This window comes from Gobio gobio (genome assembly GCF_949357685.1).
Source record: "Gobio gobio genome assembly, chromosome: 7".
In the NCBI taxonomy this organism is placed as follows: Eukaryota; Metazoa; Chordata; class Actinopteri; order Cypriniformes; family Gobionidae; genus Gobio; species Gobio gobio.
The window spans coordinates 33,084,511-33,201,285 of NC_137103.1; the positions used below are offsets into that span (position 1 = coordinate 33,084,511).

General features: G+C 38.1%; 2 protein-coding genes across 2 annotated transcripts; one reads left to right on the forward strand and one right to left on the reverse strand.

Moving 5' to 3' along the window:
- The first annotated feature begins 7,375 nt into the window (after window positions 1-7,375).
- slc39a10 (solute carrier family 39 member 10) lies at window positions 7,376-42,753 on the forward strand. Its single transcript, XM_079821993.1, has 10 exons — window positions 7,376-7,459; window positions 26,265-27,443; window positions 28,719-28,890; window positions 31,815-31,990; window positions 32,080-32,253; window positions 32,474-32,594; window positions 32,988-33,299; window positions 33,984-34,064; window positions 38,712-38,902; window positions 40,264-42,753. Exons 2-10 carry the CDS (start codon window positions 26,286-26,288, stop codon window positions 40,414-40,416), a joined length of 2,538 nt encoding a protein of 845 aa, XP_079678119.1. The 5' UTR covers window positions 7,376-7,459; window positions 26,265-26,285; the 3' UTR covers window positions 40,417-42,753.
- On the reverse strand, window positions 42,527-115,445 carry dnah7 (dynein, axonemal, heavy chain 7; the record flags this gene model as incomplete). The annotated part of the gene is made up of 65 exons (XM_079820691.1): window positions 42,527-43,209; window positions 45,534-45,637; window positions 46,502-46,679; window positions 49,013-49,165; window positions 49,849-50,079; window positions 50,187-50,324; window positions 52,985-53,170; window positions 54,041-54,202; window positions 54,363-54,563; window positions 54,785-54,946; window positions 55,118-55,294; window positions 55,573-55,665; window positions 55,782-55,976; window positions 56,571-56,697; window positions 58,872-59,207; window positions 59,419-59,552; window positions 60,931-61,121; window positions 61,927-62,081; window positions 62,642-62,805; window positions 67,011-67,196; window positions 68,894-69,074; window positions 69,425-69,771; window positions 70,688-71,018; window positions 71,171-71,400; window positions 72,092-72,964; window positions 73,041-73,260; window positions 73,338-73,464; window positions 73,807-73,975; window positions 74,297-74,452; window positions 80,086-80,283; window positions 81,205-81,426; window positions 82,573-82,704; window positions 84,232-84,408; window positions 87,463-87,645; window positions 89,280-89,429; window positions 89,893-90,141; window positions 90,273-90,371; window positions 94,683-94,895; window positions 96,065-96,192; window positions 96,448-96,550; window positions 99,127-99,295; window positions 100,203-100,312; window positions 100,437-100,649; window positions 101,388-101,528; window positions 102,125-102,323; window positions 105,614-105,807; window positions 108,233-108,419; window positions 108,683-109,050; window positions 109,320-109,640; window positions 109,961-110,107; window positions 110,509-110,733; window positions 110,839-110,917; window positions 110,988-111,115; window positions 111,213-111,485; window positions 111,953-112,132; window positions 112,320-112,503; window positions 112,643-112,762; window positions 113,300-113,425; window positions 113,897-113,969; window positions 114,342-114,522; window positions 114,645-114,723; window positions 114,809-114,977; window positions 115,054-115,144; window positions 115,230-115,301; window positions 115,434-115,445. 65 exons carry the CDS (start codon window positions 115,443-115,445, stop codon window positions 43,003-43,005), a joined length of 12,009 nt encoding a protein of 4,002 aa, XP_079676817.1. The 3' UTR covers window positions 42,527-43,002.
- Window positions 115,446-116,775: the final 1,330 nt, after the last annotated feature.

The following is a 116,775-nucleotide window of genomic DNA, read 5'->3' on the forward strand; positions in this document are numbered from 1 at the left end:
ACGTCACGCAGACCCATACTCGAAAAAAAACTTTCAGTAACTTGTGAGAAACCAGAAGGAGTATTTTTGGCACAGAAATACTCCTTAAAACGTCCAACTTTTTGTCAATGAAGTTGACATCTTTTTTTCTACCCACCATGATACACATTGGCATGATTTTAGATTAGCATTTAAATACAGTGGTAGTAATATCAACATTTTGGTGTAATTTATTCATTATATTTAATGAATAATCCAACTCACTCTCCCAACAAAGGGTTGTGAACCATCCCCCAAAACTGCAAATAATATCCCTAATTCAGCTAACATGGGGCCTCTGGTTACAGGACACATGGAGACTGATAAGGTTTATGACCAGAAGGAATTTGCTGAAATAAACCATCTTATACCCATATAGCCTTTATAGAAATATATAAACATATATCCATCTCATGATTTTTCTTTTATAGGGTTTGGTCTATGTATTAATTCAATCTCTGTTGTGTTTCAGAATTGCATGTATGGTTAACGAAAATCATGTGTATGGCGTGTTTGGTCTCTACAAACTCTGTTCCCCATTTGATCATTTACATTACATTTTGCTAATTCTGTGCCACATTAGAATTATAAGAATCTTGAAGGTTCTTTTCTTTAGCACACAATCAAATTATAAATTAAAATGCCCTTAGAAGACAAAGGATCGTAAAACTTTCCCTCCGAAAGCCTAAGTGCGATTGGCTCACTGACCCATAGGGGGAGAGGCTATCCTCAGAGGTTAAAAAGGCCCCTCGCGCGGGGGCCCATGGGCGCCGGCAGGCCTCAACCACAGCCTGTTATGTCTTCACTCTCCGTGCCGAGAGAGAGAACTCTTCCAACAGAGTCTGAAATGTCCTCATTCTCGGAAGGAAATTGCAACATCGCCGTCACTGCACAGAGAAACCATCAGCGCTGAAACCAGGGAAGCTTGAGCCCCTGCCCCTGCCCCTTTAATCGTGAAAGTGAGAGTGTCCTTTTCGATCGCACCGCAGTGCCCCTGCAAATGTGATTTCTAATTTCTACTGGAGGCGATTTAACAAACACCTGCGGAATGCGATTCAGTCAATGCAGAATAAATCGATTGCAACTTCAACACCATCGACTCACAGAACCATCAAATCAGGAACTTTACGAAACTGCTTCAACTGCAACGGTAATGCAAGTATCGCCTAATTTAACTAATCAGATGGTTAGGATACACAGTAAAATCCTCCTAACGAGGTGCTTTGAAAATAACAAGTTGATGGTTCTTTTCATGGTTAATGACTCTTCACTCCCGTTTTCCGGTTTCATTCTGTCACTTTCCATCTTACCCATGTATGTGTGACTGTATGTATGCGTTTCTGTTGTGTTTGTGATTTAGTTAATAAAACTTGTGCACAATGCATATTTGGTTCTGACTCTCTGTGTGCAAATAAATTGTCACTTAAATGATCGATTTTGTTATGCTCTAAGTGCTGTAAATGCTAAGGAAGAATTATTTTTCTGTGGCCATGTAAAATACCCTTCTCTTAGAATTAATTAATAATCAATACTGAGAGTTCACAGGATGAACTGATTAATTGATTGTAAAGTTAATGTAGCTACATCAAGTTAATCTCATTAACTGATTCAAATATTCTTATTTAATCATAATGAATTGAATAATCATATTGAGTTATGAATCATTATTAGTATTTCCCCTTTCCGCTACATTGGTCAATATTTTTTTTTCTTTTCTTTTTTTGCATTATTTTTAAGCATTCTCTACAGAAGACTTTTTTTCATTCCTAAATCCATCCCCTTGTATTTTCAAAATAAAGTTAATGAGATTTTCAGTTGAAGATATTCAAGGACTGTGGTTTGTTTTGCTGAATGCATGTGTATGTGAAGCAAAAAGGAAGAGAAATGAAAACTGACACCTGAGACACATACTGCAGCTGAGTGGCAGCACTCATCAATAATTCTATGTGATCTCCAGAGTAAAAGAGTGTGTTGCAGGTGTCTTACAGTAAAGTGAAGTGAAGCAAAGGCACTATTTCATATTTCTCAGATGACGCTTGCTTGTCAACGACAGTCCGGAACTGACAGGTGATTAATATGTGAAGTGTGTCATTTTGATGCAGACCATCCATTGCTATGAGCAGTCGTGTCACCTGATTCTCTGAGATGACCTGGATTAATGCCAGCTGGCAACAAATTCACATGACACACAGGGTTTATTCGCAGCACCAGTGGAGTATACCTCCTAAACTCAAAAAAAGTTTTCCCTGGTTACGCTAAAACTTTCCTCAGCTTCATGAATGGAGTGTCACTGACTTTGATCCTGTTCCTCCTTTCCAGATGTTATTTCTCAGCAGGGTCTCTTTAACATATTTCTTTAGCTCTGTAAGGATTTCAGAGAAACATGGGATTTGACGAAGCTGTGTTAGACCAGAGCCTCAGATCTCTAATGCAAAATGTATTCTCAGAATATAACAGCTGACAAGATCGTCAGAAATCAAAAGCCAGCTTAGACGCCATGGTTCAAATGTATAGGCAGGTGATTCACCGAGGTTAAGAATAGACCTGTGTTTTATTGTAGCAGCACCCATCTCTATGTTCTTCTCTTTAAATTTGCAGAACCCTCCTCTGTTCACTGTGCCAGGAATAAGAAACTATATATGGGTGCTGTATTTGCAGGATATCATGATACATAGAATGTTGGACGGACGGATGGATAGATAGGAAGTATGTCTAATACTGGACGGATTGATAGATGAATGGACAGATGATACTGGTCATACAGTGGCTTTCTGAGAAGATGTTGTTTGGATAGATCTAACACACTTTAAGGTGTTACAAATCAAAGAGGATTCTGTCAGTACAATTCCATACAGACTCTTCAAGTTTTCAAGCTTTACATATTCTCATTTTCACACCACTCAAAGGTGCTCTGTTTCCACAAGAGTGGCATCCATTACGGAATAAATCCTTTTGTCTTCAAAATGCTGATGCTCACTGTCACAGTCTTGGCTGATCACAAAAGCACAATTCCATCATTTCTTCAAAGGGATGCAAAAGCTGTTGCGCCTCCACATATTTTAGGACACATTTTTCAGACCTGAATTCAACACCAGAATCCAAAAAAGATTATCCAATCGCATCATTAAACCTTATGGATGGATGGATGGATGGATGGATGGATGGATGGATGGATGGATGGATGGATGGATGGATGGATGGATGGATGGGAGGAGTACAGACAGACAGACAGACAGACAGACAGACAGACAGACAGACAGACAGACAGACAGACAGACAGACAGATAGATAGATAGATAGATAGATAGATAGATAGATAGATAGATAGATAGATAGATAGATAGATAGATAGATAGATAGATAGATAGATAGATAGATAGATAGATCTAAAAATGATCTATAAGTTTCAAGAACAATGCAACATTTTAAAATATAATGTTCTCAGAATATCTTTAGGCTCAGCACTTCTTGTTAATGATATTTCAGCATGTGAAGATTGCACCTCTGGGGCTGATTTCTGTTGATGCACAACTCCAACACTTCATAGGGCATTAACAGGAAATTCTAATTTGTGTTATGAGTTTACTGATGGCTAGGTTTGATCTGTGGCTGTAAAAACATGTTATTTTATCATAAGAGCTACAATAATCTACTATCGTAGGCCTGTTAATTACTTTTTTAACCCAGAGGCCCAGAGGCCCAGGGTTCAGAACTGTGTGATCTTTATGGTAACATGCTTTTACAAGCTGAAAATATGTCAGATTCATCCCTAAATAAATGCACAATATTGATCTCAATAAATGATGAAGAATTACATTGATTATATGCTATAACTATATACACTACCATTCAAAAGTTTGGCATCTGAATGATTTTTTTTTTATTATTTATATTTAAATAAGTTGTGAAATAGCATAATTATTCTGGAATTACTCCAGTCTTCAGTGTCACCTGATCCTTCAGAAATCATTCTAGTTTGGTACCTAAAACACTTCTTATTTTTATCAATCTTAAAGTGCCCCTATTATGCTATTTTAAAGGCTCCTAAATTAGTTTTGGAGGTCTCCTACAACAGTTTTTTTTTTTTTCCTTCAAAATTTTTCATTTTCTTATAATATACATTGTACATTTTTCTATGATTCTTAGACGACTCGACGGATTAATCAGTTTTTTTAAATCTCTCCTCTCCCCGAGCTACTCTGCTCTGATTGGTCAGATGGCCCAGTCTGCTGTGATTGGTCAACCACTTACAGCGCACATCGGAAACAAAACACCCATTAGCAAAACTTCATCTCCGGAGGCTTCCTAAAGCTCAGCGATTGTACACACTATAAAGACATGCGATGACTTCGATTTTACCATATCCGAGTACGATGATGAAACATTGGAAGAACTAGTTATTCAACCCGAACCTCCATCGCAAGGACGACTTGAACAGGATGTTTCTCATTAATACACTACTCATTTTGAGGTACATTACGAGATGTTGCAACTGTCATTCCTCACCATCAGCATTAACAAGTGCATGTCCATCAACAAACTGATGTGTGTGTATATTTCTAATTTATTGCAGTGCACACTGCACATGCGGGAACTGTATCAATAACGGTGCATACATTAGTGAGCACTAACGTGAATGACTGATGTAACATTAAAGCAGCACTAGGTAGGTTTTGCTCTCGGGGTCCCCCTACAGTTGGGAAACAGTATTGTCCTCTACTACTGTCGTAAACTGTCATTCTACATCAGTGGATGCATCGCACGTGCATTTATTGACATGACAACTATGATAGCCCTGAACACTGCAGGAGTTCACATGCAGGTGTTCTGCTTGCGTCGCGTGTGAAATGTCTTCATCCCAGGTACAGTGGCATATGTTTCAGCATGTCATATGAATACAATTTCATGGGTTTTATTTTTTTTTCAAACGCCAAATGATCGCGATGCTCACGTTTACAAGCCAGCGTCATTATAGTAGCCTAGTCTATAATGTTACCGTTTTACAGAATCTATGATACTTCAATTCAATGTTTGAGTGGTAGGTAATAACCATATATCTTCAATATTATAATATCAAGCTACCATAGATGAATCTGCAAATTTGAAAAATCGATTTACATTATAGCTTGAGGCAAGACAAATAAACAAATATCACAGACATGTTAGGTATCCTAAAATATGATTTTGTACGTCTTATGTATTTACTTGCAAGAATGTAGCCCCTCCTCCTTCAGCTCACGTCAACGAGCAAACGCTGGCCCAATGTTGATCCTCGTCCTGCCTTTAATCCGATCACTTTCTCGTTTCCTCGTTTTGCTTTCCTCCGACAAAACCTTTGCTTTCTTATTTTTCTGTGCTGCTTCGGCCATGACTATAACATCCGGCAAACAAACGATAGTTGTTTAGTTGCACGTCCGAATTTAAGGAAGTGGGGGTGGTGGTGAAAGTGACGTATATGCCGTAAAGCAGTCGAATTTTGTAGTTCTTTTTTTTCTCGGGTTACTACCCGAAACCCGAAGTTTAAAAGTACGATTAAAAACGATACAGACCCCGTCAGGCTATGGCAGACGTGTCATTCAACCTATTGTAAGTCGATGTATCATCACAAGAGTCTTGAAAATATATTATGAAGGTTGAAAAGTTACCTAGTGCTGCTTTAAAGTTTGCAAAAACAAATCTTGCTCCATTCTTTTTCGTTACACAAAGTAGTAAGAACGACAGACAATCTGCATTAATAGTCACATTTTTAGGTAATATAGTGGCCCACAGCTGCTTAGCAGAGCTATTTCAGTAAGACAGTAATAACGTGAGTTAGCCGGAAAACTTACACAATATAAAAAAAAACACAAAACTACATATTTTGAACACCCGGTAGAAAATACTGTATATCAATAATTATTCATACTTACAGGTTGTGATTCTGAGGAGCAAGCTGGTCCAAATAAACTGAGTACTAACCCATATTTCAAGAGCAAGCGTTTTCCAAAATCTGCGCCATTTGCTCTTTTTTCGTAAGTTTAATACGGAAGGCGGTCTGGCTATATTTTACTTTATAACATGTTAAATATGGATATTTTTCTTACACAAATGCATCTATTCCCTTCAGAAGGCCTTTATTAACCCCCTGGAGCCGTGTTGATTACTTTTTTTATAATGGATGGATTATATTTGGGATCCCATTCACTGCCATTATAAAGTTTGGATTAGCCAGGACATGTTTTAATATAATGATTGTATTCGTCTGAAAGAAGAATGTCATGTAGCCTACAGGGTGGCTTGAGGGTGAGTAAATCATGAGGTCATTTTCTTTTTTGGGTGAACTATCCCTTTAAGGCAGTTCATAGTCGATTCTTTCTTTTGGGAGACAATAACTTTATTTATCCTGCACTTTCAACTTTACAGAACATTTACATTCACAAACAGCTATAATAGCTACACGCTGCATGAAAGGGAATATTCAAAAAACTATAATAGGGGCACTTTAATATTTTTGTGGAAAGAGTGATAGTCTACCCTTTTCATGAGGATTTGATTAATTCAAATTCATAACAGCATTTATTTGAAATTTCAAATCTCATTAAAGCCACATAGCTTTGTGTGAGGAACAGAATGAAATTGATATGAATTTAAAAAAAAGTTTAACTATAGTTTTAGAATGTAGGCCAACAACTGAATAAACAAATCAAAAAACAATATGCTTTTTTTAAGGATTGAAGTAGGCAACAAAATTAGTGAGATGATAATGTAAATAGGCCTAATCTATTTCAAAAGTCTGCCTACACAATAGGAGAAGCCAAGAAAAGTGGCAGCACTTCTTTAAACTATAAATATTTAATTACAGACAGAGATAAAATGCTCCCTGTGGGATATTTGGGGCTAAAAAGGAATAATAAAAGTCCAAGAGTATACAAAATTGCATAGAGTACGTCACAAGTAAAACAATAATTTAATACTAGATACAAGATTAGCCTAAAAACAAGCTAATACCGCTTAGCGGCTATCATTTAAATTGAAAAAACACAACAGTGAACTTTGCTTAAAGCTCGACTATATTTAGATCTTATGGTTACTTAAGCCATAAATACATATTACATAATAAAAGATTGGCACAATGTGATAATGGTCCCCCGCCTTGTCACAATTATTTTTTGCCATACTACCAGTACCAAAGTAAACCCTAAAGTCTTTGATATAACCGAGTCCGCTTCCGCCAGACTGCTTTCCCTCAGACTGTCTGATGGCGGAAGCACACGTCATAGAGCTCGTTCCTCGTTGCGTAAAGTGCGTTTCACATTCCTCGAAATGTGGAGACGGGCGTAAGAATGTACGTAGTTGGCTTTGAGAATGGTGTTTCCGCAGTGGGGTCGGAGTTTTTGTGCGGTGCGCAGCGTGAGTGTTTTAGTACCGAGCGGAGAGGAGATGCACACGGCACTCGAGTGAGGTAAACTATATAAAACCCGCTTTGTTTTCATACACTCCCACAACATGGACCCGAGCCGCTTCAGATGGGTCAATGAGAGCAGGGTATTACGATAAAATCGTGAAAATGTTTGACTTATTATTGATTTTATGGCTTTCGGCGCTAGCAGTGTTAGCTGCTGCTGCTGTTTAGATTTCCGCCGATTGCGCTTTTAAAGCTGCTGCTCGACTAACGGCGTTTCTCTGCTTTAGATACACGTGTTTATTGCGAATCATGTTAATAAAATAGACATTTGTTCACTTAGGCATTGATTAAGATTTATTGCACCGTGAAGGGGAAGTGTGGGGTTTAATCGCATGTCTGGGCTAGGGATCAGTCATGTGAAGAAGTTAAGGGTGTTGTAGTCTTTAAGATTATCTCATGCCGGTTTAAATGTAAAACCAAATGTTCCTGTTTTGCAGGTTTTCCTTAGAATGCGGAATTAATCTGTTTTATGACTTGTTGGAGGTGTCCTCTGCACACATGCTTAATTTATCTTTTAATTACAGTTGAAAATTAACAAATTAAAATGGCCAATTAAAGTTGGGTCATGTTTTGAATGTGATGAATGCAGATTGTTTAATTCCAGTTTCTTTGGGCATTTTTTGGGCCCAGACAGTGACAGGGCAACGTGTTTGTTTCCAAATGATCAATTCTGAGTCACATTTGGCAGATCCTAACCTGACCAGCTGTAAAGTGCCCAAATCCAAAGCCCCACCAAAAATGACCAGCTAAAACATTTTTTTCCCCCTGATAAATTGACTTTATTGACTATATATTGTTTTGCAACATGGCATCAAGGGTGTTATAATAGACATTAGCAATAATTTTAATATAGTTTGATGTAGGACAAGGCGACAAGCATAAGCGTGATGCTACTCTTTACATTTTAATGCCGGAAATGTGACAATGTCACAGTGCGGATGCAGTGAAATTGATGCTGTTTTCCTGTTGAGCCAATGCACACCTGCAGAAACCTTCCTCTGTTTAACTGTGCCTAACCACAACAACTGGTGTTTGTGGATCTACAGTGCCTCTGCTTTTAAAAGGCAGATGTTAACCCAGTTCAAAATGTGGAAAGGGAAGTCTAAAATCTTTAATCCCAAATTAGTAAAACGTGTCACTTTGTATTCACCTCCATAGTAATTTACAAATCCTGTATATTTTTTTATACCTAGCTGAGTGGTCATGCAAAACCAGTTTTTGTATAACCATTTTTCGGTTTCTGTCTTTTTTATTCTTTTTCTTTCTTTCTTTCTTTCTTTCTTTCTTTCTTTCTTTCTTTCTTTCTTTTTTTACATCAAACCACTAATTTTTATCAGTGGAGATTCTGAGGATGCTATAAATACAATCTAGCCTATTGTTGAAGGTGAAGTTGTAGTAAATGCAGAATCCATAAAGGGATTGTTCACCCAATAATAAAAATTCTGTCATTATTTACTCACTCTTAAGTTGTTCCAAACCTGTATGAGTTTCTTTGTTCTGCTGAACACAAAAGAAGATATTTTGAAGAATGTTTGTTACCAAGCAGATAGAGCAACGATTAGCTATGTTTCCATCCAAAGTTGCGAATGTAATTTATGCGCAAAAATGCAATATCGCAAAAAAAATTTGCGAATAATGCACCGTTTCCATCCAGTGAGTCGAAGATAACATAATCGTCACTTCCTGATAAACTACCGCTAAATAATCACTAAGAAACATGGGAGAAGCCACCATATATAATCATTTTCGTATATAATAAATTATTTGCTTTTCAAGAGAAACTCGTGCGTCTCAATAAACTTGTTGTCATGCTTTCAGAGGCAGATGCTGCTGTTTGGGAACGCAGTTGTGTAAGACAGGAGGGAAATATACCGATCATCTTTGACAACAGACTTCTGAATGACCAAAACAGCATTTCGGATGTTTGCAAACAAGATTTCTCAGCTGGTTAGTACAGTTATGCTGTTACATCGTGAAAGTCACATGTATTTTTTTTTTTTGCGCATCAAGGAATTTATTCGATAATGCATTTCCATCGTAGTTTATGCGCATGTTTTCGTATCGGATAGAAAATGTATCCGACTCAAACGAGCGCATCCTTTTTTTTAATGCACATTTTTTTTAATTTATGCACATCTTGGCGTTTCCATTCAGCATTTTTTGATGCGATATCCCAAAATGCGCATAAAAATGGGTGGATGGAAACGTAGTTATTGACTACCATAGTATTTTTTCTCCCTACTATGGTAGTCAATGGTTGCTCTATCTGCTTTGTTACAAACATTCTTCAAAATATCTTCTTTTGTGTTCAGCAGAACAAAAAAACTCATACAGGTTTGGAACAACTTGAGGGTGAGTAAATGATGACAGAATTTTTATTTTTGCGTGAACTATCCCTTTAATCGAAATAGATGACTGCGATTCAATAGTATTGCAACTTTTGATGTACTTGACTTCTGCCGGAAAGTCTTTGCAGCCAGTTGGTATTTACAGCATCTTTCTCAATTGATGGCCATTAAAAAATTCTGCAGATAAAATGTTTGCTAATTATGCCAGTAAAAAGGGAATTTCCATCCATTTTGGTGGAATGTAATAACAGATGTAATGGATTACTTATTTATAACTAGGCATGTGACGGTATCAAAGTTTCATGTTGCGATAATTTCTGAAGCTTTTATCACGGCATGTGGTATTATCATGATATTGATATTCAATAACATTTTTATATCAAAAAGAACATTTAAATACAATAAATCAATGCAAAAAGGGTATAAAGTAAACAAATGTTTCAAGCAGATTTAAAGTGCAAAATAATTATAAAGAACAATAGGTAACACTTTACAATAAGGTCTCATTAGTTAATGTTAGTTAATGAATTTACTAACATTTTCAATGAGCAATAGCTACGTTTGTTACAGAAGTTATTATTCTTTGACAATGTTAGTTAAAGAGCACCTATTATGGCATTTAAAATGTTCCAAATATTGTTTTAGAAGTCCCCAACAACAGTTTTGCATGCATGCAATGACAAAAAAGACTTTAGTTTTCTTATAATATGCAGTTATTTTTACCTGTTTTGACAGTGATTCTCAAATTATTCCTTTAGTGATTCACTTTTCAAAACCCCGCCTTTACGTGACGCTAATCTGCGGTGATTGGTCCGATGACCCAGTCAGTTGTGATTGGTATAGTCTGTGCAGATATTTTAGGAAACGGAACGCCCTTCACCATAAATGGTTTTCGGAACCTCTTAACTGGATTGAGGGCGCATTCGTCCTCAAGCTTTATTTGTTTACATTAGCTCAAATGACTGTCAGATGTAAGTAATTACCATGTCAATCTATACATCATTCAAAAGATCGAAGAGTCAAGCTTCCATTTTTTACCTCTGTTTTATTCTCAAAGTCTTATAGTGACAGTAATTTGTTAATATGTGTCAGGAGTTATGAATATGACAACCGCATCGGTACCGTTTGATTGTAATATGAGCCTCAGCTGCTCTCGTTCATAAAAAAACTCTATTCTCCTCACGAAGAATCGCAACAAATCAACATCCCTCAGGGCTTTTAGTTCAAAAGTGTGCAGATGAGGAGAAATATTGATAGATTCTCATATGTCTGTGTCAAATTTCTAAACAGAGGAGTATTTTTTATTCAATACTTCCTCAAAATGCGCAGATGTAGCCTAATCATGAGCGATTGAGTCTCTTATGTGTTGTTTTCAATTCATACTGGCAGCCGGAGGACGCTCTGTGCACATGGAGTCCATATATGGTACAGACAGACGAAGAAGATACCATGTGCCATAAGCTTCCTGAGATCGCGAAACATGCAAATAGAGACATTTGAAGACTAATAAACACACAATCGCGACGATGTATGGTTTGTCTTCAAGCCACTTAGTCTTCAAATGCTCATCCTTGGGCAGATGAAAAAAGTTTGCTTTTGAGTGGCACTTCAGAACACCTCGTCTCGTCGCCATGATGTTTTCTAGTTTTCACTGGCGTCTTGGAGCGCAATAAGTGGGCGTATCGTATTCAAATAACTTGACAAGTTGACGTCATCTAGTCAGAGAAAAAGCTTCGGTCTTCTAACGATTCTTAAAAATGACTCAGAATCGACTCTTACTTTTGAAAGAAAATAACTATATATACGGTGCACTGTCATATTTCAAACTTTGCAGGATGTTTTTGTTCACTTAGATCTATGTTACACACTACATGAAAGGTAAATTTCAAAATTCCATGATAGGTGCTCTTTAAAAATACAACTGATCATTGTTAGTTCATGTTAGCTCAGGTTTTGATTTTAATAATGTATTAAATGTTGAAACTAACATTAACTAAGATTTAAAAAATGCTTTAGAAGTACTTTTTATTTCAGTTTAACTAATGGAGCCTTATTGTAAAGTGTTACCGAAAAATCTTCAATCAATTTATAGGGCATGTTGTAGTCCAGATTAAAATGTAAAAAAAAATTTATGTTTGAAAATAAATAGCCTATAATGTCTTTAAAGGGATAGTTCACCCAAAAAGTATCCCTTAATTTACTCGCCCTCAAACCATCCTAGGTGTATATGACATTCTTCTTTCAGACGAATGAAGTATTTGGTGCAGTGATGAACACCCTTGCGAAAACAAAAATCTGAATGGCTGTTTGAGACATTTAAATTCTGTTCAGAAACGGAGAGTAGTGCAGCTGCTTTGTTTACGGGGTTACCGGGGTAACAGTTGCATTTCTGTTGTTCCATCTGCTGTCAGAGAGTGCATTTTCATTCAGCGCATCTCCTTCACTCGTTCCGCAATGTGCGTGTTGGGCTTGTTGCGGCCATTTCACACCGCAATCGTGAGCGTCGTGTCAGATTCACATCAACGTAAACTTGAAGCATTTGTATAGCGTCACATCAGCAGACAACTATATTTCTTTTTAGAAGTTGGTCATTTATAAACTTGATAGTCTTGAAAGTTTGTTAACATGGGGAGGTGTACAATATTCGCATGTAAATGGTAAACATCAAACACAAGCAAGAAAACAGTTCCTATCATGTTGTTTCAGTCATACTTCAATATGTTTACTAGACAGCAAACTGCGGATTTAAAAAAAAAAGCACACTTGGGTTTGATTTGGGTAGTATTAGAACATGTAGCCTACCTGTCTGTGTAAGCCTATTCATATTTAGTTTACTTTGTTTTTTTTTATAATACACCATACTTTCACCCAAACTGAATAATTAAAAACAAGTTTAAATGAGTACATCTAAAATAATCATGCTTATTCTGTGAATTTTGAGCACTTTTTTAGTGTGAAATCATAGTTATTTTGTCCATCAAAAGTGTTCTTTCACTTTAATTGAGCGTCAGCAGCGCAGCAAAATTAGGCTAGGTGCCGAAACCTATTACTATTGCTCACGCGCTGCTCCTGCTCCCGGTATGGATGCACTCATTGCTTAACATGCACGCCGAAAAAGAAATACACGCTGCTCATGCTTGCGGTGTGAAACGGCCGTTACAGTGCGAATGCAGTGTTGTACATTTGAAGCGAAAAAAATAAATATAAAGCGAAAAATGCCTTCTAAAAATCTGAATAATTCATAATAAATGTTCACGGTAATTATAATTATGCCCACGATAACAATACTGTGCTTGTTCATTATCGTGATATCGTATTGCCATTTATCAGCACATGTCTATTCAGAACATGCATCTTCATAAGAAGCAGTATTTCAAATACATCCACTTGGTTGACAACAATAGATGTAACTGTGATATTTGCCTTGGCTTATGTAGATTGTTGGTCTAGTGTGAGAAGTAGGTGTTGTTCGAATTGACTGCTCCTCTTTTTTTTTTCACTCCTCCCTCCCATTATTGCTGCAGCTGAGGTTTGTCTACTTTCAAAGCGAGGTGTTTGGCATTTCAGATGAGCTTAAGGGCTTGGGACTGTGTGCGTTCTTGAGGTGACAATTAATGTTGTCGTGACTGCGTTTACATGCAGCTGTAGAGTCATTAGTGGAATTTAGGTTCAGGTGATTGGCTCAAAGCAACCTAGCAGCAGAAATAAGTGCTCATTAACAAATATGGCAGATTGTGTCCTTTCAATGGAGATGAATAGGAATGCCAACGGATAGCTTTATCCATATAGATAACTTTGGTTCTACCAGTTGATTATAATGCATTTGCTTCAAATGCTATTAGTATATTCTTATCAATGGTAATTCAAGAATATTTACTGTAGGGCCATTGTATTTCTGGTTCTGGGATACATTCTTAACCACTGATACTTTGTGGTACAACCCAGGTTAGATCATAGTAATACTGGCTAACACAATGTTTAAGTTGAGAAACTGGTTGTTTCTTTCTGAAAGTTCAACATCTTGCATGTATTATTTTTGCTATGAACAGTCTCAAACAAAGTCGCTTTACAGGCCAGCATTAAAAAAAGAATTTGTCAAATACGGGTTGGCATTTTATCATGTGACTTGTTCGGTCTTAATCAAACACACTTGGTAATAACAGCCCATAAGATTGTTCACATGATCAGAGCTGTGCATTTAAGAGATTAACTCAGTGGATGGGGCCTTGTTAGGGATTCAGTCTTAAGATTTTAGGGGACTTCGCAGGTGCATGAAAATCTACATTTTATAATATCACATTAAACACTTTAAGTTGGTATGTTTTATGGCAACTATTTCAGGTGACTGTCTTTATGTTCAAGACCAAAAAATCAGGTCAGGTATTTAGGGTTTTATAACTAGTCTTGAGCATTCTATAACATTCTATTGTACGAACAGTCAGGAATAGGATTATTTCACAATTTATTACATACCAAACAACGCACACACAACATGCAAAGCCTTAAGTCTCGACTTAACTTCCTTCCGAAATTTTGGAGTGAAGTGTGGTCATGTCGCATTGGTCATGATACATGTTAATTCTGAGAAAGGGACTTTCAGAAATTAGACTAATCATGATGATTCAGAGTTTGCTCATATCTGAAGTCTTGAACATCTGCATTATTGGCATGCCTGCATATTGTGCCATGATTAACTGCTTTGTTGCTTAACAGGACACATTTAAGATGCTTAACATCCAAGTGATGTCATGTCCTTTTCTTAAGGAATAAGCTGTTCTTAAGCCATAGCTTTACGAGTTTGGTGTGATGAGTTATAATCATTAACATTGCATTGGCTATATCAGTAATGGCCGATATATGTCAGCTGATAATGTATAGCCATATGATCATGGGACTTACACTATTTCTAGATGGTTAATTTGTAAAAACATTTTGTGGAATGTTTGTGTTTGGTGTCATTTGAAGCGCATAGAGATCTGGGCCTGTATTCTTAAAGGGTTAGTTCACCCAAAAATGAAAATTCTGTCATTAATTACTCACCCTCACGTCGTTCGAGACCCGTAAGACCTCCGTTCATATTCGGAACACAAATGAAGATATTTTTGTTGAAAGCTGATGGCTGAGAAAGGCCTCCATTGGCATTCAGTACACTTATACTCCCAAGACGGATAAAAGGCACTCAAAACATCGTTACAAAGTCCATCTCACCACAGTGACTCTACAATAATCTTACGATGCGGCGACAATAGTTTTTGTGCGCAAAAAAAATCAAAATAACACCTTTTTCCAACTTGTTACTGCCTTCCGTGTGTGCCTCCACGACGCATGCGCGAGAATATGACGCAGATCCGGCGTTCGGACAGATGACCCAGAAGTGATTTGTTTACAATCAGAGGAAGACGCGCGTATCTCAGCTGTTGGATTATACATTGATCGTGCTTTAGGTCTCGGCGTAGTGCTCAAAATGGGGTTAGAGTGTGCATTTCATGGAATCCCGAGCCCCGGCGCTACGTCATATTCTCGCGCATGCGTCGTGGAGGCACACGCGGAAGGCAATAACAAGCTGGATAAAGATGTTATTTTGATTTTTTTTTGCACAAAAACTATTGTCGTCGCATCGTAAGATTATTGTAGAGTCACTGTGGTGAGATGGACTTTGTAATGACATTTTAAGTGCCTTTTATCGGTCTTGGGAGTATAAGTGTACTGAATGCCAATGGAGGCCTTTCTCAGCCATCAGCTTTCAACAAAAATATCTTCATTTGTGTTCCGAATATGAACGGAGGTCTTACGGGTCTCGAACGACATAAGGGTGAGTAATTAATGACAGAATTTTCATTTTTGGGTGAACTAACCCTTTAAAGCTTCCTCTCAGAAAGCTCCTAATTTAGCTTAAAAATGTCTTAGCTTAAGGTTCGGGACCAATCTGACCAACTCTGAGCGAGGAAAAGACTAAACTTACATCTTAATGAGGAGGCAGGGCTGACCCCGTTGCTAGGTATGACCGTCTTTTGAAGACTGTGATTGGTTGGTTGTCCAAGAAGGAAAATAAGAGCGCTTTTAAGTATAGGGTCTATTATAAGCCTTCACTTACACCATTACAGGTGTAATTTTTCATGTTTTACTGTACTCACACACACACATAATTTTAAATATTTATTATTTACCATGCTGTTAATGTTGTACTTTGTATTTGATAGGAAATGAACAGCGACACAATAAGGTTCTGAAAGTGCTGTAATTGTTTGTGTGATCACTTTGCTTATAGAAGTTTGTGACAGACCCAAATCATCACTGCTGCTAGTTGCAATTTTCCAGTTGCCAAATAGTGATTGCTTCCATTTCTGGTGCTATGGCATTTCTGCGATGTGTCAGAGATGTTAGCGTGTTTCTAATAAGATCGGTCACAAACATGATCCCTGCACGATCTAATGTGTAGCGTCTTTATTAACTCACTGTCATGTATTGTGTGCAACACATTTCTTCTCCCTTTTCACGTTTCGTCCCTTTTTGCTGCTGTCCTTGTCCGTACTCCTAACCATTTTGGACCTTAAGACCTCTTTTAAGGGTTAAGATGCTTTCTGAATTACTAGGATATTTTCTTTCATTTTAAGAGCAAACGGCCACATTTCTAAGAATTGTCTTAGAATTTTGTCACTATGAAAGGTTTTTCATGAAGACACGCCCTGGACTTTTCTAAAAAGTTTATTTTATTGTCTGCCCCCAAAAATAGATTGATATCTAATTTTGGTGAATTTGTATTGGTTATCATATCAGTCAACGTTGTAATGGTGCATTCCTACAAAAGGATCCTGCCTATGTTTCTCAGCAGTTCCTCTCTAATGCGTCTCCCCTGTTGACTCTTCAATTGACCTGACAAGCGTTAAAAATCCCTCTGATTAGTTTCGAGCCTTCTCTTTGATAATCACCGCTCTCGTTTTCAGTTGGTCTGGATAATAGCCCTGGATAATAAATGGACATATCAAACTGATGTCTAACAGGGGAAAACTAACTTTTACAGGCATCAAAGTATTCTCTCCTGCGTTGTCTTTGAAAACGCTGGACCATAACTTATGGTGCAGGCTTCTTCCTTCTGATATTTAAGCTCTACAGCTGACCTTTGAAACTAATTTACTGAAGTTGTTGTGCTGCTGAACCACACAAAGTTTGACTCTGTTAACTGAAAGCAATGAGAACAAATTGCATGCATTTAGTCCCTCTGGTGAAATATGGAGTTTGAATAGACTTGCTATGCATGAGAAAGTTTGATGGGTTTCTTTGTTGCAATAATTGGTTAACAATGATGTAACCAGAAAGATCTCATAAGTAGTGAGATTTCCTTGGATATATGGATGGCAAGATGCTCATACTGTACAAATAGCCTTAAACTAGGGATGCACAGAAATTTTTTCATTTTTGGCTGAAAGAGAAAAAAGCCCGAAAATGTGAGCCAAAAATATATGCCGCCCTGGCCCTGTGTTCAGCGCTCAGGTTTCACTCTTTGATTTTTTTTGTAACTTTGCGAGCGGCACCGCTTCCGAAGATGCACAACTTCGAAGCGACTCTCTCTGACCGAGCAGGTGAGTCTGTACCCGCACCCAGTTAGCTCTGCTCAATGTTTTGCTCTGTGTGTGCGCGCTGCATTCTCTGCTCATGGCCTAAGCGAACACTCCACTCATGTACTGCTCACGCTCACCAGTAGGGGTGTGCGATATACTGGTAGACCGTATTAACCGGTAGAAAATTGTCTACCGGTAGAGATTTTGGACCATTTGCTCTTATAGTGGTTACGCTCACTCACGTTGCCATTTTGTGCCATCTCGAAAGCGTATCTTTGAATGTGTTTTTAGGCATTGCAGTTAAAACAACAAGTGATTTTAAACCGTTCAAACGCAGTAAGCAGCGAAAGAGGGCTCATTTGGGTATATGCATGTGCTGAAACGCATGCACATACAACCTGCTGCTCATACAGCGCGTGAGTACTGAAATGATTGTGATTGTGAAATTGGTGATGAGATTTATGAAATTTCAATTCAAATTTGATGTCATATAAACTTTATTTGAAGCAAACATAACTATATTTTGATATATATTGTTATCGTGAAACATAATTATTCATATCGTGATAAGATTTCGGTCATATTACCCACCCCTTCTCACCAGAAAAGCAAAGTCTGCTTAGATAACATGCCGACATGAAATTTCTCTGTACAAATTTCTCTGAAACAAGACTTGTTTCTGTTTGCAATAGCCCTGTACTATAGCCATGCTGGGAAACGCTGGTAAAATGACGCTACAATCTCGTTCACTGCTCTGCTCTCCACTATCTGATCACATGCTCTAATAATAATAATAGCTTTGTATGATTATACATTTATTTTGATAATTGGTTAAAAAAATAAAACCGTTAATTCTGATTCTGAATGAAGAATAATGTATCGATATTTTGGTGTGTTACTTAAGTGTGGTTATTTTATTTTATTGGCTTGTATTTATAAAAAATCTGATTCAATACAATTATTGCATTTGATTAAGTCTAATATTAATACGATTATAGAGCGAAACTAAAATTAGAAATTAATTAATATATAAATAAAAAAAGTCAGTGTATCCAGAAGTTTCGGCCCAGAATTGTCATTTCGGTGCATCCCTACCTTAAACTATTTTTTTTCCTGCTTTTGATGGCTACTTCAGGGCCGATTAGCTTAAATCTCTCCCTCCACCCACTCCTACACACCCACCTACCAACACTTACAAACACACATATGTCCAGTACACCCTCCCCTCTGCACTAAATCAGCACACTTGAAGAGTTCAAAACATCAGACCTCGTTCCATATTGCTTTAGAGCACTCCCTGCCCGAGTCTGACGACGTATGACTCGTTCCTCCACCTTGTTGAGACAGAAAGAGGTAAGCTGTCGGATGCACCTGCAGGCAGATCTGCAGATCCTAAACTGATCTGTACGCCACATTTTCACTCTGGATAGACTGTCGAAAGCTGATCCTAGTAGTGTGAAGATCAGCAGTGCAGCAAGGCGACAGCAACACTTGAAGGTGACTAACTTATTTTGGACTTGGTGGTTTTGAAAGTTGCCATCGGTTTTGCTTGCAATATGTTGGATTGATTGGATCTGACTTGGTTATGTTGTCAGAGTTAGCCTAACCCACTCTATAAATATGTTTAGGTTAATCCAGGTCACTCAACCGATGGTGTGCTGTATTTTATTTGCTCTCTTCATGTGATCAGAGCAGCTGCTTGTTTTTTATGAGATGTATACCAGTTTATGATCAAATCAAGTTAGTTTATGGACTGGTTACAGTTTAAGTATACTTAAGATTTGGGTGGAAAATGTTTGTCCCCAGTATAACTAAGTAATCTTACATTTAGTCTCAACAAATTTTAACCATGTTGCTACCATGCATCAGGGTGCATTCATTGAACCTAATGGCATGCTGTTCTGGACCTTCTGGATAGTTTGTTTATTTTAAAGGTGTGTGTGTTAGGAGTCACGAGGTCATGCTTTTCGAGTCTTTGATTCTTGACTCCACCTAGACAGGCCCATTTAACCAGTGCTGGACCGTCTTATCGGACCGCCTAGTTTCTTCTTTAAAGACCTTTTAGATGTCTTTGTTAGGAACTGTTCCTCGTGCAGCTATGTATTGCTGTCCTTTCCCAGAAATCCTTGTGCTGGCAAACATGTGTAGTTCCCATCTGTTGTGTGGCATCTGCTCATCTCTCAGGCCTCGAGGCTTCTCCTGACATACAATTTTTTTGTGTGTGAGTTGTAGTTGAAATATGACCGATTAAATGTGTAGATACACCTAGTACAGATCGTATATCTCCAGTTATTGGTTGAAGTGATGTGATCCCACATTGCTTGGCTGCAGCTCATAGATTTGTTCTGTGGCCTGCTAAAATTCACACTAAACACAAAATGAGTTGGCCCAGGCATGAATTGGAGAGGAATATTAGCCGGATCACCACAAAGTTGTTCGCCTGTGTTGTAAAAGCTGATTTATTTAATCCAGATTCCAGACTAGTCCCACTGACTGTAACCCTGCTCAACCTCTTACAGTAAGCTAGATTGTAAACAGGAATTCGCCAGCAGTGGACTCATGTGTGATTTGCGAGAGATGCTCCGTTTAGGCAGAAGCCTTGTGAGAGTCATATGATGCATCTTAAGGGCTCTCTCTTTTTCTCCCTCCGTTGCTCAGAGACTCAGGTTAATGTATAATAACAGGACTCGGGCTAGCCCAACAGCTTGTTCCAGGAATGGAGGGTGATGCTTGGTACAACTTGCCATCGTAGATGTAGTAAAATGTAGCTTAGATGGTTACATAATTCTAAATTCATCACATAGCTGCCCATGTCATTTGGAGTTCACCCAATGTTTTCTTTTGTACTTTTGCCATGTCATGGTTTGGTTTGGTGTTTGGTGTCATGTTGAAGCACAGCACTGTGTTCGGAGCGGCTCGATCACAGTAAATGCTACTCCATCTCTGCAAGCGCTGTGAGATTGATGTGCATTTATTATGTGAAAAGAAACACGTGCCAAACATTGTTTCAAACTTGTATTGAGAGGCGCTAACAAGCCTGTTGTCCAACTAAAGAGAACATTTAATGACATGTTTTAACTCCACTCACAAATTTATCTTAACTTTGCCTTCCTTTTATTACTTAAAATCACACTTTAAGTACTACGATACTACAGCAAAGATTGTTCAAAGTGTTTTAGATTGTTTATTCTTATATAAGAGCATTGATAGTGGGAGAGGCGGATCATAGCAAGCACCGGGAGAATAATACAATTTCAATCAAATATTAAAATAAACATTTTGGCTTAAAATATCATGATCGTATCGTGAGTTCAGTATAGAGATATGTATCGAATTGTGACATTAATGTATCGTTTCACCCCTAATAATGATACACATCCAATTTCTTTTTCAACAGTTTAGATTCACTTAAGACATAACCGACTATGTTAACAAGAATACTTGCCGAGACTGGTACTTAGACATAATTTTGTGTGTATGCCTTCAGGCTTTGTCTTATGCTCTCAAGCTGCCCAAGTATATCTCACGGTAAATGAAAAAAGCCAACATGCTTCTGCGCTGGCCGCTCAACATCAAGAGTGATTCACATTTTTCCCACACCTTGCAAGGTCACGGTAGATAAGCTGCTGACCCCCACCTGTGCAACGATCACAGGTGCCCTGACAGGGCTCCCTGTATGTTTACAGCATTAGTTGGGATTTTTTTTTTTTCTTGCGAAAAAATTTATATATAACTACTGGACCTGATATTTATCCAAATGACTCGATATTGAATCAAGATATAGTATAATAGTATCACAAGTTTATACATTGAAATGTGTCAAGCACTAATACAAACAGTAGGCTGCCAGTTATTGTACCATGTAAACTTTGTAACATGTCTCTAAACTTAATGAAATTCTGTTTAGTTACACTTATTGTGATGCAAGGTTCTCTCTCCAAGCTAAACTCAAAATTTGAACCCTGACTACGATTTGTTTAACCCATAGCTATGCCGATTAGCATCGCTTTATAAAATAGGCTATACTTTATTCTTATGAAATACCCGAGATGGCTTGAAGAACACAGATAAACCATATACTGTCGCGATCGTGTTTATTTTCATGTTTCATCGGCCAAAATGTGTCCATCTGCATTTTATTTAGCATTATCAGCATGACTTTGTCCATGTAAGAGATTTCCTGGAACGCCATACAATTTTGACTTCTATGAGTTTTACTTGTGGACTTTGTCTTTGCGCCCTCCGGCTTCTAGTATGAATGAAACAAACATTACATGTGTGTACTCTTATGTTCACGTCACCCTATTTTTGGTACAAATAGGAAAAATAATACTTCTCTCTAAAGAAAATAAAAAAATATGCGAATCCATACGTTTTTCTCCAGTGTAGACTTTGTCCATAATAACATAACTGGATATTAGAAACAAATATTTTGGCTTTACTGGAAGGCTTTTGGCTAAGATCATTACAGACACAGTAGTAACATGAATCTCACTAGGCATGTGCTGGTATCAAATTTTCATGTTGCGATTAATTGCTGAAGCTTTTATCACGGTATACGGTATTATCACGATATTGAAATTCGTTGCAAAAAAATTGTCATATTATAACAAGTTTAACAAGTTTCTTATAACAAAAAGAACCAACATTTAAATACAATAAAGCAATACACAAAAATGTTCAAAGTAAACAAATATTTAAAACCGATTAAAGTGCAAAAGAATTATAAAGAACAATAGGTAACACTTTACAATAAGGTCTCACTAGTTAATTCATTAACATTAACAAAGAGCGAATAACTACATTTTTACAGTTATTCTTCTTTGATAATGTTAGTTAAAAAAGCAACTGTTAGTGTTCGTTCGGTCCATTTAATAATACAGTTTACAACTTTTGATTTTAAAATGTGTTATTCAATGCTGAAATTTACATTTAACTAAGATTAATACATGCTTTAGAAGTATTTTTCATTGTCAGTTTGTTAATGAATGTAATTTTAAATAATGTTGAGAATGTTAAGAACTAATGTTAAATAATAGAGCCTTATTGTAAAGTGTGTGACTGAACAACAAAGAATCAGAACCTATTCAAACAATATCTAGGGCATGTATTAATGTATTCAAATATAAAATGTTTAAGTTTGAAAATGAGTAGCCTTAAGTCATTAAGTATTAAGTATTTGGTCATGTGATGAGCAGCGAATACAGAAATCTGAATGGCTGTGTGTTTAGTAGAGCGAGTGTTTTGTTTACGAGGATTACCAGGGAAACGGCTGGATTTCTGCTGTTCCATCAGCGCCCTCTGCTGTCAGAGAGTGAATGTGTATTTTCATTCTCCTTCACTCATTCCGCCATGCGCTGCTCATGCACGTTGGGTTTGTTTACTTCAGATGGGTAAAGTATTCTTAATGCATTCTAAAAATCGTAATTTGTAATAAATAATTATTCACGGTATTTTGAAGTGCCCACGATAACAATATTGTGCATGTTCATTATTGCGATATATCGTATTACCGTACACTGGCACATGTCTAAATCTCACTGATGAGAAAGTGAACAATCATCTATATTTCTATCTGTTCAGCAGGCAGCTTCATTACTCAGGTTGTGCTTATGTGCGTCTGCTTGAGGCTTAAAGTTCCTGACACTGTTCTGATCACAGCCTCTGTGTGTGACAGTGAGGACACTATATAAACACACCTCAGTAAATGGCACACTCCTCTTCTCATTCATGACTAAGTTGAAACGGGAGCCCATGAAAACATGAGTGTTTGGTTTATTCTTCCCTGTTACCATTCAAACAGAAAAGTAGAGATGCACCGAAGTTAAAGTTTTTTTCCCCCACTTTAATACAAATTATATCTCGAAAAACATGCATGAATACCAGAAGGTATGTTGAAAGATACAGTACGACTTACCAAAATCCGTATTGTCTCATGTAAGACCTAAATCTGTGTCAGTACCTGGATGGGAGACTTCCTCGGAAATCTAGGTAGGTGCTGGAAGAGGTGTTAGTGAGGCCAGCAGGGGGTGCTCACCCTGTGGTCTGTGCGGAGCCTAATGCCCCAGTATAGTGATGGGGACGCTATACTGTAACAAGCACCGTCCTTCGGATGAGACGTTAAACTGAGGTCCTGACTCTCTGTGGTCATTAAAAATCCCAGGATGTCCTTCGTAAAAAGAGTAGGGTGTAACCCCAGAATCCTGGCCAAATTTGCCCATTTTCCACTGTCCATCATGGCCTCCTAATAATCCCCATATACTGATTGGCTTCTTCACTCTTTCTCCTCTCCACCAATTAGATGGTGTGTGGTGGGTGTTCTGGCGCAATATGGCTGTCGTCACATCATCCAGGTGGATGCTGCACATTGGTGGTGGTTGAGGAGATTCCCCCTTCCATGTAAAGTGATTTGAGTACCTAGAAAAGCGCTGTATAAATGTAACACATTCCTCCGTAGAAAAATGTCACTTAACGTTGCATTTACCTCAGGAAAGTTATCCAATGTTCACAGTTTGTTAGTTAGCTATAAAAAACAACTGAGTTGTATGCAAACATTTTTATTTTGAGTGTAATTATGATATCTGAAAATAAATAGCAGGTGAATATAATACCTCTGTTAATTGTAACTTTTAATAGTCTAGTGTACCAAACGAGAGGGTTTCACTGAATTTTCACATGGCTTTTCACTTCACTTGATCAAGTGTTTTCCAGCTGAAGAAATTCTTGTCCACTTGTATTTGTCTTATGATATTTCTGCAGCACATGACACTGCTGATTTTTAGGATTTTTTTAACAAAAATGTTTAGCCATATTTGGGTTGTCTCATAACCAACAAAGAGTGTATTGAGCCAGCACAGTGAGGCAGGATTATCTTCATACAGGCTGTGCTCCTGGCCTATCCTATCTCCTGAAGGGTTCAGAGGTCACTCCACTCTCATGTTTATAAACAACGTGTTGTCGAGGGGAAGGATCATAATTATACTATGTTATGACCATCTTCACGCTTGCTTCGATACAAGTTCACGCTTTAACAGGCTGGAGTGCAGACTGTCGTAAGTACTGCTCAGATGATATTTAGGCTTTAAGAACCATTTAATAAATTTGGTTCTTTTGGGTTATATGCACAGATCATTTTAGGTCTGTAGGTTTTTTTTCCTTTGGGTTTATTAGAAATTTTCTTTAAATATGAAAAAGCAAACTGTTTTTTCAATGTAACTTTTAATCCACTCTAGCCCACTATTATGGTGATCTTGATGAACTTTCAACCTTGCATTTACTTTTAACCGTTTGGCTGACTTATGATTCCTTCCAATAGGGAAGTTAAGTTTGATAAATGATTATCTGAAGGCTATACACTCTGCTGAATATAAATGTCTCTTAGTGTTTGGTATACAGATTTTTTTCCGTAAACACAATTCACAATAGAGGTCATATTTCCTTAACATAAATAACCCATGAAAAAAAAGTTAGAATTAGACCGCTACAAAAGCTGAAGCATGTTGTTTTTTTGCATATTGTTTTTAACACACCAGATAACCAGATTAAGCCAATATTCTAAAAAAGTTAAATCAATTAGGTTAATGTGTTTACGTAATGCGTACATAATCAGACTTTGACCGAATTCTTAATATTGCAGTATTTCTGACTGTGCACTCTCTGCTTGGATACATTTTGTGTTTTTGTGAGATTTGCCAGCGAGCAAAAACTGTTAGCAGAATATTACACAGTAAAAGGCAAGCATTAGAGAATAAATAGCAATGCATTTGGAATAAAAGTTTTTGGAAACACTTACACCCAGATCCATTTCACAAACATGTTTCTTATTTGTGGCACTTGTATGCAGATTTAAGAAAAGACTCTTTCTCATGCTGAGATCTCTTGACTCTTGTTTTGTTTAATTTCAGATTGATCACCTTCCCCTCTAAGGCTCACAGTAGTTGCTGTAGGGGGACCATTAAGGCTCTTTAGTACTTTTCCAGCTGGGAATCTATCAGCCCCCTGGAAAAAGGGATCTAGACACCCCCTTTCCTCATTCAAATTATGAATGAGTGCTCCCTATAATCACTGAAGCTGATATTTCATTTCATTTTAGCATTTAAAAGCAGTGCCTATCAGAAGTTACCAGATTGACCTGAGACTCTGTAATACTGGTACTGCAGAGACTTGATGCCGAAGTACTGTAAAACTTTTGACAATCACCTAAATCAGAAAGCATTAATGGAGGTTATGCACAACAAACTTCCATATTCTGTAAAGCAGGTCGCATCGCTTCCGGTTCAGGTCATTCTTACATGCTACGTTTAGCTGAACTCCAAGATGCCTAAAAAGGAGCAACCAAAGATGAGCATAAGCGATGTGTCCATAACATATGCCTTTTTTTCTTCTTGTTGCCATTTTATTTCATTTTAATATCCAAATGTTAGTGAGAATAATTAATTAGGATAGCTGATTACCTTTCTTTTTTTTTGTTGTTGTTGACTTCACCATCAGTGCTTTTGATAATTTTCACAAAAATGTCATGGCCCCCCAGAATATTTTGTTGTATGATCTGAACATGCAATATCAAAAGAAAGAACCGACCCTCTATTTTATTCTAGCTTCCTTTATTTTTTTTATCAACACTTCTTGTTTAATTAAAAAAAGCAACATTTTGAGCAAAAAAGCTGAGAAAATCGCTTTCTAATAAAATACGAAATAACTTGTCAATGGCGGGGAAAGAGTTACCATCACCATCGGCTCATAATGCTGTTGACATTTTCTCAGACAAGCGGATTCAATAAGACCAATTTTCCTTTTCCTTTGTCTGATAATGTGACGTTCGGCATATTCCGTTTTGTAGAGCAACTTGGGTGTATTTCTGGTGTACTGAGTTTTTGGATTTCTATTTCTTTACAGAGGTTTCTAAGCGAGGAGATAATGAGAGTTCACACACATACCAGATTCTGCTTTCTCTGCGTGCTGACCCTGCTGTACCATCAGTGCAGTCACTGCCATGAAGGAGGGTCCCACCATCACCACGGGCACAACCACGGTGACCATGACCATGTCCACAGTGACCTGCAGATTTCAGAGTTGTCCTGCGATAGTTTATCGGACCGGTTAGTACACGGCAGCCATGGCGAACCTGCAGAGAACGAGCAACGTTTCTACATTCACCAGTTGTTCTGTCGATACGGCCAGAAGGATCGTCTAGATTTTAAAGGCTTCCAGAGTTTGTTGTTGAGCTTAGGGCTGGGCGAGGTGCGGGTGGTTGGGCTGGAGCATGAGGATCTTGGGCACGATCATGTTGCACACTTGGATATTCTCGAGGTTCAGGAAGGACTGCACTCGCATTCGGCCGGCCATCCGCACCCTCACCAGAAACCCCACATCTCCCACAAGAACCACCAATCACATGAGAATGAAGAACACGGCCCTGCCGAGAAGCTTCCGTGCAGCAAAACACTTGGCACCGGAGCCGAGAGCACTACTCACAGTGGATCTGAGAAACATGACCATGAGAGAGACAGTGATCATGAACACATCCACACACTTGTCACAGACAGTCCTCAAACTCAAGATCATGATGATGACCACACACATTCACACACGCACAGCCAAAAACAAGACCGTGCTGTGCCACAACAACTGGAACATGATCATGACCATGACCATGACCAAAAGAGTAGTGAACATACACAAGAAAATAATGATCTCAGTGACCAAAGCCACCATCATCATGACCACCATCACCACAAGCACCCCCACCCTCATCTCCATGGTCCAGACAGCATGGAGCACACCTCAGCAACGCCTCAGCTCACACCCAGAATCCAGCCTTCTGCACTAACTGAGCTACCAACCACACAACCCAAAAGAAACAGAAGACCACATAAAGTCAGAGCCCATCAAGGGCGCAACAAGACCAGCATCACTGTTACTCAGGCCGTCGAGCTGGAGACAAACGGAGATGACCACGAGCACAGTGGCCAGGATCACAGCCCTGTTCAGCCGCAGAGGGGCAGGAGAGAGGTGCAAGGAGAAGATCTGTCTGTGAAATCAAATGCACACAGTGTTATTCACCAACATGAGGAGGTACATCTCAGCGTCTTTCTTACGATATGGTTGTTAATAAATGGTATTGCTCTTCAGATGTGCCTCCAAGAGTCATTTTAAATGGTTTCTCCTAGTTGGTCTAATCAGGGATTGGTTATTCGTTTTTATAAAAATAAAAATTGCGCCATCAAAGCATACTTCGTAACAAAAATTACAGTTGCAGAGGATAGTTACTGTCAGACTTCACCAACCAAGGTATGTAAAAAATAATGTATAGGTAATAATAGTTTTTTTTTTTGGTGAGGATTATCACAGATTTTTGGAATTAACAGTGGTGGATGGTAATAAAGTATGTTTTTACGTTTAACATTAAAATAATGCAAATTAATGTCCATTCAATACTTTTCCCATTTTGTTTTTAGCACACTTTTTTGTTTCATTGTTAAATACTATATGATATATATTGTTATTTTCACTTGTTTGCACACTTTAAATTTCAGTAACTTAAATTGTTATACTCAAGTACTTGATTTGTAGCCTGACAAGCCAGACCCACATCAGGATGTTGGGTCTGGGAACTCGCCATTGGCAGGGCTCAATCCGAGGGGTGGGATAAACGGTTGTCTTTCAAACTCCCTCTGCACGCAATAGGATAGCGCTACAACCAACCAGAGCAACGAAGAAGGTGAAGCAGAGCTAGTTGATAGATTAAACTTTCGCCGTATCCGGTCGGCAAAACTCCGAACACGTCTTCCTTTCTAAAGAATGACTTCAGTGCCGTTCTTTTCTCAAAGCAAAGCTTAACTCCAAGTCTTCCAGAGTCACGGCCAAAGCCGATTCGAAAGACCGCTGTTCGCCAGCTTTTTTGTTTACAAGTAGCACGCGGAACCACCGCAACTCTGCCGTCATTATGTTAAGCCCGCCCACTGACTCTATACACGATGTGATTGGCCTGACCAGAGTTTGATTTTTCCAGCTCGCAAGCCAACTGAGAGTTGCTAGACTACCCTGGCTGCAAATTAGATTTGCTGCCGCTAGGGTGCGTCTAGGTCTCTAAACTACTTGAGAATAAAAAGTTATTTGGTTATTTTGCATAATTAGGATTTGATTCCAAACTGGCCTAAATACACAGCGCTTTTTTAACATAGATTAGTTGTTCAGACACCTATTAACAAGTGGATTTCGAGAAAGTAATCTTGCACACCCCTGGTACAAATATTAGATATATTTATGTGATTTTATATTCATTGTATATGTTTAGAAAGGAGTCATGCGAAGTAAAAATCTCTCTCTCTCTCTCTCTCTCTCTGTCAGTGCCTGAATTTAACGGAGCTGCTACACCAGTATGGCCTGAGCTCAGATTCTCTCATATCTCCAGAGCAGTTCACCTATTTATGTCCAGCACTGCTCTACCAGATAGACAGACGCTTCTGCATCCTTCATTATCACCACGTTGAGTCTGAGGCACAAGAGGAAGCATCTTCAGGTATAAGTGATCCTGTACAAGTATGATTTTGTATCGACAAAGTATGCAAAGTATCATCATCAGCTCTCTCTATATCTGTCAAGTTCACTAGCTAATAAAGAGAGTGAATAGACTTGGTAAATAGTTTAAAGGGTTAGTGCACCCAAAAATGAAAATTCTGTCATTAATTACTTGACCTCATGTCGTTCGACACCCGTCAGACCTCCGTTCATCTTCGGAACAGAAATTAAGATATTTTAGTTGAAATCTGATGGCTCTGAAAGGCCTCCATTGGCACAATGGCACTTTACACTCTCAAGACCCTTAAAAGGTACTAAAGACGTCGTTACAAAGTCCATCTCACTACAGTGGTTCTAAAATAACTTTATGAATCGGCAAGAATTGTTTTTGTGTGCAAAAACCCCTAAATAACGACTTGCATAGTGATGATGATTTCAAAACAAGGCATCATGAAGCTTCGAAGCATTATGAATCAGTGAGCCGAATCATGATTCGGATCGCGTGTCAAACCGCCAAACTGCTGAAATTTGGCGATTCATAACGCTTCGAAGCTTCATGATGCCTTGTTTTGAAATCGTCATCACTATGTAAGTCGTTATTTAGGGTTTTTTTGCGCACAAAAACTATTCTCGCCGATTCATAAAGTTATTTTAGAACCACTGTAGTGAGATGGACTTTGTAACGACGTCTTTAGTACCTTTTAAGGGTCTTGAGAGTGTAAAGTGCCATTGTGCCAATGGAGGCCTTTCAGAGCCATCATATTTACACTAAAATATCTTCATTTCTGTTCCGAAGATGAATGGAGGTCTAACGGGTGTCGAACGACATGAGGGTAAGTAATTAATGACAGAATTTTCATTTTTGGGTGAACTAACCCTTTAAGTTTAACAACCAGTAGGGTTGGGCGATGTCCCCTAAATTGGCAGTTGACGATGTTTACAGTAAAACATTGTGATGGTCGATGATATCGTTGTTTTTTTAGGTAGGTAATTTACTATATATCTTTACATAAATATTTTTTTTCTACTTAAAACTATCATTTCGTTATTTTACTAACCCAAATAAGGACTCATCCGCGCTAGGTTGCACGTGAGGGAAAAAAGTAGCTTCCTTCCACTTAAGAAGAGTTCTTTTTTTATTTTAATATATCTCTTTACATAAATACTATTTTCTGCTTTAAAAATATAATTTCGTTATTTTACTAACCCAGTGTTTTGGAGGCCTATGTGAATGCTGTTTCACGTAAATATTAGCACAGGAGGGAAGCCCTAAGCTTTTTTTAGCCTACAAAGGAAATAAATGAGCACTTCATTCTGTTTTGCGATCTGGTCACCCGATTTTCCATTAATTTTAACAATAGGCCTAGTCCATTTTATCCCAATGGACATGGACATCTCGTTTCCTTTCCCAAATCTTCACTAGCGTCGCACCCATTTTCGCAGGGGATTATAAACGTTTCTTCCTTTCACATCCTTTACTGTGGGAAAGTATAAAAAAAACACTGTAGGACGAATACCTTTTTACTTCAAATGGCGCTACATCGTGATGTCGGTCAGCCATCACGATGGACGATGATATCGTCCATCGGCACAACCCTAACAACCAGTTGAGAAGTACTGCTAAACATTTAAACAGTTTTCTAATACAGTGTTAGACATCTATTTTTGCGAAAGTTACCTTATCATAATATGGCGTTTTCAGACTACACAATATCATCCCAATTTTGGCACAATCCATTTGAAGTGGTGATTCGTAAATGACAATGGGCGTTGGGACGCAATAATCAATCGTTTTATCTGGTATAGTGTGTCATAGTGGGCGACAACAGACACTGTGTCTGTGAGGCTTCACGACAGAAAGACTAGCTTGTTTAAAGGGTAACTTCAGTGATTTCGCCTTAAGCTTTGTATCAGTAGAAACCCCATAGTATATTTTAATTATGGTACTTTCCCCCCTCATATCCCCTGAGACGAGAGAATTATGCTCTTACTTCCCTCTCGTGCTGAATGTAATATGACTGCTGCTGCGTTTGTGCTGTGACTTTCGTTCGGCTCACTCACACTTTATTGAAAAGACACGTTCAGTTTTTAATTGTAGTGTTTATTCTCTTACTGAACAAAATTATTGTATTATTATGAAGATCAAAACAACGCTGGGGGCGGTGTAGGGAGTGGCCTCATAGGGCAGCGAAGCAAGTGCATTCTGGGAATTGTTGTCTTTCATCCACATGAGACAAAAATACATTTTCTGTCTTTTCTCAGTCTAGAAGGCACCAAATTCAAAAATAATTTCACATTTCTACTACATAAATGACACAGTTTAAATACACATTCATCTTCCCAGCGCTGAAGTGCCCCTTTCATTTTTTTTCGGGCCACCGAGACGGGTTCCATCTGTGATGTTGTGATGTTGACTAATAGGAGCACCAACGCTGTCCCGTACACAGCTTTCAAACATGGTGAAACGAAAGAGACAATTGTGTTGGTGCTGCTAGGTGGAATTATGCAATAGAGGAAAGGTTTGTGTAGCTTAAGCAACCTGGTGAGTACTGGAATTAGCATTAGGCTAGGTCAACCATTGTTTGTTTACGCTCTCGTGAAGTCAGTTGATAGTTCCGCCTTCTTGATGACATCACACACGTCATCGAAGATGGCTTGCGATGATTAGTTGGGAAGCAACGTGCAGTCTGACATGTTTCTTATCCACGACACGACACAGTTTAGGAGTCTGAATTTAGAAATCGCATAATCTGACAGTGACTATCGTAACAGACATTAATATTGTTTAGTCTGAACCTGGCGTTTAATGAAAGTGATGTGTAGCCAAGTATGGTGTCCCATACTCGCAATTTGTGCTCTGCATTAGTTGAAACTCTATGCAGTGATCCCAGTCTTACCCACTGCTGCTGATTTATGTTTCTGCAGTGTTGGTCTGGACGTGGGGCTTTGTGTCTATCACCATCATCAGTCTGCTGTCTCTGCTGGGTGTTGTTCTGGTGCCCATCCTCAACCAGTCCTGCTTCAAGTTTCTCTTGACCTTCTTGGTGGCACTAGCAGTGGGAACCCTCAGCGGTGACGCCTTACTGCATCTACTCCCTCACGTAAGTTCCTTTTTTGGGGCAAATTAAGATTTAACCATTGCAAAGGTCCAAACAGTCAAACTTTTCAACTGTTTCCCTATATTTTACAGGCTCAAGAGGGCCATAATCACAGTCATGAAGCACACACTGGGGAAGAACCTGAAGAGGATTTTCTGACAAAGTTTGACGGAGTTTGGAAAGGACTGACTGCACTAGCAGGAATCTACCTCCTCTTCATCATTGAACATTGCATTGGCATGTTCAAACACTACAGCGACCAAAGGGTGAGAGACACCACGATACCTTAAAGTTTAAACACAGAGAAGAAATGTTAGAAAGTTTGCAAAAAGAGCAAGAAAACCAGTCACACATGGTTGTTTAAGAATGACAGAGCTGAGGCAGACTAAAATAAAATCCAGAATTGCAGCAGATAGTGAGGCACAATGAAATGCCCTTCTCAGAACCTAGTGCCTATAAACGCTTGTCTGTTCATGCTTTCCACAGGGAAGCCTCTGCCAGAGAAAGAAAAAAGGAGAGCAGGCAGAGATCGGGAGGAAATTGTCAGACCACAAACTCAACAGGCATTCAGATGCTGAGTGGCTCCACCTGAAGCCTTTAACAGAGGGTGGGTTGTTCATTTCTTCGTCAAATCCCAACGCAATTTGTTTGGCTTTTAAGTAAAGTTGATATCCTGAAGATCCTTCCGTTTCTCTTCCTATATACTGATCTTTTGTAAACTCAAGCTGTGTAACACACCAAGCTTTGGTGCAGTAATATTCAGAAGTAACTCAGCATTTGAGTCAAGACCAGCCCGTTGAAGTCTGAGTCCAGACCGTGAGCTGAGGAGGTTGAGTCAGCGTCTGAGTCTGAACAATTCAGACAATTCCTTTGGATTGAATAAAACCTGGTTTTGCATCAGTGTTATCATCCTCTGGTCCAGAGACACTTTAGTACAGAGCTGGTCATATGCATGTCGGCACTGGCGATAAAAGTAACTCCTTCCCTCCTTTTCATGCAGGAGAAGGTACAACGTGTGAAGCTGGACATAATGACACTCAGATGACGGAGTTGCAATCTCTGGATTCACCCAGCAAGATGCCACTAGCAGTCTCAGATCACCCCTATAATGTGACTGTAAAAACAGAAGAGGACAGTGGACCAAAGGCCAAGTCAAAAAAGCATGGACATGGACATGGCCATGGTCATGGTCACTCCCACCATGGGCACTGTCACTCTGACCAGGAAATGAAAGATGCAGGGATCGCCAGCATAGCATGGATGGTCATTATGGGAGATGGCATGCATAACTTTAGTGATGGACTCGCTATAGGTCAGTTTGAAACTAGTAGCAGATTCATTTGTCTTTAAAGGGTTAGTTCACCCAAAAATGAAATGTATTACTCATTTATTACTCACCCTCATGCCGTTCCACACCCGTAAGACCTTTTTGTTGAAATCCGATGGCCTGCATATTCAATATCAATATTACGAGAATGTTTTCGGTGCGCCAAAGAATCTTCGGAGCGTTATGAATCAGTGTATCAAATCAGTGGTTCGGCACGCCAAAGTCATGTGATTTCAGCAGTTTGGCGGTTTGACACGCGATCCGAATCATGATTCGACTCGCTGATTCGATACGCTCCGAAGCTTCATGAAGCAGTGTTTTGAAATCGGCCATCACTATAGAAGTCGTTATTTAGTTTTTTTGGCACACCAAAAAATTCTCGCCGCTTTATAATATTAATATTGAACCACTGTACTCACATGAACTTGTTTTTAGTAAATTAATGGATCTTGCGAGAGGAAATTTCATTGCTGGCTATGCAGGCCTCACTGAACCCTCGTATTTCGACAAAAAATATCTTAATTTGTGTTCCGAAGATGAACAGAGATCTTACGGGTGTGGAACGGCATGATGGTAAGTAATTAATTACATTTATTTAAATTTTTGGGTGAACTAACCCTTTAATCAAAAGGGTTTCTGTATCTGAGGAACTGTGTTTGTCCCATACAGGTGCTGCTTTCAGTGCTAATATAACAGGTGGCATTAGTACTTCAGTAGCTGTGTTCTGTCACGAACTGCCCCATGAACTAGGTAAGTGGCTTAAATTAGCAAAAGATTTGATGCATTACTATTTTTTATGTTTTTGAAAGACATCTCATGCTCACAAAGCCTGTATTTATTTAAGCAGAAAAAAGCAGTAATGGTGTGAAATTTTATAAAATAATGGTTTTCTATTTTAATATACTAAAATGATCTATTTTGGTGATGTAAAACTGAATTTTTATCAGCCATTATTCCAGTCTTCAGTGTCACACGATCCTTCAGAAATCATTCTGATAGGCTGATTTATTATCAATGTTGGAAAATGCTGTGCTTCTTTATATTTCTTTTTATAACCTTTGATCATTTATTCATCCAAGAATCCTGAAAAAAGTAAGAAATGGCTGATGAAAATTCAGCTTTGCATCACAGAAATACATGATATTTTACAGTATATTAAAATAGAAAACCATTATTTTTAGGGATGCACCGATCCACATTTTTTCACTTCCGATCCCGATACCTGAATTTGGATATCGGCCGATTCCGATACCAGAGCTGTGTTTGCTTTAATATTATTATTATCATTATTGTTGATTTTATATGATGCTGACATAAACTCCACTCAACAGGCAAGTATGATATGAACATAATAGTGACCCAAATTATCACGGTTATCAATTTATATTTGAAAATCAACAAAAAAAATAAATAAATCAAGCAGCTCTAAGCACTTTTTTAAGCTAGATTCTGTGGGATTTCCTTCCTTATAATGGCCGTCGTCAATGGCAACGCATAATGCATAAATCTCTAATATTATATCTGTAAATATATTCTCAAGCAATATTCTCATCAGTGTTCTATCAGCTATGACACATTTAAATCTAGCATATTTTGTGTAAGAGCCCCTACAGTATTCTAGTGAAATAAAGCATATATTTTCATATGATTTGACTGTTTATTTGATTAAATATCAAAAATCCAAAAGGTGTGCATCATACCTTTAATGACTAAGTCATTCTCTTCAAATGCCATTTAAGTTAGAAACGTGTATAGCCTACCAATGTTGTATGTAACTTTAGAGACGGTCCCTAGATTCGCGAACTTCAAGCCAACCTAATGCCAGTCATATCAGATGCGCTGTGGTTCTGCTGTGTTTTGTTTGAAACTATTTTCGGTGCTGAAATATAACAAAAACTGTCAATCACTGTATGATGAATGAATCTCCTGCGTACATCGCACGTTTATCTCTGCTTTGAGTGTAGATTTCAGCGAGAGTGAGAGCCGCGCACGCTCTCAACAAAACTCCGCTAATCTGAACGCCTCTGATTATTATATTCATAAACTCAATATAAACACGTGTGATTGGTTATAATGTGCAATGTGATTATAACAGATGGCTTTTGAGAAGACCATAATAAGATCAAAGTGGCTGGTGTGAGTGTTACACAGCCGAAATACAACCGCAGATGGCGATTGTCAATGTCAAGCCCTGATCTCTTAAATATCACCCTAGTCTTGTCTGCTTTTTTAAATGTTTAATTGCGTTCGTTGTGTTGTACGACGCGAGGGAGCTTCCACCTCTCTGAATTACGGTTTTGCAAACAATGTCTTGCTCTGCGGTGTTTCCAGTGTGAAGTATTTCCACACAGCTGACATGTTGGCTAGCCACAATGCTGCTCAATGCTATCCTGCTGCAAACTGCGGAATGGATTTCCTGAGTGGGGCGTGTCTCGCGCGTCCGTTCAGGAAATCCATTCCATAGTGTGCAGCCAGCTAGCAGACAAGCGGGCGGGAATCACTTTTGGAAAGCGCAGACGTGGCTCATGGATATCGGATTTCTCCGCAGGTTGGATCGGGAAAATCCGATACGTGAATTAAGCTGGTATCGGTCCCGATACCGATACTGGATCGGATCGGCCCCATCCCTAATTATTTTAAATGGAATTTTGTTTTGGTCAAATAAATGCGTGCTTGGTGAGCATAAGAGACTTCAAAAACATTAATTCGAATAGTAATGTGTTTACATTTTTTGACTGGTACTGGATTTATAGCATCTGAGCAAAAATTTGTGTTATTGCATTATTGATTTGCATTATTGATGTGACATAGGGGTTGCACAGAATAGTCAACTTTATTGCTCTGCCATGACGCTTTAAGCTTGACGTTTGGGCAGCGCTGTTATATACCATAGCTGTACACAAAAAAAAATTTTCAGCTCAATGTCAGGCTTATTTATTCATTAATTACTCATCAGTGACTAGTCGACTCGACTTTCATCACTTAAATGTTGACTTTAAAAAAGTCTTTCAAACCCTACACTTCATTATCTATCCATACAGGCCAAAGAAATATTGTCTAAACAGTCTTGCGTCTATGACATTTTATGTTGTTTTATTTCAGTATTTATTACATATTTTAGTCGATTTCGCTCATCTCAGTATAACAATATAGTTTGGGAAAAGCCAATATAGTGTTTACCACTGTATGTGTAGTAAACTAACTGCGTGTCAGCTCCATTCATTCACACAGAGACACGCAGAACATGCAAGATTCATATTTAAACAGTCTTTTTGCAGTTTAATATTCACAGACACTAATCTATATCATGATTAGAATAAAGAACAGAATAAACATAGGCCTACCCGTCACAATCCTCGGCCGGATCTGTTGTCCTCGAAATGAAACCAGCTCTTCTTCTGAGGTAAATTATTCCAGGATTATTCCTCACCGCATCTCAGAGCAATGTAAAGTACATGAGTCTCACTACACATGATGCGGGCAGGGAGTACATGCATGGCACTCGTCAGAATTTGCCTTTGAATAGAAGGCGCTCTCCGTGGGCGTGGCAGCATTAGCAGATAATGAGGCAGGTCGCGAACGACTGACATCTCTCTCTTTTCAAACAGATTACATAAACAGAGAATATTTGTTGTCGTTTTGATTTACATTATTTGATTGACATTTCAATTTTTCTTTGGACATATGTCTTATGTTTGTCTGACAAGTATTCACTAAGTTAAAGTTCATTTTCTGACAAGTATCTGAATGGACTTCATTGAAAGAAAGGCGGCAGATCTCGCATCATGTTTGATTTCTTTATTTTGCAAAAAGCACAACATTTATTTGTGTGTACTCACAATAAAAACAAAAAGTAGACATCTTAACAGATTATAATGATGTATAACACTTGCCTGTATGACCGAAATAATTTGAGTCTCTTTCGCATGAAAAAAAAAGCAAGGTGGTATCGACGGCGCGACTGCCGACCTCTAGGGGTTAACCAGCTGCAGTATCAAAAGAGACAAAATAGATGTGCAGTACTAAACAGTAACATTTTGTTTATAATCATTATGATGTCTTCTGCTATTTTAAATGATCAAGCTTAAAGTTGGGTGGATTCTGATTGGCTGCCAATGTTTTTACAGTTCATCAACTGTTCGAATCCCTTTCAGAACAATTTTTTTCCAATGGCCCTGTCCCAAATGTCACACTTCATATGCACTTTGGGTCTTGTGGATTTACAATGGTTGCCGTGTGCGCATTTCCGTTAAGTCCATGAGACCGCCGGGTGTCCCGCTTGTCATTTTAGGTTTCAGAAGGGTGCTCGCGAGCCCCTTTGTGGTCTATATGCGCCCTTGATGCACACTTTTGCAGAGCCCGAACTGAAGAGCACAGCAGACTCGTAGGAAGACTGCGAGAGTTTAGGGTACTATTTGGGACAGAGCCAATATTGTTCTTCTGTGTTGTTTGCTATAGCTGTAGTGTGGACTTGCCCATTCTAATAAAATTAGAATGATTATTAAAACTTCATAGTTATAGTTACTGTCCTTGGTGTGAACAGGCCACAGCCCTGAAAAAAGATATAAACATGTCAACAAGAGAGGTCAGGCTTAGCTTTAGGGTGATGCAGCGATCCTGGTGCAAGCCTTGAGTTTTCATTGCCAATGAGGTGTCCTTTATCCATTATTGATTGACACAAACTCAGGAACATCAAAGCAAAGAGCTCCAAGCTCAAGAAAGAGTTTTTCTCTGCTCTCTTTTTCATGTTTGAATGAATCAGAAATACTGAACTAAAAACAACACCGCAGCACATATGGGTTTTAGAAGACAGCAAAGCTTTTATGAAGTTTTGAGGTAGCCGTCTAGAGGGCCACTCTTTTTAAAAGTTCCCATTTTTTTTTAAACTGAAACAGACATTACAATACAACAGAAGAAACTGAGTATGCCTTTGATGTAACAATGATGTTTTGTTTTTGATGCTTTTTACATTTACTGTTAGCCATCCAGTGGAGGTGATGGGACTCTAATAACGTTTGGAGCAGCAATTTTTTTGTCTGAGATTCTAGACTCCCCATATTGTGGCTTAAGAAACAACTATAATAAAGGGTTTCTTAACACCCTGCAGTGCTGTTAATTGCCTTTGATGACTGATTTAATCGGGTCTTGTGACAGAGCAAAAGTCCAGAGTGTAGTTTAGAGAGGACAGATGGATGTGAAGGCTTCTCACAAACGGTATATTTTCAGTAATTAGGAGGAAAGGAATTTATAGAATTTCTAAAACACAAGGAAAGATTAAGAAGGACATCCAGTTCTCAAAGCAAGTTATTGTCAGGTTTAGCATGGGTTAACTATACCCACACTAATGTACTGTTGTTTATTGTACATTTAATAGTGCACATTTGTGTTTGCTTTCAGGCGACTTTGCTGTTTTATTGAAAGCTGGGATGTCAGTGAAGCAAGCCATTGTATACAACGTCCTCTCTGCCCTGATGGCTTACGCTGGCATGGTGATAGGCACGGCCGTGGGACAGTACACACACAACGTCACCAGCTGGATCTTTGCTGTTACTGCTGGCATGTTTCTCTATGTGGCATTAGTGGATATGGTAAGAGAACCACAATGCAGATTATCTTAGCTTGCCAGTTATGGTCATAATTGTTGATCACTTGAAACGATTCATTTCAATTTGAAATACTTGCAACTATGTGCCATCTTGCACAACCCTTGCTCAACCCGACAACCATTTCTGAATTCATATTTGCTGGTCAACTGGGCCCAGTTTGCACTGGGCTGCTTAGCAGCATGAAAAACAAATCAGTTATTCAACGCAAGCAACTTGACAATATTAGAGCACTCCCATTATAATCACTGAAGCTGTCGCCCAATGCCTGTTTACAATGTTTGATCCTTGTGGTTCAGAGCAAGCTTTTCTAGTTGTTTCCAGCCAACTATTTGTATGTGCATTTTGGGATATTGCATAAAAAGGCTGGATGGAACTACAAAGATGTGCATAAATTGAAAAAGATTCACATAAACTGCATTTACTACCTAAAAAATTGGGGTCAGTAAGATTTTAAAATACTTAAAATACTCCAATACCAAGGCTGCATTTATTTAATCAAATTACAGTAAAACAGTAATTCCTGTGATGTCAAAGCTGAATTTTCAGCATCGTTACTTCAGAAATCATTCTAATTATCTGATTTGCTATTATTTCATATCATCAATATTGAAAACAGTTAATTTTTTTAATTTTTATTAGGATTATTTGATGAATATTAAGTTCGAATAACAGCGTTTATTTGAAATAATAGAATTCTCGCAACAAGTATTTACTGTCACTTTTGATCATTTTAATGCATCAAAAAAAGAAGAAATGTTGCATGATTGTTACGTCTACGTCGGAAGTGAGCAGCAAAATGGGCAAGTGTAAGGATTTGAGCAAGTTTGACAAGGGCCAAATTGTGATGGCTAGACGACTACAGAGCATCTCCAAAACTGCAGCTCTTGTGGGGTGTTCCCAGTCTGCAGTGGTCAGTATAAAAAGTGGTCCAAGGAAGGAACAGGTGAACCGGCGACAGGGTCATGGACGGCCAAGGCTCATTGATGCACGTGGGGAGCGAAGGCTGGCCCGTGTGGTCCGATCAAACAGACGAGCTACTGTAGCTCAAATTGCTCAAGAAGTGAATGCTGGTTCTGATAGAAAGCTGTCAAAATACACAGTGCATCGCAGTTTGTTGCATAAGGGGTTGCTTAGCCGCAGACCAGTCAGGGTGCCCATGCTGTGGTCATAATGTTATGCCTGATCAGTGTATATAACCAAAATAGTAACCTGTGTAATAAAACCTTGTAATATGGTATCAGTTTTTTTCCTGTAAGCTATGCAGCAAACCTTATTTTTTTGTCTGTGTTAGAATGTTATCTTCTATCTAACAATATCAAATTCCTCTTCATCTTCATCTTCAGTTGCCAGAGATGCTTCATGGTGACAGCGAAGAGCACAAACGCTGCGAGATGGGTCACTTCGTCCTGCAGAACTTGGGCATGCTCACGGGATTCGGCATCATGCTGCTGATCGCCATCTTCGAGGATCACATTGTGATTGATTTTGGCTTCTAGCTGGAGACTGTGATCGGGGCGGGGGGGAGGTGTCATTCAGCTACATTCACACACGTGCTTTGCCCTAAAGTGGCTTTGTGATGGTACAGTCTTGCAAGCATGTCTCAGAAGACCGCATCAGTAGCTTACAGTGGACATGGACATGCAAACAAACATGTTTACATTTCATCTTCTCTAACCACCTCTCTAGGCCACTCAAAACGGTTACTCGTCATCTTCAAGCTCTTTTGTAGATGTAGCTTCTGAACCGTTCTCTTGTCATTTTTGTTTTTGTTTGTTTTGAGTATGTATGTCCAGTCAGACATATCCACAGCACACAAGAAACACTCCCCATTATTTGGGTTATCCCTTTAATATTGTAGTGGGCTTTTTTTTAGGACTGTGTCCTATAGAGAAGCAGCTATTCATCAGTCACCCGTTCAGTGTCATCTTTCATTCATATGCATTGTAACTCGTAGTCCACTCATTTGTAACTGGCGTGTTGTGCTGTGTATGTCTAGTGTGTGTCACCATCGCCGTGTCAGGTACTAAAATGGTGCAACAGAGCGCAACTAGCATCAACTCTGCAGATTTTCTTTTAATTTATTGAGAAGTACTGGTCAGTATTGTGTGCCAGGATCATGAGAAACAACACGTGACGCTCTTTAAAAGAGCTCTTTTCTTTACTGGTTTACACTTTGCTCTCAGCATTGACTACTTGTTTGTTTCCTACACAATATTTACTGTTCATAGTGATGGGAGTGTCCTCAGTCTTAGAATTTCATGTTTGATTTTTGTTTCTTCTTCCTTTGTTATTATTGGCAAACATGGTACTACTGTTTTGGCCAACTTTGAATATTTGAAGAAAAAGGTATGCAACAGTGTTAAAAACAACCTGTGACACAGTTCTGCCGAAAGACCGATCGCATTCAGAAGGTCAGATGAATAGTGACTGAACAAGCCCAGTATTAAAGCTAATACTAAAGCACTGTGATTTTAAATGAAGAACAACTCGCTGAGCATATCTGTACATCAAGGAATACCTTCTTTTTCTTTGGGGAGTCTATTTGTTGATTGATAAAAGTTAACATGATCTAGACTACTTTCTGAATATAAATACAAGTTGATTTTTCATATCCAAGTGTTGTAAATAATGATCTTGTTACAGTTGAATTTCAAAAAAGAATTATGTTCCCCAAAGAAGATTTGCTACTGAAGTCTAATTTTTTTGTTAAACATGCTGGCATTTTGTTACTTTTTTTATTTTAACTATGAGACATGTTTGGTATTACTCGATAGTTTGCATAAAATTCTGAATATTTTGTGAGAAATCAAGACCTTTTATTCACTGACCATCTAAAAACCTACTTTGCATATTATGTTTGGGAGAACCATTCCTTTTTTTTATGTAAAAAATTATGAAGTGTTTTTTTGACAATCTTAAACGCTCAATCCCATTCCCACAATCCCATTGTTGAAATGAATGCACACATTTGAATTATTGGCCTTATGTGAAGCTGTACGAAAGTCAATCAAATCTATAGAACGTGTTCATCTGTCCCCCTGTTAATGTGATTTCTTGTTTAATGAGTGCAACATTTTGATTGTGCCAAATATGGGCTGTTCCTGAATTTGCGCATAAGCGCTGCCTTGCCCGCAGTCGCCTCTACACATTCCACTTGCTGTTCGCTGCTTGAATCCTCTATCGTCATGAGTTGGTGGGGCATGTTATGTGATTCATGCTTATCCTGTCACCATGTGACATCCATTTATTTGTTCTCGTGGGTGTGTATCATTATTAATTGCATTCATTAAATGTACTTGATTGGATGGAAACATGCATGAAGCAAACTGCCTAGTTGTGTTTCATTTCTCTTATGAAATGGAGAGATGGAACACTTGCTGTTGATTTTCCTCTTTCCCTAAAGTACGTATGTTTTACATCTTGAATGTAACGGCAATGAGTTTGATGGTCTTCAGAGATTAGGTCTAAATCCTGTGTACGTCTGTGAAATTGTTAAAGCATAATATTTGAGTAAAACGGCTCTAAAGCTCGAATGAAACACCTTGGTGAAGTGGTGCAAAGAAATCAACTCGATAAATAAAAACGACGCACACCAGTTTTCTTTATGCTTTACATTGTATTTCAAAAAAGGACCATCCAGATGTTTACGTGCATTTTAGTTTGTCAATTTTGGCGCACAATTTTTTGGGGGTAAAAAATCTTGGATGTTAAAGCATTTTTAATACATGTGCCATTCTTGCTGATTGTCTGTGCATTTCTTTGTCAGAAGTGGAAAATAAAGTTTGCAAAGCCTACTTTTGAGTTTTATCTTATTAAAAATCTCATTAAAATGCTCTAGTCTGTGACTATATATTTTTTTGAATATGTAATTTTTCTAATCATTTTTATAAATGTATTCTTATTGCTACTGATCATCTTTTAAATTGTGCCTTTAGAGATAGGAAGACTTTTATTTAGGTGTTTGCCAAATGGTATACTTTTTGTCTTGAAACAGAAACATCACTGAACTCATATTTGATGTTGTTTGATATATCTAAATAAACAAAAGTCAAATGAAGGATACTAGAAGCAGAGCAGCATATCTATGAGTTAAGCTGACACAGTAAGGCCACTCCGCGACGGATCCAGTGCTCTGGAGGCACGTCTGAATTCAGGTTCATTGCAATGACGTAGTTGGTGGAGTGTCCAGTGGTGGAAAGGGTCCCGCGTCTCTCACTGGTCTTGTAGACGGGAGAAATGTAGCACTGGCGCTCTGGAACATCCTGTTTCTTCATGGGCTTCAGCCAGATCTGCAGACAGACAATATGATGAGTAGTTGAGAAGCAGTTTCTTTGCTCTTTCTCTCTTCCTACAATCTGCTTTGATTACTATGCAAATATGGTTGGTTATTTCATAATTTCTAACGGATTGAGAGGAGTGGGATTTTTGTTCAGTTTAAAAAAAAGAAAAAAATATGGTGGGGAATCAACATATAATTTTCCCTTGTTGATAATCAAACCCATTTTCCTCGGCTTGGTATCCAAGATACGTAACTGAAAGAAAGCTGCCCCAAAAACAAATTCAAAGCCCCAAACCCCTTTATCAGAAACTCTTAATATACCTCAGAAACAAAGGGGTACATGAAAAGTTGGTAGTTTATATATATGTGTTTATTCTCTGTGTTTCAGATGAAATGCTTTCAGCTGAAATGAATAATGGCCTTCAAAAGAAATTTGCATTTCAAAGTTTTACCGTAAGTGACAAATGCATGTTTAATTAAGTTTAGCTCTTGTCAAAACCTTATTTTGGTAATGAGTTTTCCTGAAATGTCTGAATATTAAACAGCTGTGAATGCATTATTTATCGTGGCAACGTCCATTGTGCAGAATAAAAAGGACACAATTAATAGAAGTCTTTTTCTCACCCTGTTCTGTTACATTTAACTCTTTCACCGCCAGAGTTTTTAATAATTTTCACAAAATGTTCATGGCCCCCCAATATCTGAACATGCAATATATCAAAAGAAAGAACAGAGCCTCTGCTTGAAAAAAACATGATTTTTTTTCTAGCTTTGTGCATTCTTTGTTTATCAACACTCGCGTGTGTGTAAGTTTCATAAAAAAGCAACATTTTGAGCAAAAAGCTGAGAAAAACATGTTTTTGTCAAAGATTACATCTGGATTTGGATTCAGAACGATGTTCAAAACATAGCTGGAGTAGATCGAGTCCTAATGCTTGCACAGTCCTATAGCTCGTCCTGGGTCGACATTTCATTCAGTAACATTAGATATTATAATATTTGATTTACATACTGTTTAATATTGATGATCACATTATTTTATGTATCTGCTTACATATGCTATTGCTTGTTTCTGCTTCTTCTTTGCATGTGTTTTGATCAGGAGATTCAGTACTTTTTCAGAAGATGTGTCATAGCGCACCCTACCGTATAACAGTGAAAACATAGAAAAAAGCCGGAAATTTTCGTCAATGGTGGGGAAAGAGTTAATAGTCGAACTATTTGAATATCTCACCTGTCGTATATAGACATGATTAGAATAATGTTCTGCACAGAGCATCTAAATCATATGTGCAGACTTTCAGGTTCCTCTCTTCAGTCATCAGATTAGTCCAGTTGTTATCAGGTGCCATGTGTGAAAAAGTCAATCCCGGATATTAAACAAGGACAAAACTTTTGTATTGATAATGTTTTACGAAAGTAAATATGTTGACTTTAATCTCCGCGCAGCCGCAATGCAACTTAAGAAAAGCTTTATTCTGTGTTCAGTGCCAAATAAAAACACTTGCATAATACACGAGTGAAGGAAAAGCTGTCCTTCGGCAGCCTTATACCCTGCAGAGGGTCTGAGCAGACACCACATTTTTCCAATTTCCTTGAAAATGGATTCATATATTTATATAATTCAACCAAATCATCTTGGGGCCTCTTCAAGAAAGTGCATCCAAAAATGAAAATTCTGTCATTATTACTCACCCTTGTGTCATTCCAAACCCGTAAGACCTTTGTTCATCTTCATAACACATGAAGATATTTTTGATGAAATCCGAGAGCCCTCTGACCCCACCATAGACATCTATTTAATTACCACTTTTAATGCACAGAAAGGTAGTAAAGACATCGTTAAAATCGCCTATGTGAACACAGTGGTTCAACCTTAATGTTATAAAGCGACGAAAATACTTTTTGTGTGCAAAAAACGGAAAAAAAAATTTTTTCAACTATTTATTCTTGTCTGTGTCAGTCTCCTACGCAGTTTATGTTGTAAACACAGTGCAGTGTCTTTTAGCATTATGTCCCTTGGTTCACATTTTTTGCATGCTGCTTTAAAATCAGGAGAAAAAAATATTTTTCTCTCATGATTGCTTCTCGTTTCCATAGTTACTATTACAGTTTGCCTGCAAGCAAACATATTTTTAGAATTGCATTGAAACTTTTGAATTGCACTGAAACAAGTTTATGCAAGTTTAATACATCTTTCAACTGAATAATCATCACACTGGAATGACTTTCTTGTGACTTGAATCTCTGTTTGTAATATGTACCCACATCAGAGGATATGCATGATGTCATCAGCCTTATTTGAATGAGATTATACATTTTACAGTCTCTCACCACAGGCATGGTGTCATGCAGGATTTTGGGGAAAGACTCTGCCAAGCGTTTTGTTCTCCGATCCCAGCGGGCACCATCTAAGAAAAGGCCACGGATGTAAACACCTGACAGAAGCACGAATACAAAAAGTACAAAGGATTAATTATGGGTCGTGCATGAGAAGTCACAATATCAAGCCGAAAACAGATCATGTAAAAAAAAAAGTGAGATCCACATTTAAAAGTACAAAGTAAACTTTTTTTCTTAGCTTTTCTAAGTAAATAAATCTTTATTCACCATTTCCAATGTCCCTATTGTGCAAGCCTACAGTAAACTGAACTAAAACCTGTTACCTGAAACTTGTTCAGCAGCAGCTGATTTTATATAGACTGATCATTGACCGTGAGTCACATTCATGCATCTTCAACAATGGCTATAATAAAAGCATATTGCTTTAGGTCAAGGACTGTGTTGTTGTGACTAATGTGACGTGTCTTCACAAGGACACGTGTATTTTGATTGGCTTGTAAGCTCAGAAAGATTTAAAACATGCAGACCTGCAGAAATGTACTTTACAGTAAGTATCATCTTTGCAGTACTTCACACCCCTGCACACAAACTAAAAACTCTCCCCATCTTATACACTGACTGACTGACTGAACTATAAAAAATGAAGTAGACACAACAAAGTATCTGTTCAAGTCAAACACACACATAAACGGCGTCATGCAGTGTGTGATGGCCTCAGAGAGATGGGTTTCCTCTGGAGAGATGCTCATCATGTACTGATGAAAGAGCAGCAGGGGTCTGATGTCAGAGCACTGTAATGTTGACTCTGATTGATGGCACTCAGCCGCGGCGAGGGGTTAATGAAACTGTGCGTCTCTCTTTCCTTTTGTCACTTGTAACCCATTTCCCTCTCATATATTTTACATTTCATGCTTGTCAATACTCTCTTTCTTTTCCTTCTCTCTCTTTATCTTTCTCACCATCCTCTGGGGGGGTTTTGTATTCCATGTCCTCCATGACTTCAAAGTCGAAGCTGAGCAGGTCAATGGGGATGGTGTATTTTCGGGCAAAATTCTGCTGGCTTCCAGTGAGGAAGGCCTGAGTGAAAAAGAAGCCGGACATCCAGAACACTGCAGGTGTGTCGTCCATGTACCAATCCTGTGTGGATGACACAGATGAAACTATTATCAAACACCAACATCAACTGATTCTAAAGGCATAACTTGAAGGCCAAAAGGAGTTTTGGAATGTAACAGACTCAAGTATTTTTTTCTTTTATTGAATGGAAGGGCACTTGTATAATGCATTTACAATACAGTCTTTTGCCTGTTGTAATCTGAGCTAACTGAATGAGACAGCCAGTCACTTGCATTGCATGTGATTTTCCCGTGGCTCACAATGCACACTAGAATGCTTTCTGCTAAATCTGCTGTATGACTGTGCACTTCAGTATCCCAACGACTCACTGGGAAACAACTGATTTGAAGTAAAGACTTGAATTGATCACTAGAAATTCTTTTTATGTACAGAACTGTGGTTATCGAATCCAAATATTTAACGCATAGCATTACTGAAAGTAAACTTTGTTTTACCCCTAAAGAAAGTTCTTTGTCGTTCTTCGTTTAGGGGTAAAACTAAGTTTGAAATACGTGACCAGCGGTATACTGTTAACGAACATCTGACGCTGCTCACACTGCTGGGAGCGGCGTTTAGATGACTATGTAAATATGTGCTGCATGCTTTCCTCTCAATAACAAAATAAACACGTAACAAAATTGAGATTCTTTTTTTTTAATAAAGCATAAGAAAAGCATCTGATCAACGTGGATATGTTTGCACAAGCTCTGCAATTCGCCACTGTGGTAAAGTCACGTTACGTTTATTTATATAGCGCTTTATACAATAGATTGCTTAAAATCAAGAAGCGTTACCGTTTTACACATGAAAAACTGTCAGCTTCTCTTTTCATCAGAAGTACAACTTCATGTTGTACTATAAAGCAGCTCTCCAGTGTGTTCATGTTTTCACTTGCGGACGTCTGACATTAAATTAACCAGAAAAGATTTCCACGTGAAAGGCCGCAGAGCCTCCATGCACACCTACCTATTATGTAATCACCACAGACCAATGGTAGTACAAAGGAGTTTACCAGCCATAGAGTGCTGCAGGTATGACATCACTTTGTAGGCCAAAACGCGAGTTAGCACTGCCAGTTCCCCTAGCCCAAAGTCAATGGGGTTTTTTTTATGGGATTTTGGCTAAATGGCTGAAATTAGGTCTGTGGTGACACTTTCAAGCTCAAGACACTTTCACGTTTTATTCTCCGACATAAAATACATCAGAATTACCCCACTCGTGATTTTTTGAAGCTGCTCAGTGCCTTGAAAAAAAAGGCAGTTGCTAGCAAGTGGCTAAATTGGACTACAGAGGCTGTCGGGGAGATTAAACATCATCGCGCTGAAAAGGTAAGCTCAGTACGCTTTTACAGAGTTGTCGGAAGCTTAGTGACGAGAAATTGCGGGACTGTGGTGTAGTCCGTTTATAGCTTACCTTTAGCCTTTTACTTCTGGCGACTGCATTTAGGCTTCAAAATGAATAAAAGTTGTGTTCATCTGTGATAATTATCTTGATGGACAAAACGTGTAAGTATCATAAACTTTTGTTGATCGCAGAGCTTGTTTTTTGTGATAATCCAAAAGCCTATGGGAAAATCCTATTGGGTTTTTCTCGAGGGAACCAGTACGATGCTAACTGCCGGTTGGCCTCTTGTAAATACTTACTGCGAAGCGCAACAGTAAGGTGCTCTGCAGTGGTCAAAAAGGATAAACAGTGCATTTTGAAGTGATCTCTTCTTGAAAACTCTGAGATGTGGATTCGGACGGCAATTAAATTACCACAAGACCTTGGTGTTTGTCAAAAAACAAGAGGTCATTCGGCTGGGGATTTTTAAGCGGGTGGTGGGAGAAAAACACTGGCATTCTGGATTCAGACAGCAATAAAATCACAGACTAGCCCCTGTAAATGATACCTTACGACCCCATGAGAAACAACAACCGTCCGAATAGGGCTATACACTACCGTTCAAAAGTTTGGGGAAATCATTCTAATAAGCTTTTGGGGCTCAAGAAACATTATCAGCATTTAAAACAGTTGTGTTGCTTAATATTTGTGAAAACTGTGATTTTCAGGGGTTTTTGATGAATAGAAAGTTCAAAAGAACATTTATTTGAAAGAAATCTTTTGTTAAATTATAAATGCCTTCAACTTTTGATCAATTTAATGCATCCCTGCGCAATAAAAGTATACATTTATTTATTGATTTTTTTTAACGTACTGACCCCCAAACTTTTGAACGGTGGTGTGATTGTAATCTTTGATACATAGTTTGACTAAGCAATTACTGAGAATGTGCCATTTCCATGCCAAATAAAGTGTGATGCGCTGTGGTGGAATGAAAAGTACTGTATATGCTTTATCACTGAAGAGTTTACCTGTAAAAACTTGAGTCTTTCAAGAAAGTCACTGATGTAGCTTCCCAGTGGTTTGAGGCTGGGATACGACTTCTTCATCCACATGGCAGGGATGCGGCCCTTCAAAATGCTGCTCACTACTTCCTCAAGTTCAGCAGACATAACCACCAGTCCCTATGTCAAGACGCACACATGCATTCATTCATTACTTTCCAGTCTTTCCACCTTGATTGTTTTATTTATAATTATCAAAATTGCATACAAATTGCCATCACATGTGACCTGTGTAAATTCCTCATAGCGGTCATATTTATAGTATATTGGCATTTTCTATTCTAAGGAAAAAAGATGTTGTCATTTTCTTTATTTCTTTCTAAGGGCTGGTTTCAAAACATTTTTTTTTTTTTGCTTAGCATTTGATGTTGTATAGATATGTATGATCACGAATGATAATGAAAGGATAAAGGAGAAAAAGTTCATCAAGCTGTAGTCAGAAGCGATAAAGGGATTATTTTAGGGTTAGATTATAGGATAAGAGTTCACAATGTATAAATGAAAGCCAGGGTTGTGATCAGATCTCAGCATATGCATCCCTCTCACCCTGCGGGCTGGTAATGCTAACTGGGATCAGAGCTGTCAGTCAAACTAAGGGACAAGGAGGCTCAGCTGGAGTGAACAGCATTAGGACATGCCCTGAGGCACGATGAATTTTCCTTGCATCTTTCAGCAGGGAGTATATGATCAAATGCTTTTTTGTTAAGTTTTCATTGCTTCCATACAAAGGTTTTGTTGAAAATTTGGCATAATTCAGAAATTGAAGTGCTGAACCTTCACAGAGGTTTTGCTAATGTTCAGACCTTGATGGCCTTCTGGATGTTGACACACGAATCCCGGATGGTCTTGAGGAGTTTGTTGAATCGTCCCATCTCCTGCACCAGCACCGTGTTCATGCTTTGATTGTAGCTGGTGGGGTACTTGCGCATGGCAGCATCTATATCGAAATCCTGAGGAAGTTTATTAAGAATGTCTGCAGCCACCTCGTACACCATGTCATCAGTAGTTGTAGCACTGCCACCTGAAGAACGAGACTGTGAGGGCGAAATCATGCAAAAATAACTGTTACAAACATCACACGGGTCATAATAGTACTACTAAGAGCTACTTTGCACCAATAATCAAAATGAGTGAGACGCACCTGAGTGAGAAGAATGCTATCAAACAGCAGCTGTGTTTCCACTTGGTCCTTAGTAATATCAGCATTGGCATTCATGCCAAAGACTTCAGGTGAGGGATTTAGAGGAAGTGTCTTGGTGTACTCAATGTAGCTGTTATACTGAAAAGGAAACAATCAGCTTCTTAATGCAACACTAAATCCAGGATGGCGACGCTAAATAATGGCATGCACTTAAAACAGGCTACCCTTGAGATTGCTGACATTTATAATAATGGCTATGCAAATGACATTCATGAATAAAAGATTTCGAGAGAAAATGCCAAATAAAATTGGGCATAGATTATACATGTGCTCGCAAATAAATCAGACATCCCCACTGGCAGCAACCCGCTGTGTTTAGTTATTGAACTTATAGCTCATAATCCCTTTTTCAAAACTTTCATAAAGAGGCAAGAACGATGCATCTCCAAACGATGCATGTTTTTTTGTTTGTTTACCAAGTCAATTATACCTGTAGTCATTTTAAACAGTCGTATAATGTGGGAGAGATTCTGACCCACTGAACTCACAAACACCTTGACTGAGCTTGTAAAAAGAAAAGAATTGTTGTTTCTCTTATAATTGCTTTCTCGTTTTGAATGAGAGACCTCGGCCTGCAGAGGTGCATATGGTCTTCCTTTGAAGGAAATATGATCAAGGAAAGAAAATGAAGCCTTGGTTCAGTCTGGTTTCCAGCTAGATCTGTGTAGAGAATCTCTTTTAGTCTCCTATCGGATTAATTTTAAGATTTTATTATTTGTTTTTAAAGCTTTACATGACACTGCTCCAACATACATAGTCGATTTGATCCAGGTAAAGAAACCAAAGAGATCATTACGCTCTGATTCACTAAATCTCTTAGTGGTCCCACGGACGTACCGGAAAATGAGGGGAGACCGCTCTTTTGCCGCAGTTGGTCCTAGACTGTGGAATGGATTACCCCATTATATCCGACAGTGCTCCAGTCTTAGGGAGTTTAAACGACAGTTAAAATCATATTTTTTTGCTTTGGCGTTCGATCATACATGAGTGTGTGCTAGTGGTGTTTATATGCTTTTTTTAATTTTATTTTTTAATTGATTTTATATTTTTATGGTGGTGTAATGAAACTGAATTTGAATGTGATTGTATAATGATGTAGTATTTGGCCCTTGTACAGCACTGTGGTCAACTTCTGTTGTATTAGTATGTGCTTTATAAATAAATTGAACATTGAACATTGAACATTTTAGAATTTTGTATGACAGAAATATTGAGCTAACTTTAATGTCAGCTACGGAAATCCTGTCTGACACCCCTTTAAAACTGGACAAGGTTTTAGACTACAAAATGTGTTCTTTAAGGGTTGATAACTTAGTACATGGATACAGCTAAAAATTATTTTTAGCATCAGTTTTTTCATCACCCTTTGCCTAGCGTTACATTATATTATCACGCTCTTATTCATGCAAAGGCTTTTAAACAATTCAAGCACGCTAAGACACAAAAGTGAACAGTGCTTGTGTGCGTCTGTGAATCTCCTGTCTGTGTGACACACACCCTTGTGCGCACAGAAAGCTTGTTTTGTTGAGTATCCTCGCAAGCACAGTCTTAAATGAGTCGAATGAAGCCTTAAATTAACATAAAGAGTTGTGAGAAAATGTTATGCGTGTCAGATACGCGTCATGTGCGGCAGGTCTTAAAGTGACAGCAGACTAATAAACCTGCTGCTGTCTGTCATTAAGGATAATTCAAGAACAAAAGACAAAGAGAAAACCACTAACTGCTCTTGACTGAATAACTTTAGTAGCTTTAATAAAGGATTAATCTATATTTTATTTATAATTTATACAGTAGAAGACTATGAAGTGTTTGAAAACTGATCAATTTATGTATATATCCTACCTTTTAGACCTACCTGAACATCTTAAAGCACTGTAAACTAGGTTATATGGGTTAAAGACAACAAAAATAATAACTTTTTATGCATTTTGATAGGGCAAGTAAAAATCTGAACCGGCACAGGTAAATGTGACAATTATTATAAAGGGTTTATGTGAAGATTGTTTGAAGTTCAGTCAAATTAAAAGTAATCCAACCTTTATAATGGCAGTGAATGGGAGCCCAAAAAAGTGCAGCCATCCATTATAAAAGTAATCCACATGGCTCCAGGGGGTTAATACAGGCCATGTGAAGCGAAGCAGTTTTGTAAGAAAAATATCCATATTTTACACCTTATAAAGTGAAATATCTAACTTCCGCTTTACTTTATAAAGTTTTAAATATGGACATTTTTCTTACAAAAATGCATCGCTTCACTTCAGAAGGCCTTTATTAACCCCCTGGAGCCATGTGGATGCACTTTTTTGGGCTACCTTTCACTGCCATTATAATGATTGGATTAGCCAGGACTTTTTTAATATAACTCTGATTGTATTCGTCTAAAAGAAGAATGTCATATACACCTAGGATGGCTTGAGGATGAGTAAATCATGGGCTAATTTTCATTTTTGGGTGAACTATCCCTTTAATGTAGCTTATAATAAGAGTACTTTATTTACAATAAAACCATTATATTAATATGTATGATAGGCCTATTTAATTTGACTTTTGTTTTTCAACATCAGCATCGCGATGCATCGTAAAAACTTTTATATTCCACAGCTCTAATTATTGATCAAATAAATGCAGCCTTTGATGAGCATAAGAGACTTTAAATCTTACCAACCAACAAACTTTTGAATGGTAGTATATATGACAGACTGAATATGCTGTCCATCAGTTTTGTCATTTTGACTTACATCTCCTTCAGGTGGTGAGTAATACAGGCCACTGGGGTCAAACTTGTAATTGGCATCGTCAATGACCTTGGGGGTGTAGAATATGGAAACTATTGTGCGCAGGGTCCTGCGATCCCAGTCGTCTGTGACCCGACCTCCGTAGTTACACTCTCCTGTCATGTAGCAAAGAGCATCAAAGGGTATCTCCTAGTAGGACACAGAGAGAAATCACCATAAACTAGACTAAACTTGAATGAATTATCCCTAAAATGGTGGATGAAAATTGTCTTGGGATGGTAATCAGATGAGAATGATGGGTTTAATTAATAAGTTTAATTATCTGAAGCATTTTAAGGGAGCAGATGACAAATCCATTTCCATGATGACTTGTTTTTGCAGCTCAATTTTTAATAAACTTTCTTTTTGGACTGAGGTGAAGCTATTTTATCTAAAAAGATCAAGGAAAGTTTGATTTATCATTATTATGACTTACCTTTTTTTATCATATGAGCTATTTATTTTCATTTTGAATAGTGGCGCCACATGTGTGAAGCGCTACTTTGACCATGACTCTAACAAAGTCTTTTCAGGTGAGGGCTGTGCCAAAGACAAAGACAGCAACCTTTTCATCTGTTTTAAAAGCAGGGCCGCTCAACAAAGACTTTTTTTTAAAGTGGAGGTGCATGTCAGGTTGGTGGATTCGATATAACGATCTGGGGGGGTGAAAAGATGGACAGAGGAGTGGCAGGAGTGTGACATTTCCTGTTGAAATTTCCCTTGCTAATGCAGTGGGTGGCACTCCGTAGCACTGGAGAAATGTCAGAGCATTCAGGGAAGCTCTTGATCACTTGGTGCAGTCTGCTTGTTTTGAAAGGAGGAAGGGAAGTATGAGGAGTGCTTCTCTGAAGTTGGGAAAATGTCAAGAACGTTCTTTTTTTAGGGGTGGTTTAAGGGGCGCGCTGGAAATAATGAAAAGGAAGAGGGTGATGTGGAGAGTCTATGTGTGTGTTGTAACAGTAAAAGAAAATTTGTTTGTATGTGAATATAAAGAAAAGGCAGGTACACGTGTGATCTCACCTCATACTGGTCCAAGAACATCTGTAACTGCTGGACAGAGATCCGCAGGTCTGTCTCGTTGAACTCATAGGGGATGTTCCAGCCAAGAGGACCAAATTTCCTCCTCTCTTGGGCCAGGGCATGGAAGAAGCACAAGCTAAACAGCAGCTTCTTAAAGACAGCCTAAAACACACAGAGAAGCCTCTTTCTTACATTTATTTGAAACAATTAATAGGAATTTTGATTATGAAGGTGTCCAAAAATAAACATTACAACTATCAAAAGCTATGCATCTTGTTGAGAGCACTTTAAAATTATTGATTTCCCCCTTTGAAAGACCCACCGGCTTTGAGCTGCTGGCAAAGAACTCAGGGTCAGATATAGGGTCCATGTAGAAAGAACGGATGATGTTGGAGCGCAGCCCCTTAGGAGCCTCATTGGTCATTTTGACTCCGTTTTGCAGTACAGCCACAGGGAAGTTGGGAGAGGGGTAACTGGTCAGCCATAAGCGGAAGTCTGGGTGAACGGTATCTGGATTCAGCTCCTGTCAGAAAGTTAAAGTGCTGCTTCAGAGTATTTCCACTGCACTTTGTTTTGTTGTAAACACGCATAAATTGGACGTGCAATGCATGCATTTAAAAATGTAAAGAGTATTTTACAATAAAAAATAATAGTCAACATGAAGGCACAAATGTGGGTGTGAAAATAATACTATTAAAAGCTACTGTTCCATCATGTTTGGATCATCAAATCTTTATGTACTACCTCACAAACACGCTCAAGGGTGGACATCCAAGAGGTGGCCAGGTGGCAGTTCTGTAAAACCACCCAGGTTCCCTCCTTCACCCCAGTCTCAATCATGCTCATGGCTATGGGGCCCTGACCCTGTCCCAGAGACAGGGAGGTCAGTTTGTTACCTGTGAAACCCTGAACAACAAGCCAGGCAGAGAGTGTTAATAATAAAAGAGCATGACCCATCAAAAACCAAAACAGTGTGCATTCCAAAAACCTTAAAAAATTATAGATGTTTAAAAAATGTATTTTACTACTAACACAGATTAATTAAATCCGAAAATTATGGAGATTTAACAGGAGTACCTGTTCTTCGCCAAACTTGAGCAGTGCTGCCATGGGGTCTGATCCCGGGGACAGGATAAAAATGAGTGGAGCGCAACAGTGACTGTCAGCAAAAGCTGTGGCCAAATTAAAGGGTGGCACCTCAATAAACTGCTGCCCCAAGTTGTCTGACACAAACTCTTGAACCATGGGAACAATCTGAGATGGGTAGACACAAGGAAAGAACTGAGTTTGTTCTGATACTCCACATTATAACTTATAACATACATTACCGTTTGGGGATGGTAATTTTTTTAAATGTTTTTAAAAGAAGCCTTTCATGCTGTCACAGTTATGTTCAGTTTTGAGTTTTCTTGTAACATTATAAATGTCTCTACTCTCACTTTTGATCAATCTGATGCATTCTCACCTGAATAAAAGTATAAATTCTCTCTAATCCAATCCACGGTGTATTAATGAACTAAAAAGAGCCTTACCTTGTCTGGCCGTAAGCATCTTATAACCAACATCCTTTGGAACTGTCCTAGTTTCTCCTGCCACTCTGAAGGGAACGCAGTGTTATGGGGGTCCTGCAGAACACACACAGACCATAAAATGAAAAATCTGTTGTTCCTTTCAAACTTCCCCTGTCCATTTCATACCACTGAGCACGAAAGAAATAGTGTGTGCTTAATCTCAATGGCACCTTGCTGTCGTAAACCTCTTTCCAGCCCTCCCGGAGTCGAGCCAGGTCTTTCCGCAGGCCTTTAAAGCACTCCATCTCATCTAATCGACAGATCTCATCCCAGGATGTTTTAGGCAACCAGGTGCAGGGGTTCGAATGAGGGTTATCCAGACCCACACCGCCTGTCAGGAGAAACCGCCATTCTTTCTCATCCACCTGAGGTAGAAGGGAACAGAAGGTGGTAGGAGAAATTTGTCCATGCATTACCTCAGTCAGTTATATCTGCAATGGAAATTCTCCTTCACTGAGTTTAGACACGATTTGTTTTTCAGCAGCTGTGCTTGATTAAACATCCAACTCAACAGAACAGAGCAACAGCGAATGAGTCTTAAAGTCTCCAGAAGAAAAGCTGCAGTCAATGAAAATAAATGTACTGGTGCATCACCCTCACACCACTTGATTCAGGAGCTGACAAAACTACTGACAGCACAATAAATGGATGATAGACAGTTGCAACTTGAGTAACAGCTCAGGCACGGAGAGCCAGTGTGACAAACATGGATCATAAATCACTTGAACTTCGATTAAATCGGTTAAACTAAAGTTTATGTGGACGAATGTTGCAGTACCATTTAAACAGTCATGATATAAACATCGTCAGACTGATGCATGCAAGTCATTAACCTTAAGATGACTTGTGTGAGAGTAACTTCTTCATTCTTACTATTATTTATTAGATGAAGCACTGTCTTGCCCAGGTTTATTGATTCAATAAATCACAGCTGTATGCAAGTGGAGGCAGTCACTCACGAGCTTGTTGTGTTTGAGCAGGTTGACATTGAGGCAGAAGGAGAAGAGGAGTTTGTCCTTCTCAAACAGAGAGCGACATATGTTGACGTAAAGCGAGTACGTAAAATGGTCCTTCAGAATTTGGAGTCTAAATACACAGAGAAAGCATTGTGTCAGAAATCAGTTCAACGAGAAGCATCTTGAGAAAACAGTTTAGAGAAAAAAAGTGTATGATTGATCTGATGTACATTGAACTTATAATACACACGCCTCTGAAAAGTTACCGCACAGCACTTGTTTTTAGGACTACATTTGGTCATTTTTGTAATGAATTTACATTTTCTGAACTATTTTATCAGGTAAAATAAAAATAGATAAATAAATAGTTATCCTTCATCTTTATTAAGTATATCACAAAAAAATAATGGGTCCTTCAAATATTGCTGTAGACAATGGTGGGCCCTGAAGTCAAAAATGTTCAGAACGACCGATGGTGTCCGACTGGGTCTTGGACACTAGGTTGAGAACCACTAGACATATTACATCTTTTTTAATGTCACACACTTTAAAATATTAAATAAAAACATGCTGCTACTGTAGAAGAGCTTTAAGAGCACTCTCAAGTTTTAGAGATCTAGTTTTGGTGTCTCTGTCCTCTAGAGACTTGGCACTGTGTTCTTTTAACCATAGGATTCTGCCCTGGGCTGAAGTGTCATAGTATTCCCACAGCTCTCAGATATCAAACTCAAATCAGAATGCCATACTGGCCGAGTCAGACAGTGCTGATGCTAAATAGTCATACAGGGAAACCATGTCTTCATATTCTTTTGTCTAAAAATCCTCCCCACGCTAGATGTCCATATTACCTCAGAACCCATGTCAGATATGGAAGCATATGGGTAGCAATGCAATATGCAAAATGGCAATGCAATATGTAAAGTTTTAACATATAATTGAAACATATATTTTAATGCTTTATAAGTTGCAAAATTTAAAGGAAAATGTATTACAGAAATGATTAGATGTGTTTAACATGTTCAAGCAAAAATTCTTAGCATGTTTATTGATTGTTGTTCAAACAAGTCTCCGCCCGGTTATTAGAGCGAGGCATTCACTGGCAGATGAAGTGCTGCAAGAACAGAGAAATGATTACGCGCGTCTGCCAGTAACTGTTCTGTTAGACCAGTACGTAATTAGAACCATGGATATTTGTTTGTTATTGTGAGAACGTCTCGCAGAGAACACGCCTGGCGGTCGTGCACCTTAACATGAGCGCGGACGCGTGTCTGCTGAAATGCTGAACAGTGAGCAGTGCTTTACAACAGGTTATTTTACTCTCAAATAATCTTAGACAAGCTGTCCAAGATAGTTGTTTTCTATATCAGTATGGTTGTATTTTGTCTCTCTTTTTACCATTCTGATTGTTGTTTAATGCATCAATTATTAAATCAATTAATAAAATGATGTGTTGTCCATCTGGATGGTAATGGGTATTTTTTTATAATACTAATAGGCCTAATAATAATAATAATAATAATAATTTCTGTTCCCTGTGAGTTTAAATGAAATTAAGAAAAATAACATTTAAATGATAATTTTGCTAAAATTTTAGCTTGAACATGTTAAACACATCTAATAATTTCTGTAATACATTTTTATTTTAATTTTGCAACTTATAAAGCGCTAACATATACGTTTATTTTAACGCTATGTAAAAACTAGTGTAGGAAATAGCAAATGTAAATTATTTAATTCAATTTGAATGATCATTTTGCTCCAAATATTGCAAACATGGTATGGAAAATGTAAATTTAAATACTGAAATGCATTGCCATTTAACATATGTCATTTCCATTTTGCATATTGCATAGCAAATTCAACATTGCTACCCAAATGCTTCCATTGTCAGAGATAGTCTCTCTGGAAACTGTGGTGGCCTTAAAAGGATAGTTCAATTAAAAATGAATGTTCTGTCATCAGTTTTGTCATTCCAAAACCTGTATGACTTTCTTTCTTCTGTAGAACACTATTTTGAATAATGTTTCCGATATTTTTGTCTATATAATGAAAGTCAGTGGGGCCCATTATACTTTCATTAAATGGACCAACAAAAAAAAGTAAATAAATTTAATTTACAATTTACAACAAAAAAGTAAATAATTAAATAACTTGAACTATCCTATAAAGTATCAAGTAATATGTAATATGTGATAGATATTCACAAGTGCCTTATAGCTGCAACTTTGACTTTTCAAAGTATGGCATAAATGAAATGACCCTAATAGACATCATTTATAAATAACATCCGAAGGGACAGAGTACCTTTGTTCAAGAAGGTCGCTTTTTTGGGAATTATCAATGGACATGATGAAGAGGTTTATGAACCAGGTTAGAGAGTACTGATACATGGGCTCGATGTTGGCCAGGTCAGCGATGGAGAAAAACAAAATTGCAGAGTGGATGGCGATGGGGGTGTAGCCCAAGCGTGTCTGATCAATCTTCTGCTCAGTAACCTCAGCAATGGCCTGTTTCTCAGAGATCTCATTGGCCAAAACCTTAGAAGATGAGAGGATCTGAACAGCAGTCTCATCTTCTAAAATGTTCCCCTCTGAGGCAGAGAGCACTTCTAGGATTTTATCCTCGATTTCTTTCAGCTGTCTACAAAGAAAAGAGGGAGAAAGTACATGGATCAACGCACACAAATGTATGATACCTGTTCGGTTTGTTTTTGACATGAATGCACTGAGAGAGCATACTGCTCTTTGCCCTCATTCACAAGGAGATAATTATTTACCCAAGGATTCAACTTGTCTTGCTTTTAGTCACAATAGGACAAAAGTGTCAGGTTAATTGTGTTTCTGGGTGATACCTCTTGTTCTCAGCTCCCTGTACGATGAGGGCTTGTTTCTCCTCCTCAAGGTCAGGTCTCTCTCTGGCCACCACAATGCCCAGCAGCTGGTCTTGCATCCCCTCTGGGGTGATCATGAAGTTCAGCAGGGTCACCTGAACAGAACAGGAGAAAAACACTGACAGTGCTGGGGGCGGCTGTTCTTACAATGCTATTTTTAATGAGAGCAGACCCTTGTGTTTATTATTTACAAGAGCCTCAGAAGGCCCTTTTCCAAACACATAGATTCACTTTATGGATTTGGCATAACCAACCACAAAACTAACTTTTCTAGAAAATGATATTTTCCAAGGTTTTGTGACAGTTTGCTAATATTAGACCTAATATTTCTTTGATTACCGGCTGTTATACATGCGAGTCAGTGGTGGAACACATTTTGTGATGAAGAATTGTAATCCTGATGTTCCTCAACAGTATAATTATTATTTTTTCATCCTATTGTGAACACCACATGCTCATCCTAGAAGTGAAATTATATCTCAGACTCAGGCTCATTAAGGAGTCTAGGTGGTTGTGAAGGAATCAAGTCCAGAGTCCAGGTATTGCAAGCAGGTATTTTATTTAAAGTTAAAAAAAGTTGTTCATTTTCAAATTAATACTTTTATTCAGCAAGGATGCATACAATTTATTTTTTTTAAATACAGTAAAGACATGTATAAATGTCATCTATAATGTCAAAAGATTTCAATTTTTAAATAAATGCTATTATAAAAAAAAAAAAAAAAATGTTGTTATATATTTCCACATAAACTATTAAGAGGCACAACTGTTTTCAATAATAATAAGGCATGTTTTGAGCACCAAATCAGCATATAGAGTGGTGCAGAGATGATGTAAAAACCCGGAAGACAAATTCGCCACTGGTACCCTCAAGAGCTTCCTATGAGGTTTTACAATGTTTTTTTTATTTATTTTATTTTATGAGTGAAATAAGGTCCGCGGTAAACATAGCTTGATACTTGAATGTTTTGCTCTACAACGTGAACTGCATAAACTTTCACAGCCCTAACTGCTTAAAAATTAATGTCTTTGATATGGGTGTAATTTGTGTTTATGCAAAGCGTTTAAGTATCGTCAAGTTATGTTTACCACAGACCTTATTTTACTCATAAATGTAAAAACCCTATTATAAAACCCCATAGGAAAATCTTGAGGGAACCAGTGGCGAATTAGTCTTCCCGGTTTTGACGTCATCCCCCACCACTCTATTAGAATGATTTCTGAAGTATCATGTGACACTGAAGACTTTAGCAGTAATGGCTGCTAAAATTTATCTTTGCCATCACAGGAATAAAATATATTAAAATAAAAAAACTGTTATTTTAATTTATTATAATAATTCACAATAAATCTTTACTGTATTTTTGATAAAAAATGCTGCCTTAGAGACATGACCTTGTTTAGAAGCAGACATTAGTTTGTATGTATTCCTGTGTGCATTTGTGTGCGACTTTATATGTAAAGCAGACTCACCTTGACTGAGACCTCAGGTAGGTAATGTGGATTTCGTAGCTTTGTTGTTATGTAAAACCGAAAATCTGGAGCATATTCAATAGTGGAGTCGCCCAGCCGGATGCAGACACTGCCACCCTGTTTAAAAGTCTGTTTCAGCAGCAGGGGCTCAAGTATGGGGTCCAGTTCTTCCCCAACATTCTCCAGCAACACTACAATACACCATGGATGAATGATTACAGTTAAGCCAAAACAAAAGCTGCAGGTGCATTTATTTGATCTACTACCTGTTCCTGACTATTTTTCTAGTGAGTAGAGGTGGGTATTGGAGGAATGCAACAGGGGAAAAAACAACAAAAAGAAATTAATAAATAAACTCAATGCAAATTCTAGAGGTGAACGGTAACAAAACAACAATCCACGCAAGACAGCTAAGCCAGTCTGCCTACGCAGCTGCCTTTCATCCCAGAGCAACACCGATGAGGAGGAGCTGAGGATGGAAGACAGAGGCACCTACGGCCAAATTACTTGGCTCATTTGTGTATCTCATGTTGCATTTTGGGTCCACCCCTGGGTCTCCTTTGCATTCAAGAGTGTCAAATTAGATGGAATTTGTGCTTTCAGGCTTTATGTGTTGTGTACAAGAGACAGCTATGCTGCTTCAGGGGAAGAGAGAGAACGTGTGCATTTATCAACAGGTAACATGCACTGGTTTGGATCTAACCGTGATGTGTGCTTGTTTTTCATGGTGGAGGGGGACCCCTGGGGAGAAATACTGGTATTGCACCTGATCATATTTTAGTTGTTTATATCTTTGTTGATTTTTAAGATTTGTTTGGTAAGACCAAAACTAATAATCTTAACAAATTTGATTGTTCCCTTGGCAGTAAAAACATTTGTTCAAAACTTCAACCAATGTCCTCTCTGAGCTGTGATACAAGTATTATAAAAGTAAGCTTTATATTCCTTTTCTGAATTCTGTTGTCCTCATGTGTTTAAAAAGCTGTCACCTCTCACCTGGAGTGCCAAACTGGATGCAGTTTTCTAGTGTGCGCACAAAGTCGCCATCACTGAGCTTGATGACATGGAGACCGTTGGATTTCTCCATGTTCTTCAGCCACTTGTTGGCCTGGCCCTGAGGATCAATCATCAGGGGCCACCTCCTCGCATTACTGCAACAGAAGAAAGAGTTTCCTGTCCATGCCAAATCATCTTCATCTTATCCATAATTGAGCGTTTTGCCGTTTTCTAATAACTTCCAGGTCACGTATTCACGTATTTGTGTTATTCCTCTACAAACAATGTGTCTAAAAGTTGTATTTTCGGCATTGATCTGTTACAGCTAATTGATGATTATAACATAAAATGCCTTAAAAAAAACTGTCCAAACCTGGTATTGCTACAGAATGCAAACTATATCTCCTGCACATCTAGTATGTACAATCTTCCATTTTTTTCCTTTTTGTAATTAAAAAATGTGCAATCCAGTGTGAAGTGTGAAATAGATTAAACATGTTTACAGTGACTGACTAGTAAGAATAGTGAGAATTTTGTTGTTGCGCTTCATCAAAACTGCATTTAGATGCCGCTGGAAGGAATCTCATAAAACATGAAAATGGTTTGGTTTCCTAAACCTTAAACTTTCTAAAATAAGTCTGATATAAAATCTAATACAAATGGCACCCTAAAATAGTCAAACTTAATGTAACATATATTGGGGAAAAACTCTCACGAGATGATGATTCCGTTGTCAATGGAGAAGCTGTCTGAAGGGAGGCCAGCAATGGTCCAGCTGCGGATTTTCACTGGCTCACCCAAGGAGTTCATCAGTGACATGTTCTTGGAGCAAGGAATTCCTCTTGTCTTACATGTGTCAATCCACTCTTCTGTAGCTCGCTGTAGAGATCAGACACAGAAACACACACACACACACACAGCTCAAGACAACATGATCACGGCTGCTTTAGACAGTTTGATCCAGAAATATCCACTGAGGACTGGGTCTACTGATACATGTAAGAAGTTTTAATCCTATTTTAAAAAACACATATCCATAGATTCAACCTTATCTGTTAGTCTCAATTTAATAACGGTACTGTGGACTGTTCTATTATCGCTTCGATATCTTTGTTTTCAGTTTAAATCCAATAAAGACTTACTGCACACAAAGGTAATAAGCTGTGTGTCATGTACCTGCACGAAAGCTTATATAAAAAAACCTCTGTTGGGAGAAAAGATATTGCTTTCACAGAGGGAGAAATATTAAAGTTAAACTACTCTCTGTTCCCTGAGTGCTATTTTAAACTCACCATAGCGATCCCTGGTATTGTACAAAGTGTTTTCACTGAATTCATTCATTTTTTATGGAACCTGCTCTGTTGTTACAGTTTTTTTTATTTGCTTTGGTACTATTTTCACTAGTAAGGTGTACATTTTCAAAACTCTTAGTACAAAAATCTAAACTGATCACACTTGTAACACAGCTAGTCATTCTTTCAAAACCTGATGTAATGCTTTCATTCAGTGGCACATATCTTCAGTCCACATAATCATTGTTTCAAACACAAGATTATTGTAATATGTAATGAGAACATTCGGTTTAATCACTGAAACACAACAGTATGATCTTCTGTCAGTTTAGTACTTTTAACAATCAGTTCATCCAACAGCAAACAATGCAAGATACATGTTTCAAATCACCCTTGTTGCTGAATTATCTACAGTAACACAGGCTACAGATGCCACATAAGAAAATACGCTTACATTACCTAATTTATGTTATTTAATCTATAATGTTTGTAATAGTATCTATCTATTCAGTGTGTTATCAAAAGGTGTGATGAAGTTACAACACAGCCATGAGGTTCTGGGCTATAGAACAGAGTTTGCTGCCAATACAGTAAATGCTCTCACTGTACCATATGACTGAATCTACTGTAGTTGAGCTTTATAAGGGTGAGTTACAGTAATGTGTCTCTACCATGGTAATCTGTTTACAGTATCAAATGCATACATACTGTAATGTACAGTAAAATGCTGTATTTGATGCCATCTGTCTCCCTTCTTCTGATGTATTTCTGATCAGTCTGATGTTACATTGTCATTGACTATTTCCTTTCCCTTATACTCTACTCTGCTCTGTTCACTCACTCACACACACACACTCACACACATATGTCTGGTTCACTATCTTTCTGGGTATAAGCAGGCATAATGGTTACAAACTGTATATTCTCTCCCCTTACACTAACCCTACCCATAAACCTATCAATCACACAAAACTTTCTACATTTTTACATTACAGTAAAAAAAAAAAAAAGTCCCTGCAAGGACAAGTAATTACAGTTTTTTTTATTCGCTTTGGTACTATTTTCACAAGTAAGGTGTACATTTTCAAAACTCTTAGTGCAAAAATCCAAACTGCTCACACTTGTAACACAGCTCGTCATTCTTTCAAAACCTGATCTCATGCTTTCATTCAGTTGCACATATTTTCAGTCCACATAATCATTGTTTCAAACACAAGATTATTATAATATGTAATGAGAACATTTGGTTTAATCACCGAAACACGACAGTATGATCTTCTTTCAGTTTAGTACTTTAAACAATCAGTTCATCCAACAGAAAACAATGCAAGATACATGTTTCAAATCTCCTTCGTTGCTGAATTATCTACAGTAACACAGGCTACATTTGCCTCATTAGAAAATACACTTACATTACCTAACTTATGTAATTTAATCCATAATGTTTGTAATTGTATTATTCAGTGTTATCAAAAGGTGCGATGAAGTTATGACACAGCCATGAGGTTCTGTGCTATAACAGAGTTTGCTGCCAATAAATGTTCTCACTGTACCACATGACTGATTCTATAATTGAGCTTTTTAAGGGTGTTACAGTAATGTGGCAGACTCTACCATGGTCATCTGTTTACAGTATCATATGGCATACATACTGTAATGTAAAATGCTGTATTTGATGCCATCTCTTGCCCTTCTTCTGATTTCTGATCAGTCTGATGTTACACCGTCATTGACTATTTCCACTCCCTTATACTCTTATAATCTGTCTGGGTATACGTAGGCGTAATGGTTACAAGCTATACAAACTGTATATTCTCTCCCCTTACACTAACACTAACCCTAACCCCTAAACCTACCCATCACACAAAACTTTCTGCATTTTTACATTTTCAACAAAAACAACACATTCTGTATTTATAAGTTTCCTCATGGCCATGGGGACAAAAAAATGTCCCCGCAAGGACAAGGATTTAGGATATTGCCATTTTTATGGGGACATTTTGTCCCCATAATGTAGAGTTTACCAGGCCACACACACACACACACACACACACACACACACACACACACACACACACACACACACACACACACACACACACACACACACACACACACACACACACACACACACACACTTTGACAAAGTAGTTATAATCTAAGATAAATCGCTTGTAATGTAAAAAGAATTCATTACAAATGGTTATCCATATCGGAAATTGCAAACAAAGTAGAAACTATGTCTATATAATCAATATCTATAGAAATCTATAGGTGTACCAAATGATTCATTGATTAACCATTAAGATCAGTTGGATTAAATAATAGACAAATGTTTTAAAGTGAACGAGAAGAGATGCAAATCAAAAGTTTGATAGTAAGAGCTTTATGAAAGGCAGTTACTGTGAATGAAACATTTATAAAGAGGAAACACTTATTTTGTGTAGTGAAAAGGATACTTTGTAGTTTTGTGTATTGTATTAACACATTTGAAAATATGCTGAAATGTTTGAAAAAAGTCCACTTTTGATGATCTGTTGTGATATTAGCACTATGAGTTTTGAAAATGTACACCTTGGTTGTGAAAATAGTACCAAAGCGAATAAAAAAAACTGTAGGATACTGCCATCTTTATAGGGACATCTTGTCCCCATAATGTAGAGTTTACCAGGCCACACACGCGCACGCACTTTGAACATAGTAGTTATAATCTATGATCAATTGCTTATAATGTAAAAATAAATAATTACATATGGTTATCTATATCGGAAATTGCAAACAAAGTAGAAACTATGTATATAGAATCAATATCTAAAAGAAATCTATAGGGGAACCAAATGATTAATTGATTAACCATTAAGATCTGTTGGATTAAATAATAGACAAATGTATTAAACTGAACGAGAAGAGATGCAAATCAAAAGTTTCATAGAAAGAGCTTTATGAAAGGCAGTTACTGTGAATGAAACATTTACATAGATGAAACAGTTATTTTTTGTGGTGAAAAGGATACTTTGTAGTTTTGTGTATTGTACTAACACAATTGAAAATATGCTTAAATGTTTGAAAAAAGTGCACTTTTGATGATCTGTTGTGATATTAGTACCATGAGTTTTGAAAATGCACACCTTGCTTGTGAAAATAGTACCAAAGCGAATAAAAAAAACTGTAAGAGTAACCAACTGACAGGGAAAAATGTGTACAAATAATGGCTACAGTAGGAAAACAAAACAAAAACAAACAAAAACACTTTAATATCATTCCACCTGAGATGCATAAACTTTAACGCAAGTGAAATTCATATTCAGTACAGTGCTTAGACTAGCTAGACAAACCCTGTCCCAGACCCTGTCCCTTTCAATGTTCAATAGACTCTCTCCTATGCTGTAAAATATTGCTATATTTTACAAGATTTTACTATATCTTTGGACAATAAAACATATTAAATTTTTTACATGAAATCAATGTTAGGTAATTTGCTCACTTACAGTAAATTAACATTTTCCGTTAAATCTCACAAATAAGGGAATACCCGTAAATGTTAACAAAAAATTGGCAACATTTTGAGACAATTTTTTTGTATAGTATGAAGCACAGCTCACAGAGTCATTTTCAATGAAGCAGCTTTCTGTTAATCAGTGTGGCGAATCCCCTGACCAACTTTAACCTGTTGCAAAATTTGTGTGGAAATGTTTGACCCTCATGCAAAATTGCATTGTTAAAGTGTAAAAATGTGGATTGATAAGCATTTGGCTTGGCAAGAGGAATGGATTGTTTTATGTGTTGGCACACCTGTCTAAAACTGGAGGTAAAGGCACCCAGGTAGGCCACTACAGCAGCAGAGATGAGAATGTCTCCAGTGAGGTTGTTGTAGAGTTCCCCTAAGTTAAAGGCAGTCTCACTCCAGCGGGTCTTCTCGCCCCCTAACCCACCAATGAGCTGCTCCGCACGCTCTAGCTTTTTACTGCACAACTTGACCTACAGAAAAAGAACAAAAGGAAAATAAGGAGACTAAAAGGATGTGAAGGAGAGGGGAAATGTACAGTTACACAGACATACACTACTGTTCAAAAGTTTTGGTTCAGTATTTTTTTTTCAGCAGGGACACTGTAAACTGATAAATGATATTTCAAATAAATGTTGTTATTTTGAACTTTCTATTAATAAAAAAAAAGTCACAATTTCCACAGAAATGTCAAACAGCAAGGTTTTTGACAATATTATAACACACTTCTTAACACTTCTAATTGTCACCATTTTGTGTGATATAACAGCATAAGCAAATTTAATATAATTCAAAAACAGGCTGAAACGTGTGTTGGCATCAAAGATACAGCAGGGTAAATGTGGTTGTCATTTGTATTCAGAGAGAATCAGCTATTCACACGGTTTAGAAAAAGACGATCAGATATGGCAGCATTTATATAAAAAATTGTAACCATAAATGAATGTTTACTACACAAAGATCCTTCCAAATAAAGCATCTAATAGAATGTCTGATCCACTAGAGCAGGCCCTCTTTCATCATCACAGATAAATAGATCTTTAAAACCCCAATTTGGCACTAGAGAAACATCATCTTTGTTTGAAATGACAAGAGTGAGCCTGCACAGCTATTGCAGGGAGTGTTAGGAGCTCAGCGCTTAGACACGAAGCTGACAGCACAATCTGAGAAAAATCCAAACATCTTACTCGCTCCCTGAGATGGTACTTCACTAATTCTTTGTGACATTGGTGCATCCGGCATCATGACACTTTATTGTCTTTGAGATTAATCCCTCCATAATTCCTGTTCTTTCCAACTCATATCCCAAAGTGAGAAAACAATTTGAAAGAGACCGTTTTAGTGGAGCTTCAAGAACAGCATAACAGGTTTTCCTCGGTGCATTCATGTGCCTTGATTTTGGCCATGCTTGAGAGAGCATGGCATAAACAATTTCTACCGTCCAATAGGGAAAACAGACAACCTGAATTACAAACATGGAGAGAAGGTAAGGGGGGAAGAGAAGAAGGAACATGAAAGGAAGTGAAATAGGGCAGAAAACGGCAGCAGGGCCTTTGTGATGCTTAGTTTACCCAAACACGGTAAACTGACAGGTAGTCTCCACAGACAAATGAGAACAGTGTGTGTGTGTGTGTGTGTATGTGTGTGTGTGTGTGTGTGTGTGTGTGTGTGTGTGTGTGTGTGTGTGTGTGTGTGTGTGTGTGTGTGTGTGTGTGTGTGTGTGTGTGTGTGTGTGTGTGTGTGTGTGTGTGTGTGTGTGTGTGTGTGTGTGTGTGTGTGTGTGTGTGTGTGTGTGTGTGTGTGTGTGTGTGTGTGTGTGTGTGTGCGCGCACGTGTGCCCCTGTGTTTTTGTGTGGGTTTAGAAACAAAGGCTTCACTCTTACAACTTCAAAGTTCGAACATAAAAATGATCTAAAGGAAAGTAAACAAAGAAGAAAAGGAAAACATTCCCTCAATGAAACTTTAGATGTAAAAACATAAACTAAATGCCTAAATAAACAAACTTCCAGCAAGGAGTGGACATTTTCAACAGGGTCGGGCTGCACTACAGGAGAGGTGGCAAAGAATGTCAAACAAAAATAGTAGAACCGTTTAATACACAAAGCTTCAGGGACAGTAGGGAACCATTTGTTGATTGTTAGAACCTTGTGTAGCCTTGTCCTCTGCCTACCTGATTCGTAAGATCAGCCTTTTTGTTCTCATTGGCTTGCAGGGTCTCCTGTAGTTTGGACAGTTTGTCCTGGACCTCCTTCAAAGCAGCCTGTTTCTTTTGAAGGCTCTCCATGGCCACCTTAAGCTTCTCTTCTGCATGTTTCAACTTCTCTTTCTTTGGGGCCACTACCTTTGCTACTCTGTGAAAGGGAAAAGAAAAAAAGTTTCATCATGAAATGGATCTTTCTAAAAAAAAGATTTTTACATTTTCTAAAAGAAAATTCTCTTGGAGACCCATAAGAATCCAGTTTATTGTTCGTGTCTTGAATTATGAATTAAGGTTTGGTCACATTTTCAATTGTTAAGTGAATGTTTGATCAACAGGTTTGTTGCTAATTCTGTGCTGACCAACAGAAAGCTGCATTGTTTGAAAGAGCTGTGCTTCCTTCATCACTGCACTACTGACAATAAACAATGGACCTTTATTGCCTGCAAAATATCGCTAAAATTCAGCTGATGTGACCACACCTTTAGTTTAGCTATAACTTACTTATCATAGGAGTCCATGGCACAAACCCATTTACAGAGCCCCTCTGCAGCAGCGGAGGCCGTGCGGATCTTCTCCGGAACGAAGTCTGGGTTGGTGATGTATTTGTTGCGGATGACGCTCATATAGTTGACTGGAATGTTGTCCTTATTGTACTCGTGAAGGCTCTGGAGAAACTTCATATCTCCTAGCAGTTTCTTCGCTGGGCCCCAGAAGTCCTCCACCTTCTTGCCAGAGCCTGAGGGGTCTGGAATACGGTCTGGTTTTATGCCTTTCAGGATGCAGATGGCTTCCATCACCAGCTTGACACCAGCTGGAGGATTCTTCATGGCTTTAACCACAGTTATATCCTACAGAGGGTGGCACAGATTGATTAATTGAATATCAGTGGTATGCAATAGTACATATTAAAGGAGTCATGACATGAGAGATACAATTTGCTATGATCTCTTGACATATAAGAGGTCTTTGTACCATTAAAGTATCTTAAAATAGCTTCATAGCTTAAAACATCCTCCTCAATATAAACAAAGCATTTATTTAATCAAGCTCCAAAAACAGCTTGTTCTGATACTGGGTGATCTGTTACATCATACGGGCAAATACATTTGCATATGACTGCCTCCAGAGAAAGACAAATAGTTAGACATCATCGCACTATAGGTATTCAGTCGCTTGGCTTAACATTTGCCTATACTGAATGTGAGAGTCGCGTTGCAGTATATAGATGCGCGTTCAGTTTCTGATATGCTCCACACACTTGAGTCTGTCAACAGGACAAATGAAAGAGCGAAAGAGCGTTTGCTTTGACGCGTCCAGTTTAAACAGCTCGTTTGCGTCTCTGTACAGACTTTAGAAGGATCCCAGCATTGGAAACAAGTGGATGGTATATTTTAATGTCGCCCTGGATTGCGTTGAAGTATTATATGTTTGGATATTTTGTTTCGTCAGCGAGGCACAGTGTAATGGAGAGTTCACAAAGAAACCTGTTGAAAGACGAAGCAGCCAACTGTATTGGATCTGACAGCAGTTGCATCACAAACCGTAAGTAAATGATTTGATAATGCTTTGACTGTAAATGACGGTTTTATATGGATACTATTTTCAAAATGCTTCCTCAAGTGCAATAGCGTTGATACTGTTTCCTATGCAATGTCGTTATTCAGTTCTCTGGCCAATATCAAAATATAAGAGATCTTTGTTGCTATAAACAATTTGTATGCAACAAAAAGTAAGAATAATTATTCAATTATAGTTTCCTCCAACCTGCGGGGTGAGTGTGTTTAAAGCAGCCAATGCAGATTCCAGAATGGGTACAGCAACCGCCAGATCGGCATCACATTCATCTTTAATAGCCTTGGCAGCCATTGCCTGCTCATTAGCCTCTGCTTCATCCACACGGACCACTTTCTCTGTCTTGGATACCTCCACAGACTCTCGCTGGATGACCACCATCATCTCTTCCACTTCTTTACTGGCCACACGCAGCTGAGGCTGAAGGGCCTCCAGCTCTACCTGCATTGTGGACACCTGAGTGGCGGCCGATTCTAGCTTCTGAAGACCAACCTCATAACGACTCTTCAGTTTCATGACCTCACTGAAACAACAGAGACCATCAATATCATCATCACTGCCATCAATAATGCTTATCATATAAAGAATTTGCATGCCAAAATGTGACAACCTTATTATTCAAACCTAAGCAGTCAATGATTCTAATGTAAAGCCTCTCAGACTGGAATGACTTACAATCTTTTGTTCTGGAGTAGGTGCTTGAACATAGATATGAGCTCCAAATAGGAAGTTGGTGTGACATAGTTGTAGCGTTGCAGCTCCGAAAGAAAACATGCCGAGAGATTGATGGTGGATGTGTGGAAGCTCTTGCACATGCTGATGCAGCCTTCACGAGCAGTGTCCGTCATTTCAACGTCTTCCAGGAAACGAGACGCCACAGCCTGCAGCGCATCTTCTGGCCAGCTCTTTTGGAACATTTTGATTCATTACACTTTTAATATTTCACTGTAACAATGCACAATTAATATAAATAACTCTTGAATTCCTCTAAACAATTATAGTTCATTTGTTTCACATTTATATAACTATATAGACATCAGCACTGATCTGAATTGAGCTGAATAATGACACTATTATCTTGCCACAGATGCTTTACAGCAGAATTTATCTCATATTTGATGGAATTTGCATTATTAATTCTGTTACCTTCCTATTTATTACTGTGATGCTGCTTGGAAGCAATTTCAGTAGCACTTTATTTTACAGTCATGTTCCACATGTACATATAATGTAATTATTACAGTAAATACAGTAACTGGGTAATAACTAGGTACTAACCCTGAACCTACCTCTAGACCTATCCTTCACCCATTTAGGTACGTTAGTAACTAAATGCCCAGTACTGTCTTAGGTAAGTAAGAAAGGTATGGTAAGTACTCGTTAGTTCAAGTACTGTAAAATAAAGTGCAACCACAATTTCTATTGTATAAAGCGCTATAAAAATAAAGGTGACTTTAAATAAAAATTTTAAAAATTAAAAACTAAATTACAAAAAATTTAAATTAAGATACAAACAATTCAAAATAGTAATAAAAACTAATAAAGTAAATCAATTATACAAAAATAACACTGCTTAGCCTTTACATTCACACCAACCTGAAACCAGTCAATAGTGCAGCAGTTAATGAGAGCAGGGAAACGTCTCAGGCGGCTTCTGAAGGTGTCACCAATAGGACTCATGGCCAGGACCACGTGCAACTGGCTGCGACAGCGCTCCAAAAACATGTTAAAAAGAGCCAGTGGGCTGCCGTCCGTTTGCTTATCACGTTCACGCTGACGGTCCAAGACACGCATGCGCTCACAAATCTCCTGCTTCTCATCTACAGCAAAGAGATTGGGAACCTCACCAGTGTTTAACAAGTTACTCACATCCTCCAAAAAGGACTCCATCTTAATCTGGGTGTCTGTGAAAAGGAATACTCCGTGAGTTTCCCCAGATGTCGATTTTTGCATGATGAGTTTGAGGTCATCACGCCACTCTGTAACCCCATAACTCTTTGAGATCTCCACCTGGAAGAGTTCGGCTTCAGCCATGTGGGCGGCCAAGCGCGTCAACGACTGACGGCCGCTCCCTCCGACTCCCACTAAGAGAGCATGACCACGGGGCTGTTTGAGAATGCGGGAGATGCGACAAACGTGTTCGATGGCGAACCGGAAAAGTACAAGATTCATCGGAGCTTTGCTGATATTGTTGTACTCTTCAAGATGAGTCTCCACCACCTGACGGAGCTTCTCAGGGTTACCCACCTCCCGGTAGTTGCGGTCCTCACCCTTGGGGTCATGAAAATCACAGAACATGAGGCTCCGAAGGTCATCTTCGGTTACAAGCCCATCTGCATCACTGTCCAAATGATTGAAGAGCTGATGGAAGTCTTCTTTCAGGTGAGACTGAGAAACTTTCTGCAGGAAGCCCACCATCCATGCACAATCAGACGGATGCACTAAGCGGTCATAATACACCCTCAGGACCTGCGTGAGAGAATATTTCAACATCAGGTTGAAGTTCTTACTATGATAGGGCCTATAAAACTGTTTTTGCAGTTACCTCATGCACCCATAAGCGTTTGATGGCCGTAGGGTCGTCTGCAGTCTCCGGCCGTGATAAGCAGATCCCCTGGATGACGCGGGAAAAATCTCGAAGGTTGAAGAGGTAGTGGGACTTGGTTGGGGTTGGAAGGAGGTTTTTAGTGGCCTCCTGGTAAACAGACATGGTGGCATTGATGATCTGAGAGGTGATGCTGGCAAACGGTTTGGGAAATGGAAATCTGAAAGCAGGTAAAAACATAAAATGTATTAAAAATATCATTTATGTATTACTCACATTGCTATGAAGCACCATTACCTTATGGTTAAGTGCCAGTCCAGAATTCTTGAGAAGATAGTGAACATGGTTTTGTCATCAAATTCATTAATGGTCACTGTGTTGAAGTGGCGTAAAAAGCGAGGAGTCACAGGGTTCCTACCTCCACCTGCACATGACAATGGACAAACATTTATAGCAGACCACTATACACTGTTCAGCAACTTGTTGCAACAAGTTTCATGCAAGTACTATTGGCCTCCTAAAGCTTGATAGATTTTTTTGACTACACCATCTTCTTCATCTTCATGGTTTCACTTAGTTGCCATTTATAATTTTCATCTAATGTTTATATTTTATTTTATTTCAGCTTTATTTCCATTGCTGAAAACTATCTGTAATAGCTTTTGCTTTAGTTTCAGTTAACAATAACAACCATGCTGAACACTGTTCTTAGAACTACATTTGCCTAGAATAAAATCTGCAGCATATATAAGTGACATGAACTAACCAGGCGGACCCATGGCACACATGATTTGGATGTCCACTAAGCTGATCATGGAGCAGTCCTTCATGTCATACCAGTTCCAGTGGTCGAGCCACTGCCGCAAGAGCTCCACTGGAGGCTGGGCTCCATAGGTCTCTCTTGCTGGCATATTCACATCATCCACAAACACCACCTAATCAAAGTAATCAAAAGGCAAATTAACTTAAAAAAATGACAGGACTAAAAATGCTTTTTTAACACTAATGCTAATGTAATTTCGAATGTTGGAAGATAAATACAGGTGAACTTGTGAATCAGGAACACATTTTTCCCATTTAATTTAGAGGCAATTAAGAACACATTTTCAAGTTACAGTCAGAATTTTAGGCACAAATTATAGTCATAAATGGATTTTAAAATGCTAAGAAGAATTGCTTAGTAAAAATTTATTGAGATTTAATCATAACTTCTCCAGTAACCAAAAGGGTAATAAAAAAAGATGCTTAAAGTATACCATTTTCTTTCCCAGGGGAGGGCCAAACACTCCTTTCCTTCTCTTATCAAGTTTAGACATAATAATGTTTTGAGTCTGCGCTGCTGTTGTTTGGGCTGAGAAGTTGATCAACAGGGGACTGTACACATCCTTCTCCAGACGATTCAGTAAAAAGTCCTGTGGGGGATTTGGAGACACTTAATTAGCTCTAGTTGGCACATATGATGCATCAAAATTCAGTTTTCAGAAACACTTTCAACCTGTGTTAGAAGTGATAAGAAAACAGTCTTTCTACTGTAACCCTGTCACTACCATTATAAAAGATGCTGTAAGTAAATGAGTCAATTAAATAGTTCAAATTGTATGTATTAAATATAAGTTATATAGATCTGGCATACTCGTGGACTATGCAATAATACAAGAATACTTTATATAAAAGGTACAAAAATATTTAAATAATGTAGCAGTGTGCAGAGGGATGAGTTACAGTAACTCAACATAAAGTGTACTGGAGTGTGTTACTAGATAACTCATCAACACCAGAGATCTTAAAGTGCATTATGTTTCATGTTCATGTTAAGGAGTCTGATGGCCTAGTTAGTACTTGAATAGTGAGTTTCCAGGGCGGGTGGAGTCCTTGATGATCTTGACAGCCCTGGCTCTGCATCGGCTGGGGTGGAAGTCATGCAAAGGGAGAGAGGTTCTAGATATATATGCGTGGCTGAGCGCACCACTCTCTGTAGGGCTTTACGGTCTCGGGCTGAGCAGTTCCCATACCACGATGAGATGCATTGAGTCAATATACTTTCTATAGCCCCAGTATTCTAGGATTGCAGGGAAGACCCTGAATTTCCTCAGTAGTCTCAGATGGTACAGCCATTGCCAGGCTTTTTTTTTACTTGGGCTTGAATGCGATGAGTCCAGGTCAAATCCTCAGAGATGTGCACACCGATGTATTTGAAGCTGCTCATTCTCTCTACGGGGGTCCTGCCAATGCTGAGTAGGTGTAGTTCCGCTGCTGCCTCCTTCTGAAGTCAACAACCAGCTCCTTGGTTTTGCTGATGTTCAGAGAGACAATTTGACTGACACCATGATGCCAGTTTCTCCACCTCCTCCAGGTAGGCAGCCTCATTGTTGTCAGAAATACGGCCGATCACCACCGTATCCTCTGCAAATTTGATGATAGAAGTGGAGCAGTGAGAGGACACACAATCATGTGTTTAGCGGGAGTAGAGCAGGGGACTCAAAAGGGCTCCTGTACTCAAGGTGATGATCTTGGAAATGGTCTGGCCAACTCTCATTACCTGTGGTCTGCATGAGAGAAAGTCCAGAACCCAGTCACAGAGGGGGGAATTCAGACCAAGGTCCCTGAGCTCAGAGACCAGTCTGTGGGGGACTATAGTGTTGAAGGCTGAACTATAGTCTATAAACAGCAGCCTCACATAATTCCCTTTATTGCTGTCGATGTGGGTGAGAGTGGCATGCAGAATATGGGACACAGCGTCATTACTAGACTGATTGGTGCGATAGGGAAACTGAGCGAGTCATTGTTGTTAGGGATAGAGGAGCACATGATGTTCTTGATAAGCCTCTCAAAGACCTTCATAATAAGCATTGTAAGTTCCACTGGTGGATAGTAATTTAAGCAAGAGGGCTTATTGTTTTTTTGGCACAGGAACAATGACAGATTTTATAAACTGTATAGTTTCATATAACCTTCGCACTAGGGTTGGGTACCGAACTCGGTACTTTTAAGGGCACCGACCGAATTACGTCGGTACTACCGAGTACCGATTCACATTAAATCAATCGGTACCAAATTTCGGTACCTGAGACCGCATCTGGTGATATAGATTAGTGTCTGTGAATATTAAACCGCAAAAAGACTATTTAAAAACGAATCCTGCGTGTCTCTGTGCGAATGAATGCCGTAGACGTGCGGTTTACCACACGCACACTCACTATCGTGCTCGCTATCACTATGACGGTCGCATGTTTCCATCTCTGTCGTCTCATATGAGGACATGAACGCACGAACGTCATCTCCAGAACCACTGTGTCACTTTATGAGCATTTCACCGTTTCATTTGAGAAAAACTACCGTCATATCATAAACACAGAAATTCAAAGGAACGGCAACCCGTCAAAATAAAAGTCTGGTTTATCTTGACAAATACATCACTGTTGTACAGTAGAATTTATATACGTCTCAATTAATAATACTAACACAAATGTAATAATAATAATCAAAACTTTATTTTTTAAGTAATAAGTTCATTTTTCTGTTTTAATGTTTTAATTTTAACCGTATAAAGCTCAGTTGTGCAGCACTTTGTTTGACAAAAAAAGTTTAATTATATTAAAAGATAAATTAAATGTCGATGTCTTCATTTGATTACCATAAAATACACAGCACATCATTTGTGGGAAATCTTTTCATAGAAATTAAAAGAAAAAGAAAAAAATAATATGGTTGTTTTTATTAATTAAATTTAAGTACCTAGTAGCCTACTATCTAGTAAATATTACAGTATACAAACATCACAGACAATGGCAGACAGAGACCAGGGCAGCTCTGGCATAATGTCAAGAACACTTCTATAAATGACTTACAGGTTATTTATAGATATTGATGTAAATCCTTAAAGTACCGAAAAAAGGTACCGTTGGGTACCGGTACCGAATTTCGGGTACCGGTACCGGTACCGATACCGGTAAAAATGTGAACGGTACCCAACCCTACTTCGCACCTGACTTTTTTGCTTGTGTTTCATATAATAACTTGTATATTAATAACTATGCTAAAAAACGATGCAATATGTATCTCTTTAAATCCACGTATTTAAATGAAAATGAAAATATGCACAAACAAACATAAAAGCTCTTTACCATGTGTCAGCTAATTAATGTAAATGTATGCACGTTTCAGAGAAACCTCATTCATTATAGTTTGAGAAGAGTTGCTCTACTTATGCATGACACATACAATCTTTTTCATTCCTTAAAATTTTGTGAAAGAGCCATGTGGCAGAGTGTGAAAATGATGATTTAATATTCATGTGCTAAATGATAGGGATGAAGTCATTGGCACCTGCAGGCATTTCACACTCACAACATAGAGACTTTTAGAGTCCTTAACATTTTTGCCAAAGATTCATGAGAGGGAAATTGTGAAAAAATAAAACGGAAAGAGGAGGCAGAAGGACCTATGAAGTGAGCGGGTAAGTGAGTAGAAAGAATGAATGAATCCTATTAAATCAATCTTACTGAAATAACTGGTGATTCAGATTATATAGATTTTTTTACAAACATTACTCAGTCTGTTCAATCTTTATATAACACAAGCACAAACTGATGTCTAAACTGATGCCACAGGTGTATTTAAAACAAAAGCATAATGATGCGGGTAACAGATGAGGCTGTTTGGCTGATGGATCTCCAGTCGAGTGACTTTCTAACCGTACCACCGACCAAAATACAAGCGGTGAGCGTTTTTGTCTCTTGTGGAAAGGGGGCGGGGGTGCATGCATAGTGGGCCACAGTTGGTCTCGAACCATTGACTCATTTATCACAATCTGATGACATGTCATCCTTCAGTGTGCAGATGTACAAGATCACGTAAGAGGTTTCATGCTCAGCTGTGGGTAGAGACAGTTTTTTTTTGTTTTTTTGTTTTTTTGAGCAGAGGCACCAGTGGAAGTCCTGGCTCACTTGGTGTCATAGGTAAAGTTATACAAGACCAAAAGACACCTTTATGTAAGTGTAAGATATGTTAGTTTAGTGGTACAGTTTTCAGTCAGTGGGCAGGGGACAAGAGTTCAAATCCTGACTAAATATATCATAAACAATAAACTTCTTTTATGTTCCCAAAAAGTTTCTCGCAGCAGGTCTCAGTGAGTTTCGAGTGGCATGACTGTGGGAAGATGATGACAGAATATTCTGTTTAAAGCAAAATATCTGTTTGAAGGTGAGACTCAATTCAACAGATGAGTTTTAGTCTTACATAAAACTTTTCTATACCTATGAATACAAAGAAATTCAACCCGTTGAAGTCACATTTCATTCAAATGTGTTCTTCAAAGTGTACAACTTATATTAGTGTGAACTGATTAAGGTATGCGATTTACGGAGTGGCTAGCAATATCGAGCTACATTTTAAAGTCCTCATGAAATCAAAATCGATCTTATTTAATTTGTTAGACCACATTACAGGTCTTAGGGTGAACAACTAATCCGTGCAAGTTAATACACAGAAAAAAATTGTTTGCCGCGGTAATCTTTAATCAAAATCTGAAAAGTAACTTCCGGTCTTGAATGGCGTTCCCTTTCCAATGACGACTGTGTGACGGCTTGGGTTTGAATACCCTTAACCACTCCCCTCCATCCGTTAGTCTGCTATTAGCGCGAGATGGAGAAGAGGAGCGCTGAAGTAAAACCCTGCCCTCTATTCAATATTCTGTTTCACTTGGAAATACGTCACAGCACTGAAATAAAGTCAGTTGCAACTTCCGGTTCACTGGGACTTTAAACATTTTATAGTCCTTCACCTTCCACAGACAGATATATGTAAATATATTTAGACAACTTAACTTAGTTTCTATCAGGTTGTTAAAAGACTTTCAACCAGCATAACAAAAAATGTTTCTGGAACAAATTGCCTACCCTGCCTTTAATTCTAAACTGACTTATAATCACTTTACCGTTTTAAATTGCAGTAAACTCTCCTTATTAAATGGCACAACCAACAGAATCAGAATTATGCAGAAAATATAAAATATATTACAGAACACATAGGCTAAAATATTCTAAATTAGGAGTGTCAATTTAATGAGTTAATTCAGTACAGAAAATTATAAAAAAAGAAATGTGTTACAATATTAACATACAATATTAGTTGGAAGTGGAAATGAAGCAGTCAGTCAAGTTGACATTTGTATGCTTTTTTTCTTTAATCGTTACTAGTAATAGATAAACTCATAATATCTGTCAGCAAGTAGTAGACCAATAGACGGCTCCAGTGCTATTTGCAAGGCAATTCCGGCAATTGCAATTTTATTGCACAAAATGCAAAAGGATAAAAAAAAATGATGGCAAGGAAGATGATGGAATTGGGTATAATGTGGAGTCAGATTGGCAAACGTCACAGTAAGAAATATTTATTTAGTGGTTTCCATTAGCTTTTATCTCTGTATGTTGTGGAATAACAAACGGGTGTTTATAATGATTGTGGTTCATTTTATTCCTGACAGTCATTTTGGCAACATATTGTATATCCAAGTATATCTATGAAAATCTTGAGGCATTGGGACTTCTGTCTGAATGTGTTTTGGGAAGCAAAGCAGTACTGTTCTCCATTTTAGCGGCAGTTTATGAAAATAGACTCTTTTGTCCTTTGCTCCTGGATGTAAAAATTATATTTACAGTGTTAAAGTAATGCAATAGAGACCTCCCTTTTGTCATCTGATGCCCTGTGGCTTTCCAGTTTCAATCTTTAACTGTCTTCATCTTTCACTATCTGTCCTCCACTGTCTGTCTCTTTGTATCTTTTGAGCTCAGGCAAGACAACCAACCCTGTGACGCCACAGGCTGTAGTACTGCTACTAAAGCTATAACAAAACATCTTTTTTTTTTTTTAATCCTTACATTTATCGTGTTTGTTATATAATTTTTGAATAGAGTGGAAATCCATTAACTAAATAATGTTAACTTGACTGACTGCTTCATTTCCACGGTAATGGATTGACAATCGTATTCTAAATATAGTGGTAGGCTGGCATTCATTGTAGAAAAAACTGCACTGAAACACTCACTAGAATGTAGACGCTCTTGCCAGTTCCCGTGGGGCCAACAAAGACGGTGGGCTTCTGATGAGTGATGAGCAGCTTCATGAGGGCGGTGTAGCGTACAGTGTTCTCCGTAGGCACAATTATTTCATTGAACTGCACATCTTTGGGGATGGGGGGCAAATCCTTCAACTCCTCAGTCCACAACTCCCATCTGCCTGGACCCTGTTAGAGTATCATTGCTCATGTAAACCACTTTTATGAAAAACAATTTAAACAAATGTTCTTGTTAGCTTTTTTGTTTGTCCTTCAATGCTGTCTGAAACTGCAGTGTGTATTAATGCAGCCGTGTTTCCAATTCCACCATCATGACACCCTCAAAAATTTCAAGATGCACTCTTTGTAGAAGCCTTATATACACCACAAAGGAATTATGGGCTTGTTCATGTTTCTGTCTGTTCAGAACAAAAAGGCTTTTATCTACAACAGAAAAATGTAAGCAATGGATAATCCATTTCTTCTCTAATAAATGACATTTTCAGCATTTAATGAGGCATGAAATTGGCAAATTAGTCTAGGTTATGCCTGAAGTTTTATTACACAGAGATGAAGCTTGTGATTTCTAAGAATTAATAAGACCGATTACCTCATTCAGGATGAGGAGAGTGTGCTTCCTGAGCAGAGAGTGGATTTGCTTATTAGTATTTCAGAGAAAAAGAAATAATCAAATTCACATGCCTCAAGCGCCAGAAATTAAGTAGTTGATTTTACACTTTGTGTGTATTCTAAATATAGATCAAACCAAGATGGCATTTCAATACCAAATCAGGCTAAATATTAGAATTGCACAATTGCTTTCTAGAAATCTAGATTGAGAAACATCTCTGAGAAGGAATGAGAAGCTGCAGGAAAGTGGAGATAATATAGATAACATAAAATATGTTTTTTAGATGCTTCTTTAATTTTTTAAATGATCAATAAGCTGTTAAAATAGATTTAGATGGAGTAGAGCATTTTACATCACAGAACATCTTTCAAGACATTTTCATGTCAGCTACCCAATTACCCCCTTAAAAAACTTCACAAAAGAGCCAAATTTCTTTCTCTCCACATATCCACTCAAATGTGTTGAAGAAACTTCCTGACCTCTTTGAGGAAGCGGTATTCATAGAGTGTGCCCTCAGTGGGTAAAGGCACTGTCAGCTGCTTGGCGGGAGGTTCCACGTGCTCCAGGATTCCATGTTGTGTGCGTGTCTCTTCACTGAGGCAACCTGCCAGCATCTCCTTCACTAAACCATCAAACTTTACCCGTCCAGCCTCAGTGCAGCTGGCCCCGACTGACCACATGAGGCAGAAAACAAAGATGCCCTATACAGGACGAGAGAAAAACAGCTAGTGAAGTCAAAGCTAGTGATAGTGTATTTTGACTTACAAACAGCTCAGTAACATCTTACTGTTGACCTCTGTTAAGTCACTTTTTAGGTATCATATATTGAGTTTTCCTTAAATGATCTAAATTGTTACATCCTCAATTGCTGTGTTTAATCACTATGACCCAGTGCTGACCTTCCCACAGCTGCTAATCCAATCAATTATTCATAAAAAATTCTTTACAAACTCCATTCCACCTTTAGATCAATCTGCTGCAGCAATGACAATCAATACAAACACTGCCATCATTGATTTGGGACAAGATGCTTTGTGCTCCTTTGGCATAAAAAAAAACTTTAAGATTGTGCAATACTCTGATGACCAACTGAGAGAAAGCAAATAAAGTCATTCCTATCTGGAAGCATTGATCCTGTACCAGCAGCTAATCAATGAGACTCGCCGTCTATGTTGGTACTTTTTGATCCACTGATATGATCTCTGTCTCAGAGGAGCAGGAAGAGAAAGATTATTACCTTCAGAAGAGAAATGCAGACAGTATTGACAGACTTCAGAGTCAGACAACACAAAAAAAATGGCAAAAGTTGCCTTCGGCTTGAGATATGACCTTTCATGGCAGTAAAGCGAAGACATTGAGAGAAGCAATTACAGTAATATGGTGAATTTGCAGTGAACCACTCAAACTGAAAAAAAAAAACTTCCCTAGTATGTTTTTGAGGACTAAGTGAAACTAAACAAACAAAATGTTGATTTACTGGCCATGAAAGCCAATTAATCAAACAAATGAAGGAGAGCCTTGAAATACACAAGAGATCCCATATACTGGATATAGTGTATTTATAACCTTCTGAACACTCTATGGGTCAGATTTATTGAAACAATTCATACATGTTAGAATATTGCACATAATAATTGATCACAATTATATCAAATGATGAAAATTTGTAGTGCCTATGTAAAACATACCACCATGTTATGTGTTAGCTAAGATGTTTTGATGGTTTTTAGCCAGCGTGGGCTCAGCAAAAGTGCTGATCAATTTCAGCTACACAGGCAAAGCTTTAAGTGTTGAGTGCATAAGTGGCCAACATTCTACTTTTATTTTTTCACAAATTATCTCCTCACCTCAAGCCAGGAGCAGACATCTCTCTCATCCATCCCCTTCATCTGGCTCTCTTCTCTGAACTCATCCATCATGCAGTCCATCAGATTCATCAGAGACTTCACCAGGCTCGTGTTGGACGTGGGAGATAATTCCTGAATGCCCACACAAAACAACACACTCCATTAGTCTGGACCAAGAACCCGTGGCTAGATGATTGGTTGTGTGGACAATCATACTGGACAAAAAATCTTACAACATGAGATAATAAAAACTCAATATTAAAGGCTAGACAAAAATGACAAACAAGGGAAGAAATGCAGCAGCAAATGAGTGGCAGAAGAAAGCGCTACTCTGTCTGACAATAACTGTATAACCAAAGTGTGCTGTAAGCAATAAGAGACAAAACAGGACTGTCAGGAAAAGTGGTATTTAAAAAAAGAAGGCACATAATTAGCCCTTTATCCCATTCTGAGCACAATGCACAAAAGAACCCTTAATTGCAGAAGCCTGTGATTATCGGGGAAAGGAAATTCTGTATGTAATGCATGTACTTAATTGAGAACATGCAACAATTTCCTATTCCTTCCAGACTCTTGAGTAATAATTATGTTTTATATAAAAAAAACTAATGTCTTTGTTTAAGTGTCTCTTTTTCAGTGCATTTTTATGACAAGAGGTCACAAGTCTCAAGTTTGTTTTTATAACTCCTTATAACAAAAAAAAAATGGTGATGGAAATATTATTAGGTGGGAGGAAAACTATGCTTTTGGCAAGTTCCTTGAAGGAACGTAAAACATTTGTGAGAGAATGTAAACATGTTGGAATATACATTTTAGTGCTGGGAAATCGATTAATTGCGATAAATCACACCCAAAATAAAAGTTTGTGTTTAAATAATATATGTGTGTGTACTGTGTATAATGATTAAGTATATATAAATACACACTCTTTCATGTATATATATATTTAAGAAATATTTCCATGTATATTCTATATATATATTTATATAATTTATCTTATATATAAATATACATATTTTATATATAAATATAACATATTTTTCTTAAATATATACATGCATGTGGGTGCATGTAAATATTACATAGTACACACACATATATATTATGTAAAAACTAACTTTTATTTTGGATGCACCTAATCACGATTAATCGTTTGCCCAGCATTAATACATTTTCCTCTTAGCTCATATTTTTTTCCAGCACCATGAATGAACACAAACTATTGATTTGAGGTTGAGATTTGAGGTAAAGACTGATGAATTAGAGGTATACAACTTGGAAAGTTGTCAATTAGCACCATTATGGAAATATATTTGAGTAAAGAATTCTGCAAATGACCAACTAAATTCTAGTATTCTGGCTGTGCAATAATACACCAATACACTGTGAAAGTACACCATTCATGGTATGACTGCACTCATGTTAATATGTTTAAAGTAAAAAACATTCAAACTAACAAACAGTATTCAATCATATCACAAATTGGGTGTCCTGTTTAGCTTGAGAGAATAGGAAACTGGCTGAAATAATTTGTCAGTGCTTTACATGAGGAGAATATCAATTCAATGAGTGTGCAATTGTTGCTCTTAATATTACAGATGCCTTTAATTTAGTTGGGAAAGCACTCACTCATTATCTGCAGCACGGTTACAATTGTACCTTAATGCCTTTGCGGATGAGCTGAAGACATGCAGGCAGCATGCGGTCGAAGAGGCCAGTAATGAGGTCTTTGTGCGTGGAGCTCAGAGTGGATGGCAAAGTGTTGAGCCAGGACAGCATCAGAGGCCGCCATCCCAACATGTGAGGCTCCATGTATATCATACCACACCGGGATACCTGCACAGAAAGCAGTATCGTCCCAGTTCTTGATAAAGAATATATACACTACAGTTAAAATGTTTAAATATGTATTCCAGTCTTCACTTGACATGATCCTTTAGGAATCATTCTAATGATTTCTAAATGATTTTTAAGGAAACCATGATTTTTTTTCAGGATTCTTTGAACGTTCAAAAGAACAGAATTTATTTGAATTTGAATTTGTTTGTAATAATCACTTTTGATCAATTTAATGCTTCACTGATGAATAGAAGTATTCATTTCTCAAAAAAAAAATACTGACCCCAAACCTTTGAATGGTAAACAGGCAGCAATGTTGACATTTGACTAGATAATGGCAATGAAATGACCAAACAACACTCATGACCACAGTTGCACTTTCTAAAGGACGTGGATACACAACTTACAAAACAAAAGTTACACAACTTTTTATATATTGCTTAGCAATCTGGAATGGTGCAACAAATTCCATTTTATTCATCTGCACAGCAGCTGCACTGGGTTAATCATAAAGATAAAGGTCTTCTGTGCTTATTGGTTTGATGAATAGCACATCATCAAGGTTACGTGATGGAAACAGCTGTCGGAAACCAGCTCCCACGGAAGGCCCATACAAATGGTAAAGGTGTAAGTGAATTGCAAACTGGGTGCTTTTGCACAGGTGTTAAGCCAGAGGAGACATCTGGGCCAAGCATGACCTCGAGAACATGTTAGCTTGTTCAACTGAATTCTCACTGAACTTTGGTCTAGTTTGCAGCAGGCCATATGAGTCAAGCTTCTATATATGAAAAGGAGGAGAGCAAGAGAGAAATTGCAAGAGACAGATATGAGCCAAAGGGAGATGATGTATGCTTATGCTATAGCCAGACCTCTTTCTTTTTCTGTCAAAGCAAGACAAGAAATTCACGCAAATTTGATATCTGTCTCAATCTTTCCCTCTGGCTCTGTCTCTACTTTAATCAGATCTGGTGGCGGTTGCACACAACACAAAAACACGCAGATGTTCACACACACTTTGATATTCTTACACGCTTTTTTTCTCCATAGCTTGTTTAATCTCTGTCATTATCACCCATTCGTTTGAATCAGTCTTCTGCCTACACTGGGCCAAAAAAGGCTGGGATCCACAACTATAAGAGCCTTTCCTCAGGCTGGAATGTGTGAGGCAGCAGCTTTGTCAGATACAAAGCCATCTTAGGAGAAGACGCTGAGATAAAAAAGGGGAGGAAATCGCGGTGGTGTTTCTGAAAGAAAGAATTTCAGCAGCGACTTGCCATTATGCCATTCTTGAGTAGGCTGGGTGAGGGGGAAATCGCGGTGTGGGTGTGTTATTGTGGCACTGCCAGTGAATTGGTAAGTCCTCTTTTGACAGGTTTGCCAGATGACAACGACAATCCCATTTAATGGTCTACTTTCTTTGCAACCCAAAACATCAAAAGCAGCCTGAGAGATGTCTCCTCTGATAAAGATATGACAAAATGCTCTGGGAAATGTGAGGATATATTTTCATCAAATTTCATCACATTTTTAGACTGTACTTTATTTAAAATAAATAAATATGTGTAGTGTATGTTTGCCTTTGTAGGTGGAATACATTACAGGAATATATTATTGGAATATATTGCAAATGCTTGCTGAAGCGATCCCAAAGTTAGAAAGTAGCGACGGAAGTTTATTTTTACAAGATTCGTGATCATTTTGGTCTCCCGAGCCTGCCACAATGTTATAGAGGCTTTGCAAAGAGACTGTTTTTAAGGATGTGGCTGTCTAACTAAATTGGACACAGCAGTAAACGTGCAGCCCATGTATGAACACCACAGCAAAGAGATCAGCGCTGGCCTGAAAGTTGGAATTTCCCCAAAAAATGACCATGTAATTATTCCATTTAACTCTTTCCTGGCGGACAATTGACGGAATTGTCCAGCTTTCAGTGTTTTCACTGTTATATGGTAGGTGGCGCTATTACACATCTTCTGGAAGAGTACAGAATCTCCAGAAAAACAGATGAAAAAGAAGCAGAAACAACCGATAGCATATGTAAGCAGATGCATATATAAAATAACGCGATCATCAAACATTAAACAGCATATAATCAAAACTGCCTAACGTTACCGAATGAAATGTCGGCCCAGGAGGTGGCATAGGACTGTGCAAGCTTTGTTGATGGAAGCAATCTACTCTATCTCTGTGTTTTGATCGTCGCTCTGAATCCGATCCATACATAGTCTTTGACAAAAATTTTGATTTTCTCAGCTTTTTATTCAAAATGTTGCTATTTTTTATGAAACTTAGCCACATTTAAGTGTTGATTAAAAAAGAATGCATGAAGCTAGAATATATTTTTTTAAATTATTGTTGTTTGGTTAAAAGTAGAGGCTCTGTTTCTTTTGACATATTGCATGTTCAGATATTCATACAACAAATTGTTCTAGGGGCAGGGAAAGTTGTGTGAAAATGATCAGAAATGCTGGTGGTGGCTGGCAACTAAAAAAAAAGAACACTGGTGGGGAAAGAGTTCATTTAAATGGCAAAAATGATGATAAGTCTTGGGGGGGGAGATGTGTGAATTGAATATACCTTGTTAATATCCTCTTTAAAATATAACTATAATCATATGGTTTTCTGAATAACAAAATAAATGAAAAATCTAAATGGATGTTCATACTACACTTATCGTTCCATTGACTTCCATTCATAGGCATGCAAATTCAGGAGCCCGGAAATGCAAGCTCATGTGACTGGCTGAATTCTAAAGTTCAAGGTTGGCAAAATCTGACCTGCAAATGTGTATTGAAATAGAAGACCAATAGAAGAATGATATGTCACACAGCAAGAATAAATGATCAACGGTTCACAAAATAATCTTTATAAACTTCTTCCATTCCTTATAAGATTCACTGGCAAATCTGCAGGAGTCATTTAAAAAAAAAATCAAATACATTATTTGATGCAAATTAATTCTGTAAGAGATTCTCAACTCAAAATGATAGAACTATAAGTTTTGAATTGAAACACATTATTTGTAAGTTTAACATCTGCCTGTTATCTCACCGTGGCCGGCGAAGCCACCTCCAGGTCCATGGGTTCAAAGATAAGGCTCATCTGCGGGGACATCTGGATGATCTCTCCACTCATGAGACAAAGCTTCTTGTTGTCATCCAGTACAGTGTTCATGTTCTCAATCCACACTGCGTCCACAGGCCCATCGAAAATCAGCCACTTTCTGTCAGGACTCTGGTGGGGAGGCAGCAGACAGTCATTTCAGACTCACATTGAACAATCTAACTTCAACTTTTCTGTTTGTGCTGTGGCTATGTCAGAATAAAATAGGTATTATTGAACATTATGTTCTTTTATTTGACCACTTAGTTTGTAGATTGGAGCTACCCAGCATAACAAATGATGATTGTCCAAGCATTTTCTAAACGTTTTTAAGTGAAAATATTAATGTGTAACTGACAAACCTTGGATGCTTTGATTGAAAAATGAGGCTAACTAAAAAGTTTTCATGAAAGTTTCTCCAGTAAAAAAAAAATTGATACTTAATTTTCAACACTGTGACATTTGTTTAACATATCACAGGCTTGTATTGCCTGCATTGTTTCAGCCTAGTTCTATCCACTGGAACAGGCTTTTCCAGATAAAATGGTTTCTGTAAAATGCATTCAATGCCTCAAGAAAAAGCAGTGGTAATCAAACAAAAACTAAATGTGAGGCAAACATTTGAAACCAGTCTCATCTTATTATATTGCTTTTTATTCCTCAATTACAGCTATTAGACAAGTTTGTTCCTCCCTTTCTTGCTGCACCAAAGAGAATACCCTACCGTATCTTAAGCCAACAACTGTTTTAACACAAACATTTCTATCGTAAGCCAGGGGTAACAAAGCTTCAAATCGTAATCCTTTGGGAATGTGGGTATGACTACACTCTGAATAACATTAAAGTTAGTGGGTAAAAGATGTCACAGATTTAGGCTTAGTGTTACCATGGTTAAAGAAATATAAGAGCTGCATGTTTCAGGAAGATAGCACTGTGGGAATTTAAGTGCTCTTTGAGATGGCTTTAACTTGATGGCAGAGAATTTAACATTCATTGCTATTTTTGTATCTAGTAGCGACTTGAACACAATTTTTCCATACATGGAGAGACATTAATACTTTTTACTAAATCTTACGCAATGTGTGCAATGCTGAAAAGCGATACATGTGATGGAGCGGGCGAAGGATGGATAGATGAACAGATGGGCCTAGATAAGTGGGGGGGGGGGGGGGTGTATGGATGGATGGAAGGAGAGAGATATGGATGGATGGATGAATGGATGGATCAATGAAGGCAGGGAGGGCAGAAGAAAGGAAGGGATGGAATGATTGATGGATGGATGGATGGAAGGACGGATCAATGAAGGCAAGGAGAGCAGAAGAGAGGAAGGGATGGATGGATGGATGGATGGGGATAAACGGATAGAAAGGAAGGGGTTTGAATGCAAGGAAAATAGGAATGGATGTAAAGGGGATGGATGAATAGAAAGATTTATGGATGGATGAGAGGATTTAGGTATAGATAGATGAATAAATTGATGGATGGATGGATGGATGGATGGATGGATGGATGGATGGATGGATGGATGGATGGATGGATGGATGGATGGATGGATGGATGAATGCATGGATGGATGGATGGATGAAGGGATAAATAGATGGAAGGGAAAGAGGGATGAAAGAAAGTTATGGATACATGGATGGAAAGAAGGGAGGGATGATTGATTGAATAAATTAGTTATTGAATGAATGGAGAGAGGGAGAGAGGATGAGTGGAATAGATGTGGGATAGATGGACAAATAAGATAAATGTAATGGTAATTGTACCTGGGAAGTGGCAAATGCTCTATAGCTGACAGCCAGGATGCCATCTGACCACTCATGGGAGACGGGATCAAACTGGCCATACAGCTGGCCCATGGTGATAGACTTTGGGTTGATAACAGTGATCTGAACCCTGTTCTCCTCCATCAGACCCTGCATTCAAAACAGGTTAAGTTCTACTGATATAACACAACACATGTTTGCAGCATTGTTTTCAATTGCGTCATATTAGCATGTGTATGAATGTGCTTCAGTGCAATGATTTATAGCAGTACCATCACTAAATATGTTGTCTGTTCTTTGGTAACACAAGAAATCACATTTTGCAGACTTTAAGTGTTCTATTATGCAAAAAGAGCAGTTTGTATTGTGGCATTGTGATACAAATTCACATCCACTTGGAACTGCTGGAGAAATGTGGGAGTATTTGAGACTTCAGATCCTCTGGGTAAAAGAAAAAAGTACTCAAAAACAGTCAATAAGTAGGATAAAAGAACAAAAGTTTAAAGCCCTATCTTATGTAACAGACACACAATGTTGAATGCAGAAAGCTCTACTCCCACTGTGACTATTTGAGCAGCACTAGTTTTTGTGAACAGTTGTCCATTTTCAGCACCTTCTCACAGATGTCATGCAGGGCTGCGGAGAGCACGCGGTAGGCAGATGTCTTCCCACCGAAGGGCTCTCCCACCAACATGAAGCCGTGACGCACAATCATCATTTCATAGATCTGCAGGATCTTCTCAGCAAAGAAGTCAGTGACCTGCAGGTTCATCTTAGCACTGTTTTCCTGAATAGCCTCAAGCAACACACTATAGTCTGGTTTTGGAAGCTTGACCCCAGGGAATAGATCAGAAGTGATGCCCTGGACAGATTCATAACGACTGAGAAGTTAGTGAGTTAGTGAATATTCATTTGAGAATTACATATGCATTTTAATGAATGCATTATTTGTGGTATGTGTAGAATATACTGATGTGGTCCTAGATGTTGTACCTCAAATAATGGAAGGTCATGAGCCAGAAATTTCGGAAGGTTAACATCAATAATAGATCTCAGCAACAGAATATCTTCATTCTCCTCTGGAAACTTCAGCTGTGACATGTTAAACACGGGGAGAGAAAGAGGTGTGACACTCAATAAAAGATTTGCTTGTGCTGTCACTTCTCCAGGGTCTCCAGGGGAGAGTGGCATTCAGCCACATTGTCTTTGCTCATTCTTTACCATCACAGTGATTTGCAACTCAGACCTGAGGGGTTTAGAGCATGCCTTTGTCTCCAGAAGTAATTTCAAGATGGCAAAAGAGTGCGGTCTCGGGTGTGATGGTGCAAAGATTGGTGTGAAAATGACACTGGCGTATTCATTTCGGAGAACAGCAGAGATGACACAAGCAGACCCTATTCAAATTTGGAAAAACGAGAAAAGCGAGTTGGAGCTGTCAAGGTCAGGGTCCTCATCTGCTTCTTTCAGTTGTGTGACATTTGATTTTTGTGGCTTTGATATTCCAGGTTTCTTATTGCGCTTGTCCTGTTCTATACACACAATATTGGGTTGTTTAGGTCAATGACTGCATTCTACGAGAACATTCACAACTACATAATGAGATATTTATCGTAAGTTTTCAAAACAATTTCACACGTGTAATGTAATATAAAAATTATTTTAATATGCAAAAATATGACCCAATCATAGCAGTGGCCGTTTACTTCCAAGTCTTGAATGCGGCACGCCCATCAAAACAGTCAAAAACAGGAGAGAAATGTGCCTATTACTTCTAAATTATAATGTTTTTTGATGTAACTTCATAACATTATATGTGAACATTAGAGAACATTATACATTTTTAAAAAACACTTTAATAAATGTAAATCAAGAATAAGTGCACCTAAGTGTTTCATTCTCATGCAAAGAGGGCGTTTATATAGTCTTAAAGGTGCAGTGTGTGAATTTTAGCGGTGTCTAGCACATAGAGAAGCTACGGTGGACGACACACTCGTCAAAGCGCAGAGAGTGACTAGCGCTCTGTTTGTCCATTTAGGGCTACTGTAGAAACATGACGGTGCAAAAGGGCGATTTCACTGTAAGGGGACCCGCGGTGTATGGAGATAGAAATGGCTCATTCTAAGTCATAAAAACATAACGGTTCATTATGTAAGGTCTTTATACACCACTGAAAACATAGTTATGAATATTATATTGCATTTCTGTCAATAGATCCTCATAAATACTACACACTGCACCTTTAAAGGCACAGTCATCCACAGCTCCACAGCTTAAAGGTGCTAGATGTAAGAATTTTTCATGCATTAAATACTTATTTATTGCCAATGTGTGAACAGCCTGTAACAAAAGGTAAAACACAAGACCTTCCCCGACTTCATAGGTTATGAAATCCTGTAGACTAATTTCAGGATGTTTTTGCCTGTAAAATTAATCAAATGTAACATTTACGCAAGCTTCTGAGCGCCTCTCCTCCGTACTATGACGCATGAAACATATGATTGTATAATGTATAATGTTTAGGATAATGCAAAAAGAGCTATTCTGTACTGTAATTTCAATGTGTCATGCAAAGAAAAGGGATTAATTCAAACTATAGTCTCACAAAGTCTACATTCTCAAAAACAGTATACTTTATAATCAAACTATCATAACTGTGTAATTTTAATTACATCATCTGTTGACATAATGCTGGGCTATTAAAGAGCTTGTGCAAACATATCCACATCGCTATGATCAGATGCTTTCTCACTGCTGTCATTTTTGCTGTTATTTTTGTTATTGAGAGGAAAGCATACAGCACATATTTACATATTAATCTAAATGTCACTCTCAGGACAACGTCTGGATGTTTGTTAACAGTAGTTTATCGCTGCAAAGGTATTTCCAACATCTTTTTACTTCGGAGCAAAGAATGAAAAAGAACTTTGCTTTGAGTATATCGGCACATTGAATTACGTTCGGTATGTTGTGAATGAGCTGGCTGCAGTTCACTAAATGGCCACTGCTGACGCAAAAAACAAGGTTTCTAAATTATACATATATAGCCCCTTTTAAAGGGTTAGTTCACCCAAAAATGAAAATTAGCCCATGATTTACTCACCCTCAAGTCATCCTAGGTGTATATGACATTCTTCTTTCAGACGAATACAATCGTAGCTATATTAGAAAAGTCCTGGCTAATCCAAGCTTTATTATGGCAGTGATTGTGGCTCTGTTTTTGAAGTCCATAAAAGTGCATATGTTCGTCATATAAATGCTCCACGCGGCTCCGGGGGGTTAATAAAGTCCTTCTGAAGTGAATAAATGCGTTTGTGTAAGAAAAATATCCATATTTAAAACTTTACAAAAGTAAATGATCAGTTCAGTTCAAAATGCTTACGCTACGTCTGACGAGCGTAACTGGTGTGCAATGTTGTCAGATGTAGCGTAAGCATTTTGAACTGCACGAGAGGCACTTTTCAACCGTAAGTTGAATACGGAAGGCGATCGGCCGGAAGCTAGATAATTTACTTTATAAAGTTTTAAATATGGATATTTTTCTTACACAAACGCATCGATTTGCTTCAGAAGGCCTTTATTAACCCCCCAGAGCAGTGTGAAGCACATTATATGATGGGCAGATGCACTTTTATGGACTTCAAAAACAGAGCCATTCACTGCCATTAGAGCCAACACTTTTTTAATATAACTACAATTTTATTCGTCGAAAGAACAATGTCATATACACCTAGGATGACTTGAGGGTGAGTAAATCATGGGCTAATTTTCATTTTTGGGTGAACTAAGCCTTTAAAAGAGGGTGGAAAATGGTAGAATTTTTTTTCTTAAATGTAAAGGGACTTGACTAGAAGCACAAAAAAGTATATGAACAGTTCCCTGTTTACTAACAATCGCTGGACATTAAAACGTCTTTTGTCACAAATGTTAGTTTGGTCAATAGCTGTTGGCATCTTTCTTGTTTGCAGCCACAAGATGCCTAACTGCTGCCGTGGTTACTATGTTAACCATTGTCAGTTTGATATAATAGAAGTGACTCCTTTATTCTGTACAAACACAGAACAAGATGGGATTCACTCCTCCAAATAAATGCAGTTGCCACTCCTAAAAGTTTGCAGGGAATGAGTGGCCTGTGTTGCTCTGACAAGGGACATGGCTTTTATTCAGGTGGCGCAGTCGTATCAGAACAGCAGACTAAATGGAAAGACAGTATTCATCTTGCTCGAGGCACACTGTGTAAGCGCTGCAGTTGGTCCTTTGACCTGTCTTCTCTGATGTCCTAGGACTTCATTCACAGGGTCTGACTGTCGGTAAATGAGAGCTGTATGAGGATAGCCCCTTGTTCATACTAAATAAGCTTTTAGAGGAAACGAGTGCAACAGTCATAAATCAAAGATCAATTAATGAGTTTAGGTAGGGCCACCTATGAACATAACAGTCACCATGTTCTGGCCTTGATTCAGGGGATCTGTCTAAAAATCTAATGGAATTATAGTATAACACATGACAACTGCAGATTTGAATTGACATTTTAATCTGAAAAGTGTGGTGTTGAAAGGATGCTTTCTTACATTCTGCGCTTTTACACCCTAGAGATGATGAGAGAAAGAGAGTTGTAGTTATTGGAGCTCAGAATTCATTAGGGGCACACAGGTTTTTAGCGAAGTTCTCAATTTCAATAGTTCGTGTTTTTCACAAATTTGCAATTCTCCGTCCTGCTGAATTGAGTGTGAACACTTTATATTCAATGTCAGATTCATTTGGCTTTGATCCACAGGCGAAAAGTGGTGAGAGGGAGAGAGGAGAAGGAGCGTGCAATGGGAATTGAGATGAAGTGGAAATGTTTCACTTCTCTGACCCTTGGTAACTCTGTGCTGATAACAGTGGCAGGCGAAGAGGAACTGGGCCAATTGCAGTTGGGAGTCATTCAGAATTGCTTTAACAAGTTTAAGTGAAGTGCTCAGAAAAAGGGGGCTCAGGAGAAGCAGCAGAAGCCAAAACCTATAGCTACTAAATGAAATGAGATGTTGAATCAAAACAACGAAGGGCCTTCATATACAAATACAAAATGAAATCTGATTCTTCAAATCACATCATTATAGATTCAGGCCACGGATGTTGCAAATAAAAGGCCATGAATTGAAATGCAATGGTAAACACCACAAACATTTTTTAGACAGAGTAGTTCTCTTTTGACTTTAATCAGTTAGGCTAAATCAATATATTTCAGCTTTTGTAATAAACATTTAAGAATATAAGGCCAAATACAATTAAATATAAAATTTAAATGTATTATACTCATGTGTCAATGCAAAGTTAAAGTATATTATTTTTAATTAAAACATTAGAACTCATAGTGTGACAAAAATGCAACATGTGGGGCTTTTTAGCAGATACAGGTCCTACCTTCAGGTTCCCTGCGGCAGTCAGAACAGATTTGACAGCTCTCATGCCGTAATCATAATGGTGCTGGGAAGAGAGCTGCTCAGAGCACAGTCTATATGTAGCTACAATCTTCACTGAGAGCGGTCGTGCTCTGACAAATCCACAGGAGTACAGCACAATCTCAGCTATCAGAGCATAGTCTGGCACCATCATAGCTACTGTCCGGAACAGAGCCTGCAGCAGAAAATTACACAGCATTCACAATTATAGAACAAGAAAAATGAACTATCTCTTCCAATAAAATGGTAGCAGCAAAAAATAAAGAAACATTACAGGAACATTATAAATACACAAAATCATATGAAAAATAATAAATCAATGGATATTACACTCATACATAACACTATACGGCCCACTCTTTTCACCAGGATGAGTTCAATTAGGGCATTTAAGTAGCTTTTATAAACATGCCTTAGAAAAAAACATAACTGGTGTGCATCCTGAGACAAAATAATGCCACTGACATATTTTAAGATAATTCAGTGCAAGTTTCTTACAATTAAAACAGCTCAAACATGCATTTTAGTCTGAGAGCTGAAAGGATTAGTTCATCCAAAATGAAAATTCTGTCATTAATTAATCAACCTCATGTCGTTCCCAACCCGAAAGACTTTCGTTCATCTTCCGAACACAAATTAAGATATTTTGATGAAATCCGAGAGCTCTCTGACCCCTCCACAGACAGCAACAAAATTAACACTTTCAAGGTCCAGAAAGGTAGTACATTCAAATAGTCCATGTGACTACAGTGGTGCAACCTTAATTTAATGAAGTGACAAAAATATATATATTTTTTTTAAATAACGACTTTATTTAACAATTTCTTCACGTCTTCTTCACTTCATTAAATTAACCACAGTAGACATATGGACTATTTAAATGTACTACCTATCTGGGCCTTGAAAGTGTTTATTAAAATTGCTGTCTATGGAGGGGTCAGAGAACTCTCGGATTTCATCAAAAATATCTTTATTTGTGTTCCAAAGATGAACCTTAAAGGTCATATGGTTTGGAACAACATGAGGGAGAGTAATAATGACAGAATTTTTACTTTTGGGAGAACTAACTCTTTAAGCCTTGTCTGTGAAACTAAGGGCATATTACTTAGTTTTATAATAGTTTTACAACTTAGAATTCTTACTTCAGGTACATTTTCATATTAAATAGCCGTTGTTATTACTTGCTAACTTATGTTAACATTAACAAAGTTTCTTATAGTAGCTTCAGTGAAGCAATTTGAAAAAAATGTATATAAGGCATGTGATTAAAGTATGACACACTCAAATATTAAGCATATTCCATATACTCTACACATTTTGGAGTGGATTTGGTTCTCTACTTGCCTTCAGGTTGTCAGGTAGTTCAGAGCGCCCAGCATAGCCAGGGTTCATGGTGATAAAGACAGCACAGGTAGGGTTCAGTCTTAACTCTGTCCCCTCAAACAGCAGCATCTCAGCGTGTGCAGAAATACCTGCAGAGAAAAACATGCATCCATGCATCCAAACCCAGAAATCTCATTATATTGATAGATTTATGCAATGTAAGCATTCTAATGGTTGATTCAACTCATCAAATTCAGATGTATGCACCTATTAAGTTTGATAGCATATAGGAGGGGGGTGGGGGTGGGGGGGGGGGGGGTTCCTGTAGCTCCACTGATTGAACCTTAAAATCCACTGACATCGCAGTGAACATTCTAACTCAAAATGTGCATACAAACACACACCTCTCTGGATGGTTAGAATTTGCTGAGCCACCACTGAAAGCACTTCCAGATCAATACGGTTGAACTCGTCAAAGCAGGCCCAGGCACCAGACGACAACAAGCCCTGAAAGAGACCAAGTATCTTTACCATGACATACAGCAAATCTACATACAGTGTAGTCTGAACACACCTGTGCTGCCAGATAACTGACAAAGGGTGAGCAGGATGAAATTAAAACGCAAACCCTTTGCAATTCTATGCTCTCTGATTAAGATGCATAGATGCAGCTGTGGTTCCCTGATAGTACTGAGGCTGTACAAAAGCATTGCAGTATTTGCTAGCATACCAAACTAAAAGGAAAACTGACATGCCTGCATTTATTAATAGATATAGTGGGGTCTAAAAGTCAAAGGCCACTAGAAAAAAAAAATTATATAATAATAATTTTTCTCAATATACATTTTTTTAAAGGTTTAACTAGAAACTAATGTTCATTTAAAAATGTCTTAGTATTTGTTGTATGTTCCTCTTTTGCTTTAATGACAACAGAACCCAAAAGAACATGAACTCCAGACATTTGACATTTGATCTCTGAGAAAAATCTCAAGAGCATCTTGAGCTTCAATGAAAGCATTTCATTGATTGATTGATACATTATTGTTGTTTATTGGAGAATACATACTATACAGATAACTTAGCAGAAATTGAATTTAAAGATCCTCCATATTTTCTTTTGCATGCAAAAATCGAACAAATAAAAGTTATAATTCCTTCTGCAGTTAAGTAAACAAACAAGTATATATACATACATAAGCACACACCAGCATACTTAACACACCTATGCATGCATATGCCACCTACATATTCATAAATACACGCAAGCATATGCATATATTACCACACAGAAAACTCCTAGAACAGAACAACTGCCCAACCACCCACGCAACTGCACACCCGCCCACGTCTCTCCGTTTGCCTGATATGCACTGCATGGGGAGAAAGAGCCAACGGTGGAACAGATCTTAGATTGAACTCAAATTGAGTCAACATCGGTTTCCTCCAAGTCTCCACTGTCTCCTCCCTCTAAATACATTATAAAGGGTTCCCATGTTTTAGGAAACTGGTATCTCTTATTCCTTAGAAAGAGCCATATACGTTTCAGGTGAGGTGAATTTGTGAGTTCGTCGAGCCAAAGCTGGAAAGGCAGTTTATTTTTCCAAAAGTTTTTTGGCCGTTTAAAAGTCCACAGGAAAGAAATTGTTGTTGAGATTTAGACAAACAGAGCTCATGTCTTGAAATTCCAAACACAATTAAAAAATCCATCTGTTTCAATAGGTTGATTTCAGAGATGACACTGAAAATCTTATACCAAAAGTCTTGAAGAATAGGACATAATGCATAACTGTGAAGCAGGGTCGCATCAGCCATCACGCGTTTGTCACATTTTGGAGAAACACCTGGGAATATTCTGTTATAGTTTATATAATTGAATCATAATTTATTATATCATTTTGTTTTAGAGTAGAGTAGTCTATGTAAGATTTTGAACTGGAAGAGGCAGTGTCTTGAGTTTGACCCTAATTCTTAAATCGGTAACACTTAAGAATAATGGTCATTAGTTAACATTAGTTAACTACATTAGTTAACATTAACTAATAATGAACTGCACTTATAAAGCGTTAATTAATCTTTGTTCATGTTAATTTCAACATTTACTAATGCATTATTAAAATCTTATTAACATTAATTAATGCACTGTGAACTAACATGAACAAACCATGAACAGCTGTATTTATATTAACTAACGTTAATAAAGATGAACAAATACAGTAACAAATGTACTGCTCATGGTTAGTTCATGTTAGTTAATACATTAACTAATGTTAACTAATGACCATTATTCTAAAGTGTTACCCTTAAATCTTAAACTTTTGACTGAAGATGTAGCAGGTAATTGGGAGGCCTGGAGAGTGTTATATTTTTTATTATTATTATAAAAAAAAAAAATTACAGAAAATTAATTGGTCATTCCTATAATGAATTCATTCATTCTACATTATTTTTGTTTTTGTTTTATATTATTCAAAATAATACAACATCTAGAAATAAACTTCCAGGTTTAAATAAAACAAAGTAATTTGTACAGTAAATTATTGTGGTCTTTGACTTTTGAACTCCAATGTATTTTCCCCAGAGTAATGTCTAATTTAACTCGGGATTAGAAAAGACTCAATTTAATTAGTAATAATTTGTTGATTCAGTAATCTATAAGATGACACAAAACAAGATGAGACAAGACAAATCTCATTATGTACTATTATTCTAAAGAGTTCATAACCCCTTTCTGCAAGAAAACATTTCTTTTTCACCACAACCATTCTGGCGTTCTGAATATGTGTTTCTATAGTAACCAGTGAAGGTCATGTCAGTCCTATGCCGTGCTGTTCTGTTTGAGAGGCTTTTTCTAAAGACACATGGAGCTTGACCTCATGTGTGATGTTTAACTTAGCCATCATTTCACATTTCTTTTCCAGTAAGACAATGCCAAATACTATTATATTATTATATATTCTTTTCTTTTTTTTTTAAATAAAACATATTTTGCTGTGAGCTGAATAAAAGAAACCTATATATAACTTGACTTAAGCACAAACATTTTTTAAATACCTATTCATGCATCATAACTTTGTAAAACTTACCTTAAAGAATTTTCCCAGTGCAATGTAGTCCAGGCCATCGGAACAGTTGAAGACTACACACTGCTTAGCTATAGCTTTAGCCAGATCTTTGGTGGTTTCGGTCTTGCCGGTACCTGCAGGACCCTCTGGGGCTCCACCAAGATGTAAATGTAAAGCTCCAAATAGAGTTCTGGTAAAGAAAAGGTGCAGCCAGAGGTTGTGTTAACTGAATTAAATTATTTACTGAATTTAAACAGATAGTTTAAAATCTTTTCAGTCATTTTGAAAGACAAAAAAAATTGCACACTAATATTCAAAAGTTTTGGGGTCTGTATATTTTTTTATATTTTTGCTCACTAAGGCTGCATTTATTTGATCAAAAGTAGAGTTAAAACATTAAAATTGTATTATAGTGTAATTTAAAATAACCTTTTTCTATTTTAATTAATATGTAATGTATTCATGTGATGACAAAGCTGAATTTTCAGCACCATTACCCCAGTCTTCGGTGTCACATGATCCTTCAGAACTCATTCTAATATGCTGATTTGGTGCTCTAGAATAATTTCTTACTATCATCAATGTTATAAACTGTTGTGTTGCTTGTGATTCTTTGATTAATAGAAAGTTTAAGTCAGATTTGCATCTTTGCTGAATAAAAGTATACATTTCTTTTTTTTTTTAAGTTACAAATCTTACTGACCTCAAACTTTTGAATGTGTATCTGGTCTATTGATTTTTTTTTTTTAAATAAGAAACACTGCCACTAAAAGATGCTGTTTAGTAATAGTAATTAGAAGTGAAGAAAATAAAGTTTTAAAGTGCTCTATTGTCTACGAAAGTAGACAATATAGACCATATCTATAAAAAAAAAAAATTATAAAAAAAATGATCGATAAAAATACAGCATGGCGTAATATTTACAATCCAATTAGTAAATGATTGTTTGTAGAGCATCCTCTGGGTGCAGCTACACTGAAAACCTTTGATCATTTTGTATAACATTTTGCATTGTGTACCTTGAATGCAATGTAAGTCGCTTTGGATAAAAGCGTCTGCCAAAATGCATATATGTAAATAACGTAAAGCATTCTGACCTATAGCAGCGATCAGTGAGAGGGGTGATGACCAGTCGTGGTGTGTTTCCAAGATACTCATAGCCATATGCCAAGCCTGCATTGATCATCTTTGTCTGAAGCTGGTTTTCCTTCATAGACGGGGTCGAATGAAAGATTTGAGAGAAATCTGATATCCAAAACTATATCCACACTATTCACAAATAAGGTCACAATCATTTTCAATCACATTTTCAGACAATCAAACTGACTTACAATCCAATAGTAGCGCAGCTGGCTGAGCCACTCAAAGTTGTTCTCATCATTCACACCCTTCTGTACCAAAGAGGCCAAAACGTCCCGGGCGTGAACGTCAAGCACCACCAGTGCTCCGAGTGTGACTCGATTCTGTTTGGACAGCTTGCCACGCACCAGAGTCACAATGTCATCTATCTGAGTATTGTTCTGCTCCAGATAGGCCTGAAGAGCCTGATTCAGAAATAACCCAGTCATAATAAGATATTATCTAAGGGATAATGTACAGTAAGACAGCCGTTATTGCAAAATAAACCCAACTCAAAATGAGGCAGATAATGACTACACATTAGCTTGCTTATAATGTGGCTAATTGGCAAATAAGTAAATAAATAAATAGAAATGAAATTCTGACGAGTTTAATTATTTTATTATATGAGAAAAAAGAAGACATGAAAACAGCACAGCTATATAGTCTGGGAGTCAGTTTTACAGTTTAGCGCGTCACTATGCACAGATATTGAGTAGAATGCCATGAATAAATAATGGACCCTTTTCAAATTTCATCATAGTTGGGTAAACTTCTACAGTGTTGAATGGGAGATGACAGCAAATATAATTTTTGTTTTCCCGTTTGCTTTCATAGCAAAAGAAAATAGGGTGACTGATTACAGCAGTCTGAAGAGAGAAAGATGTCAAATTTGTTGTCATTCCCTCAGCCGATGTATTTGAAACACCCTTGCAGAAGTGTTCATTAGTTTTTTGTAATTTATTGCCAAGGTAATATAACACAAAGTATAGCATATATATATATATATATATATATATATATATATATATATATATAGTGAAAACATGAAAAGTTGTACTAGATTTGCGATGTGAAAACGCATCATCACAGTCCGTGAGAAGGGTACACAAGAATTCCAGAGAGCTGTGCAATAAAATATTAAATTGTTATGTATGACATACCTCTGGTCCCTTTGCAATGGCTTCATGAATGTCTTTTGTCCAGTAAACCTGTGACACACAGAGCACTGTCTGACCCGGCCAGGCCCTGACCCAGTTGATCCGTAGGTCTTTTGGATATGCTTCAAGTGCTTCTCCAATCACCTGACAGCCAGGAGCCAAGAGACACAGTTTGCATTATTTTACATTTCTAAGAATAGCACAGACATATAGTGCTGATATGAAATTCCTTCACTTTTTCAGATTTTTTACTGTTATTGCTTGTAATGGTGATATTATAAATTGAAATGAACATTTAGCCCTCAGGAATCCACAATGTTTAAGGTAAATAAAGTTTATATTTTTATGTGTTTAATTTGACATCCATTTATGTAGCTCTGGTGTGAAGCAGTGTGTGAAATGAAGGTGGTTAATTTGCATTCACTATGCATGGTTTTTTTTTAATGACTGAATTGTCTTAATGTAATCTCGATGTTACAAAGATTTTTTGTTCATAAGTAGCAAAACAATCAGTTAAATATATAGCCCAAATGCTTCAAAGTGCTTACAAAAAATATGAAAATGTGTCATTGTCAAAACTGTCAATTGTACAGCCACAAGCAAGTACCTGTGCGAAGGATTTGTCAACAGAACCAATAAAAGTACAAGCCAGGCTAAACTAAATTGAATCCAATTACATAGTTTCCATTTCTGTTATTTAGAAATCCACTGACTCAAAGAAAGTTTATACATTTCTGTACCTTGTGTATAGAGTGGAGCATGCCACTCTCCAGCTCCAGGAGCCATTTTTCCACCTGCCCACGAGCTTTAGATGTAGAGATGATATCCAGCAGCTCCACCACCTCTCCTTCGCTGCTCTTCATATGAGTGATGTCCAAAACGTCAGTGAACACCACGCTAGCAATACCTTCAAAACACTTCTTCAGGTGAGGCTGTACCCTGAAACATAAAGATGGCGGTGAACTAATGCCCCTTTCCAATGCAAATCTGATATTTAATTTGAGGTGACATGCGAAAATCACACCAAGATGTTTAGAAATCTCTCTTTCAGAGAAAAAGAAATACATGAATGAGTAACCCTGTGAGACGATAGCATGGGCAACTTTTATGCCGAACCACCTGGAGTCAGTGACTCTATTAACATTTATTATCGCTTCCACCGTCTGGTAGTTTGTGACCGACACCTCTGCAAAACAGCTGCTGCTATTTGAATTTTATTCTTCTGTAAAGCTAGAATCTCAGATGAAACTCTCAAATGCGAAAGAAATGGGGAAACACAAAGGATGAGTGAGAATGACACAGGGAGAGCGAGATAGAGAGAAAGAGAGCAAGAGAGAGGTGGTCAGAACTCTCAGTAGAGCAGAAAAATAAGGCAAGCTAAGGCCAACATTCCTAGTTTTGTGAAACCAAAAGTACAATTTGAACTTGGATTTGAGGCATCATCATTCATCATTAAACAAATACCTGGGGTGAAATATAACAAGATTTGCTTATATGTTAAGGGCCTGCACAGGGGAGCCACAGCAGAGAAAGTAGGCCAGAGTGTCACATGGAGAAGAAAAAGCACTATAATTAAATTCCCTTAGTAAACTGGGTTTTAAGGGGTTCAAGTTTGGTTTTCAGAGACCGAGGTGAAGCTAAATTGCTTTTCATTTGTCCTTCCCTGTTCCTTTTGAGGCCTCACATGCTAAATGTTCATGTAGGCTGCAGTGGTTAGGTAGGCGGCGTAACATCATTTGGATGTGCCCTGAGAGACATGCCAAAGTAGGCTATGTGAGAACATAAGATATATTCATAAATATCACAGGCTTGAGATTAAAGCACTACAGAGCGAATGTTGTGTTTCTTATGTCATGTTAAGAGTAAAATACATAGCCTACATTCTTGCGTAATACTATCAGTTCATGGGTACTGATATTCAATACTACTAATGATTTGTTTCACAGCTATATGATATAAGGACCATTTTAAACTGCATTTCAAAGCATTAGTTGCAGCGATAAAGTTTCAATCCCTTTTATTCTTCATGAACATTCAGAAAAAGAAAGCATAATAGCAATGCACTTCAAAAATGGACCAAAACTTGCATCATCTTATGTCTTTTTTTTATATAATTGATCTGGAACTGACTGATCTACCATAGTTATTTCCGACATGCAGTCATCCAGCCTGGCCTTATTATAAAGCAATCTATCAACAAAGCGGATTCCAAATAGCAAGAATACTGAAAACAGAAGCCTTCAAAATCAGATCCCCTAAACTGCTGACAAACAATATTCATCAAGCCTATAAATCATGTTGTTTAAAGGAGAAATGTCTCCTTTAAGCATCTTTTCCTTTGATGATGTGGAGAAAGTGTAAATTACTTCAACTCACCACACTAAAAGTGCAAACTCACAGAAATTCTGACACTTGATATTGCTCCAGGAACAGCTGTAACTGAACCAGTGGATATGATTTAACAATGGATCCAACAGAATGATCAACAGTGGTCGCTGATATGGGTTTTTCGATGGTCAACGCCTACACCGACGAGCCAAAACATGACCAGTCACAGGTGAAGCAAATATCGTTTATCATCTCCTAGTCCTCATAATGCAGCATATTAAGGTCTGGGTAGATTAGATTTCAAGCAAAACAATCATTTCTTGTAATCAACGTGTTGGAATAAAGCAATAAGGATATTAGTGACTTTGACAAGGGCCAAATTGTTATGGCAAGGCGACTGGATCACAGTATCTCTAAAATGGCAAAGGCTTGTGGGTTGCAATTTACCAACAGTGGTCTGAGGTGGGACAAACCACAAACCGGCGACAGGGTGTTTGGGTGACAGGAAGGCTATCACATCTGGTCCGAGCCAACAGAAGGTCTACTGTGGCACAAGTCACACAAAATTTTACTGATGGTTATGGGAGGAATGTGTCACAACACACAGTGCATCGCACTCTGCTGTGTATAGCGCTGCGTATCCTATCAGACCTGACCTATCAGAGTGCCCTGTCCACTGTCAAAAAATCACCTACAATGGACACGTGAGCATCTAAACTGGACATTGGAGCAGTGAAAGAAGGTCGTCTGGTCCGAATGAGTCCCATTTTCTCCACATGGACGACCATGTACGTGTGCGCCCTTTACCTGGGGAAGTGATGCCACCAGGATGACCAGTGGGACGACGACAAGCCAGTGGAGGGAGTGTGATGCTCTGTGAAATGTTCTGCTTGGAAACCCTGGGTCCAGCAATTTATGTTGACGCAAATATGACACGTGCTACATACCTAAACATTGTGGCAGACCAGGTACACCGCTTCATGACAATGGTGTTCCCTGGTGGAAGCTACCTCTTTCAGGAGGAAAATGCACCCTGCCGCAGTGCACACATTGTTCAGGAATGGTTTGAGGAACATGATAAAGAGTTCAAGGTGTTGTCCTGGCCTCCAAATTCCTCAGATCTCAATCCAATTGAGCATCTGTGACATATGCTGGAACAACCAGGTGGCCCCAACTCGTAACCTACAGGACTTGAAGGATCTGCTGCTGCTAATGTATTAGTGCCAGATACCACAGCACACCTTTAGGGGTCTTGTAGAGTTTTGGCATTTTTGGGGCAGCATGCCGAGGACCAACAGCATATTAGGCAGGTGGTTATAATGTTTTGGCTCATTGTTGTATAATGATATTTAGAAAGGTCGGCGATGACAGTTATGATGCCAATATATATATATACACTTACGTTTAAAAGTTTGGGGTCAGTAAGATATTTTTTTAAAGAAATTAATACTTTCATTCAGCAAGGATGCATAAAATGAATCAAAAATTAGAGCAAAAAAACATTTATGCAGCAAAAGACTTATATTTCAAATAAACGCTGTTCTTTTGAACAGAATCCTGAAAAAAATGTATCCCGATTTCGACAAAATATCACTTTTCAGCACACGTTTCAGCATTGATAATAACAAGAAATGATTCTTGAGCATCAAATCAGCATAGAATGATTTCTGAAAGATCATCTGACACTGAAGACTGGAGTAATGGCTGCTAAAAATTGCCTCTGCCAGGAATACATTTCATTTTAAAATATAATGAAAAACAGAAAACAGTGTTTAAATTGTGATATTACTGCTTTGCTGTATTTTTGATCAAATAAATGCAGCATTGGTGAGCATAGGCTTCTTTCAAAAAGACTTCTTTCAGACTGTCCCAACTGAATACTTTCGAAAGTTCCTCTGTACCTGGTTGGATCTTTAGTCTCAGAGAGGATCTCCAGCAGCTCATCATTGGACAGGAAGAAAAAGCGGGGGAAATAGAGCCTCTTCTTCTCCAGGTATTCATTTAGACCCTTCAGAATGAGTTCTAGCAACTCATTACTGCTTTTCATCTTGTCTAGCATCTTTTCAATGGCCACCACTGCCAGGACATGCTTGTCCTAAGAGAGAAGCACATGTATTGCACATAATAAATACCACAAAGGGATATATTTAGACACAGTTTGCAAGCCATTTAGACATGTCTTATAGAATCAATGATATGGAGTAACTAGATTTTTACATTGTGTTAAGGAAATATGAGTGCTACTTATAAAACGTGTTGCCATGATGCTAAGTTGCAAGTCATTGTTATGCAGTTATTAGGTGTTCTAAGTGGTTGCTAAGATGCTCTGAATGGTTGCTTGAAAAAAAGAGACCACCAACAAGTCTCTCTACGTTATTCTGGTCCTTAGATATGGCTAGGGTTCATCCTTCAGTGCACGGTTTCTGTAAATCTATGAAATTCAGCCATTTTCAACACCTGTCCTCAACAAGCCCCATGGTATTATTCATGTCAGCCAGTGCGAGCTACATGCTGAAGTTTAATACTTAGGGGTTTGTTCAAATCCCATACCGTATGTATGAGAAAAAGCTTATATAGCAAGCACCACTAATAATTTAGTAGATCAGTAAAGTGCATATTTGACCATAGCTGGTCATATTAGACCGATGTCTAAAGGAAGCCGCTGGACCGTGTGAGCTGTTTTCAAGTTCAGCAGCAGTAGAGAAATTCAACAAGAATGAAAATCATGGGAAATGAAATACCATCACACTCCTTTTAATTATCTGCCCTCAAAGTTCAGACAAATCCAGAGATGAAAAGATGATATTCATGGCCATATTTCCCTGCTCTTACAAAAGAGTTCATTTATGAAAGGTGTCTCCCACTAGCAAAACTCATTCCATCTTTCGATGTCTGATTTTCAAACGCTCCAAAGGTTGTATGAAGGCCACGTCCTTCATTAGAGAGAGAGGAAACAATTGGATACCCCGCCCCTCCCTTTCCACCCCTCACAGATGCTGCTCACCTGTAAAGAGATAATAATTGCTTTTTCCCCTTTTCGGATTGCTATTGATTTTCTATTACCTACGGTGACTAGACTTCACGTTCACGAAGAGATTGAAGTCTAACGATCACTTTTGGATGACAAAAAAGCCAGAGTTCTCTGACAGGGACTGAGAGGAAGTAATGAGGGGTTGTTAATAACCAAAGTCAACACAAAATAACCCTTTTAAAACATGAAAAAGACACAATTTCATGACTCTAATGAAAGAGAGAGGGGATGTTTTATGCCAATTACTCTTTTAATTATTCTCCCCCTCCGTCACACTGAATTACATTAGAGTAAGAGGGTGAGTGCTGCCGGAATGCGCCTGAATGCTGAAAATCCCCCGCTTCCTTTCACAGGGTGCAGAAACATGCAGGTGGGCTGTTCAGCAAATCCAGATATTCACAGTTACTGATCGCATTTCCTTCATGAATGCATTCCCTTTCATTTACAGTAGCATTATGCCTCGGGTTCCAGAACAGCTTCACGTGTCCCTGCTTGTGTTTCAAGAAAAATAAAAACTGGTCTCAGATCTGCATCTACTATGCTGATGTTTCTTCTAAACACCCCACTGATATTATAAGCATGTCTTTATGTACTGCTGTTCATGAAACCAGCATTCCTGTTAAGCAGCAACAGGCAAGAGCACCTGCCTTCCAGCTGAAATAATATATGTTTGCTTTTCCGAGAAGAGCCATTTATGGCTTATAGCCTAATGTGGAAATCGTGAAGTGGTGTAGGAATTATTCAAAAGGAAAACATCCTTAAATAATCCCAGAATTTTGAATTCAATTACAGAATGTTTATCTCTGTTTCTGTCAAATGGGGAAAGTTAGAAACACATTAGAAAGGAGTAAATAAAATCTGGAGGCGACGAACAGCTCTGCGGGTAACATAGATGAAGAGAGACACCTAGTGGACATTCTGATATTGCAGTCCATAGATTCATCCGATTATGGCTTGATAAACACAAAGCTGTTTTTTCAAAAACAGGCTTACAAAGAATTGCTTTAGATTCATATATAAAGAAATTCTGCATGACCAAGCTTATATATGACTTTAGCTGTCAACTCTCAGCAAAAAGTCTCTAAAGTGTCTTTTAACTCCCTTAAAAGATGCTGAGGTTTTTTTTTTACCTATTTACACATTTTCTCAAACCTTGTGGAGGCAGCATGCCTCGTGCTGCTCGACGACCTTGTTTTCTGCACACTCCCATATTTGAGTCCCTCCAGACAAAATCCATAATTCCTATTTGATGGTACAGCCAGGCGACTTTTTTCCATTTAGAGGAGGACAACAGATATTGATGTCCTCATAGCACTGAGACTGAGATGAGTGACTATGTTTGGGCATGTGTCTGAAAGTTGTCTCATTTGTCAAGAACACACAAAAGAAATGTCAGAAAGTTCTCCAAAGAGTTTTTCTCAACTCCAGATTCAAACAAACCCAAATTCGTGTTTATATTTTGCTGCATATGTGGGGCTTTCTGACTCACCAGGCTGACTTGTCTCATAGTGTCCCTCCAGGTTTTGTCCACTGCAGTAAAGCGACGTCCCTCCTCGGGCATCTGGGCCATGATGTCTGGGGAACTGAAGATCGGCTCAAGGTAGAGCCATGTGCCCTGAACCTTCAACCACTCATCCATAATTTCCTGCAGCAAAAGCAGCTTACCCTCCCAGTCCCTGAGATACATGCAGATACATTGCTTGTTTCACATGCACATTTAGAGGAAGCATGAGAGTAATTAAAAAGTTGTGCCCCAGTAAAAATTTCCCTGATAAATCTTGTGGCCTAGTACTGATCAAACTCTAGAAATGCCTGAGAGGAAGCGAATATGACAGCCGTAATACCACATGTGTATAAGTACTCATGAGGCACTATTGTTTATACTGACTAAAATGAGAGAAAGTATTCAAAATTATATGAAAGTCCTCCCAATTCTCACCGTATCTCGGCCTCAAATGGCTTAATGAATGGTGAGCCCCTCATGGTCTGGGTCTTGACAATATGGTCATCCAGCAGCATTTGGATCTCATCCAACGAGGATAGAATGGAGGTTCCCGTTTCACGATAGGGCAGGAGGGTGAACTCCATCCCCGCCCATTCATTGGCCATGCGCTCCATGGCCTTTTCAAGGCCGTGTTCCTTACTGGCCCCTTCGCTGATGGTTTCAAAGGCAGGGAGGTGAGCCTCCAGATGCAGGGGAAGAAACTGGGCCACACAGGCATCCTCCTCTGAGGGCTTGAGGGGGAACCCGACAACTGCAGACATGGCCTCCCAGTGGCGCTCACGGAGACCAGGGTTGCAAAGCACCTGCCGAAACAAATCATCCCCATAATTAATGAGCAGGCCAGCACAAAATTCTGTGCTCTCAGAATTCCCCAGAAAGCATAGCAGATTACAGCCCCTAGCATGTTCATTTATTAAATATGTTCACTAATTTATAATGTGTTGAGCTACCAAGAGTGATGTACTCTAAGTTCTATTTATCACATTTTACCCTATTTAAATCATTCCACAGATTTCCCCCACACTGTCAAAAAGGTGACTCAAATGAAAAGAATCATATCTCTATACGGCACCTGCACTAGAGGAATATGTTCCTTAAAGGCTTCCACTTCCGCTTTCACAGAGGTAGTGATTTGAAGAGCTTTGGGTGAGTCCTGGAAGCTTTTCTCAAGCTTGTACAAGGAACGGATGTAGTTACCCACATCAGCTTCCACTTTGTCCGGGTTGACGGCTGCAAGCGGGCCGGTCACCCACTGATCGTGCTGGCTCTGGAACTCAGCCGCCATCTCATAAAGCCGCAGATAAGGGAGCAAACGGTCTTGAACAGTTTTACGTTGTGGGTACTGAGAGACAGGCCAGTCAAAGGCCTCCTCCTCCTGGTTGAAGCTTCTGATCTGGTGGATAAGAGTGTATGACTTTGATTGTGCAGGTGCGATGATAAGAGCAGCCATTCTTAGAGGCACTAAAGCTCTTTGACAAATTCAGTTGACAAATGTACTAAACATCCATTTTGTCTGCACTTGTGTGAACAGGCATTGGCTTCAGCATTTCAGAATGACAAGAACATCAGGTGAATGACTTGCATTGTAGTTTATCATCGTAGAGCATTTTGGAAATTTTGTTTCCATCCAGAATTTTTAAGCAACATCCCAAGAACATTAATAACAGCTAAAGAAGCAGTGAAAAAAAACATAATTTTCACACATTTCTGTACCTTTTCCATAACCAAGTCCAGTTTGGAATTGAGGGCCTGGGCCTTTTTCAGATACTTGCTGAGCTCAGAGAGGTCACCAAAGGTCATAAATTCCTCCACTTGCTGTTCATAGCTCTCAAGATCCTCCAAAACCCTCTCACACCTCAACTATGATTGAAAAACACACAATATTCCATACATTAGTGTAGCAGTGTCAGAATGAACATCAAAGTGCAGTTTTTCAACATATTTGAATTAAGTGTTATTGGCAATTTTATACGTTTATCTTGTAAGTTTGGATTTTTAGAGCTCTTGTGTTTTTGTTGTTTCTTAGTACAGAATAAAAGCTTGATGCTAATGCTTGGAGGTCCCTTATTGTTTTCCCTAACTGTTGTTCTTATTTATCCAATATACAGTTTAATGTACAAAATGTTGAATAATGTGTAGGTTTGTTTTGTCTGTAGATCTATTGCCAAGTTGAGATTATCTGTATGCTTCCATGTTTGGTTTGACCAATTGTTTTTAGAGTTGCCAATAGCTGATTGGCCAACGTGTGGCATCTCTAGTACCTTGAGGCCATCTTGGAACTGGCTGGTGTTCTCTTTGATGATCTGGCGGTGCTGATCAAAGACGGAAGGCATTTGTGCGTGACGCTGGAAGGTTTTGCTGTTCAGCTGAATGTCTGTGAGCGAAAATGTGATATAATCCACCAAGAAACACAAACTGCTATTGGACTCCTGGAGCTTAATTTCCAACTGAGGCATCTCCTCTGCCTCAACCTTCAGCACATATTCCTACAGCATAAATGACAAAAAGGAAATGACATACTGAAAGGTCTTTGTTTTTTGTCAACAGTAATTTAACAAAGATGTTTCAAAGATAGAGCTGGTCAGTATTACCTTAAGTTCCATTAGTTCCTGTGTGTTTGATGGATTTCTGAGGGCTTTTTTTGATATTGTATCATATTCCTCGCACAACCTAGAAATCAATGACACAGATTACTAACAGGTTACTGACAAAAATGTTCAGAAATGCGTCAGTGTCTTACTTGTTATTGAACTCTTGATGACCCTGTAACATATGAGTGACCAGCTTCTCCAGGAGGCCCTCCGCTCGCTTTACGAGGGCACGGACCAGATCATGTGAGTGCACTTCAAACATGCCCAAACGCACCACCTAAACATAAGAAATGAAGATTCTCAGTCAGTCACAATTATGTGGGGAAAAGCTAGTAGAATGTGAACAGGTACAATTAAAGTAAATAAAGATCAACCTTCAGGGTGTTGTATTGGATTTCATCAGCCAATTGCCGGTAGCGGGTCACCTCCATCATTAGCTCCTGGAAGGAGTGCTGCTCCTGCAGGAACTGGGTAACATCCTCCTCAGCTTGCTGGGACACCAGCGGAGCATACTTATCATAGAGACGGATATGCTTCAAAGGTTCAGCGCTTTCTGCATGAATTACCCGTCTGATCTTTTCCTGCTGGGCCTTCAGGATCTCTGGTAGGACGATGGGCTTCAGAGTACGGTTTGTTTCTGCACCAGGCTAGAATTAGCAGAGTATAAAATGTGTAAATACATGAAATATTTATGGCAATAATCAGAGTAAAGATTTATTAAAGGAATGACATTAGTGTTTGATTATAGCAGCTGATCATATTTACTAGAGGTAATCTTTGTACATTGTTAGAGGTGTGATAACATACTTTTTTTTCTTTCTCTCTCTGAAGACCTATACAATAATATTTTTGTGCCAAAAACATTCGGAATTTACTAGAAATGTACATGTTAACGGAGTTCTGTTTCAGAAAGAAAACTCTTTGCAAAAGATAAAACATTGTCTGTTTTCACTGGGGAAGACATTTCTGAAACATGCAGTGTTTTCAACTAACTCTTTTATCTCAAAAGATCAAAGAAAATGCGATTCCTCATGATATGATCCCTTTAATATTTCAGCTTTCAAACCACATAGCAAGCAAAATGTAACATAAAATTAAAAAAACATATGTTTACCCATTCTTGGTACAGCTTCATCTCCACTCGGGGGATCAAACTTAAGGATTTCAGCATCATGTCATAGATGTTTAGCAGGGTTACTTCAAAGTCTTTGAAATCAGGTTCAAATTTGATAGTATTTTTGTCCAAGACCAGCCTTAGGACAAACCCTGGATGCTCATAGGCTCGCACTGAATGCTTTAACAGGGGGAACAAAATATTACTTCATAGGCCATGGGGATTTATGAGGAATGTTAGTCAAATAAATAAATAATAAAAGATGCACTGAAGCAAAAAAAAGGTTAAACAGTGATATAATAATCATATTTTCTCAAAGAAAAAAGGGTTCAGAGAGTTTCCGACGCAATAGTACAGGCGATCTTACAGGGTCCTGGGCGATGAGGTGTGTGTAGTCCTGAATGGACTCCAGTGCCAGGCTTTGGAGCTGGGAGGTCATGAGCGTAGCCACACAGTTGTAGAAAGACTGCAGTTGAGCAACACTAGTGCTGCTAGGGATCTGTTTGCGCTTCTTACCAAGATAATAGATTTGCTGCACTTCTAGCATCCACCTGTTTGATTAAAAAACAAAAGAAACAATAAAGAATCATAGTTGCATTATTTTTGCAGGGTACAGTCCGCTGAGCTTATAAGATGATTGTCAAAGTTATTGCCCTCTTCCATAAACATTCAACAGATGAGAGTGCTTACTTTTTGAGAAGAATGCCTATGGCACTTTCAATTTGTTTGTTGACTAACTGCTGAAAGGTGAACAACTCCACAGACTCCTGTCTATTGTGAAAGACCTCCACATCAATAAGGCGCAACTTCCTGCAGAAGTGAACAAGATCATGTGGACAATAGAAAAAGAGGTGAGAACAGAGGCAAGCACAATGATGGAACTGAAAATAATATCTCTGTGATATCAACCATGGCCCCTTGGTGATTTAAAAGTATTGTGCTTATTATTGAATGTGCACTTGCAGAGCATTTCAAATCTTAAAAGTATATATTAAAAACTACAGATAATACGATATTACTGAATTAAAGGGCATTTAAGTGTACTTAAAAAGAGTACACTTTCATGACTTTGTTAGAAACTACACAGTTATAGTGTGCTTTGTAATAAAATCAAGTTTTAAAAAGTTTTGCTTTTACTACATTTTAAATATATATTTTTTAATAAGTTAATAAGTGCAATAAACAGTTCAAACTTAGCACTTATAGTATTTTTTTTTAAATATATTATTTCTGTTACTCTTTTAAAAAGTACTTCTTTTTCACAAAGGCTTTATTTCAACAATGCAAGTTCAACACATTCTGAGATTTTCAAGTTTTGTAGTGTATTCACGGTCATTTGACACTTACTTATAAGACACTTGCCACAGATCCAGTACTGCGAGCATAGTGGGATTGATTGAGTGAAGCTGGTTTCTCATTCTTTTCTGGGCCTGAAGAAATGATTTTTGCCATGGTTTTGGAATAATTTCCATTCTGCAAAAAAAAGGGGAAAACACATAAAACAAAAATGGCAACAAAAAAAAATCTGGTATTTAATACACAATGATTGACAGAATATTGACAAAATATTAAAGGTGATTTTGCATATGTTTTTTGTCCACAGTGAAGGTAATTTTCTATTTTCCGTCATTAACTGAATGTAATAATGTTAACTTCATTCAAAATGCTTTACATCATTTTGGTAGAAGTGAAGGGGATACACTAAAGATTTACAGGAATCATGCCACAGAAGTTCTTGTTATATTAATGTCACTTTACCATGTATGACAAATCAGATAATATATGGCTGAATTTGAATTAAGCAGAAAACTATTATTTTCATACTCAATCTATATTATTTTGACAAATATAAACCAACTAGAATGTGTTATGGTCCATTATATGCCTGTGATGTTATTTTTGTCTTGTAAATTGTACCACTAAAAGAAATTTAGCAGGACTCACTCCTGTCTGTATGGGGGGAGATCTATAGCCTTGTGCTCTTGACTCTCCCTGGGGTCCCGCAGCACAAAATCCACTACAATAGAGGAATAGTGAGAATAGAGGACAACAACACACACGATACTTGGTCATGGCAAACATTGTCAAAGAATAGAGACGGTACAAAAGCTGTTAGAATAAATATGGGGTAAAAAGTGGTAAAAAAAAAAAAACAACAATAATAAACAAAAAAAACTCAACATTAACAGTTAAAAATGATTGTTTATTACAAATGAAAAGAATAAATATCTTGTAGAAACAAGCACCTACACTAAACATCACATTTTTTTTATCTGCATTTGGTGAAACATTCCACCAAGATATTCACCAAGATGCTTTAGACCAACGAAATATAATGTAATTGTGTCTACATGGCAAATAACAAGATATGCCAAACAGAAGACCATACCAATGGCTTTTTTGACGCTGAGCAGATAGTCTTCTCTTATCTCATCTGAGACAGCCTCAATGGTTCCGCTCAAACTTTTCAGATGCTCTGGGACTAAAGCAAGAACATTCTCAAGCCAGGAGTCCTCCATGGCTGCCACGTCCTCTGTGCCTATCCCATTGCGGATGTAATAGTAGTACCTCTGAAAGACATAAGACAAGACAAAATGTTTGTGACCAAACAGCATGAGGACATACTGTATTTTAAATTAAGCAGAAATTATCTGAACTCAAATTAATCTGCAGATTAAAGGCCGTCCCTTACCAAAATGTCCTTCTCTGCAGCAGTGGGTGATCCTGAAGTGTCTTCTGTGATGGGTGTAGTAGTGGCATCTTCACGGTGCCTGAAATCATATTGTTCTTTTAGTGATTATATGTGACAGGTACAATCCGTCATCAAGAAGTCATCTTTATGGAAATCGAACCCACATAATAATGCTGACGAGAGCACTGCGAAACTGCTCACGATCCTTCTTGGGTGGGACACTGCCACGATGCCTGTAAGATACTCTCGAGTTCCCTCCATATTTGGTCCTTACATGCTGCGGACCTTGATGACGACTCTGACTCCATTGTACTCCTGCTCCTTGCACTTCTCCTAAAGGGAATTTGGAAGTATGTTCACACTAATAATATAGTCTGGGTTGCAAATCATAATATACTGTATTTCTTACTGGAGAACAAAGAGACAATGGGGTCTTCCTGAGCTGGTTCCTGAAGTCTAAAGCTTGGGCTTGCTTCATTCCACCGAGGTTTTGATCGAACCTGAAACCACAAGCCATCAATAATTGTTTGAATGAGAAAATAATCTTGATTAAAAGAGATGTGGTGGATCAGTGTCAGGCTTTACCTTCTGTATCTGTGGTAAAAGACTCACATATTTCTCTGGTTTCTTCGGGGGCTTGCTTTTTCCAAATGACCCCTGGAAGATGTTCAGTGTTAGTATTCTTATTAGGCCTAACGTTATTATTATAGTTCGGAAAGTGCGCATTTAGCACATTGACATTTTAAATGTTATTTAAGCGAACGTAAACTCTATAGCCTTTTTACTCACCGGCATCTCCATGTTCTGCACTTTGGTTTGCGTATTTACATTTAATAAATGGGTCGTTTTCACTTTTTATGAAGCAGCTTTGAGAACGCAGTATCTTGAGGATGTCAACACATCTGAGAGGAGAGTTTGTTCAATTTACGTAAAAACGCAGCTAACGTTAGTCACCTGGCCAACGGTCTGCATGCTACGCAATAGCGCGCAAATACAATACTTTATTTGGAAATATATAAGTTATTGTTAAGTTTAGTTTTTAAAAAGTTATTTCAAGTTGTTACCAGCGTTTGTTTGGTGACACATCCGCTTGTGAAAGTGTCTTTGCGTTGCTAGCCCGGTAACCAAGGAAGCGCGAGGCACAGCGGAATGGGCTCTGATTGGTTTACATTTGACGTAAGGCGACAGCAGCACGCGCTCAGAGCAGTTGTGTGTATTTAGTGTTTTACTTTTATCTGCGCTCCGTTATCATTTTATAGCCAACTCATTGTTGGTGAAGTACCAGAAATACAGTTTCTTCTTAGAAAAAACAGCGTGAAACAGTTGTATTTGAGGTAAGAAGAATCAGAGGTTTTGTACTTCCAGTCAGTCAAAAAAGCAACATTTGCATACGAGCAAAGATAAAGCGCCACAGAAAGTAACGACTTTTTAAGTAACTTAAGCAAGAAAGTTAAGTAACATTTTATTTAAGCCACATAATAGGACTGAGTACGTTGATATATTTTAGACACAAAGTTTTCCATTTTAAATTACCTACATTTTCATCAGTAAAACATATAAAAACCTATATATATATATATATATATATATATGAGTAAGGATATAATTTAACATGCTGCAGCCTTTACATTAGTTCAATTACTCATGTAATTATCAGTCAACATGTGCCAGTGTTACACCAGCTACAAAACAAACAGCTTGTGTCATGAGAGTGCCAATATGTACAACCCTTCTGTAGTTGGACATATTTTAACCCTATACTGACACAGGATGGTAGGATTTCCGGGTTCTTCTTTCCAGATTTCCATTCAGTGCTTTCTCAATTGCAAATGCCCAGTCAATCAATCAAAAAAAAAAAAAAAAACACTTAAAGCATGAAGGACAGAGAGTACAGAAACCCTCCAGAGGATGGAGAGAGTGATAAACGAAATAAACTATTGACAAGCATGAAATGTTGGAAATGCACGATGGGGAAGAAGAAGAAACGCAGTTTCATTAACCCCTCGCCGCGGCTGAGTGCCATCAATCAGAGTCAACATTACAGTGCTCTGACATCAGACCCCTGCTGCTCTTTCATCAGTACATGATGAGCATCTCTCCAGAGGAAACCCATCTCTCTGAGGCCATCACA

What these genes read in the sequence shown, in the direction of transcription:
- slc39a10 (XM_079821993.1), top strand. Translation starts at nt 26,286, where the DNA reads ATGAGAGTTCACACACATACCAGATTCTGCTTTCTCTGCGTGCTGACC. An exon ending in ACAAGAGGAAGCATCTTCAG is followed by an intron (nt 28,891 to 31,814) that starts GTATAAGTGATC and finishes ATGTTTCTGCAG; the next exon opens with TGTTGGTCTGGACGTGGGGC. An exon ending in ATGTGGCATTAGTGGATATG is followed by an intron (nt 38,903 to 40,263) that starts GTAAGAGAACCA and finishes CTTCATCTTCAG; the next exon opens with TTGCCAGAGATGCTTCATGG.